At 51.0% G+C, this 143,782-nt stretch overlaps 1 long non-coding RNA gene across 1 annotated transcript; it reads left to right on the top strand.

Annotated features, from left to right (window-relative positions):
- The first annotated feature begins 29,340 nt into the window (after positions 1 to 29,340).
- Positions 29,341 to 63,216, top strand: LOC137210211 (uncharacterized). The gene is made up of 4 exons (XR_010936342.1): positions 29,341 to 29,411; positions 52,339 to 52,398; positions 61,302 to 61,434; positions 62,262 to 63,216. It is a non-coding gene; the product is annotated as an uncharacterized lncRNA (long non-coding RNA).
- Positions 63,217 to 143,782: the final 80,566 nt, after the last annotated feature.

Genomic DNA, 143,782 nt, shown 5'->3' with positions numbered 1-143,782 from the left:
GGATGCAGGGGACACCGGTTCGTGCCCCGGTCCGGGAAGATCCCACATGCCGCGGAGCGGCTGGGCCCGGGAGCCATGGCCGCTGAGTCTGCGCGTCTGGAGCCTGTGCTCCGCACAGGCTCGCATACCAAAAAAAAAAAAAAAAAAAGCTGGACCTTGATGGAAACAGAGCAGTGTCACCGCTGGGGCCTGAGTGGTGCCTGAGAAGGGCAGGGGCAAACGGGCAGGATCTATTCCAGGCTTTTCAGAAATGCCTGCGTTATGCCTCGTTCAGGATGTGAAGACACTGTCTGACCTTGGCGGTGTGGTGGGGCAGCCTCGCGTTCACGGTGGGCAGGCGTTTGCGAGTGCTGCGGTGACTGGGGATGTGGGGAGCCTTGTCCACTTCCTGCTCTAATCTCATCATTTCTTAGGTATTCCCTGGGCTCACATGGCAGATATGAGAGGAGGTGCCTTTTTCAGAAGCATCACTGGTGACCATTGGGTTAATCAATCTGTCCAGCATGGATAGACCTGTTAGGTGCACTATAAACCATCAGAGTCCAGGGTTTGAGTCCTGACTGCTGCTGAGGAGCTCAGAGAGAGTGGGCTCCTCCCTTAATCTTCCTGAGCCTCACTTTCCTCAACTGTGAAACAGGTGCTACAATACTGACCTCGTGGAACTGTTGCTTATTGAGAAACGTTGTTGCAAATGGCTGAAGGAGGCCACCCACGTGGTTGGGTTTGAGGATCCTGGGCAGATCTCCCCAACCCCCAACTCCCTGGGTAACTCTAACCACTGCCCTCCACCCAGCTGCCTGACCAGCCTACAGGTGCGGGGAGTCTGTCACTGAAGAATCATTCCTTTGTGCAAGGATTGCCCAATTCTGGCTCTGAGGCGGGAGATAGTTGGGCCCCAGGCTGAGCAGCTGAAGTCTGTCCCCTGTGGACAGATTCTCCAATATAAAGATAATGATAGGGGTAGAGAGGAGTCGAGTCCTGCCCAGATAAGAAATAAAGAGACCACATATTTCTCATTCTTGAGGTCAAGGAGAACTTCCCAACTACATAAGTGCAGAAAGGCTCCTTGGGGGCCAAAAAGGGAGGGGGTGCCACCCCATAATAGGTGGTGTCAACCTTCCCAAAGGCTTCTGCGCTGGAATCCATCTTGGCTAAGAGATGTGCGTGCACACAGGGGAGGACCCTGAGTTATACCAAACACGGACTCGGAGCCAGGCAAAACAAGATGATTGGCCAGAGGAAACCTGGAAGAAATGCCCCATATACGTGATTTAAACTACCACGACGGTGCGGCTCTCTCTCTGAGCCTGCCCACGTGTGCCTATTCACCTGTACTCTTTTTCCTCCTTACTTGCTTCACTACTTTCCGTCTCTTTGTTGAAATTCATTGCTACAAAGCAGGCAAGCCAGGGCCTTGTCTCTAGCCACTGGCCCTCGTGGTCTAGCGGTTAGCATTCAGTGTTCTCACTGCCGTGGCCTGGCTTCAACCTCTGGTTGGGGAACTGAGATCCTGCTTCGAGCCGCTGCCGGCCGAGACTGCCCGAGGCCAGCTCCACGTTTAGAAATCTCCATCAGCCTCATGCCCTCAGCTCGGATGACTTTGGTACCGGAAACAGTGCCCTTGAAGAACACACAGGCAGTGATGGGGGATGGGCCCATGACAAGCCCATGCTTTGTGCCTAATGGGGTCCTCGTTGAATGAGACCAGTTGGCCAGGCATTGCTCTAAGCACTTTATACATTTTACCTTATTTAACCCTTACACAGACTCCTACCTCCTCCTCCTTCTTCGTCATCAGAATTTGGGGCTCAGTGGTGAGAGGATGGATTAATTTGTTATTATTTTTTCCCCTGGGGCAATGTTTCTGGACAGCTTCAACTTCCCTCCAGGTAGGTGGCACCTACATTCCCAGTGCCTGCCAGAGCAGCGAGCTCACCCCGGGCTGGGGCTGGGAGGTCTTGGGCAGAGCAACCTGTGCACCCAGCTGGCCCCTGAGCCAGTCAGGGAGGTTGGGGGAGGGACTCTGGAACTCCTGCCCACCTGGCATTGATTCCATATTCTTTTCTTGATGGTGTCCTGGTTTTCCCCTGGGAGAATCAGCTGACCCCTATGGTAGGAACTCATGGCCCCTGACCTTGCCCAGATGCTCTCCTCTGTCCTGGAGGGCAAGGAGGGCAGGCAGGAGGGGGGGGGGGCAGCCCATTCCAACCAAGATCCCAACAACAGTAGGTGTTGGTTCTTCTTCTAGATCCAGGAGCCGCCTTACATTATCTTGAATCCAATTTTCATTCTCACATTATGCTGAATCCGGCAACAAGGCCAGGGCAAGCAAGAGCAGCTCATCCTTGGGTACCTGGCCCACCCGCGGGGCCGAGCAAATCCAGCCATTGGGCTTCAGGCTTGTCGAAAAGGGGAGAGAGGTCTGTGAAGGGAGCTCAGGCAACTTGCCTGGTGACGTGGAAAATAAGGTACCAACAGTCTCTCCTCCAGCCTACCTCTAGTCATGACCCAACAGCCCTCAGGACCTGGGCCAGGTGCCAGGATGTGCCAGTGACATAGGTGTGCCAGGGGACAGGTGTGATGCGGGTGATTCCCTCCTAGACCCCGACTCTAATGGCTGCTGAGCCCTTGTCTCGCTCGTTTGATCAACAGGGGACAGTGAGGGCCATGCCGGTGTCAGTGCATCATTGAAACAAGCAGCACGAGCTCGGGACAGTCTCAGCCCCGTCATAGTCTTTTTATCGTCACTTACAAGCTCAGTGGCTTTGGGCAAGTGACGTAACCCCTCCAAGCCTTATTCTCCTCACCTGGAAAGCGGAGCTGATGACGACGCTGTCTCCTCTCTTGGGCTGTGGTGAGGGTCAGGTGAGTGACCCCACAGAGAGCCCTCAGGACAGAGGTAAGCTGCTATTTATGTCAGTTGCCATAACAATGATGACGCTGGTGATGGCGATGCTGGATCCCATTCCCACGTCCCCTCTCTTGTCATTAGGTGTCGAATCCCCAAGGCTCTGTCATCAAGGAGGGGCTTCATTCCTTCTCACCGGCTTAGTTAATCCTAAAACCCACATCTTGGAGGAGGGACCAAGGTTTTATGGCTTCGTCTTGCTCAGCAAGGCAGCTTAGTACCGCTGGTAACTAAAATGTCCCTGTAGTCAGGCCGGCCGTGACCAGCATGAGGCTGTTGCCTTTTGCTTTCTGATGACAATAATTATGTCTCATAGTCAGGATGACATTTTTTTCCTCCTTTCTCACCTCCCAAAGAGAGATGACGGTCAATAGGATCTGTGCTGCTGGGTAAGACCTCAGCACCGGAGTAGGGATCGTGCTAGGGGAGTGTCTGGTCCCACCTGCTCACACGGAAGGGAATCCCACGTAGAAGGAGTAGCAGGAGAAGTCGCGGAAACTGAGGCCCAGAGAGGGAAGGCAACCAGCCCCAGGTCACACAGTGAGTTGGTGGTAAGACAGAGACCAGGGTTTGAATTCCTGACCTAGGGCTGAAGCCCTGTCTGTCTTAGTCACGTGGATCCCAGGGCCTGGGGCGGCTGGGCCCAGAATTCCAAGCCTGGCACAGATTGGGGAGGAGCAGGTCTGGGCAGGAGGTGTGGGCTTGGGTGGAGGGGGAAGGGGATGAAATTAAGCCCACAATCACGCTGGGCCCCTCGGGGTCTGGAGGGAACAGTGGCTGAGGGTCTCCCAGTCCTGACTGAGCCAGTGCACAGACCTGAACCTGATGGTAGGGCAGCCCGGGATGAAATCATCACAGGCTCTCAGTGAAACGAGAAAAATCAGGCCAATATGGACCATCAGTGTAAGGTTGCCAACTGTTAACAGCTCCCAGATGAGTGTCACCTGATCCCAGCTTGGGAAATGCCGCGTGAAGGCATTTAAAAGTCAGTGAGATCTAACAAGAAACTTTCATAGAGTTGGCTGGGCTTTCCTGTGAGTCTGAGTGCCGTTTTTGGAGATGCAAGGGCGTGTCTGTTCTATTCCTCTGACCTATGACGTAATAAGTCCCCGTCTCAGATGGAGTTTATATTCTGGTGGGGGGACACAGATAATGAACAAGCAATAGTTTTGAAGAGTGAGAAGTTCTGTGGGGAAATGGAATTGAGTGGGGAAATGGAATTGAGGAGGGTGGACAGCGTCAGCCGGGGCCCCAGCAGGAGACAGATGAAATGACAGTCAAATCAGGTATTTGAGGAGAGTTTTAAAAGGAGACTGTTTATGAAGGTGTGGGCAGGGAGTAAGGAAACCCCAGAAAAGGAGCTGAGTTACTGCCTCAGGCTTGACAGGGCGTGGGGAGGAGCAATTACCTGAACCCAGAGATGAAGAGAGCTGTGTGGAGGGTGTCTGGAATGGTCACCTGACTGGAGCTGAAACCCACAGTCTGGGGATGGAGCCAGCCCTGTGCTCTGCAGGGAGGGACCCCGGGGGGGATAATCAACCCGACCTTCCTCCCCTCCTTCCCATATCTCCTGCTGGGGCTCCCCATAACCAAACCTACCTGGAAGCCAGAGGGGTGCAGGGGCCCCCGGATGTGGATGATATGGTCAGCCATCTGGGAGCACGGAGCAAGGGGACGGGTGGAGCAAGGATCTGGAGGGGGACACTGGGGACCCCCAGGGCAGGGGAGGTGCCACTTTAGCACGGTGCTTGGGGAAGACATGACATTGGAGCTGAGTCCTGAGAACAAGAAGGATCAGGCCAGGAGGAGAGCCAGCAGAAGGAAGGGAGCTCCTGGTGGAGGGAACAGCAGAGGCAAACGAGTGGAGGCGGGCGGGGCCGGATCCCGTAGGCCAGGTGGTAGGGAGCTTGCATTTTATTTTAAGTTTAGTTGGAGGCAAGGGGTCAGTTTTTAGCAAAAAGTGACGTGATCCGACCCCTCTGAGGGGGGCATGGCTTGGAACCGGGAAGGGGTGGAGGCAGGGGGACCCTAGCAGATGGGAGGCCTGGACCAGGGCGGGAGATAAATGGAGAAGGCCAGAGGGGGACATATTTTGGAGGGAGAACCTCAGAACTGGCTGATGGGTCAGATGTGGGGGTAGAGGTCAGGCGCAAAGGAGTGTCTGGCCTCAGGCCTGGAGTCAGGGTCCACCCAGCCCTCTCCTGCCCTCAGCACCTGTGAGCTGGGGTGGGCCTCACGCTGGGATGGAGGAGAGGGCAGGGAACGTGAAGGAGGTGACCCCAACTCAGAGAAAGCACCTTCATGCACGTGTGCTTCCTGACCCCTCTCCCCAGGTAGGCGGAGGTTCCTCACAGCTCTGCAAATAGGATGGGTGTCAACTCTGGGCGTGTCCAACCCAGGCCAGGCAGGGACATTGTGGCCTGATGCAAGGGTGGGTGCCAGGCTAAGGTCTTCCTTCTGGGGAGACAGGGAGCCACGGTGGGTTTCCAGACAGTTTGCCACGCGGCGAGGAGTGTGGGTCGGAGCATGCAAGATGAGAAGCTGGGGGCACGGTGCAGGTGAGCAAGGACGGCAGCCTGAACCCGGCCAGGATAGACCCTGTAAGAGCATTAGAGGGACAACGGACTCAGTGTCCGTGTGGCTGCTGCTTCCTTTACAGAATTTTCCCCGTTCCAGGCTCACCTCATGGGGGACATGGAATCTTGGCCTGAGTCAAACTCATCCCTCACTGGGGCCAATTAATTCCAACTTGTCGTAAATTTTTAACGCTTTGCTAATCGATACGAGCTGGGCCGCCGGCCACTGCTGAGTCTCTAAGGGAAAGGTCCAGGAATGAGAGGCCGCCTGCCAGGTTCGTGTATTAATATGTTCCACGTGCCTCGCCTGTTGTTTTGAGTTAATCACCTGGTGCCTAAATGTATTATTGTAAATCTCAGGTGAGCCTCTTGTGATCCATTCATAATTAACACGACTAAGAAGCAGTGCTGTGGTTTGTGACAGAAGGAGGCGTCTCAGGGCTGCGGGAAGGAGGGACAGACATGGATGAGAGGAGGGGGCGCTGTACAGCCCCCAGAGGGAACCGCTGCTCCATTGCCCCACAGGGGGATCCTGGCAGCCTGGAAGGGGCTCAGAGTTCCCGGACTGCTACCTGCTGCCGGGGCCTGTGGCCTCAGGAAATGACAAACCTGGTGGGTAGGAGGTTTTCTAAAATGGGGCAATAATACCAACACCATGGGGTTGGTTTTCCCTCCCAGAATGTGAGACTTAGGACAGGGGCCAGGCTCGATGGATGTTGCTAGAAAGAAGGGACAAGTGAACAGAGAGGGTGGCAAGTCCTGAGGACTGAAGCCAGCCCCGCAGTGCACTCTGTGCCATCCAGGAGGCTGCAGAGGGTGCAGGGAGGGGGTGAGGGGCTGTCCGCAGAGCACGGGGCCTACCTGGGCTTTGATGCATGGGTAGGAGTTTCCTGGATAAACAAGGAGGAAGGGTGTTCCAGGGAGAGGGCGCAGCACGAGCAAAGGCCTGGGAGCGTCAACTGCATCTCACTGTCACCCGGCTACAAGCCGAGCATCCGTCACAGCGGAGCGAGGGCCAGGCCCTTGGGTGCCCAGGCTGAAATGTGGCCAGTTCCTGGGCACCCAGCTAGGAGGGTTGCTGGAAAAACTTAAATGTTTCTATACCTGTTCACAGGTTTTTAGAGCAATGGCCTGATGCTGGGCAAGTTACTTAACCTCCCTGTGCCTCGGTTTCCTCATCTGTGAAGTGGGGTGATGACAGCGCCCCTCCCGGGGCTGGGGGAGGAGGGAACCTGTGTAAAGCACTCCAAGCAGCGCCCGTCCCCACCCACCAAAGCAGGCGTGATGGGGGCCTTTGTGGGATTGCTGCTCATTACGTGCTCCATGCCTGGGGGTTTCCTCTAACCCTCAGAACCACCAGGCAGATGGGGAGGATAGGACCCTTGGTCCCCTTGAAGAAACTGAATCCCAAGGGGCTTGAAGAGATCACATGACTGAGCTGGTGAGCGCTGCCCCGTCCGCCTGACTTTGGAGCCCATCCGGGGTCCAGCACAGTGTCTGACCCAGGTGAGGGCTGCCCTGCCCCTCCCCCCCGCTGGTGAGACTCCACTGGCACCGGCCCCGGGTGAGCCCGACCCCGGGGTTCATGCAGAGACCCCCTAGATGCTAGCGGCGAACGGCCCCATCCGCGCACACGGCCCAGACCCGCTGGGGCTGCCCTCCCTCCTGCCTCGTCCCACCTCGGTCCCAAGCCTCTACACACAAAGTCCCCCCTCAGTCCCTTCCTGGGGAGACAGGGCCCTCGTCCCTCTGCTGGGCTCGCTGCAGCCCAGTCACCAGCCCTGCCTTGCACTGAGTGCGGGAATGGCACCCTGTGTTAAAATCCGTGTCTGGACGAGCCCCTGGCTGGAGGAATTAACTCGTGTACACACAGAAAATCTCCACAGACTTGTCTTCTAATATTTGTTCTGGAAACTGGAACACACAGATAAGGCAAGTGCCCGGCATTGGAACTGCAGAATCAATTTGCATCTCCATGCCACAAAGAGCCGCGTTTACACAGCACTGGGGGAGGAGGGGAAACCTACTCTCGGCCAGAGGAAGCGTCTGACTGCTCTTCCTCCAGGAGCAAAGGCTCACACGTGAGATCTCAGCACCTCAGCACTCAACAGCCCTAAAATCCTGGAGTCTTAGACCCCTCAATCTTAGAATCATCACTTAATAGACTCCTAAGACCATAAAATTTCAAGTCAGAATCACAAGATTTTAGGATTTAATCATCATCTTGGCCAGACCCTCAACCAGCTCCTGAGTCTCCTCCACGATGTTCCAATACGTGGCCTCCAGGCTTGATTGGCTCCAGGGCCACCTCTTCAGGGCATTCCTCCTTGACCCCTGATCATCCTGATGAGAAGACCTCTGAGCAGGACCTGAGTGAGAAAAGGAGCAAGACATTAAAAAGGGGGGTGGGGTGTCGTGTGTTTCTGTCTGGACCGAGGCAACAGCAAGTGCAAAGGTCCTGAGGTAGGAATGCACTCCGTGTGTTTGAAGAACAGGGAGACTTGACTTCTAAATGTGCAATGGGACAGGAAAGGCAGTGAGCCCAGAACCTGGAGGAGCCCGTGACTAGATTCCCTCCTCTGCCCTGGCCTCGCTTTGCACCCAGGGCAGGTCACTGCACCTCCGTGAAACTCCATGGATCCATTAGGACGGAGGAAACCACACCTCTGCTCACAGACCCAGTGGGTGGGGCCTGATGAAGCTTGGAGGTCCTTCCAAGAACAGGTGAGTGTGAAATGCCTCAGATCCCAGAAAAGGAAGGCAGGAAGAGGAGGAAATGATGGTCTTTCCCCAGCTGTACGGAGCGGCACAGCAGCCCAGATCAATATGCTGAGAAGGCACCCCATTTGGAAGTAAACACAGGCTACGTTTAAGGGTGCAGTGGGTGGTTCTGGAATATTTCAGCATTTCAACATTTCCTGAACACGCTTATGTAAAAGTAATTGCGATAGCTGTTCTCCTCATCTTTTAGATGTAAAACCAAAGAATTTAAAAATCCTCTGCATGTGGCTCAGGGAGGGGAAGGCAGAGTCCTGTCTGCTTGTGGACTCTGCCCTTTGTAGTGGCCATGGTGGGTGGTCGCAGTGGGGAGCCTGCTCTGCCCCAAACTGCCCTGTGAATTGGGTGTTACTTGTCCTGTCTGGACATATTTCCTCAGAGGTACAATGATGAGTTTGGACTCGGATGGCCTCTGTCTTAGTTGGGCTATCCACAAACAGTCCCTGAATAAGGTTTTGCATTGCTGGTGGTTTATTTGGGAGGTGACCTCAGCACACACAAGTGAGAGAGAAGAGAGAGAGGAAGGGAGAAAGGTCAGATAAAGGTGCACGGAGCATGGGTACTGCTGTGAGCAGTGGGGCCATGCTGCCAGGGACCCACAGGGGAACCACGTGGTACATGTCTCAACTGACTCCTGCCCCTTATTGGTTGAGGGTCACCTGTGTGAGTATGAAATCCCCCTCCCCTATAGTCGATCATACCCCTGGGCGGAGCAAGCTCCTGTGGGGCAGAGAAAGCCAGAACAGCGGAGGGAAGCTGGGAGAGTTCTCAGGAACTGTCCCCAGCAGCTACTGGTGAGCTCAGGTGTGCCCGAGGGGCTCTGGGATGGGGTCTCTGGAGGGCTGCTACATCTCCCAGTCCCCCCGCTGCTCTAATGTTCTGGGATCTGTGTCTCTTCCCAGGCAACTCAGTCCCAGCTTCCGCCCCAGAGCTGTCTAGATCCTCAAGGGCAAGGATTTGTATGTCTGTTTATCGCTGCATTTCCAGCGTCTGGAACAGAGCCTGTCAATACGCATTTTGTGGAATGAATTGGCTGCATGGAGAGCATCCTTTCTTGAGCACTCACTGTGTTCTGGGCCCTGAGCTAGGCCCTGGGGACACGGCGTTGAATCAGAGGCGGTCCCTGCCCTTAGGGGCTCGCTGTGCGGGAGGACAGATGCCTCGTAATCGTCATAATCATCACCGTTTCAACAGCAGTATCATCACCACCATCTACTGAGCCTCTGCCGTGCACACGGGCCTTCGCATTTGACACCTCATTTCATCCCCCAAAGGCCACGAGGTGTCCACATGGTCATGCCTGTTTCGCGGGCGAGAAACTCAAAGGTCAGAGAGGAGAGTGATTTGCCCAAGCTCGCACAGGTGGTGCAGAGCGGAGGTGGGATTTGAACCCAGGGCATTCTGCCCCAAGTACACCAAGCTCTGCTTCCCTCCGACAGCCGCTCAAACATGAAAGGTCACACAGATTAGGTGGGAGATGCCCTGGCGTGGGACTCATGAGGGCTGAGGTCAGCGGTGAGTCTATGCACTGAACCAGGGAGGGTGTGGGTAGCTGGAGAGCGAGGCACAGCCCCTTCTGGCACAGGCAGCGTCGAGGTTAGCGGGCACACAGATCAGAGTGCAGGGTGGTGAAGGGGAGAGGTGGGCAGTGCCGTATTAGGTCAGGGTCCCTGCAGGGGACAGAGGGCTCCCTACACCGGGCACTTCAGGAGACACTGCTGACAAGGGTGTGGGTGGAGTTAGAGAAGCCCGCTGGGAGGGGGCAGGGCCCAGGCTGACAGCAGCAGGAGTCCTCACCCTGCCTGAGCCTGAAGAAGGGGCAGTTAGGACCCAGCTAGAGAGCTGCGTAGGGGGAGGGGCGCCCCACAAGGGCTGTGGCCTTTGGGAGAGGGGTGATCCTCAGACACAGTAGTGAGGGAGACAGGGAGAGAAACACTGACTGCTTCTGCCTCTGATCTCCTGCTGCTTCTCCCCCCGCCGCCCCCCGCCCACCCCCCACCCCCCGCCCCACCGCCAAGCTCAACTGGAAGCCGGAGAGCCGGGGCCCTACTGGTGCCTCTGTGTGGTCAGTATCCAAGGCCATAGGCAGGATGGCGGTGGTGAGGGGACAGAGCCAGCTTGCTGGGTAGAGATGGCAGAGACACTGAGCAAAGGGCTTAGGCTCCTGGAGATGGGAGCTTTGAATGGTTGTCACAGTCAGGCCAAAATAGTCACTTAATCATTCAGAAATGTTTACTGACTTTGGGTCAGGCTCTGTGAGGGCCTGGGAGAGTCAGGGAGAGATAACAGCAGATGCTTGTTTTGTGCCTTCTAACCCTCCACAAGCACCCACTCCCTCCCTCCTCACAGGCCCTGACAGGTAGGTGTCAGCATCACCCCATCTGAAATACTAGGGAACAGAGATGCTAAATGATGAAAGGCATCTGCTCCACGTCAAACTGTAAGTGGTGATGCTGAGCTAGAACTGGAGCTGTCTGCCCTCAGTGCCCAGGCTCTGACCACCAGATTATACCACATCTCAGCGGAACAGGACACAGTCCCCATCCCGTGAGTCTCACGAGGAGAGACACCTAAACAAACCACAGCAACGCCTAGCACCGAGGACCATTCCTGAGGATGCCTGAGGCACTCACTCCACCTCGGCACAAGAGCGCAGGCTTCCTAGAGAGGGTGACATTTCAGCTGAGGCACTGAGGGAGGCAGAGGAATTCACCAGGCCATCAAGGCAGGTAGAGGAGAGGGCATTTCAGGCAGTGGGCACAGCATGAGCAAAGGCATGGAGGGAAGAAACAGTATCAGGTGTGCAGGAAACTGCAAGCAAGTTAGTGTTGCTAGGGCATAAAGTACAAAGCAGGAAGCAGGGGGACAGAAGCATTTCATAAGTAACCCATCTCAGCCTTGGTCTCTGAGATCCTCAAGGGCTCAGCCAGGGTCCATATTCCTCTCCTGCTTAAGCCCTGCACAGCCTCCTTGATGAAGAGTCCAAAGGCTTAGTATGGTTCACAAGATCCCTGGTTCTCAGGCTCTGCCGACTGCCACTTTGCCTTGGTTTCCCCAGCTTGGCAGATAGAGTAATTAATTGTGATAATACAAGGGTTCTGGGGTTTGCCAGACCTGGAGTGAACTCCTGGCTCAGCTTCTTAGCTTTGTGACATTGGACATGTCACCCAATCTCTCTGGGCCTCACTTTCCTATCTGTAAAATGGAAATAAAAGTACCCATGATGCAGGGTTGCTGTGAAGTTAAATGAGCTAATACGTGTAAAGCACTTAGCATAGCGCCAGGCACATAGCAGGTACTCCATACACAGTAGGCTTTATTATTTTTGTTATTTTAGTGATCATCTTCTAATCTTCTACCATGCATGTATTGAATTTTATAATTGTATTGTAACTGAAATTATATTGAATTATACTTGTGATAATATAATTGAGATTATACAGTTTTATGTTTTTTTTTCTATTCACTATTATATCGTTAAAAACTCCTCAAAAGCAACATGTTAATGACTGCATAATAGACCAACCTTCAGATGCATCAACCTTTATCAGCAGCCTTTAAGGCTGGATATTTAGAGGGTTGCAGTGTTTCATTCTTCTACATCATCGGGCTGTGATGAACCTCCTGGGGCGTTACCTTTGCCTGAATCTCTGATCACTACCTCAGGACAGATTCCTGAAAGTGGAATCACCACATATGTTTAAGCCTCATGGTCTTTATTACTTAATCACTTTCCTGAACGCTTGGCCTGACTGACAGTCCCCATAGCTGCTCTGCATGAGAATACCTGTCTCACCACACATTCAACAGCACTGAGTATTACTGGTGGCGGTGTTGTTTTACTGATTTGATTCGCCTCAATTTATACTTCATGTGTCATTTGCTCCCAGAGCCCTGGGCTATGGTTCTTGTTTTCCAGCAATTTGATAATCAGATCAAATTCTGGGGCTTCCAGGAAGCCTCTTGACAAGAATAAGAAGCAGCCTGGGGGTGCATTTCTGGGCAGGGAGTCAGAGGAACTGGCCCCACCCCACCTGCTGTGCTCATGGCGCGTCCCTTCTCCTCTGGGTCTCAGTTTACCGACCTGTTGCAATCACCTCCAGGCTGGTCTCCCTCCCTCCAGCCCATCCAGTGCCCAGAACAGGGCCTGATGCCCAGTGGGTGTTCAGTGACTATTTGCTGAAGCCTGAATAACCAAGTGCTCTTTAAAAGAAAGCTGGCCGTGTAATTCTCTTGCTGACATCTTTTGCTCAAACTCTCCATCCTTTATATTTATTGCTTTGTCTCTCTTCCCTGTGTTTCATGAAGGTATCAATACATTGTGTCAAGGTGCTTAAGGACAGGGACTCTGAAGCTAGACAGCCTGGATGTGAATCTTGCCTCTGGGGCTTAGTTGCTGTGTGAACTTGGGCATTTTACGTAACCTCTCTGTGTCTCAGTTTCTCACTCTGTAAAATTGGAATAATAGTGCCTGTTTCATAGGGCTATGCTGAGAAGTAAATAAGGGCATGTCTGTGTAGAGTATTCAGAACAGCTTAGGCACGTACACAGACCCTCTACGTTGTTCTTGGTATTATTATTATTACTCCAAAGTGGATTTGAGGTGTCACAAATCCACTTAGGCTTAAACTTAAGGCAGTTCTTCTCCTGAAGGTCCTCCTAGTTGCAGACTAACCTTCTTACCATTTCAAGTTCACAAGAGAGATATTCTCTATTGCCAGCAGTTTTAAAGCATTCCTGAAATTGGATCTCACGGGAAAATTTTGAGTCAGGAGAACCATCTGAACCCAGCAGTTCCTGTCTCAGGATGAGCCCCTGAGAGGCCCTGTCCTCCCTACCCCTCACCCCTGTGAGCCAGGCTGCAAGGTGGTGGGCATCCCCCTGCCCCCTGCCAGGCTGACGGATTCTCCCTTCATTTCATTGTCCTTGTAACAATTTCCTCAGTGCATCCCGAGGTGGTGTGCAGCTGGGCCACATTTGTTCCTTAATGGGCGCCCCAGACAAGGCTGGCCTTGGAGGACCTGGTACTCCATCATCCGCCTCCAAAGACTTGCTCTAAAAGGGACAGTCCCCATTGCCATGCCAACCTCAGAACGTGGGCATATTTTACATTTTACAGATGAGGTGGTATCAGCTGGAAAACTCGGAGGTTCCAGGCAACGCTAGAGCCAGGAGGGACCTAAACTGGGGACAAGCAAGTGGCAGCTCCTCTTTGAATCTTGGTCTCCTCATCTAAAATGGAACACTTCCTTCTGAGGCTGTAGTGAGGATGCCGGGAAATGGAGGACGTAGAGCTGGCACGGTGCCCGGCACACTATTATCAGCCTTGTCCTTGTCACAGCAGCAGCAGCAGGATCAGATGCCCCCGGGGCTGTTGGATTCCCCACCGTCCCTGTCCTCCGGAGTTTTCCCAGAGTTACCGCCCGTCCACACCCAGAACCAGAAGCATCATCAGGACCAGCATCAGAGAGAAAATGGATTTGACTGAAGTCCACGCCCCCCCGCCCTCTGCTGCATCTACCCTCCCTCCCCTCCCCCAGCTTCTTGCCTCTACCAGGGATTCCAGAATATGCTCCTGGGCTCTGACCACAGTCCAGTTACATTGTCCTGGTCCAGGGAGGCCCCATGTCTGGGATCAGAGGACAGGTGCGCAGGGACCCATTTGCCTGAAGATGGAGGCTCATGGGACAGGATGTCCTCCTCTTAGGGTCCCCGTCCGAGTCCTTGCGGGTTCACGAGGTGACACTGCTTCCGCTCGCTGGGCCTCCCCAGCAGGACTCAGCGTCAGGGTTTGCACGACTTCCCCGGCTCTGGACGCCCTGTGGTGGGTGATGATGTCCAGTTACAGACCAGGACACTGTCCCCAAAGGGGCACGGGAGACGCCAGCGGCCTCTCGTCAGGGTGTCAAATCCAAGCCCATCCCCACGGACCCCAGGGGACCCTCAACCTCCAAAAGAGTGGGGGGCCCTGCGGGGGATCTCAGGCTGCAGGGGAGGCTGGGAAAGAGGAGAAGGAGAAGGTCAGCGGGCGGAAGCACGGGGGCCTGAGGGGCACAGCCGGCTTGTGGGCGGGGCCAGCCTGGGGCCGCGAATTACTACAGCATTTTAGAGACTGGAAATGGGGTCACAGCATTCAGTCAGGTGAGCGTGGACCGGAAGGACCCAGCCTCACTGTGAAGCTGATGGGGCTGCCCAGCGCTGGGAGCCCGGGGCCTCCTTCTGCAGAGAAGCACCCCCAGCTCTCTCCACCGGGGGGTGGGGCTCTGCACCCCTGGCCCCTCTACCTGGGGTCTCCTCTCCTCTGTCTGCTCTGCAGCTCCCGGCACGAAGCACAGCCCTCAGCACAGCTGTAATTCATCACCTGTACACTTATCTGCTCCTGTGTTCCCCGTTAAATAGTGATCCTGAGGTGACAGGGCAGGGTTGGGGCTGCTTCGGTCATGGCTGTGTCCCAAGAGCAGGGAGGGCACACAGGGGGCCTTGGTGAATGAATGGGGGTAGGAATGACTTAATTCAACTTTAGGGGAGTGATGAAGGGGATGGGGCTTCTCAGGGCTTCCAAGTGCTTTTCTGGGTTAGGAAACCCTAGGGAGGAACATGCTAGGGGTGGGGGCAGACTGAGCTCTGAGGCCCCTGGTCCAGGTGGGCAGGAGGGAGGCTTCTCCCTCTACCTTGAGAATTTCTGGCCGTGGCCTCACACCTTGCCTTGCTCTGCCCCTCTGGGAAATGGGCAGACGCCCCTTCCGCTGGAGAGACAAAGCCCCCGTTTGTGGTGATGTGCCTGCCTCGCCGCCACTGCCCTTTCCCAGCCATTCCTACCTTTCCCGCCTTCATTTGCGGATTGCTAAGGAACCTGACGGATCCAGCTTGTCCTTAGGGAGGAAAAGGCCACAAAAGTGTGTGTGTGTGTGTGTATTCATTTCATAATTGGGAAAATGCAGGCCAGGCCTATAACAGGGCCACATGAGGAAAGCCAGTTTGGCACTTCTGCTGTGACATCCTCATCTTGGCACCCCCGTCCCCAGGCACTCCCTTCTTCTTCTCATCCATAACCATTCACTGAGCCCCTGCTGTAGACACCGGGCTGGGGCAGCTGGCGCCGGGCGGTGGAGGAGCCATCTGTGGCCAGGGACAGCGGTGATCCATCATGGCTTCTCGACGCCTGGCTTAGAGAGGAGTGGGCTGCAATGAGGAAGGAGGAGGGGACAAAAGAGGTCTCCAGATGTGGAGGTGGAAATGGAATCCATCACAGACCCTCCCACTGGGCTGCCTCAGGTGTGGGGTCACAGCCAATCCTATCTCCTCAACCTTCTCCTGTAATCGGCTCCAGAAACACTCACCTTGAGAATTCACCTGAGTGGGTGCAGTGTGACCCTGTGCAAGTTAGAATGTCCCGGGATAGGGTGGAGCTTTAAAACATCCAGATATTGAGGTGGGGCCCAGGCCTCAGTATTGCTGAAAAGCCCCAGGAGATTCTGTTGTGGAGTCAGGCTTGAGAACCAGGGAGTTGCACCAACCGCCTCACTGTACAGATGGAGAAACTGAGGCACCGACGCTGATAGCACTGCGGTGGGGTTGACCTCTAAGGCTCTTCCAGCTGACAGTCTGGGAGGGGCTGTGTGACATCTCAGTTAAGAGCTGGGGATCTGGAGTCCCACAGTCCTGGGCTCGAATCCCGAGTCTGCCTCTCACCAGCTGTGTGACTTTGGGTGAAGGCCTGTACCTCTCTGAGCCACTCCTGCATGGTATGAGGATGGTCCTAGGACCTGGTACACAGGCTGTGTGAGGACATGTTGGGTCAATGAGTCCTGAGTGCTCACCCAGAGCTGGGCACACAGTGGGGCCGGGACACTGCCAGCGACTGTCCCTGGGACTCTGGTCACATGACTCCGCTGTGCCGAGGTCCCATCCAGGGAGGCCTGCTCCGCCCCTTCCTGGACCACCCCGGCTCTCCCTGCCCCACCCTCCCACTCGCTGCTGTTCCCACTTTGTCTCCAGCCCTGGGGGCTGCGGTGGCTCCACCACCCCCTTCCTGCTCCCCCACCCCTCCCTTTTCTTCTCCCACTTAACAAATAGCTTCACTTAAAAAGCCATCTGGGAGGATGGATGGCGCAAAGGCACATTTTGTAGAATAAGTTTTCAGGGAGAAGAGCCAAGAAATTAAAGGCACAGCACTTCCGAGTCCAATCTGACTAGGCCGCATGCCTCTGACTGCTGGAGAATTGCGTTTCTGTATTATAATCCACCCCTCACCCCCAGGGCCCAGTGTTCTGGGCTCCGTCTTCACTTGTCTTTGAGACGTCCTGCTCCCAATGTCTCTGGCTGATTCCCTCCCTCAGGATGAACCCCCCTCTCTATCGCCAGGGAGGGGCTGCAGCTGGGGCTTCCCTAACCCGACTCCCCGCTCCTGTGTGACCGTCATCCCACCTCAGGCAGCTGCCCCCCTCCTTACAGGAGCCCCAGGTGAAGCTTATGTTCTTTTGTGGGGTCTCCCAGGGCAGATTTAGGAACGGCAGGAGAGATGTGTCCGTAGTTGGGATGGATAGGCAGCCCTGGGAAGGGGTAATGAGCTCCCCGTCACTGGAGGTGTGCACAGAGGAAGGGTGAGCACTCAGCAGAGAGGCCTCGCAGGAGGCAAACCAGCAGAGAGGCTGAGCTCATGCGCTTTGGAGGCCAAGAGATCTGGGCTGAGTCCAGACCCTGTTGATTACAAGGTGTCTGACCTTCAGCAATGACTTGCACTCACTAAACATCTGGAAAATCAGACAAAATAATAGTTCCCACTCCCTAGGGTTGTCATGGAGACAAAAGGACAGAATTTGTGCAAAGTACTGAGCCCAGTCCGTGGAACAATTTATACTTGTTAACTATTGGAGGTGATCATTCAGAAAGTATCCAGTGCCTTGAGCAAGCTAAGATTCAAATTGCTGTAGCTTTAAACGCCTAAGACTCTGAGATTCTGGTTAACTATCCCTATATTATAAGACTCCTTTAGATTTTAGGGCTTTAAGATATTATGATTTTGGGACTTGTGCTCATGCCCAAGATGGATAAACAGGGAACAAATTTGTCCTCCCACCTGAACAACCAAAAAAAGAAATGTATACGGAACACTGGTTTTTAAGACACTGGATGTCAGGCAATGAAGGATAGTGGTTCCTGAGAAGAAGGGAAACCAGTGAGGTGAGTCCTGTGATTGCCCCAACTCATTGCCTTAGGAGAGCTTTCAGTCAGTACAGGGAGGAGGAGCCCAGGTGGAGCCTGGCTGACTCTGAATTGAGGAGAGAGACAAAGTCAGGGGAGGCAAGGCAGCTGGAGTTGCACGAACAGAGTACCAGAGAGGAGAGAGCTGCACAAAGGGAGAGAACTCCAGGGCTGTGCAGAGGCTTGGCCTTGAGTATGTGATCAGAGCACGTGTGTGAGAGAAGTGCCAGGGAAAGAGCCATGCGAGAGTATTAGGGTGAACAGGACCAGGAATAACATTTGTGCCCACCAGCTAGACTGAAAAACCTCAGAATTCATGGAGCACTGGGTAGAATACTCCAAAGGGTCTTGCTTCAGTGGGAAGAATTAGTCCTAGACTAGAAGGCGCACTGGATCTGCCTAATACATATGTATTAGTTTCCTAGGGCTACCATAACAAATGACCACAAGCTAGGGGCCTTAAAACAACAGGAATTTATTCTCTTGAAGTTCAGGAGGATAGAAAGTTGAAATCAAAGTGTTGGCAGGGTTAGCTTCTTGTGGAGGCTGTGAGGGAGAACCCGGTCCATGTTGCTCTCCTAGCTTCTGATGGTTGCTGGCAACCCCTGGCATTCCTTGGTTTATAGATGCATTACTCCAATCTCTACCTCCATCTTCACAAGACATTCTTGTTTGTGTGTCTTCAGAGCCTTATAAGGACACCAGTCATAGGATTTAGGTCCCACTCTAATCCAGTATAGCCTCATCTTAACTAATTTTACCTGCAAACACTGTATTTTCAAATGAAGTCACATTCTGAGGTTTCAAATGGACATGAGTTTTTTTGGGGACACTATTCAACCCATTACAATAAGTTAAAAGCAAGATGCAGAAGGATCAAACTGTTTCCAAGTAATTTAGCTATGTCCCCAAACAAAGCTCTAGGATATTTATAGGAATACAAAAATACCCAATATGCACTGGGGAAAAGTCACAATGTCTGACACCCAAACAAAGATTATCAGGCATAAAATGAGGAAAGAAGGCACAACCCATAATGATGAAAATAATCAGTCAACTGAAACCAATCCAGAACTGACACAAATATTAGAAGTTGAAGACAAGGATGTTAAAATAATCATTAAACTGTATTCCAGATGTTTAGAAAGTAGAGACACAGAATGCATAATAAAAATTCCAAATTGAATTCTAGAGATGAAAACTATAATGTCTGAGATGTAAAATCCACTGGGTAAGATTAACAGCAGCCTAGACATTACAGAAGGAAAAAATGACTGATTATGAAGACATAGGAGTAGAAGCTATCCAAAATGAAATACACAGAGGAAAAAAAAATGGAAAAAGAATGAAGACTATTAATGATTTGGGGCAACTTCATGAAACCTAATGTACATACAACTGGAGTTCCCAAAGGAGGGGAAAGTGTACAAAAGTTTATTTGATGTATTAATAGCTAAATATTTTTCCACATTTGATGAAAACTACAATCCTACAGATCCAGGTGCAAGAAATATGAAGGACATTACATCAAGACACAGCAAAAACAGCCAGAGAATAAAGCTATAACACATAGAGGAATGCGGATTATGATAACAGCCAATTTCTTCTCATAAACTATGTAAATTTGAAGATAGGGGAGTGATGACATCTTCAATGTACTGAAAGAAAAATTGTTAACCTAGATTTCTTTACCCAGCAAAAATACCTTCCAAAAAAGTGAAGGCAAAATAAAGACTTTCAGACATACAAAAGCTGAAAGAAACAATCACATCACATAACAAAAATGATTTAAAAAAGAATAAAGAGCAAAAATGATAACTATATTGGTAAATATACATTCCTTATTGTTTAACTCTTTTAAAGAGACAATTGACTGTTAAATAATTATAACAATGTATTTATATTGTTCCAATGTGCATACATTTATAACATCTGTATAAGTAAAATATATGACAATTGTGTTAAGACTGAGAGGAGGGAAATGGATGTATACTATCGTAAAATTCTTATATGCAAAATGGTATAATTTTACTTGAAATCAGTCTGTTACATGTTAAAGCTATATCATATAGGCCATAAGGCAAGCAAAAAATAACAAAATGGAGGTTATAGAAAATAAGCCAAAAGAGGAGATAAAATGGAATAATAAAAAATATTGAAAGGAAGGCAGAAAAGAGAAAGAGGGAACAAAGAAAGATGGGACACATAGATAATGAATAAAAAACTGACAGACTTAAACATAACCATATCGATAATCACATTAAATATAAGTGGTCTGAACTCTACGAAAAAAAGGGGCAGAGATTGTCAAATTGTATTTTTTTTTAATTTCAAAAGAATTATATGCTGCCTACAAGGAAACGTACTTTAAATATAAATACATAAATAGGTTAAACAAAAAAAGAAGGAAAATATATCATGCAAACACTAATTAAAAGGGAACTGGAATAGTTATATTAATATTAGACAATGTAAATGTCCGAGCAAAGAAGGGCATTTCATAATGAAAAAGGGGTCAGTTCTTCCAAAGGACATAACAATCCCATATGTTTAAGCACCTAATAAAAAAGCGTAGAAATACATGAAGCAAAAACTGATAGAACTTTCAAGAGAAATAGACAAATCCACAACTACAGTCAGAGATTACAATACTCTCTTTCAATAATTAGTGGAACAAGTAGACCAATTGTCAATTAGGATATCTAAGATTTGAACAGCTCCATCAACCAACTTGACCTAAATGACAGTTATAAAACACTCCACCCAATAACAGCAGAATACATAGTCTTTTCAAGCGTATGTGGAACATTTATAAAGACAGAACATATTCTGGGCCATAAAACAGTAATAGAATTTTTGAATGCATTCAACGTCATACATGATACATACTCTGTCTATATTGGAATTTAATGAGAGAGGACACAAATCAATGACTTTAGCTTCTTTCACTGTAAAACCAGAGAAAGGAGAAAGTTTAAACCTAAAGCAAGAAAAAGAAAAGTAAAAATAAAATCAGGTTGGAAATCAGTAAAATAGAAAAGAGAGGGGTAGAAATTCAATAAAACCAGAAACTATTTTTTTTGGAAAAATATCAATAAAATTGATAAATATCTAGCCCAACCAATCAGGATAAAAAGAAAGATAAAACAAAATTACAGTATTGCAAATGAGAGAGGTGATATCACTACAGGTTTTACAAACATTAAAGTGATATGAAAGGAATATCATGAATAACTTTACGTTGATAAACTCAATACCTTAGATGAAATAGACAAATTACTTAAAAGACAGATATACCAAAATGGACTCAAGAAAAGATAGATAACCTTAATAGCCGTCTATCAATAAAAGAAACTGAATTTGTAGTTAAATATCTTCCAGAATTTCCAGGAAATCTCCAGGCCCAAATGCCTTTACTGGAGAATTCTACATAGCATTCAGGAATGAAATAATACCAATTACACAAATCTCTCAGAGAACAGAAGAAGAGGAAATACTTTCCAACTCATTCTATGAAGCCAGTGTTTTTCCGATGCCAAAACCAGACCAAGCCATTACAAGATAAAACGAAACCAAAAAACTACAGGTCACTATTCCTCATGAACACAGATGCAAAAATTCTGAACAAAATTTTAACAATCAAATTCAACAATATAAAAAAGGATAGTACATCATGACCAGCAGAGGTTTTTCCCAGGAATGCAAGGTTGCTCTAACAGTTGAAAATCAATGAATATAATTCACCATATTAATAAACCAAAAGGGAAAATTATATAATCAGAAAATTTTGATAAAATCGAACATTCATTTCTGATTAAAAGTTCTATCAAAGATGAAATATGGGCATGTTCTCATCCTAATAAAGAGCATCTATGAAAAAACTTACATCTAGCATGGGACTTAATGATAAAAAACAGAATCCTTTCCACTTAAGATCAGGGAAAAAACAAAGATGTCAGGTCGCACCACTTCTATTCAACATTATACTGGAGGTTCTAGCCAGTGCAATAAGACATGGAAAATTAATAAAAGGCTAGAGGGCATCCAGACTGGAAAAAAAGAAGTAAAACTCTCTTTATCCTCAGATGACATGATTAAGTAGAGAATCTGATAGAATCTACAAAATAAATAAATAAATAAAAGCTACTAAAATTCATGAGTTTGGCAAGGTTATAGGCTATGAGATCAATATACAAAAATCTGTATACTGGAAGTGGACAACTGGATAAAAAAATACCATTTACAATTGCACCAAAAATTAAAAATTATTTGAGATAAATCTGATAAAATATGTGCAAGTCTCATGCTCTGAAAACTACAAAATGTTGTTGAGAGAAATTAAAGAAGACCCAAATACTAAATGTGATCATGGGTTGGGAGACTCAATATTGTTAAGATGTCATTTCTCCCCAAATTGATCTATAGATTCAATGCATTCTCAACCAAAATACCAGGAGGATTTTTAATAGAAATGACAAATAGATTCTAAAACTCATGTGGAAATGTAAAAGATCTAGAATAGCAAACATGACTTAGAAAAAAAAAAAAGTTGGAGGGCTAACACTACCTAACTTCATTACTTATTATAAAGCTACAGCAATAGCAAAAACGTGATGTTGTCATCAAAGTATAATAGATACATAGATCAATGGGACGAAACAGGGATTCCAGAAATAGACCCACAATATATGGACAATTGTTTTTTGATAAAAGTTCAGAGGTAATTAATTAGAGAAAGGAAATTTTTCAACAAAGAGTGTTGGAACATTTGGATATGCATATGCAACAAGCAACAAAAACAAAGATTCCATCTATTCTTTTCCCCCTACGCAAAAATTAACTCAACATGGATTAGAGACCTAAATATAAAACTAAAACTATAAATCTAGAAGAAAACATGAGAAAAAAAACCCTTGTGGCCTTGGATCAGGTAAACGTTTCTTAGACATGACATGAAAAGCATAGGAAAAAAAATGGTATATTGGATTATGTCAAAATGACAACTTCTCTTCTTTGAACTACACTGTTAGGTAAATGAAAAAAATACGAGCCACAGACTGCAAGAAAATACTTGCAAAGCATATAAATTACAAAGGACTTTTACATATACTATTAAAAAAACTATCAAAACAGTAATAAGTAAATTAAATTAAATTAAAAAGCGGGCAAAAGATTTGAAGGGACATTTCACTAAATGAGACATATTGATGGCAAATAAGTACATGAAAGGATGTTCAATGTCATTAGCCATTAGGGAAATGTAAATTGAAACCACAGTGGGCTACCGTTACATACCCATTAGAATGGCCAAAATTAAAAGCACTGAATATACCAAGTGTTGAAGACGTGGAGCTACTAGAACTCTAATACAATGGGGTTAGGAATGTAAAATAACACAACTACTTTGGAAAAGTTTGGTGGTATATTAAAAAGTTAAACACACATGCATACCTACCTTTATGATCCATCCATCTCAGTAGCAGGTACTTATCCAAGAGAGAAGAAAGCATATCTCTACACTGCACACAGATAGTAATAACAATTTTATTTTAAATAACTCGAACATAGAGACACTCAAATATCCATCAACAGGTAGATGGATAAAAAAAATGTGGTCTGTCTATACAACAGAACACTGTTCAGCAATGAAAAGGAATGAACTATTGCATACAACAACATGGATGAATCTCAAATACCTATGCTGAGTGAAAAAAGCCAGACCAAAAAAGAGCACGTACTATGTAATTTCATTTGTATAAAACTCTAGAAAATAAAAGCTAATCTATCATCTATTTATCTATGTATCTATGTATCTATCTATCACAGAAAGCAGATGAGTGATTACCTGGGGACAGGGTGAGGCTGGGGGAGGGGAGGAAGTGGTACAAGGAAACTTTGGAGGTGATGGATATCACGTTGATTGCGGTGATAGTTTCAACGGTGCAGACGTGTCAACATTTATCAAATCGTACAGTTTAAATATGTGCAATTGATTGTATCAGTGATACCTCAGTATTAATAATATGATTTTGTGATTCTACTTGTCTAAAGCTTGTTAGTAATCTGAAGCTGCTCCAGAGAGTACGCTCTGAACCCCACTCTAGCCCCTCCCCCACACATCAGTGCTTGTCCTGGGCTGCTGCTGGGTTAGGAGCATTTGTTTCTGTCCCTCCCCTGTTCACATGTTCTTTCTTTACTCCCACCTGCCCTTGCTATTCCACTGGAGTCTTTTTCCTAAATCCAGCCCGATCTATTGTACCCTTCCCCCAGACATGCCAGACCCTCAGTGTTCCTGAATTGTGCCCTGCACTGGCCCCCTCATGCCTCCATACTGAACCCCATTTCTGCCTATTGAAATCCTACCACATGATTAAGGCCAAGGTCAAAGGCAGACCTTCCATGTAACTTCCTTCAATTTCCAAATGAAATGAATATTCCTCACCTCTGTTTCCAGTGCATTTTAAGTCTGTACTATAGCCACTATTACAGTCTGACTCATTATTGTTGGGGAGAAACTGCCCTTCGCTCCATGGTCCTTCTCAGCCCCCTCCATTCTCCCCAAGGAAGGAAGATATGCAGATCTGATTGGTCAGAGGCGGGACACTGATTGGGCCACGCTCACTAGTGGGCAGGGTCAGGGCATGGAAGGTGATGGTGCTGCACCAGCTCTCTCCTTTCACCTCTCGTCTCCGCCTGCCTGCAGCCAGGAGGAGTCAGCTCTGCAGACCCAGCCACGGTGAAGCCAGGGCAGGAGCAAGCATGAGGTCTCATGCAAGCCTCCCTTTGAACTCCGGGTTGGGTCTGGGGAAGAAAGCTGAGGGGCATCCCATGAAGTCTTAATTCCAGATACTAGATCAAAATATCCAACATCCTGGCTGCCACAGAAATATTTTTAAGAATGAGGAATGTCTTTTGTGGACAAACTTTCCTCCAGGCTGAAAATAGCCAGCTTCTCCACTCTCTACCCCCCACCCCTAGCCCTGGTGCTGGGCACCCAGAGAGCGGGTAGACAGTCTAGAGGATCATAAGGTACCTTTTTGCTTTTATTGTATTTTTTATTATGTGGTTTTGTGCGTGTGTGTGTGTGTGTGTGTGTGTGTGTGTGTGTGTGCGCGAGTTTGTGCTTTGAATCGGGCAATGCCACCAGGTGGTGGTTAGATGTTGTATCCATTTCACAGATGCAGAAACTGAGGCTCAAGGGAGGGGAGAGCTTTGTCCACATCTGCACAGTTAGGATGTGATGGTGGGACCTAGCCCAGATCTGTCTGACGCTGTTCTCCCTCTGCTGCCCTGCCCATGCTGTGCCAGCTTAGTCTGGGAGAGCAATTTGCCCTCTCTGAGCTCCCCAGGACAGATGGATTTGCTCAGGGAGAAGGCACATCCTTCGTGTCAAACACAGAGGGTCAGGTCAGCCATACATGTGACTTGCACTGGGAGCCTCCTTGGAGTGAGGCTGGACATCCAGGAGGCCCTTAGGACCTCAATACTCTTGGGTTGAACCCCAGGGGAGTCCAAATCTCTTTCACGATTTCCGTGGATCCCTAGTGGCTTTTGTAGCTGTAGGTCCAGCTTCCGCCTCTGCCCCACATTACATTGTGATGCCTCTTCTAGATGGCCCCAGACTGCTCCACGCAAAGGCTTCGGACCTTCCTGATGATGGGGTTGGGAGGAGGCAGTTAGGCACCCCACCACCACCACCGTGTCAATCAGGGTTAGCGGTAGCCCCAAATTGATCAGGCCACCCCCTTGCTTAAAACCCTTTAATATCACCTGAAGAAACTTGAATGAACTCAGTCCTGCTGGCCAAGGCCATGAGCCCCGCAGGGTCTGGCTCCTCTCCTCCCCTTTCGTCCCTCTGACACCCTCCTTCCCACCCCAGGGCCTTTGCACATGCTGTTCCCGCTCCATAGATCACTCTGCCCTCAACTCTTCAGGTAACCAGCAGGTCTCAACTTAAATATCAGCTCCTAAGACCCCCATCTGAGTTAGTCCCACTCATGATCCTCCCATGTTGCCTCCTGTACATGGCATGCTTGGCCCCATCCCGACACATTTGTCTGTATGACTGTTGCCATGTCCTTCAAGAGCTATGAGCCCCAGGAGGGTGGGTACTTTGTCTGACTTATTTATTTCTCCTCACTGTACCCAGCACGTGCCTGTCACAAGTAGGTGCTCAGCAAAGGACCTGAATGAATAAGTGGAACCATGAGAATGGAAAAGGAGTAAAAAATAAAAATGCCCTTGTTTCTTTAAATAGAGGAGAAATAAAGAAATTACTCAGAGTGTTGTCAATTATTTTTATTTGTTGGGGCGGATGGCTTCTATTTTATTTTTTATTAACTCCTGCTGAGTAATCAGGCTGGTAATCACAGTTCCGTCTCTGGTTTTTGCATCCCTGACCCTGGCCTCTGAGAAGAGGAACCATCTCATATTTAAGCAGTAGGAGAGCTGAAGTGCTCTCAGGGGAGCAGGCTCATGTTAGTGTGTAGGGTTTAATTACCCACACTGCTAATTAGATCAGAGAAGCCAACTGATCTCAGGGCAGAGCTGCTGTGGTCTCCCACTACAAGCAAGGAGGATGAGCCTTACCTGAAGCACTCTGCCTACCCTCATCTCCCCAGTCTCCGCTCCAAGACTTTCCCTGGAAAGCAGAACTGCGGCCGATACCTAGAGATAGAATCAGCCACCTGTGCCCCCAAGTCCTTCCCGAAGGAATTCAGAAGAGCCAGGGGCTTCCTGTATCTTCTCCTACATAGAAGGCAATATGGGGTAGCAGTACACGTTGGGGGGACAGTTGTGGCATCTCTAGATTGTCAGCCCCATCTGCTATCCTGGTGGGAACAAGATATGTCCCTAAGTAGAGAGGCAGAGTGGAATTGGCTCCCAGCCCAGTAGCCACCCTCTAGCAATGTCACCATGAAGCAAGGGTTCACTCACGGCCTTGGAGCAAGGGCTGCCACCAAGCAGAGCAGGCAGGGGGCTGGAAGGCCAAACCCTGAGAAGGAGACTCCTGAGTCCTGGTTTCCAAGCCCTCTTGGTGTCTTCTGAGACCTGGGGATCGGGATGCTGAGTGAGGGGCAGTGAAAGAACAGCTCGTGGATCTGCAGGGATGGAGACCAGGAGGGGCGGGTTCCTGCTTCTCTGCCTTCGCCTCCAGCCACTGGGCAGAGCTCGTGATCCTCTTCCTTCTCCACAGTTGTCATCATCAGCACTGTTGTCATTGCCATGACTGTCATCGTCACCATTGCAGTAGTTCATTTGATGTGTCAACTGGGCTGGGCCATGGTCCCCAGATATTTGATCAAGCGCTAGTCTAGAAGATTGTTGGTGAGATTTACAATTAAATCAGTAGACTCTGAGTAAAGAAGGTCAACCTTCATAACGTGATGGGTCTCATACAATCAGCTGGAGGCTTAAGAGAAAGAAGACTGACCTTCTCCAAAGAGGAAGGAATCCTGCCAGCAGAGGGGCCTTCAGATCTGAGCTATGACATCAGCTCTTCCCCGGGTCTCCAGTCTGCCAGCCTGCCCTGCAGATCATGGACTTGCCAGCCTCCACGACTCTGTGAGCTAAGCCCTTAAAATCTTTCTCTCTCTCTCTCTCTGTGCGCGCGCGCGCACACACACACACACACACACACACACACACACTATTGGTTCTGTTTCTCTGGGGAACCCTGACTTAACACAACCATCATCACCATCATTGTCACAGTTGCCCTCGTTGAGTCCTGTGTGCACCAGGCACTGTGTGAAGTGCTTCTGACAAGACCTCATGACCTGCCCTCCTCCAACACCCCCAAAGGCAGGTACTATTATTCTCCCTTTGCAGAGGAGGAAATGCAGTTCAGGGAGGTGAGATGGGGGACCCAGAGGTGGGCCCAGGCCCCCACGCTCCAGCACAGAGCTCTCTCCCCCAGGACCTCCCTCTGGGGGTGCACAGAGGTCGACCACCCAAGAGCCCCACCTCAGGAGGACTGTTGGGGACGGCGACTCAGAGGAGCTGGGACACATTCCTCGGCGGGGGGAGGGGTGCGGGAGGGTGAACAAGGCCCCGGGCCGGGCCCTGTGAACGCAGCTCAGAGTCTCTGCCTCTATTGGGGCCCAGCCTCTGGCTTCACCTCTGTTTCCTTCCCTGTAACTACCCACCCGGTCTGACCCCTGCTGAGGCTCCCACCCCAACCTTCCCCCGACCTCCACTCAGATATGCTCCTGCAGCCACCGTCAGGGCCTTCTCCTCTGTCACCCCAGGTGACACCCCCATCCCAGACCCGGGACTTCACCGGATAGCTCGCCAGAAGCCAAGCTCACCCCGCCCCCTCAGTGGGAGACTGGACGGCAGCCGTCTCCCCAGGCTCTCCCAGCCCAGCAAGTGTGGCCAGAGTGATGGGTGGGCCCCTTCTGACCCCATCAAGGGCGATGGCCCCATTAATAGAGATCCTTGTTTGAACACTCTCTTGCTTCTCCCGCTGAATGGCTTCTTCTACTTTAAGGAGATAGAAATGGACATGGATGAGACAGGGCGGAGGAAATCGATAAGAAATAAAAGTTAACATGGGAGCAAATGTGTTGTTTCAGTCACAGAAGGAATTGAGGAGGCGTCTGAGGACTGAGATGCGCCAGTGACACACCTAAGGGCCTGTGAGCCTGGGGGAGACTCAGCCTTGGGGGTGTGCTGGTCAGGGTGGGGATGAGTGTGAGTGTGGGTACGGGTGTGTGGGGGGGGTGGAAAGTGGGCTCAGGGGCTCTACCCACTGCCCACCAGGTCCAGGGTCTCCTCAGGAGCCCCTCACAAGCCGAGGCAGTGGTGGAAGGAACTGAATCAGAAGCCCATGTGTCCTCCAGCACCTGTCTCAATGTATTCATTCATCTGGTCAGTAGGCATTTATTGAACACCTGCTGTATGCCAGGTCAGCATAGCACAATGGTTAAGAGTGTGAGCTCTGGGATCTGACTGCCTGGGCTCACATCTCATCTCTGCCATTTGCACGCTGTGTGTCCCAGGGCAAGTGACTCAGCCTCTCTGTGCCTCAGTTTTCTCATTTGCCCCCCACAAAAAAGTGATGTTAATATTAGTACTTATCTTACAGGAATGTGATAAGAATTGAGGGAGATGATTCATGCAAACTGTTTAGATCCATGTCTGCACATGGTGAGCCCTTGATACATTTAGCAATTTTTCGTATTGTCACAGGCCCTGCACTGAACAAAGCAGCCTCAATCCCTCCTCTCTTGGAGCACACCTATGGGGTAGGGACCATGAACTTCATTTTAACAGATGAATAAATTGCATTTTGAGAAACTTGAAAAGGTTGGATAGGTCTTACTGTCTTACCCAAGGTCACAGCTAATCAGTGTCAGAGAAGGGATTTGAGTCCAAGTCTGTCTCTATCAGTTTTAACTGTGTTTAACTGTAAGTAACAGGGACTTTGTCTAACAGTGGCTTGAAAAAAACAGTGGCTTATTTTTCTCACCTGAAAAAGGGTCCAGATGTGGGTGACCACTGGCCCTGGTTCAGCTGTTCAACATGCCACACAGGACCCAGGTTCTTTCTGCTCTGCCATCTTTAGTATATGTGGCTTCTTGTCCTTCATTTGGTAGCCTCATGGTCATGAAATGACTGCTGTAGCTCCAGCCAGACATCATGTCTGGAAAGCAGGCAGGAGGAAGGTTTCAGGCAAAGAGCAAGAGAGTTGTATCAACTGAGACTGTCTCTTTTATTTAGAAAAAGAATTCTTTCCTAGAAGCCTCATCTAGGATTTGCTTCTATTTCATTGGGTGGAAGATAGCAACTCCTAGACCAATTATTGGCCAAGGAGATGAGATCACCATAGCTGGTTTAGGCCAATCAAAACCATTCCTCAGAGGTGAGCTGGGAACACCCTCTCTGGTTACAAGGGATCCCTGCCTCTGCTGTCCACAGCCTGAGCAGATGAGGGTATACTGGTGAGTGATGAATGGGGTCAGACATACAGTCTAACTGTGGGACACGCTGCCAGCCTGACATTCTTTACCCCTCAGTCAACGTGCAACGAAGCCCCGGACTGGGCCAGGCCTGAAGCCAGGGGCTGGGGCTGCAGAGTGATTTTGAGCTGTGCCTCTGCCCTCAGGTTGCTCCCAGTCGGATGGGGGAGGCAGATGGACAATTGGGTGGTTCCATTCTGGGTGGTCAGTTGCATGAGGACCAGCACGTGGGGCTGTGGGAGCTCAGGGCAGGCAGGGCAGGCCTCCCTTGAGAAGGGCCATCGCTGCAGAGACCTGGAGGCCCCGGGGGAGGTGATCAGTGAAGGGGGGCTCTCAGGGCAGAGGGACTGGCTTGTGCAAAGGCCCGGGAGAGAGTAGGGGAGAGACACAAGTTAGCAGGGTGGCAAGTGGGTCTGTGTGGCCGAGGCAGGTTGTGGCAGGTGACGAAGGATTGAGACGATGAAGGGGGCAGTGGGGGCTGGGTTCCAAGGGGCCTCAGGGGCTGCGAGAAGGGACTTGACCTTGACCCCAAGTGCAGTGGGAGCCCCGGGGGACAGGAAACCCTGGAAAGATTTGGTGGGATGTTCATTTTAGAAAGATCATGCGGCTGCTGTCTGGAGGGTGGGCTGGGGAGGGGGAGGACATGAAGTGAACAGATTAGTAGTGGTTTTGTGCTAATACTTCATTAATTAAGTGTCCTAAATACTTTGAAACCTGGGCATTTAATGTAGATTTACAGGGACAGTTTAGGTTTATACGACCAGTTATCATGCATTAAGTATAGAAAATGCCAGTTGGTTCTCGTAGAAAACGTTCTTGAAGCATAAAAAGAGACCTCTGTGAACTTGAATTTCCCTCGTGTGGAGGTTGAGCGCTGATGGGATTGTGGGGCTGTCACTCCTCATCTCAGGTCTCCTCTTGGTGACCGTGGTGTCGCTTGCCCCCCACCCGTGGTGGTTATTTAATCAGATGCAGACGGGCTCTAGGAGGTGCAGAGTTAGTGCTGAAGATGCCACGGTGGGCGGGTCCAGGGCAGCCGGAGAGCAGAGCGCGCGGGGCAGCAGGGGCGGTGGAAGTGCCCAGGACGGGAGTCTGGAGCCCTGGGTTCTGGTCTGAGGCTTGGCGCTACCTGGCCTGTGACCTTGGGGTGCTCACCCCACCTCTGTGCATTTTCAACTCCAGAGCTCAGAACGAGGAGGGGCACGGCTGGTGGTCTGGACTCCCTGCCGGCTCTGACATTTGCTGGATCTGGTCCCGAGTGAGCGTAGGGGTGACCGATTGGTTCCCATTGGCTGATGGACACTGTGGCCGTGACTTCCCGATACGTCGTCCTCTGTCACACACACAACCTGAAGTCCTGGGGACTCTGCTTTCATGATTCTGAAAGGGTCACAGCTCCTGGTGACCTCCAAGTGGGGTCAGGCCCAAGCTGCAGTGCAGTTTGGACGGAAGGGAAATGAGAGCTGCAAGACTCAGGCCTGCGCTGGAGGAGACCCTGGCCTGGGGGGACGCAAGATGCCAGCATCCAGGAGAGCTCTGAGCATGTCCAGAGCCACAGTGGATACTGGGAACTAGGGGGAGGAGTTCCTAGGGTTGTCTGTTCAAATCCCCCCACTGATTTCCAGTGGAGGCTCTGCACAAGGTCACACAGCCTCCTGATGACAGGTGGGAGAGCAGGAGCTGTCATCATCTGTCAGAGGAGTGACCCTCAGAACCGCTTGACGGTGTCGGTCTGGCTCATGCCAGTGTCTCCCTCTCCCAATCCTTGGCCTCCTGGCACCTCCACCCAGTTCCCAGGTGCTCCCTGTGGCTTCCTCCCATTGTACCTGATTTTGCCCAAGAGTCCTGGGAAAGGCTACTGCGGGACAGCCAGGTCTTGGAGTCCAAGAAGGAAGGCTCTTCCCAGGAATGCCACTTTGCCTGAATAGTTGGCAGGCCAGATGTGCCAGGGAATTGACAGCCCCTGGCAGCAGCTCTCAGTCAACGACTCTCCAGGGTTGGAGTATAAATGCCCCAGCTCCCTCACCCTTCAGGTGGGATAATCTTTAGGCTGGATTGGACCATCTGCCAGGGTCCCCTGGGGATTAACTCCAGGAACCCGCAGTGGCAGCTGGTTTAACCGTGCTCCCTTCTCTTCCTTGTCTCACTTCCTGGCACCTCTAGTAGAGCTGCCTCACCTCCTAAATAAATACTTGCCCTAGTATCCTCCTCTCAAGTTCTGCTTCTGGGGGAATCCAATCTAGGACAGTGAAAACCAGACAAGGAACACAAGCACGTGATGATAAACGCTACCAAAAATAAGGCAGGGCGAGGGTTCAGAGAGCCCTTGGAGGGAGGGCTGTATTTGAGACAGTGTTCAGGGCAGGCTCTCGGGGGATGCATATTTGAGTAGAGACCCGAATAAAGTGAGAAACTGAGACAGTGGAGATGCTGGGGCAGGGTGGGGGGCACTGCAGGCCGAAGGGAGAGCGAGGGGCAGGTGTGGTGTATTTGAGGAGGAGCAAAGAGCCCAGTGACCGGGGCAGGTGGGCAGGTGGGCAGGGGAGAAGGTGACAGGTGGGAGCATAGTACTGCAGGGCTTGTAGGTGGTGCCAGGGACCTGAGAGTCTAGTCCAGGCCTGTGGAATGTAAGGTACTCAGGGGCATCCTGTCCAGAGGGTGACCTGCATGGAGGAGAGTCCAATCCTTGCAGCTCTGTCTCTGTCTCTGCCCCCTTGGCTGCTGTCTCTGCTCAGGCATCCTCTGAGCCTTGGTTTCCTCTGCTGAAAATGGAGATAATGACACCCCCCGGCAGAGCTGCTGCGAGGGTGAGAGAAGGGTGCATCACAAAGCCCATAGGCACTGATTCCATAGGAATTGAGAGGCAATGGGTCAAAAGGGTCAAGTTCATCCATCAGGCGTGCATGGAAAGGTGATACCCACAGCCCCAGGAAATGTCATTTCCCACATATGTCACAGGAGCGAAGGACACGGGATAGGAGTCAGGTGGAAATGAGTGCAAATCCTACCTGCTCCTGGGACCACCCACTTAGCCCCCTGAGCCTCAGTTTCTCATCTGTAATATAGCATCATCATAGTTCCTCCTTGGAGGTATCACATGGAGGATTACATGATATCATGCACAAAAAGTAGGTATAGCTACTGCTTGACATTTACCGTGTGTAGCTCCCAGAGGGTGGGGCTAGGTCAGCTGTGTTCACTGATGCATTGTCCCTCCTAGAGCATTGCCTGGACAGATCACCATGCCTTGTGTTCTCAGCTGAGCCCGGGGCCCCCCTCGGGGCAAGGGCTGAGATGTGTCTGATATATCTGTACTTCCTCCAGTTTCCAATCCTGTTCTTTCTGTGATCTCCATCATCCCCCCAATCTCTAGATGTGGCCTGTGAACCACTGGAGATCATCACCCCCGGCCCTCTGTCTGCTCAGGCTGCTCCAAATTCTGGCCATTGGGAGGAGTTTCCTTCCTTGCAGTTTTTCAGGGATACTCCTGAGTGGGGCTGAAATGCTGCAGAAATCCACGTCCACAAATGTGCAGAGTATCAGGTGGAAGCATCTAGCAATCAGGACTTAGCGGCTCTCCGTCATTTGACTGGTCATCGGGAGCCTCACGTAGGGTCACTGGCGTGGGTGAAGGGAACGGGGGCAGTGAAGGAGCAGGTGCTGGGAGAGTATGAACTGCTTGCACAGGCAACCTACTTATGCTTTCAAGGTCTACTGGAGTATGAACTTGAACACACCATTTCTATTTGGTGACGACTTACTGTCATGCATGTCCAACTTTATGGCTCAGTGGATCAGATAACACCTGCCTCACCATGGGATTAAAATGTCTTATGGTCACCTGATGCTCTGTGTAGGATATTTTTGGAAGGATGCAAAGATCTACTCCAGTACCCTGGGGCTCTGGGCTGCTGGGACTTGCAGCAGGTTCCGTAGCTACTCCATCTGTCACAGGCAATTTGGGGAATCATCAGAGGTTTGATGGTGAGGCCTTAGCCACACAGCAGCCTAGACTTTCTGCAGAGTCTTTTTTGCCCTGGACCCTACTCAAAATCAGTAAAAATGTTTGGAGCAGCACACACTACAGGTGGGAGATGTTGCTTCCAAAGCCAGATAAGTCCACCAAGTGCTGTGTGTCTTCCTTGGTGGAAGGCAGTACAAGAAGCAAGTTGTCTGTCCCTATAGAGGCAACATCCAAACATGGCCCACAATATTGGACCTCAGAAACTTCACCTAGGTGTCAGACCCCTGAACTGAATGGTGTATACTCCCACCATCTGCCTCGCATATGTCTTATTAAAGCTTCTAGGGTGCTGTCCACTTCCTGCCCAGCAGGTCTGTTACACATAATGTCATCAGTCTGGTGAGTCAGCATGATATTTCATGAAATGCTGAGTCATTGAGTCCCTCTTGTCTAGATCAGTCCTAGCAGGAGAGTTGGTGCAGCCCTGAGGCAAGACAGGGTCTCCTGCTGTCCCTGCTGAACTAAAGCAAACTCCTTTTGGTAGTTGCCAGAACACTGGCTGTGGAGGGCACCAGGAGCTAGGGGATTTTCTCCTTCAGGAGCGATACCACATCTGGAATAGCAGATGCATTTGGAGTAAGTTTATAGCAGCTCATGGCCATTCTCCAAGATCTATCTGCCTTCTGCACAGGACACACAGGCAAGTCAAATGGAAAATGTAAAGGGTATGATAAGAGCCCCCACCTCAACATCTTTTAGGGTTACAGGGTCTCCAAACAAGGGGACATTACTTTCCTAAACGAGAGCAGCGTCTGCCATAAATAGCAAAGGAGGCTTGGGGAGACTTGGGGGTTCAGGGTTCTCAGTTTCATCTGAGTTTTCCTTACTGTTCTCAGGATCCCTCTCTTTTTCATTCAATGCCTTATTGATTTCACATATGGGATTTGCCAAGGCTATGAGTAAGTTCAACTTCTACTGTAATTCCACCATCCGCAGGACTGGATTGCAATGTGCTGTGGATTAAATTTGGGGCCTGATTTTCAGCTGTGTCTTGCCTGTGGTTACAAGAGATAAGACGTTTCTTTTGGGCCTTCCTAATCTCTGGTTCTCTGAGGATACTTTGATCTGAGAATTTAAAGTCCTGAGCTTGTCGTTTTCTTTCCCAAACAGTTAGGGTAGCCATCACACCCCATACTTCTTGTCATTGGCACCAACACTTATGGTCAAGTGCAGCGGCCACTTGGTCTGCTCAAGTCTTGCCTTCAGTTGACGTTGCATCTCAGGCAAACCCAAGGTTCATTTAGGAAAACAGAAGCTCCACTAGTAATTGCACAGAGGGGATGGCTCTTATGGGCACTGGTCGTGGAAGGGTTGACAGGGTGAAGGCACAAAAAGGGAAGAGAAGGGAACCCAGGGCTTAGGAAGTGGAGATCAGCTGCCGCCAGGGCTGGAGGAACCGTGGGAGAAGGACTGCCTCTGCTGGTGCCTCTGCTGGAGACGGGGCCACTGCAGCTGCTGCTGCTGACATGACAGAAGTAGAGATGAACAAGGTCTCTCACCACCAACCTCCCAGGCTTAGCACCTCTCATTGTCTGAAGCTCTCTGGGACCAGTGGTCCAGGGATACTGGGAAATGCCACTTGCAGGGGTCCAGCATCACACAGATGATGGTCACCAAGGGGAGAGCAGAGAGGTGACTGGACAAAGGACCAGCACAGTGGGTCAGGACTTGACTTTTGTGCCAAACAAATCCGTTCAGAATCAGCTCTGTTGCTTCATAGGTGTGTGATGCTGAGAGAGGCAGGTAATCTTTTGGAGACTCAGTTTCCCCATGAATAAAATGGGGATCATCACAATTGATGATTGGATTAAGTCAAGTATCAAAGTGACTATCGTAGTGCCTGGCACCCAATGTGCACTTCCTGGGCGGTTCTTTTTTTTCTTTTAATTAATTAATTTATTTTTGGCTGCATTGGGTCTTTGTTGCTGTGTGCAGGCTTTCTCTAGTTGCGGCGAGCAGGGGCTACTCTTCGTTGCGGTGTGCAGGCTTCTCGTTGCGGTGGCTTCTCTTGCTGCGGACCTCAGGCTCTAGGCGCACGGGCTTCAGTAGTTGTGGCATGTGGGCTCAGTAGTTTTGGTGCACGGGCTCAGTTGCTCTGTGGCATGTGGGATCTTCCTGGACCAGGGCTCGAACCCGAGTCCCCTACATTGGCAGGCGGATTCTTAACCACTGCGCCACCAGGGAAATCCCTCCTGGGTGGTTCTTACTTCACCCTTAACTCACTCTCTGACTTTGAATGAGTGTCTGGGTGTTTCAGAGCTGTGTTTTCTCATCTGTAAAATGAAGGGGTTTGGACTGAGCTTCAACTGTGATGTGCTGTGGAACATCCCTTAAATGAAACCGGCAGGTTGGGGCGGGAAGGGGGCGTTGGGGAGGCCCCAGTTGTGTCTAAGTGCTGTGAGCTGTGTGCCTTGCTGGAGAATGTGCTTGAACACCAGAGAGCTCACACTTCAGCTGCCTTAATGCTCCCCGTATCTCCCTGCTAACAGTGCCCCCGGCAACGCTGACCTGGTGTCTATTCTCTTTGATGCGCCTCCTCTCAGCACTGCTTAGTCATCAAGGAATTGCCAAGGGCAGCGAGCATGCTCTGTCAGAGGGGGAAAGGGAACTTCAGATCAAATTCATCATGAAGATTAGATCTGAAGCCTCAGGGCCTTCCAGGGGCCTGAGTGCCTGAGCTCTGAGAATTGTTCCGTTCTGCCTGGAATTATGAGTTTAAACCTTTTGGAACTCAGGTTTGCGGGGAGCTGGAGATGTGACAGAGGTGGGGTCCACGGGAAACACTAGCTTAGTGGTTAGCAGTGAAGGGCCTTTTGGGTTCCTGTTCTGCCACCTACTAGCCTACTAGGGTTACTTCGATCCTTTAAGACTGAGTTTCCTCCTTTGTAAAGCAGGATTAATACTGTCCACTGTAATTGACGCGTGCTGTTTTGTTACCTTGTTGTTCCCTCTCCTCTCTGTTTAGCCCCCATTCCTTTAGGAAACCAAGCCTCTTGCACTCCCCAGGCCATGAGATTCAGACAGGGTTACTAATCACAGCTCCCACCCCATCTCCTACACTTAGAGACGGCTAAAGGCCCAGCCAGACCAATTCTAGTATCTCGGCCTCTGGAAACAGTGACTGCTCTAAGGAATGGGCCTGTGACCCAAATCAGGCCAATCAGAATCCTTGCCAGGATTCGACATCTGGCTGCTGGGAGAGGCAAGCTCTTTCTTGTCTATGGAGTCCCAGATTGGGTGTTGCAAGCTTGGAGCTGCTGAGGGTTTCGACTCCTCCCTCCCCTTCCTTCCCCTCCCTGTGAAGAATTCTAGCAGTAAAGAGAAAGGAAGGTCCATTCCAACTCCCATCACAGACAGAGAGAAGCACAATAAAGACGTTAAGAAACAAGAGATCCAGTGCTTTTATTTGAGCTGCTGGATCCAGCCATGCCTGAGGCCGGTCTGTCTCTGCTCGTCCCAGTTCTGTGGGACACTGAACCCCCTCTTCAGTTTGAGCACTTTGGATTTTGTCTCTGACAAAATAGTCCTAAAAGACTTACTTATCTGGGCTGTTGCTAGGATTAAATGAGTGCTCTATAACACCAGCTTTTTTTTTTTTTTTTTTTTTTTTGCGTTACGCGGGCCTCTCACCGCTGTGGCCTCTCCCGCTGCGGAGCACAGGCTCCGGACACACAGGCCCAGCGGCCATGGCTCACGGGCCCAGCCGCTCCGTGGCATGTGGGATCTTCCCAGACCGGGGCACAAACCCGTGTCCCCTGCATCGGCAGGCGGACTCTCAACCACTGCACCACCAGGGAAGCCCAACACCAGCTTTTATAATTGCCCTCGTCACAGTCGTTCACATGTCTGTCTGGAGCGCGGGATTACAGCTGAGCAGAGCATGTGTCAGCCTGGCCTCCCCGGGGGCCCTGCTGCTCACATCATGCATCCTCATCAGAGCTGTCCCAGCAGCTCCATTCCAGGGTGCAGTGTCATGACCCTCCTCAGATCCTGGATGGCGCCCAGGCTGACGGCTGCAGTCAGGGCAGGAAGCAGCCGGCGTCTCTCAGCTCCTCCTCTTGCCTCAAGTGGAGGAGGCTCAGAAGGGCGAGTGACCATGGTCCTTCAGGACCAACTCACTTGTTCTACGGAAGGGGAAACTGAGGCCCAGAGAGGGCAAGGGCACAGTCATTAAGGTTCCTAGCTTTCTTGTGGTCTCTTCCCCTGGCCCAAGTCAGAATTTATCAATCTCTCCACTCATTCATTTGTCCCTCCCTCCCTCCCTCCCTCCCTCCCTCCCTCCCTTCCTTCTTTCCTTCCTTCCTTCCTGCCGTTATAAGCGAGCTTCTACTGAGGTGGTAAAGACAGAAAGGGGCCCGCATCCAGGGTCCCCAGGCTGGTCCTCTGAGCCCCACTGTCTTCTGTGTCTGTGAGGTCACATCTCCCTGTCTCATCTGGGCTGTGCTGGCAAAGGCAGGTTTATCTCCTCCCCTGACTGGGAGCTCATCATGGCCACACCCATGCCATCCATTTCTGTGACTCCAGGGCCCAGCACTGCTGTCAGTAAGCGATGGTGAATCGGGAACCCAAACAGGAACAGATTTTGGAGGGGGGTTGTGGAGTTTGGCATCAAGGGGCCTGAGCCTCAGTTCCCCCACCTGTCAGATGGAAACAATAACCCCACCCCCAGTAATCATGAAATGAAATGTCAGTTATAACCCACTGGGGCTCAGTGGGAGTCACTGCCTGTGTTGCCTTGGCATGTGTCTCCCTGATCCCAGGTGCCGGGGGGCAGGCCTGTCTCCCTCCCCTGGGGGGGAGCTTCTTGGGAGGGACAGGCTCTGCTGGGCCAAGCGCTGACTTCCATCCCAGGGCCTGGTGCACAGGAGGTGCTCAGGGAAGGTCTGATGAACAGAGGGGATGGGCGAGTGGACCAGTGAGTGTTTATCCAAGCCCACCTCCTCTGTGGCGCTGCCTGGGTGGGTCCCCGGCTCCAGGATGCCTCCTCAAACCATCCCTGTAACCACAGTGAGGGACTTGCTACTCTTCCCCCGACCCCGCCCCCGGCGCCCCATACCTGACTGGGACATCTTTACTTTTACTCATTCATTCGTCACAAAAATGTTTATTGTGGACCTACTATGTGCCAGGCTCTGTTCAAGGCACTGTTCACAAGTACCGAAGTGAACAGAAAAATGATCCAAACCCTGCCTCACCTCATGGCGCTTCCGGTCTAGAGGCTGACAAACGAAGGAAGAGACTGTCCCATGATGCCGGGGAGCGACGAATATGAAGGGGAAGGGGAGGATGTGGCAGGTCGGGGAGGAGCTGGAGAGTGAAGGGGACCCCGTCTTTGTCATCACCCTCCCACCATGACCCTCTGCTCCCTGCACAAGCTGTGTTGGGAGGCCCTGGTGGTGGGAAGCAGAGTCCCGAGGGAAGTGAAGGTGGGGCACTGGAGCTGGGGAGACAGCAGCAGTCCTGTTCCCGGAACCCGGGCAGGCAGGGCCAGGGTGCAAGGGTGAGGAAGACGTGTTGCAGGCGGGGCCCAGGCAGCGACCTGGCTGGCAGCCAGGTCAGCTGAGACTTTTTGGGGACACCTTTCTTAGGAACTAACCTGGTCCTTGCCCCTCCCCCTCAGGATCCATCCAGGGTGTCCACGGCCTGCAAAGAACCCGGAGGGCAGGGACTTGGAGACTGTAGGCATCGTTCTTTTTGTGTGTTCACTGCTCGTTCTGGTCCAGGCACTGGCAGGCAGCTTTGGAAGAGGCAGCCACGGTGTCCTGTCCTGGGTCCGAGGGATCCAGGAAGAAAGTGATGAGCAGGGGAAGGGCGAAAGGAGAGAAGGGCTGACTTGAGGGTGCATGGGGTCTCTCCCTGGCCCTGCCAGCAGGAAAAGACCCAGGTCCCAGTTCCCAGCAGATCCTGTCCTGCTGGCACCTCCGGGTCCCTCCCACCCCCAGTTCCAGCTATAGAACATGAGACATCAGGGGCCTGGGCTCAGTCTCCAGGGCCAGGGAGCAGCCTGCCGCCCAGGTCACAGCCCGTGAGCCCGATATTCTGCAGCAGGATAATTAGTTAATGAGTCACGTTGAGGGGCGTGCTGGCCCTGCCGCCCCACGAGGCCAGCTCACCCGGAAACACACACGCTCAGCGTGCACACAGGCCTGACCACTGACCCAGCTCACCCGGAAACACACACGCTCAGCGTGCACACAGGCCTGACCACTGACCCAGCTCACCTGGAAACACACACGCTCAGCGTGCACACAGGCCTGAGCACTGACCCAGCTCACCTGGAAACACACGCTCAGTGTTCAGTCAGGTCTGACCACTAACCCGGAGAACACACACAGTCAGCGTGTAGACAGGTCTGACCACTAACCCTGCTCACCTGGAGAACACACACGCTCAGTGTGCACACAGGCCTGACCACTAACCCGGAGAACACACAGGGTCAGCGTGCAGACAGGCCTGACCACTGACCCAGCTCACCTGGAGAACACACACGCTCAGTGTGCAGACAGGCCTGACCACTAACCCGGAGAACACACAGGGTCAGCGTGCACACAGGCCTGAGCACTAACCCTGCTCACCCGGAGAACACACACAGATTGTCCTAACATATTGTTGATGAGGGGAAAGGGGGAGTGACACAGAGAGAGAGAGAGCCATACAGAGAGAGAGAGAGATGAAGACAGAGAGAGACAGAGGCAGAGAGCGGGTATGCACAGACCTCCATAACAGGACATGGTGAACACTGAAATGAGCTGGGTTTTTTTTTTATGACACTAGAATGTCCAAGGGATTTTGGAAAAACACGATGTCTCAGATCCTTCCGCCCAGCAGAAACAGGAGGCACCTGTAGGTGTGGGGCTCGCAGAGCACAGGGGCTCCTGTGGGCCATGCAGGCAGGGGACCCTGAGGGGGCTGTTCTGCACAGACCGGTGACCAGGGCTGTCAGCCGTGTGAAGAGGCAGGAGTAGGCAGAGGATGGCTCTGCCCTTCCCTCGCACGTGAGGGGCTTTGGGATTGTCTTCCAAATATGAGGGGACAAATCCTGTTAGCTGGCCGGTGGGTGTGAGGCACCTCCCTGCTTTGTGGTGTGAGGGATGGGGGGGGTCTGAGGGTACCTTTCTGCTCATCCTCTGCCCTCAGGGAAAATCTCTGGGTCACCTGATACTCACCCCAACTCCTCCTTCCTGAGTCCATCCAGGAAATGCTTGTGCTGGCTCTAAGGTCCGAGCCCCGGAGGGGCTCAGGGAGCAGCTGGAGAAACACAAGCACAGAACTGCCTGACATGAGCCTCCGCAGCTTTTCCTGAGCACCTACGACGTGCAGGCCCTGGGCTGTACGCTTCCCATGATGGTCTCACCTGGTCATACCTCCACCAGGACGACTGCTGTTTCTCCATCCTGGCAGTGGGAAAACAGGGCTCAGGCGGACTGTGTCTGGTCCAAGGCCCCACAGCCAGGAAGGGGTTTCCTTCCTTATCTCGTGCTATGTAACAACCTCCCCTCCAAAAGGCATAGCTTAACAAACAACACCCCAAAAGGTGTCAAAGCTCGGTGGGGATGGCTTATCTTGTGCTCCCTGTTGTACTGGGGCCGTGGTTCACCTGGGACTACAGATCGTTTTCTAGTGGCTCACTCACGTGGCTGGAAAATCGGTGGCACTGTCAGTCAGCTGTGAGTTCGGGCTGCAGCCGGGGCCTCCGTCCTCTCCAGGTAGCCTTTCTCTGGGTGGCTCTGGATTCCTCAAACTGTGGAGGTGTGATCCATGATCGGGCAGCCCCAGAGAGCGAGGTGGAGGGTGTATCACCTTTACAATGCAGCCTTGGGAGTGACGTAGCGTCACTTCCGCAGAAGTCACCAGCCCGCCCAGATTCAAGGGGAGGGCACGGAGACCCCACTGCCCCATGGCAGGAGTGTCTCGTCACATTGCAAGCAGAGCCTGTGGATGGGAGTTATTTCAGGGCCATCTACCCTCAAGCCACAGAGGCCCTTGGTCTGTGCCTCACACAAGCCCAGCTCTTGCCTGCCTCAGGGCCTTTACACAGAAGGCTGTTTCCACGGCTAGTTACTTCTTTCCTTTCGATTTTAGTTTAAATGCCACCTCCTGACATCTCTCATCCTCCTACCTAAGTGGATTCCTTGGTGACACCCTCGTCACCCCCATTATTCATCCTCTCCTTCTTCCCTAGAAAACGTGGTGTGCAGTGAGCACGTAGCTTTGCCGAATAGAGAACATTTCCTAGCCTTCCCCATCTCACAGCTGGGTGGCTTGGGGGCGTCATGTGACTTTGCCTGGCACATGCGATGTGAGCACATGACGCATGCACTATGGGCTGCAGCGGTCCTCCAGGTGAGGGATGACGGAGGCGTGGGCCGCCTGTACCTAACGACGGCGGGGAGAAGCAGTCAGAGTCTGGATGGATTTTGGAGGTAGAGTTGGTCTGCTCTGCTAGAAGACTGGGTGTGGGGTGTCCCACATGGGGTGTGACAGAAGGAGGACAGAAAGTGACACCAAGGTTTTGGCCTGAGCAACTGAGATGGGGGGCGCGAACTGAGAGCAGACTTGGGGAGAAACGGTGTGGTTTCCTTCGGGCCATGCGGGCGCTGTGATGTCAGTCAGAGAGCCGAGAGTGGGCATGGGCAGGCCCTGGAGGAACGGAGGCGGGCTGGGCTGAAGTTACACACTTGTGAGCTGTCAGTGCAGAGACAGTATTTAAAACTGCAGGATGGATGAGACCACCACGGGCTCCAGAGTAGAGAGAGTGGATGAACGAAGACCAACCCTCAGCATTAGGAACGTGGAAGACCAGGGAGCACACGCCATTGGCTGACGCTCTCTTTGTGCCACCCCTGTCTTGCCAAGCCTAGCAAAGGACCAAGGTGACCATTCTCCTTTGCCATTCTGGTCCTGAGATGTGGAGGGGCTGGTTTGGTAATGACTGTGACACTGCCAACCTCAGCTGGCACCAGCATCATCCGTCCTTCCTCTGACCTTCCTGTAGTCTGTACCCACTACTCTAGTCCTCAAATGCTGTTTTAGACCACCACCCTCTTGAAACCCCCTGCCCAGCAATTGACCTGACTCCTTCCCCCTGCGGGAAAGTAGAGCCCTGAGACACGCACGCCTTCTCTCTCTCAGTGAGTGTTTCTATACATTCTCAGTCATTTCAGAAGCAGAACTGCTCCTCCCCTGCAGGAGGCCAATTCTTTCCCGCCCCCTGGATCCATCTCCTTCTGCCTCTGTGGGGGCCTGTCCACAGCAGCACCTCCCCTCTCTCTCCCATTGCCTCAGCTCGTCCAGCTCCGTCAGCCCAGGCTTCCCTGAATATCAGCTGCTCGACTCTCCCTACACATGATCCTGAAATAAATCCTTCGCTTCAAATCTCCCAGCCCCCCCCGAATCCATGTCCTCCTACCCATCCACACGCTGTTCCCTGGGAGTGTAGGGGGCAGTTATGCCTCGAGAGTCAGTGGGTAAACGCCCATCCCCCAGCAGGGTGGTGCTGAGGCGTCCTCCACGCGGTCCTCAGAGCGTCCCCAGCAGGACTGAGCCCCAGTGCCCACCGCTGTAACCCACTCATGAGCCCAGGCTTCACTGGCTCTCCTTCCTGCCCTGCTCAGTCTCTCCATGTCCTCACTCGTGCTCCCTGGGCTCAGCCCCCAGATGAACTACCGGCACCAGAGCCCTTGTCTCAGGGTCCGCTTTGGGGGCCCCACCCTAAGGCCCATGCCCGCCCCACCTGCCCCTGAGGCAGTTCCGGCTCCCTCCACCTGCTCCTGGTGTCTCTTCTTGCACTTCTTGAGGCAGACCCTCTGTCTCCTGTTCCAGACTGTGAGCCCCTCGAGGGTAAAGGCAAGCTCTTCATCACCCCTGTGTCCCCTTCACCTGGCACATTACCCAGCCCATCACCGGCCAAGAAGTGTTTGCTGAGTGAGGGAGTGAGAAAGTAAATGGGTTAATGATGACATGAATCTCCAGGGCACCTACGCTGGGTGACAGACCCTGTGAACTGAATTATCCCATCTGTGTGGCCCTCTGAACCCCTGCCTCCTCCTCTCCTATCTGGGGACCTACTCCTGACTCCCCTGCCAGGACCTGAGGCACCTCCCTCTGCCATCGATACCTGTTCTGCCCTCTATAACACCGTCGCAGTTGGCTCCCAGGACGCCTCCTGCCAGGAAAAGTCCCCAGACAGGGAAGTGGGTCTCTTGGTGGGAGATTCCAACTTCAGTTAAATAAAGGTTACAGGAGCCCAGGGAGATGCTATTATAGTGTGACATAATTCAGTGCCACCAGCCAGCAGATGTTGCTTTGGAGGGCTGGATTTGTCCAGATGGACTCCGGGGCTCGTGCAGAAGCACTCAGAATAACCACTTGTTGCTTCTGATGTGCGTGCTTCAGGAAATGATAATTTCTACAAGTCAACTTATTCAGCCCAAGTACCTGGAGCCGAGTTTCCAGCAGGAGGAGATAAAATCATTGCTGGGGAAGTGAAGCAGCTGCTCCCAAGCCAGAGGTCATGGAGACCATGTCCAGTTTTGAGACTCCTGAGAGAATGGGACACTCTGAACACATCCAGAATGTCTGGGGGAGTCGAAATCAGCTACCTGGTCCTGTGAAAGATTGCTGTACACATAAGAAAACTGAGGTGTGTAGAGGCAGAGGAGAGGCTGCCCAAGCGAGTGAGCACAGTGAGTGAGTGGCAGATCTTGGAATCTTATGTCTGAATCCAAACAGATCTGTCCCCAACCATCCCCAACTTCTCAGAAGAGCAGGCAGGTTGGGAATCATGCTGAAACTAAAAACAAACCAAAACCAAAAAAAAAAAAAAAAGACACACCAACCAACACCCTGGATGACTCACAGGTTGTACTGGTCTGGAAATTAGGGGCACTGGGGTCTGGTGTGGCTCTGCCCCTCATTTGCTGTGGACATTGGGCAAGTCTATTCCCTTCTCTGGGCTTCAGTTTCTTTATCTACAAAATGAAGTGGTTGATGATTCCTAAGGGGCATCTCAGGCCCCCAAAATCTATGGGCCTCAGTTCCCCCATTCAAGGGGGTAAAACGCTCCACTTCCTAGGATGCTGTGAGAATCACATGATGTCCAGAAGAAGCTCCTTGGAAGAACTGTGTGACGGTAACCTTAGGAACAGCGTTGTCATCACTCCCACGTCTGCAGCAAGGTGATGCTGAGGGCAGAGCTAGTTCCACATCTGAGCTGCTAGAAGGAGTGAAGGGGAAAACAATGTGTCGTCTCCCAGGAGGTAGTTCTCGAACTGGGCTGTAGATTCAGGGGGTCCCAGACCCCCTCCCTATAAGGTGGAACCTCAGATCTCAAGATGCCTGTCCAAAGGGGACTTGGCATGTGATGGGTTTGGGCACAAAGCTGGGAGAGGATGAGGAAAAGGAAAGGGAGACCCTATACACTGGTGGAAAAGGTGGGCTCTAGAATCTGAAAGACCTGAGGTCAATGGCTGGCTTATCAGGATTTGCAGGATTTTGGTCAAATCATTCAACAGTTCTACGGTTCTAACCCCAATTCTCACATCTGTTAAATGGAAATGAGAATTATCTTGAGGCTAAGGCTGGCAAGACACTTAGTATCACGTCCGGCCCAGGGTAGGTTCTCAATATACAGCTGCCAGCAGCAAAGCAGGACCAGTCCCTGCACATCTGCAGAGTGAGGTGGTCTTCAAGAGGGACTGCAGAGCCCACCCTGCTGACTGTGGAGGCAGGAGGACGAAGGGGCTTGTTCATGGAGAGCTGTGGAAGGGCTTGTCCAAGCCGACAAAGATCTGAAGGACAGATTCCCAGAGCACAGAGGTAACAGACGGCATCTGCCTACTTCTGGTAATGTTCCTGAGAGTAGGGATTATTTATATCTGTCTAAGAGCAATTATAGTAGTGGAGATTACAGACATGAGTTCGTTGACTAGTGGTGATTATAATAATCATTGTAACAGTAAGCTAAAGACAAAAGTTCATGTCAATACGTCAGTCGGGAAGAAATGCCAATGTCAACCATGATCAAATGACTGTCACATGTATAAACAATAGGCATGACGTTAGAGAGATGGGAGAGGGGATGATGGGGGACTGACCATGTGCAGACACCCTGGGTACTCCCTGGGGTCGGCATTGATATCAAATGAGGTGCAGCAGGTGAAACAACGTCCCCCAAATCCCACAGTGGTGAGTGCAGCCCAGACTCCAACCCAGATGTCTGAAGCCAAGGCTCTGACTACCCATCAGAGTTGGCCAGCGCCACATCTTCAGGCTGGAGCTTCCCAGGCCTCGCAGGCCCAGAAAGATTGGGGGACAGAGTAGCTGGGGACTGAGGGGTGAGGGGAGCTTCCCTGCAGTCCTGATGGGCTGGACAGGAATTATCAGCAGGGACCTTGTCTTCAAAGCCAGAAGGATGGATGCACTGAGCTGTGGGCTTTCCAGCTCCCTGGGTTTATGTAATCCTTGTAGGTTTTCCCCTCAGCACCCGCCAAGGCAGAGCCCCTCACACCCATCTGCCCAGGTAGATCTTCCTCAAGTAACTGAGGCCACAGGGCTGTGGGGAGACCTGGAATTCAGGATGCACACACTTATGAACTGGGAGAAAATGCCAGATGAATATTTGTCCTAGATTTTCCCTCCTGAGTTACTGAACTATGAGATGTAAGTTGTTTAGCTATGAGAGATATCACACAGGACAAGTTATTATGTACATATTCATTTAGGTACTCACATGCACAAGAAGGTAGACACACACGTACACACACACACACACACACACACAGGACAAAAGAACCCTAAGAAGGCCCTTCAGGGACATAAAAGTCCCAAACCCATGAAAAGTCTTTTTCCTGGCATCCTGAGTCCAACCCAGGAATAATCAGCCCCATCTTGGCCCCCCAGCTCCTTTTCCTCCCTGCAGCTGAGCTTGCCCTGTGGATTCTGTCTTCTGAGTGAAAGGTAAGTTTTCATTTCTCGTGGGTATATTCCTAGGAGCAGAATCTCTGAGTTGTACAGTAACTCTATGCTTAAGTTTTTGAGGAGCTGCCAAACTTTTTCCCAGGGGCTACACCATTTTATATTCCCGCCAACAGTATATGAGGGTTCCTATTCCTCCATATTCTCACCTACAATTGCTCTTGTCTACTTTTTTGCTTATAGCCATCCTAATGGCTAGATGGTATCTCACTGTGGTTTTGATATTCTTTTCTCTGATGACTAAGGATGTTAATCATCTTTTCATGACCTTATTGGTCATCTGTATATCTTCTTTGGAGAAATGTCTATTCAAATCTTTAGCCCATGTATAAATTGTTTGGCTTTTTCTTGTGATATTGTAAGACTTCTTTATATATTTTAGATATAAGTTGTTTATCAGATATATGATTTGCACAATGTTTTCCTGATTCTATAGTTTGTATTTTCACTTTCTTGATGAAGTCCTTTGAAGCACAAAAGTTTTTAATTTTGATGATGTCCAATTTATCTACTTTTTCTTTCACCACTATGCTTTTGGTGTCACATCTAAGAAACTATTGCCTAATTTAAGGTCATGATGATTTCTGCCTATATTTACTTCTAATTTTAGCCCTTACATTTAAACTTATCATCTATTTTGAGTTAATTTTTATATAGAGAGTGAGATAGGGGTCTAATTTCATTCTTTTGCATATGAATAGCCAATTATCTCAGCATCATTTGTTGAAAAGACTACTCTTTCCCCACTGAATTATCTTATCCTTTTTGAAAATCCAGTCACCATAAAGATAGTGCTGTATCTGGACTCTAAATTCTATTTAATTGATCTATATATTTTTCCTCATGCCAATACCACACTATTTTAATTACTGTAGCTTTGTAGTAAACTTTGAAATCAGGAAGTAAAAGCCCTCCAACTTTATTTGCTTTTTCAAGATTATTTTGGCCAGTCTGTATCCCTTGCATTTCCATATGAATTTTAGGATAAACTTGCTAAGTTCTGGAAAAAAAAAAAAAGACAGCTGAATTTTGGTAAGGATTGCATTGAATCTGTAGATCAATTTGGGGAGGATCTCTATCTTAGCAATATTTAGTCTTCCAGTCTACAAACTTTCCATTTACTTAGACTTTTCCATTTATTTAGATCTTTAATTTATTTCAACAATGTTTTGTAGGCTTCAGAGTGTTTTGCACTTATTTTGTTAAATTTATTCCGAAGTATTTTATTCTGTTTGATGCTATTGTTAATGGAATTATTTTCTTAATTTCATTTCAGATTGTTCATTGTTAGTGTGTAAAAATACACTTGATTTTTGTATATTCATCTTGTTTACTTCAACTTTGCTGAGCTTGTTCATTAAATTAATAGTTTTTTGTGTGTGTCTGTGTGGATTCCTTAGAATTTTCCATCTGTGATATCATGCCCTCTGCAATTAGTGTTAATTTTTCTTTTATTATTTAGATGCCTTTTATTTCTTTTCTTGCCTTATTGCCACGGCTAAGACCTCTAGTGCAATGTTGAATAGAAGTAGTGAGAGCTGATATCCTAGTCCTGCTCCTGATCTCAAGGAAAAGCTTTCAGTCTTTCACTGTTATGTCTAATGTTAGCTGTGGGGTTTTTGTAGATGAACTGTGAGTGAAGAAATTCTTTTTTTATTGTTGTTGTTGTTGAGTGTTTTTATCATAAGAAGATGTTGGATTTTACCAAATGCTTTTCATGCATCTATTGAGATGATTGTCCTTTATTATATTAATATGCTGTATCATGTTGATTTTCATATGTTAAACCAACTTTGCATTCTTGGGATAAGTCCCACTTGGTCATGGTGAATAATCTTATTTATATCCAGTTTGTTAGTGTTCTGCTGAGGATTTTTGCACCTATTTTCATAAAAGTTCTGTAGTTTTCCTTATGTATGATATCTCTGACTGGTTTTGGTATCAGGGTAATACTGTCCTCATAGAATGAATTGGGGAGAGTTCCCCCCTCTTCTATTTCATCAATACAATTTGCCCTAGTTGAATAAAAGATTGGAGGTTTACAACAACTGGGGCCTTGTCCTCACTTCTATCCTTTACTCTCTGAAGAATATTCATTCTTGCTTGGTTACCCAACACATAGCTGGGCACACAGGGCTAAACACCCCAGTCAGATCAAACTCCTACCTCTCCTGTCCCCACATTCCTCCATCCTCAAGTCCAGGAGTTATTTTTATGGCATATTTTTCCAGTAAACCTTCTTCTCTGTTCCCTCTGCCCCATCCTGCTCCCAGGCCCTACTCATGCCCCATCTGTATTATTGCAACAGCTTCCTCTCAAGCCTCTAGTTTTTCTCATTTCCAGTCCCTCTGCAGAGACAGTTTTTAAAGCCCCCGTGAGAGCAAATCACAGCTCTTCTCAGTCTTCTTCACTGATGTTCCATCTCCTGAAATGCAGGGATTCCAAAATGAGTCTACTGGGGCTCTCCTCTTATTGAGGGAGAGCTCCTGTGTCCTCAGGGTGTCTGGAAGCAGAGGCTGAAGCCACCAGCATACTTGTTCTTTGAACTCCTCAATTTAATATTTCAAATCTATGCATATTTCAAATCTATGCATATTTATTTACTTATTTTTAATTTTGGCTGTGTTGGGTCTTTGTTGCTGCGTGTGGGCTTTCTCTAGTTGCGTTGTGCGGGGGCTAATCTTCGTTGCGATGTGCGGGCTTGTCATTGCGGTGGCTTCTCTTGTTGCAGAGCACGGGCTATGGGCATGTGGGCTTCAGTAGTTATGGCTTGCAGGATCTAGAGCTCAGGCTCAGTAGTTGTGGTACGTGGGCTTCAGTAGTTGTGGTTCACAGGCTCTAGAGTGCAGACTCAGTACTTGTGGCTCATGGGCTTAGTTGCTCTGCGGCATGTGGGATCTTCCCGGGCCAGGGCTCGAACCCGTGTTCCCTGCATTGGCAGGTGGATTCTTAACCACTGCGTCACCAGGGAAGTCCCTCTATGCATATTTTATCCTTTATAATTTATCTGTAGTGCTTTAATATCAAATAATGGGCATTTCCCCTGGTCTTGGAATAAAAATGACACTCTGGGAAGATGCCTTGTGCCTACTCCATGGCTCACTGCTATGCATTCCCCAGTGAGACCAGGAGATAGACGATAGTATTGGGACATCTTCCTGTATGTCAGCTTTACTCCAAGGTCAGGAAAGGTCTTAGTTCATATTAAAGCAATCACGAAGAGATTGTGCTGACAATTCCCTAGGGTTGCACAAGCCCCAGGCTTTTCTGAGCAGGCCCCTAACTTCCCCATGTCACCATCCGCCACGTCACCTCATTCCTCTTAGCTTCACCCACAGATCTCAAACATGACATGTGTGTCCACAACATACACATTGCACACACACACCACGGTACACATAATACACACAAATGCACGTATACACATGCATCTGTGCACCCCACACCACTGTTCAAACAACCCTGCAGTAGTCACCATTTTTCACCATTTCCTGGACACAGCACAAAGACCCACGCAGTCCCCTTGCGTTGGGGGAAGAGAACTAACATTTACTGAGCACCTACCTTGTGCTACGCACCATACATGTGCTTCCCCCCTTAAGCTTTTCACCAACCCTTTGAAGTTCATTTTAAAGATAGTGAACCTGAGTCCCAGAGATATGACACCCATCACGCAGCGGGTGGGTTGCCAGCCTGGGATGGTGCCTCTACATTCTGTGGGTCTTCCCTCGCCCCATCCCCCCTTTTTTGCTGAAGAGAAATAATCAAAGTCGCAGAACCTTTCAACTATTATTTTAGACTAATAGAATGAGCGCCCTCTGTGGTAGTGTTTAATGATTATCTCACCACTGGAGGGGATCTAGGCCTCAGCTGGACAGGGAGGGGAGGCTCTGGTAGCTTCTAAGGCCTTTGGGGCCCAGGGGACACCTGCGCATCTCTTGTGAGTGTGTTGTTTGCACCCCAAGCTGTTTAGGTTTATTGGGGCCCAGCAGAATTTCTTATACGTCTCCCACCTCCCTCACTACCAGATGCTGCTGTGCTCACACTAACCTTAAAGAAAAGCTGCTTTTTCATGTAAAAATCTTCTCTTCTGGGCCATCAAGTCTTTTTTTTTTTTTTTAGATGTTGGGGGTAGGAGTTTATTAATTAATTAATTTATTTTTGCTGTGTTGGGTCTTCGTTTCTGTGCGAGGGCTTTCTCTAGTTGTGGCAAGCGGGGGCCACTCTTCATCGCGGTGTGCGGGCCTCTCACTATGGCGGCCTCTCTTGTTGCGGAGCACAGGCTCCAGACGCGCAGGCTCAGTAGTTGTGGCTCACGGGCCTAGTTGCGCCGCGGCATGTGGGATCTTCCCAAACCAGGGCGCAAACCCATGTCCCCTGCATTAGCAGGCAGATTCTCAACCACTGTGCCACCAGGGAAGCCCCATCAAGTCTTTTTGAAACTTAAATTCCCACTTGGGAATGGACCGAAGAGACAGGCAAAGGCTGTTTCCTGCGTTCAGCAGAGGCAGTTCTCTGGGTGGAAGCCCTCGCAGGAGCCACTGCCTGTACCCAGCCCCCCAGCCCAGACCCTCTGCAGAGAGGGAAGGAGGAAGGAAGCCTGGCCAGGCAGATCACACAGGCTTAGCGTGAGCCCCATCTCTCCCCTCACCAGCTGTATGACTCAAGCAGCTTTCTTCCCTCTCTGAGCCTCAGTCCCCTCATCTGTGAAATGGGATTTTTAAGAGTCCTGTCATTTATGGGTCACAATGAGGACTGGGAGATAAGGCACATGGAAGGACAGGCTGAGCTCCTGGCACGTTCAATATGTTGACATTATTGTTATTATTCTCTTTAGTGTCTGATACCCCAGACTTTCCAAGCTGGAGTTTAACCCTGGGCCCCAGATGACAGAGTCTGATGGCCACCTCAGAATCACCGCGAGGCTTTCTGAAATGCATAGCCCTGAATCCCATCCCAGGAGAAGCTGATTCCTTGCTCTGGGATGGGTCTGGGGAAGATTCTGAGACTCAGGGAAGGTTGGCCACCTTGACTGAGGCCCAGGGGTCTGTAATGGCTCACTCTCAGCATGTTTAGCTCTGAGACAGGCTGGGACCTGGGACCCTTTGCTGCAGTGCTTGCACCTGGACAAACATCTCCTCCATCAACAAAATGCAAAGAAGCTATAAGAGCCTAAAAATAACTGCATGCATGCGCAGTTGGGGCAAATTATGAACAAGTTACAAAAAGACCAAAAACCCACCCAGCACCACCAAGAGGGCGGGCAGAACATCTAAGCCACCCCTCCAGCCTGACCCCTGGACCCACCACTACCCTCACCCCGTACAGGAACTAGCTCGCCCCACCTCAGGGAGCGAGCAAGGGAAACTGTTACTTGTTCTGCCTCCCCACTGCTGCAGCAGGCGTCCCAATAGAGCCTTGTCTGAATTTCTTGTCTGGCCCCATCAATTCCTACTGACTAAGGAGACAAAGAACCTGGTCAGTAACAACTTGGTTCCTACCCTGGGGGTGCCAGCTCTGGGAAGGCCCTCCCCTTGGGGCCTCCCTGCCTCCAGCCTTCCTCTGAGGTCTGTGCTGAGTCTGTACAGGGTGCCGACCACAGCCCGACTGGCTCTGGCTGGTGCCTGGGCCTGGGCTTCTCTCCTCAGCCCCAGTCTTTGGTGGTGGAGAGAGCATGAGCTCTGGAGTTGGGCTGACCAGGTCTGGGTCCTGCTCCATCATCTACCAGCTTATAAGGCAGCTGCTGCCCTGGACTTACAGCATGGGCTCTGATGTCAGATGGCCTGGGGTTGGTTGATTGCTGGCTTTGCCATTGGAAAGCTCTGTGACCTTGGGCAAGTTGCTTAACCTTTCTGTGCTGGTGTTTGCGCATCTGTAAAATGGGGATCACAATGGCCCTTCTCTCATTAGGTGGTTGTGAGGACTGAGTTAACACATGCAAATCATACTTGGAAGAGAGCCGGACCTGAGGTAAGCACCTGTGAGGTTCAGAAGTGGTCATCAGCTGTGTATCCTCAGGTATGTCATCTAAGCATCATGAACCTCAGGTAAGTCCCCTAAGTGTCATGAGCCTCAGTCTCCTCACAGTGGAGACAACACTCCCCACCTTTGGAGACTGGCGTGAGGGTGGATGAGATGAGGTCTGAGAAGCACCTGAGCTCCTGGCCTCTGCCTGTTAGTCCACGTGGTGGGTCATGAGTTTCGTCTCCAACACCCCTTTCTGGCCAGAGGACTCCATGTCCACTGGTCACTCACCTCCAGCCTCAGACATCCAGTTGTCACCACCCTTCACCTGGTGATAATATTACTGTTTTCCTGGAGTTAGTAGAGGACCACATGAGTGACTGCTCACAAAATGTCTGGGGCAGAGCTGGCTGCCTAGGAAGTGCTCAGAAGATGGGACCTTACTATCATCAGCTGGGGCGTAGCCCCACTCTTAGGACGGTGCAGTAGACAGGAAGGACGGCCAGAGGCTGCTGCCACTCTGCCCCGATGGGAGGATGGCTGGCGTGGGTCCCTTCCCCCTACGGAGCCTCATTTTTCCCATCTTACAATAGAGTTTGAGCCAGGAAGGAAGGCCTGTCCAGCTCGGACTCTGAACACGGCATTCAACTAATCCCCCCATCTGTCCTTTCTTGACTTGTCTGTCCCCTCTGCCCCCATCCCTGCTTTAGCTCAAACTGAGGAGGTCACTTTTGTCCCCTGGGCCACACTGGGAGTGAGCCTCTCATGTCTCCAAGGGCATCCATGCAAGTTCCCAGGACAACCTGCTACGCGCTCATTGCCATGGAAACACTTACCACTCTCCAGTTAGTTTTAGTTCAGCCTGGATTCAGTTCATTGCTTTGACTAGCCATGGGTGGGGCTTTCTAGAGGGCCTCAGTGGAAGGGCAGAGATGGAAAAAAATCACTCTTCATAGGGTCTAGTTGAGAGTAAAGGGGGAAAGAAATCCACTATGCTACGCTCAATAGCATAGGCTCTGTATGTTGTTATGGGTAAGTCTAGTTCACATATGGGGAAAAATGCTCAGAAAGGTTGGGTCCTTTGCCTGAGATCACACAGCTAGTATGAGATAGAGGCAGGATACAAACTTGCCTGGTGGGAGTGATGCTGAACACTTGGCCTCTGTGCACCGGTGCTGAATTGAATCTCAGAGACAGAGTTTTGGGTGAAGTAGAAAAGAACAGCTTTATTGCTTTGCCAGGCAAAGGGAGCCACAGCAGGCGAATGCCCTCAAAACTGTGTCCCAACGTGGAGAGGGTAGTGAGGAGTTTTATAGTAATGGTTCAAAGAGGGCGTGATCAGCTCGTGGACATTCTTCTGATTGGTTGGTGGTGAGGTAAGTGGGAGTCAGCATCATCAACCTTTTGGTTCCAACAGATCTGGGGTCTACGTTGGGTGCTTGTGGGCAGCATACCGTTAACTTCTCCCACCAGGTGGGAGTTTCAGTTTCTGCAAAACAGCTCAAAAATATTTTTCTGTATACCCTTGAGGGGGAACCAGGACCCTGCCCCAAGGCTGCACTGTTGTTTCTTTTGACAGTTCCTCCCTTGTCTCCACATCCCTTCCCTTCCCTAGTTACATCCCTTCCCTAGTTACATCCCTTCCCTAGTTACATCTCTTCCCTAGTTACATCCCTTCCCTAGTTTGCAGCTGTTTGAAACCGCTCGTTGGAACTCAGGGAAGGTCATAGAGGCTGAATGAAGCCTATATCCTATAATCAAGAAATGGTGGGCACAGAAAGGCTTTTGTGCCCAGGAGCCCCACAGGGTCTGCTCAGTATCTACTCACAGAACTTGCCAGATCCTTGAAGGCTTGGACGTGGACAAGCCTTAATCTTTCTATTCCCAGCCTCTAGGGACTGCGTGGTTTAGAGCAGGAAGTCAAAAAGTATTTATTGAGTTAATGAAAATAAGCCTGTGTTGAATACTTCTGTGAAGTTGTTTGCATTTTGACAAAAGGCAAAGCCTAAAGCCATATGAATAAGGCTCCAGTGGTTGAATTTCAGGCACCAGTAAACTCAGGACAGAAGCTTCCTCCATTGTTTAGTGCCTGGAGGAGGAAGCGGCTGTCTCAGCAGGTGGAATTTTCCATTCATGGCTTTCCAGTGCAAAAACAGTCACATGGTCTCCTGAAAACACGTGTGTAGTGGAAACAAATGTGTTTCCCCTTTGACCTTCTGGTGGGAGGAGACTTCTCTCCAGTCCTGTCAGGTTTCCTTGAGCTGGTTCTGGTTGACCGAACATTCCTTCCTCACATCCTTTCCTCCCTGCCTCATGGTAATGCCCTGCTGACCTTTCCTTTATTCCAGCTTTTCAAGCCCAAACATCAGTGCTGCTCTGCCTGCTGGGGAGATCCCAAAGTTGGTTGGGAGTTGGAAGAAGCCTGTTCTGTCGCTTAGACATTTCCACATCAATCTCTCTGGCCTGGCTGCTGCTTCTGAGCTGACCTGGGGCCTGTCCTGATCCCCAGGCCCCTCCCTGGTGATACCGAGTAGGGCCCTGTGGAGCTCCAGGGCACAAAAGCCTTTCTGTGTCCCCCATTTTCTTCGATTACAGGAAATAGGCTTCATTCAGCCTCCATGACCTTCCCTGAGTTCCAACGGGCAGATTCAAGGGGTTGTTAATCAGGGAAGGGAAGGGATGTGGAGACAAGGGAGAAACAAACAGTCAAGAGAAACAATAGTCAGCCTTGGGGCAGGGTCCTGGTTCCCCACCAAGGGATACACACAACAGTATCTTTGAGCTGTTTTTCAGATACTGAAACCCCCACTAGGTGGAAGAAATAAATGGTTAACGATGGTATGCTGCCCACGAGCACGTAGACCTCAGACCAGCTGGAACCAAAAGGTTGATGATGCTGACTTCCAATTGCCTCACCACCAACCAATCAGAAGAATGTCCACGAGCTGATCACGCCCTCTTTGAACCATTACTATAAAACTTCTCACTACCCTCTCCACGTTGGGACACACAGTTTTGAGGGCATTAGCCTGCTGTGGCCCCCTTTGCCTGGCAAAGCAATAAAGCTATTCTTTTCTACTTCACCCAAAACTCTGTCTCCTAGATTTCATTCGTTGTCGGGGTGCAGAGGCCGCATTCGGCTTCACTGGTCCTCTGGCCAAGCCCCCCTCATGCCACACTTCCACACACTGACAGCCTCTTGGACCTCAAACTCATCCAACCCTCCACTCTGCCCCAGCGTGATCCTCAGCTGCACGAAACCAACTGGGTCCCTCCTGCTGGAAACCCTTCCCAGGCTCCACAGTGTCCCCGGGTCCCCTTGGCTCTGCGCCAGCCACACAGAGGCACGGACGTCAGCCATGTACACACCAGGCAGGGACCTGCCCCTGCTTTTGCACCTGCCTTTTCCTCTGCCTGCATGATTTTTCCTCCCTGATGGCCTGGCAGGCTCTTACTCACTCCTCAAGACCCAGCCCGAGCTGGCACTGATCCACCGTCGTGTCACACACCCTTCTGGGTTTGGCATGATTATTAGGTCTCCTGTTTTACACAGGAGATACGTTTGGGCTCAGAGATATCAAAGATTCTTTTCAAGGTCACAGCAGGAGGGAGTGAAGGGGCTTGAACTCAGGGATCTCGGCCCCAGCCTCTTCATTTACTGAGGATTTACTATGCACCAGGCACTGTCCTGTGGCCTGGGGACAGGGCTGGGACCAGAACAGGCCAAGTCTCTGCCTCATGGAGCTTCTGCTGTATGGGATGGGGAGGGGACAAACACTAAACAAAGGCATATCTAAATAATGTCAGGGCGGATAAGTGCTTTACAGAAAAATAAAGCAGGATCGGGGCAGGCAGTGATAGGCTGGGCTGGGTGGTACTTTTGGGGACATCTGAGCATAGACCTGAATGAAGTGAAGGGACAAGCCCTGGTTACAGCAGAGGGAAGCATGTTCCTGGCAGAGGGAACAGCAAGTGCTTCTTCCCAGTCCTGGGCTCACACATGGGGTGGCTTTGGTCACTCCGAGCCTCTGACAGGCTGGGAAAGTCCCAGATTCCAGCACCACAGTTACCATTTACCGAGCATGAAATGAAGGTGCAAGGAAGGTCCCCTTACCCACACCATTTCCTACAGTTCTCACAACAGCCCCATACATGTGGTCATATGAGAACAACCCTATTGTACAGATGAGAAGACTGAGGCCCAGAGAGCCTTGGCTGCCTGACCCAAGCCCTGTAAACTAGGGAGTCTCCCTGAGGTGGGAGCTGAGGCTCAGGAAAGGTCAGGAGGTCACCCAAGGCCACACAGCATTTTTTTATTGCCAGGCCCTACTCTCACCTCTTCAGTGGGGGCCGAGCCTCTCCCACCCTGATCCCCAGGTCAGGGCTCAGTGTAGGGCAAGGGGAGGCTGAGTTTACGGGGGGCGGGGTCTTTAAAAATGATAAATCAGATCATTTCACCCCCTGACTGTGGCTGGTGCCGGGACTCTGGCCTTCAAAGCTGAGTCAGTCTCACGACCTCATGGCCAACCACGTGCCCGCACCAGGGCAGCTGCTGCCACAGTGTAACCCCCAGGCCCGGGAAGACGCTGATTCACATGTGGTGCTTGACTTCTCAGCATCTCCAGTCCTCACGACAACCCCTGCGGGGTACATGGTGGTACCCCACTTTACACAGAAGCAAGTCGAGCTCCCAGGGGTGAAGAGACGTCCCCAGGCTCACACAGCCTGGAGGTAGAGGGTCCACCCGCAGGGCCGCTGGCCCCAAGCCCCCAGTCAGCACCTCTGGGGTCTCATGTTGGGACAGCAGCAAGACTGATGCGTGTGTCTGCAGCCGGCCCCGCTCTTCCCAGCTCTCCCACCCGAATGGCTGGGCCAGCGAGTGTTTTAGTACTTAAATCAAATCCAATAAGTATTACCCCTTTGGAAGTCCACTGACAGTTCAGGCTCCTGTGAACCAGTCAGGAGGTGGTGGAGGAAAGAGGGCTGCAGAGCAGCGGAGGAGAGGGGTGGACTCCGAGTGTCTGATACTCTGGGTGCTACTGGCTCCCACCTCCCTCCAGCTCCTTCCTCTCCAGCTTCTCTCACGGCCTCTCCCCATCACTCTCTCTCTCTCTCTCTGTGCATATTAATCTCTCCCTATCTTTTTTCTGTCTTGCTATCTGTGCCCTTTTTTTTCTCTGCCTCCACACTCCATTTGTTCTACCTGTCTGTCTGAATTGTATCTCTCTCTACCTCTGTCTGGATGTGTGCGCTAGGGCAGAGGTGGGGGGCTGTGAATATATTTTATCATTCTCTTTATGCCTCTGTTACACTCTTATTTTTATACCTGTTCCCAAAGGCTCTCTTTCTTCCTCTCTGTGTGCGTTTGCATGTATGTGTTTCTGTATCTTTCTCTTTTTATGTATTTTTCTGCCTTTACCTCCCTCTAGGTGTCTATTTTTCTTTCTTTCTTTCTTCCTTCCTTCCTTTCCTTCCTTCCTTTCTTTCCTTCCTTCCTTCCTTCTTTTTCTTTCTTTCTTTCTTTCTTTCTTTCTTTCTTTCTTTCTTTCTTTCTTTCTTTCTTTTTCTTTCCTCCTTCCTTCCTTCCTTCCTTCCTTCCTTCCTTCCTCCCTCCCTCCCTCCCTCCCTCTCTCTCTCCTTCCTTCCTTCCTTCTTTCTTTCTTTCTTTCTTTTTCTTTTTCTTTCTTTCTTTCTTTCTTTCTTTCTTTCTTTCTTTCTTTCTTTTTCTTTTTCTTTCTTTCTTTTTTTGTTTTCCCCTCTCTGTGTGAATCTCTTTTGTTTTTCTCTCCCCACAGCTTGTGACCCTCTCTTTCTCCCTCATCTCTCCTTGTACTTGCTTCCTCTTTCCATTGGTCTCTGTCTCTGTCTCCCTCTGTCTCTCTATCTCTGCCCTGTCATGGAGGAGCACAGGGGATGATGAGCACACAGAGCCTGATGGGTGGGAAGGAGCTGACCTGCCAGAAGTGTGGACGAGAGCCTCCAAGCTGGGGGAACAGCCTGTGTGAAAACTGATTGTGTGGATTCACTCTGATTGGAGATGCAAAGAGAAGAAAGTCCCGGACTGCTATGGAAGTGGGGGCAGAGGGAGGCCTAACCCAGCCAGCATGGGGCAGGGCCAAGAGGACTTTGAGGAATCAGGGCCAACTTCTTGGAGGAGGAGGCACTCAAGCTGGGTCCTGACGTTTGGTGGAATGTGGAGATAAGCACAAGGGCTCGCTTAGCCCAGGGAAGAGTCTGAGCAAAGGGCTGGCAGTGGGGCACCTTGATCAGGGATCCTGAGGACGAGCTTTGTTGGCCTGGTGCACTGGTCACTGGAAGGGAAGTGGTGGGAGCCGAGGCTGCAATGCAGGTGGTGGCCGATGGGGTCAAGAGGCAGAGCCTCGAGTGCCAGGTTATGACCCTGCCGTGGGGGCCCCTGAAGGTCTTGAAGGAGAGGAAGGTCAGCAGCAGTGAGCAAGATGGACGAGGAGAGGCGGGGTGGGAGGGGACGCCTCAGGCAGGGGACCTGGGGAGGAGGCCATCGCATTAGGCAAGGACAGAGGAGAGATGGAGCCCGAACCAGGGTGAATGGGTGAACGTGGAGGAGGGGCAGAGAATACCACCACTACTATTACTACTACTGCTAATATCAGACACTGTATACTAAGCACTTACTACTGAGTGCCAGGCACTTATGCTAGTTTCCTATTTAATTCTTGCGACTACCCAGTGGAGTTGGTACAAATGTTCATCCCATTTCACAGACGTGTAACTGAGGCTCGAAGATGCTAAGGAAAGTGATGAACCTGGTGATGCACCCCCAAACGCCCCTCCAGGAATGAGCGCTGCCCCTCCCACACCCGCCCCACACCCGCTGCTGGCAGGGCTATGGAAGGGCCCTGTGTTGGGACCCCCGCAGGGGGTTGCCAGGCTGGCCTGAGGTCCTATCCGCTCGCTGAGGTAGCATGTGCCCAGTGGTGACCACCTCTTAGCTGGCCTGCAGCTCCCTAGGCCACCTGCCTGAGCTGGTGTTTGGGATGACATTGCTTGGCCGGGAAATTGGGACCAACTTGGCGGGGCAGAGCCGGGGCTCTCATGGAGGATCAGACAAAGAAGCACTGCTTCCTGGCCCCTGGGGCCCCTGGAGCACAGCCCAGGGAGGAGAGGCTCGGACCAGCACCTCATTCTTCAGAGGAGGGAACAGGGCCTGGGGATGCAGTCCTCCGGCCACAGCTGGTCAGAGCCGGGGAGGAGAGGAAACACATCTGTAAAGTGGAGACATCAGAGTCCAGGACTGTTCATTAGATTTCCGGGCTGAAGTCCCTGGTTTCTGCCCCTGGTGCTGGCGGATGACACCCAGACACTCCTCCTTCCCCCTGTCAACTACAGATTGGCACTTGTCACCTACTCTACAGGATTAAATCAGGTGCCACCGAGGCCGCTGACCTTCAACACCCCCCGAAAGGAGTTCAGGCTGGAGATCAGGAATGAGGCGCTCTGTGCTCTGAGAAAAACTGGCAGAACGGGTCTTCAGATAGATATTTTCAGGAGCTGACTTTATGAGCCCAATTCTTGCATCTTCTCATATCTAGAAAAGCACTAAATTCCTTCACGGTGACATCTGTTCCTCGTGACTAGCAGTGACCCTCATGAGACCTTCTGCAAAAATACGTGCTTGACTGCATGTATTCCCCCTTCAGCAAAATCACACATATATTGAACTGCCCCCTCTACCTCTTTGGAGCAGTTTCTCAGAGCTATCTGAAGTGCTCTCTTCCGGGCTGCAGTCCTCACTTTGCCCCCAATAAAGCTTAACTTGCAACTCTCATGCTGTGCATTTTTTTAAGTTGACACCCCTTAGCCTAATTCTCCTGAGTGTCTAATAGCAGGTCAATCAGGCTCACCCCCTGTCCCTGGCACATTCCCCCCCCCCACCTCTAGGCAGTGTGTTCTGTGCCTCATCCCTGGGGATTTGCACTGCACCAGAGGGTACATGAAACTACAGAAGAAGCAGCTGCACTTTTTTTTTTGTTTCAGGTGACAAGGAATGTAAAATATATTTTTGAATTAGAATAAAGATAGAAATATCACGGAGTAGATTGCAAGTCACATGAATTTTAAAGGTAAACACAAGACTTCAAGAGTTTTTTCCTAGGAAAAGTTAAGAAGCATGGGTGGAGAAAAGATCTTTGGAAGCACAGGGCTATGCGCTCATCCCCATCATTACAGGTTAGCAGTCGTACAAACTTGGGTAACTTGTGTTGCCTCCCTGGGCCTCAGTTTCTTCATCTGTTAAATGGGCAGAGGTGCTTTGGATGAATAGGAACTGGGGCCCAAGTTCTCCTGGCAGGTAGAACTCAAATACATTGGATTAAAGGAAAAGAGAAGAATTTATTTCTGAAGGTGGGTGCCTGGGGATAAAGAGGGAAGTAATGATGTGGGGTGGGAGGTGCTGCCTGCGTCGTGTTCTTTCCCTTCCCAGCCTCCGGGACAGGTTTCCAGTTCCATGGGGAGACAGGCGAAGGCCGGAGCTTGGCTATATTCATGACACGCTGTGTGAGCCTCAGCTTCTGAGCAGTGCAGCTCAGGGGCCAGGTAGCATCCAGAGAGAAGAGATGGGGCATTCTCCCCAGAGCAGGCCACCCGCCCAGCACCTCCTGGGCCTTCTGGGGTCACTGCTTGTTGGAGCAGGGAGAGACCTCAGCCCTCAGCAGAGGCGCAGGCTCCCGGAGACAGCACTGGTGGCAGAAGTCGGGAAGCCCACCAAGGGCCTGCAGGGGTCAGCGGTCCAGGAGGAGGCCAGGTGGACGCTGAGGATGGATGGAGCCTTGAGCCTGCCCACTGTGGATGCTCAGAGCCAATAGGGGAGACCCAAGCAGGAAGTGAGGTTCTGCGGTTGTTGGTTAACGGGCCCCCTTTATTTCTTGCAGGTGGGGGAGGCTGAGGCATCCTGGTTGCCAGGAGGATAAACTTCCAGGAGAATAACCTTCTGAGGGATGCGATGTGCTGAGAGATGCTAGCAGGTGCTTCTAGGAAAAGGGCTCCATTGTGAAATCTGCGAGGGTAACTGCATTAGTGTTTTGTTTTTGCCTTTGTTTCTTTTCTGTAACAACCTCAAAACCTCAGGAGCTGATGGCTGCAAACATTTATCTTTCTTGCTTGTGAGTCAGTGGGCTGCCTGGGGTGGGGTTTGCTTCAGGCTTTGGGTGAGCTCCAGGGCTGTTCCTCGGCCTCTCTTGGACCCAGGGGTTCCCCGTCCTCTTGGGGCCCATGGCCAACATGTGAGGAGGGTGAGCGCATGAGCGAACCGTGTCTCTTAAGGCTGAGACGCGGAACTGGCAAGTGTCACATTCCATTGGCCACCGTGATTTCCATGGCCACACGGAACATCAAAGGAACAGGAAATGTGCTTTGCCCACTCCAGGGTCATGTGGCTGAGGGAGGGAGGGGGGAACTGGGAACGAATCCCATCTGCCACCTTAACACTGCAGACTTAGGCCCCTCGTGCAGAGTCAGGGAGCCCCCTAGGCCTCATGGGTCTCTATGGGGTTCCCAAGTCCTCCTGACTCCTTACCCTTCCTATGAGGTGAGCTGGCTTGAGCTGTTTCTCGGGCACTGCGGGATGGCCAGTCTCCCAGGGCTTAGGGTCCTGTGACCCTGCTCCCTCTGTTTCCTCGATTCTGCTCAATGTTACCCCTCTCCTCCCTCTGCAGGTCTCTCTCCATCCTGCCCTACACTGAGCTTGGGGCCCAAGCTGGAATTCTCCAAACCCTCTCTCCTGCCTGGCAAAACAAAGGGCCACCTATTTTGAGTTTCTATTTTCAGTATCACAAAACATGATTGAAGATTTATTATTGTTATTCTTATTGTTGTTGTTTTGCCTCAAACAGGATGCACTGCTTTCCCCCACCTGCCTGGGTGAGGCAGAGAGAGCTCCACAGAGATCTACCTCCTCCTGCCCTGCTGGAGCGGCCCCCAGGCAGTGTGCAGTGTTTTCTCCCACCCCGTGAAGGTGTATTTGGCCCAGGAAACGATCTTTCCTGGAACATCTATTACCTATCCTCTGACAGTGGCTGGGGTGGGAAGAGCCCTATAGGCTCTAGGATGCTTGTGAGGATTAAACGAAGGAAATTGTGTCAGGGCCCCTGGGCACTGATGGGAGCCCAGCTGGTGTTTGTTCTCCTTTTCTTTAGAGAATACCCCACCTTAGGTGACCCTTTAATGACTGTCCAAGCCAGGACATTTGAGAGAGCAAGGGGATACCGTTATGAATCACACCCAGACAACAGGCATAAACTGGGACTGTCCCAGGCCAAGTGGGATTTGTGGCTGCCCTACCCTTATCACAGACTCTGATGCCTCTGCTCCCTCCCTCTCATCTCCGTGGGGAAGGGCAGGGTGGGGATGTGGATAGGAAGGCCCCATGCCCATCCGCAGAGCACAAGCTGCGTCCTGGCCCTGGTGGGTGAGTCCCTGTGAAACGGGAGGGAAGGGGGCAGGGCACAACCTCTAAAAGAATGACATAGCCCGAGGACATGACATAAACTGATTAGAACCAAATGGGTCCAAGATGGCGGACAAGTCAACTTCCACTCACTGTGACACATCAGGAGGCTAAATGACACACCCACAGGCACCATGACAGTTCCAAGGCCGACCACAGGATCAAAAAGTGGGCGGTGGCCCAATTCCTGGAAATCCCCGCCCCTTTCTGAAATAGCTGGAATACTCCTCCCACTCATTAGCCTATGAAATCACCCACCCCTATAAAAACTGACAACCCCATACCCTGGTGCCTTTCTGGCCTTCTGAGATGGCCCACACTCTGTCTGTGTTTCTCTCTAAATAAATCCACTTTAAAAAATTATTTATTTATTTATTTATTTATTTATTTATTTTGTGGCCGCATTGGGTCTTCGTTGCCGCACACAGGCTTTCTCCAGTTGCAGTGAGCAGGTGCTACTCTTTGTTGCGGTGCACAGGCTTCTCATTGTGGTGGCTTCTCTCATTGTGGAGCACAGGTTCTAGGCACTCAGGCTTCAGTAGTTGTGGTATGTGGGCTCAGTAGTTGTGGCTTGTGGGCTCTAGAGCGCAGGCTCAGTAGTTGTGGTGCACGGGCCTGGTTGCTCCACGGCTCGTGGGATCTTCCCGGACTAGGGCTCAAACCCGTGTCCATTGGCAGACTCTTAACCACTGTGCCACCAGGGAAGTCCCAATAAATCCACTTCTTACCTATTGCTTTGCCTCTCACTGAATTCTTTCTGCGATGAGACATCAAGAACCTGAGCTTCACTAAGTCCTGAAACCAGGTGTGTGATCTCAGTTGGAAGACTCAGGGTTTTGGTGGGTTTGAGTCCCGGCCACGTGGGTTCAAGTCCCAATCTGAGGTGGACGGTTTCACGTGGGGTGGGCAGGGGCTGTGGAAACCAGCCAGGACTCAGATTCTGACAGACCATGCAACCTTGCCTTCTGCCTCTCCAGGTAAGTGTGCACTCAGGGACGGAACATGGGCATACACCTGCTGGACCCCAGCCTTCCACCCCTCCACCATGAGCTGATCCTGAAAGCTGCTGTTCTTGGCCCTTTGCAACAGAAGTAAAAATGCCCTTGGGAGAGGTCTGTGCCCCCCAGGGCTCCACCTGCAGACCCTCCTGCCCCCTCATGGTGCACAGCAGCTGACTACTCCAGGCCTCTGCAGAGAAGGGACCCGACTTCCCTGGATGAGCTGGGCTGACTGTGGGCAGCCCTTGGTCAGACCTGGCTCAGATCATGGCTCTGCCACTGTGTGACTTAGAGCAGGTCACCCCACCTCCCTGAGCCTCTGTTCCCTCATCTGCAGAGTGAGTATAATTGCACCTTTCTCCCAGGACCGTTAGGAAAACCTAGTGGGTCCCTTGAAATCAGAATCTCATTTCTGCCCCCACAAGGTCAATCCCACCAGCCTCTGAGCAAACACATATGCACGCACATGTGCACACACACCAGGCATGTATGTATGCAGCCACAGAATGCATCTAGAATGCATTCCCCCCTTTGGTTCCCCAATCCTCCCCATCCTCCAGGAGCCCAGCTCAGATCCTCCTTCTTCAGGGTGTCTCAAGACTAGCTAGAGCACTGGCTTTTCTGGAGGATCCTACTCACAGCCCACCCTCTCCCCATTCTGCACTCTCAAACCTTGAATGGGCCTCCACGATCCATGTGTCACCTTATCCCTTCATTAGTTATACTTATATACATAATTTATCCAGTCATACAAGAAACATGTAATAAGACCCTACAGTGTGCCAGCACTGTACTAAGTCATGGGGATCCAACACGAATGAGATTTGATTCCTGCCCTTAGGAGCTCTTGGTGTAGAAGGAGAGACATCTGTTTCACCTTGACCTCTAACCCTCAACCGCTGAGCAAAGATCAATCTAGAAGGGCCTTTTGGTGGTGGATTCTGGGCTGTCACAGGAAGATGATCCCACAGCACCTGGGGGCCTCCCCTCCTTTGCACTGGTTCCAGCAACTTCCAGGCTGGTGTCTTAGGGAACTGGCGGAGGCACGGCCACCTCTCTCTCTCCCTGGGAGCGCTAATCACAACTCATCTGCTGCTCTGGGGCATGATTACCTGTCAAGGTTCATTTGAGTCTGTGGTCTCCCAGAGACTCTCCCATCCCCCACCAGGCGGTCCTGATGGCAGCCGAGGAGCTGCTCCGGATGTTAAGGGAGTGAAATTACTTCTCTCCCACCTCCTTGTTTGATGTAGCAGGGGGGCACTGGGACACCTCAGTCCTGTCAGATCTGACAGTGGAACTGCCACGGTCAGACCAGCCGTGGGAGGTGAACAGTGAGGAGTCCAGGAAATCGTGGAGATTGTCTGCCACGCAGCCCTTCTCAAATCAGACTGGCTCAGTGAGTGATTTCAGACTCTGCAAATTGCATCTTGAGCTCTTCTTGCCCTGACTCGCAGCAGGCCTGTCACTGTGCTTCTCTCAGACTTCAGCTCCTACAGCTCTCTCCAAGACCATCACCACTAGAGACTGGTCTGGGCTTGAATATCCAGGTGGTAACTGGTGTGCCACTGCCAGCAGGTTAATGGTGGTGCAGGAAAATGGGAATAATAATTGTTTTAATTGGGTCCATTCCATTTCTGTTACAAGAAACACACATCCAAACTGGCTTAAACTTAAAGCTCAAAAAAAAAAAAAAAAAAAGGAATTTATAAGCTCATGCAACTGAGCAGTTTAAGGGAATTCAGGTATAGCTGGATCAAGGTGCTCAGCTAAGGTTGTCAGGCATCCATTACATCCAATCTTTTGGCTCTGCTTTCCTCTGAGTAGGCTTCATTCCCAGATAGCCCCTCTCCTCCTGGAGGTTCCCAGCAGCTTCAGGAGAAAAGAGCACTCTGCTTACTCAGTATTCCCACAGAGTCCCCGGATGGAGTCTCATTAGTCAAGGCTGAGTCATGTGTCTACCCTTGAACCAATTACTGTGGCCTGGTTCCCATGTTGACCATGACTCTGCACTCTGCACATTTGCACGTGCTGTTGCTGTCACCTGGAGTGCCCTTCTCCTTCATCTTCCCATCTGCATCTCCTAATCACCAAAACCAAGGTCAGCCCCCCTCCTCATGGATGCTTGCCCCACCCCATCCCCCAATCTGCTTCGGGCTCCCCTGCTCTGAGTCCCTGTTGCGTTCTCTCTTGGCATGTATCATGTGATCATTATGGATTTATGTGCTGATTCTCATTTCACTGTAAATGTGATGAAATTGAAGGTAGGAGCTCAGTGTTGCCCACCACTGGCCCTCAGCACAGGCTCAGGTACACAGTAGTGCTCAATAAATGTTTGCTGAAGGAGGAAATGGTTAGTGGGGTGTGCAGAGGTTCTGGCACATGTTCAGAAGGCAGAGGATTAGGGCTTGAACTGGTTAGTGGCTGGGGGGAGGGAGACTGAAACAAGACACATCCAGCGAGAAAGGTGAGGTCATCCCAGCCACTCCCTCCCTCTGCGAGCTCAGGCTCTGCTCCAGGAATCTGAGGACTGACTGACCGGTGAGGTGGCCCCACCTTGCTCAGCCTTGAACTCTCAGTCACCCACCTGCTATCCACACTTGAGTAGTCCATGAGATGTCAGCCTCAAAACTGGGTTACAATTCTCTTTTGCATCTGGAAGGGGAAAACAGAGCCACTCCTCACAGTGAAGAGAACTCTGGCAAGGACAAAATCTCTCCTGGGCACTTGGAGGAGGCCATGGTTTTGCTGAGCAGCCCTGGAGGGAGGGCGGCCAGAGCCCGGCTTCCTCAGCCTGCTCTTCCGCTTACGGCCGTGTGATCTTAGGCGAGGCATTGCCCTGTCTGTGGCTCAGTTTTCCCTTCTGACAAGTGGGGGTGACAACCTGCTGTATTAGTTTCCTAGGGTTGCTGTAACAAAGTGCCACAAACTGGGTGACTAAAAGCAACAGAAACTTATTGTCTCACAGTTCTGGAGGCTAGAGGTCCAAAATCAAGGTTTCAGCAAAGCCATGCTCCCCCGAAGCCTCTGGGGAGCAGCCATCCTTGCCTCTTCCAGCTTCTGTAGCCTGGGCGTTCCTCAGCTTGTAGATGCTTCACTCCAGTCTATGCCTCCCTCCAGTCTATGCCTCCATCTTTACACGGCATTCACCCTGGGCATCTCTGTGTACAAATTTCCCTCTTCTTACAAGGACATCAGTCCTGTTGGATTAAGCCTACCCTAATGACCTCATCTTAATCTGATTATGTCTGTAAAGACCCTATTTCCAAATAAGTCTCATTCATAGGTACTGGGCTTAGGGCTTCCCTCTACCTTTTTGAGGGACACAAACCCATAATACCACTTATCTGGATTTTTGAGATAATTAGGAAATGAATGTGAGAGCATAGCACAATCGTGGGCCACTGATAAGATGAGGAGCCTGGACTGGCGACTGTTCTGGGGTCCCTGCCGGGCCCATGACTCTGTGCCCTTTGATTTCCTGCTTCCTGCAGCCTCCTGAGAAGGGGGCCCTGGTCACTCAGAAACGTTAGCACTGCTCAGGTGAGGAGATGCGATACATTGGCCGTGTCTCCTGATTCTCCTGCTGTCACGCTTAATGCATGCTCCAAGCCTGGCCACTCAGTCACTGTCATGGAACATTCCAGAGCTAGCACCTGGGTCCTTCCCGCTAATGAGGCTCTTCTCGGAGACTCAGTCCTCACCCCAATCTTGTTTCTCTTTGCCCTTTCTGTCACATCCAGGAAAAAGGTGGTGTTCGTCTGTCAGCCAGAGGAAAACTGGTGCCTTGCTGAGGTGACATTCTCTAGGGGCTGTCTTTCTGGTGTGGCTCTTTCTGAGGGAATCATAACCGTGGTCATCGTGTGGTGCCTTCCCCATCCATGTGGCTGTGTGTGGCATGAGCTGCAGCAGCTTCTTGATTCATAGATTTAGGAAATGCATTGAATTCCTTGAGAAAGATGAAGTCAAGTCAGCCTCTGAGATGAAAACTATAGGTGATTGATCATATGGGTAATTCAGTGTAATAAGCTTTGAAAAATAATGGAGCTTGTGCTCAAGATAGGAGACTCTAAGTATTCCTGTATTTCCCAGGATCCTCTGCAGTTAGGTTGTCACCATGTGACAAGTTCTGGCCAATGGACTGAGAGCAGAAGTAATATACTTGTTCCCGGATTGAGGTAGTTAAGAGTGGGTGTGATGCCTACATTCCTCTCTTCCTTTGCAGTGGTGACCACAGGGTCCCAGATGGGAGAGACAGACCTTGTCTACATTGTCCATTTCTGGTCCCAGTACATAGAAAAGTAGGAGGTACATAGAAGGTATTCAATAAATCCAGGATGCATGAGCAGATGAAGGAATGCATGAAATACTGAAGTTTCTACATAAATTTCCAATTTCTCTTCATTAAGCAATTGAAAGAAAAACCTTCATCCAGGTGCGGCTTGAAAACATCTTCTGCCTTTCTCTGTCTTGCCTGGTCCAAGTTCCATGGACACTTTCCTGGAGAGTCCTGCTCCCCTGCTCCCACTCTTATGTCTCCTGAGTTTGTTTCCTTGAATCCTCCTCACGTGGGCTTTCACAAAAGCAAAGTTTTTAAATTCCAGTGAGGTTCAACTTAATCAATGTTTTCTTTTGATGGTTCACACTTTTGGTGTCAAGTCTAAGAATTCTTTGCCTAGCCTTAGATCATGAAGACTTTCTCCTAAAAGTTCTTCTAAAAGTTTTATGTCTTACTTTTATGTATATGATCCATTTTGAGTTCTGTATGAAATGTATCAAGGTTAATTTTGTTGTTTATAGATGTGCAATTGCTGCAGGTCTGCTTGTTGAGTGGGCTATCCTTCCTCCATGGAATTGCTTTTGTACTTTTGTCAAAAATCAATTGAGCACATTTGGGTGGGTCTATTTCTGGGTTCTCTTTTCTGTTCCATTGATCTATGTGTCTATCCCTCTACCACAACCTAAGTGCCTTGATTAATGTAGCTGTGTAGTACACCTTAATGTTACGTAGAGTGATTCCTCCCATTTTCTTCCTTGTCAAGATTGTTTTAGCTGTTCTAGGGTCTGTGTTTTTCTATATAAATTTTAGAATAAGCTTTCTATGTTTACAAAAAGCCTTGCTAGGATTTTGATAACAACTGTGGTAAACCTGTGTATCAGTTTGGTGAGAACTGATATCTTTACTATGTTGAGTATTCAAATCCATGAGCACAGTCCGTTTCTCCATTTATGTATTTAGGTCTTCTAAAATTTCTTTTATCAGTAATTTATAATTTTCAGGATACAGATTCAGGACACGTTTTGTTAAGTGCATAGCTAGATGTTTCACTTTCTTTGATACAACGGTAAATAGTATTGTATTTTTAATTTTTGTGTCTGCGTGTTTTGTTAGCTCATAGAACTATAATTGCTTTTTGTGCATTGATTTTGCATCCCAAGACCTTGCTGAACACACTTAGTTCTGGGAGGTATTTTGCAGATTCCTTCGAATTTTCTACACAGGAAACTTGTCATATGCAAATAGAGATAGTTTTATTTCTTCTTCTCCAAACTGTATGTCTTTTATTTCTTTTTCTTACCTTATTGCAGTGGATATAAATTTCAGTACTTTGTTAAATAGGAGAGAGAAGAGCAGACATCCTTGCCTTGTTCCTAATCTTGGTCAGAAAGCATTCAGTGTTTCACCATTAAGTAAGTTAGATGTAGGTGTTGCACAGATATTCTTTATTTTCTTAAAGAGACTGAATATCCCTGACGTGGTGGTAAAATTAACTCAGCATTATTTACTGAACACCTCCTATGTGCTGGGCACTGTGCTGGGGCTGGACTTAGTGATAAAGACATGTGTCATGGTTCCTGCCTTTGGGGAGTGGAAGTTCTAGAAACAGAGTTCTCAGCTGCTTTGTCAGTGGCGTCTTAAGCTCTCAGCCCTTCTGATAATAATGCTGGGGCTTTAGGGGGCCTCATAGAGGCATCTGCTGCCCTGATTCTAAAGCCACCAGAGGATCCAGGGCATGGTGGTCGGAGAAGTGGTCTCCCCTTTATCACTGATAAAGCTGCTGCTGGAGGATGGGGCTCATACCTGCGAGCCTGTGGACCCCTACTGCAAGCTCCAGGATTACACGGTGTTCACCCCACCATCAGAGGCACCACTGGACCCCCAAAGGCTTCCTCAAGGTCCAGGTTTTGGGGCCCATTGCTATAAAACCTCCGGCAGTGGGAAAGCAGGGCAGATGGCAAACTCCCCGAAGACAGCCAGGCTCCCAAAGAGACAGCAAGAAGGGTTGGGCCCTGTGAATTGGTCCTGCTCCTCCTCAGACTCCCCAGCTCTGTGGGAAGGGGAGGCCAGAGCGTCTGTGGGACACCCCTCCCGGAGGACACTAGGAGTGGGAGGAAGCCTCCTCCCAGCTCTAAATAATGAAATAATAGGAGGACCACTCATGGAACATCGCTCTGTGCTAAGCAGGGTGGTCATCATCTTACAGAGGAAGAAATAGGAGAACAGAGGTTTAGAAAAATCAACTCACTTCCCAGGGGTTTGGAGGTGAGAATTGGAAAGTGGACCCAGGTATGACCCTCAGTCCTCGATCTTCACTGCCCCCCACAGTGACCACACCAGGTTCCGGACCCTGCTGGCCTCTCTCCCAGCCTCCTGGGGCTCATTTGATGCTGACCAGCTCTGAGAGCAGAAAGTGCTTCTTCCTTTTGAATTCCTACCTGACTCCTGGAAGATTCTGTCAGTTGGTCCTTGTTTTGCCTTCCAGAGCCTCACAGTGAGTTTAATCTCAGTAACTGCAGAATACATTTAATAAACTCCATTAAAGTGTGTAATCTCATAGACAGGATGCAGAATTTCTGTGCTTCAGACTTTTTTTTTTCATAATTACTAGCACCATGTAAATTGCGGGGATTACAGACTCCACTGGAGACAGAGATGAACTGTGTCACCAAGAAAGTACAAATGAACTGTAACTCCCGCACAATAAGGTGGGCTTCGATTTGCATTGAATTAGGAGGCAGGTTCGTGCCCATTAACTCATGGGGACCAACAGTGACCTTTGAGGGTTTGTTTAGGAAATGGGGAAGGTGGGGAGGTGGAGGGGGTGGGGTGGTGATTTGGTGGCAGCTCATTCAAAAAAATGATCTGTTAAATCTGAAAGGAACAATGGAGAGCTAGGCTAATCCCATTTTCCAGGTGGAACAACATTCCTCTACCACAGTCACCCTTCCCCCCACCTCCCACCCCCAGGGAGGAGGGGACCTGCCCTACAACCGTAGCTGGTCCACGGGAGACCTAGGACTAGGACACGGGCCTCCAGTACGCCGCCCAGTGGCCCCAACACACCAAGGAATCCTGGTTCCCCTCAACTTTGGTGATAAAAATGGCCACCAGATGGTCATCAGGTGATCAAGAAACACCCATGTTGGCCAAAGAAGAGCCTGTCTTCAGTTTGGATCCTATCATTAAACATCTGCCCTGTGCTATGTGCTGGGTCAGGGGTTTTCTCATGTGATCCCCTCAACAGCCCTATGTGATACTGATCTCCATTTTACAGATGGGAAAACTGAGGCTCAGAGTGATAAAGATGCTTGTCCAAGGCCACCCTGTTAGTCATTCATAAGACTGGAATTCAAACTCAGGACTCTCTGACTCCACTACCAACATTTTATGTAGCTGGAGTTTCTCGTGCTGGTCAGGCAAACAGGTTCATCTCACAAAACAATGCCAGTTGGTTGGTTGTATCTGCTTGATATGTTGCCTTGGAAAGGAGTTTGGGGCTGAATTCAAGGTCAGAAAGAAAGAGTGCTGGGATGGATGCCACGGCAGTACAGAGGTAGGACATGAGTGCCTGCATTTGCCATTCATGCTGAAACCTCACACATGCCAAAACCTACTGGGTCACATGTCAGGTGGGACAGGGTACCTGTGAGTGCTGCCTGCTCTTGCCTGTGATGGCCGTGCAGTCTTCTTCTACTCTCAGGCTCTGGGTCCCCCAGTTCTCTGCTCCATGGGGACACCGCCTTGCCATGTCCCTGGGTTAGCACTGGGACTGAAAGAGATCAGGGGTGAGAAAGCACTTCACATCTAGATGAAAATGATGGAGGAGTGTCACAACTCCCCTCTCTCTAAACAGATGGAAGACAGCACGTAAAGAAACACAGGGAGGGGAGGGTTTGTTTTCATTATTGTTTCCACCAGTCATCAGCCACAACTCCATCCATAAACTGAAGCATTTCTGCCAGGTACTGTGAAATCTAGACCCGAGCAAATGAGGAAACTGAGAACCCACATAAACTTCCTCAAACCAGTTTCCTTAACGTTCAATATCCCAGACGTGAATGGCTTATCCCAAAACCCTTTGCTTGAAGTTCTGACACCCAGAAAGACCCCCCCAGCGAAGCGGCGAGCACCTCCAAGGGGAGTCATCCCACCTTGGGGGGCAAGTAAGCTGGGTATGTATCCTCCAACCCGTCGTGGCTGAAGGCTGCTCCCAGCTCATGAATGCCCTGGCACTCCCAGCCGGCCCTCGTGTGGAGGCTACCACCCATGCTCACAGCCACGCCCACCAGCATGCTCTGCAGTGTGAGAGCCAAGGGGATGTGGGCGAGGCACCAACCACATCTGCACAAAGTGGGATGATGGAGGGGGAGGGGGCCTCTCTCTCCTTCCCAGTCCAGACTCATCTCTCTCACCCCCTTCCTAGCCATCCACGCCCCACAGTAGAGGACACATTGCTAATCGGGTTCATTGTCAGCTCTGAGTGGGCATGGGCGCTGGCGTCAGGGTCACACATCCCCTCCCTCACAGCCTTCTCTTCCACTTCCTGTCCCTGCCTGTGATGCATCATGAGCAGAGCAGGGCCACCGTCCGGGCAGGAGGGGGTCCCTCAAGTCAAGACACAGAGCAACCCAGACACAGAGATAACAAGGCTGTGTGACAACAGAGGCACAGATTGGAGTGATGCAGCGACAGCCAAGAAATGCCGAGGATCAACAGACACCACCAGAAGTCAGCAGGACTCAAGGATCAACAGACACCACCAGAAGTCAGCAAGAGTCAAGGACCAAGGATCAACAGACACCACCAGAAGTCAGCAGGAGTCGAGGATCAACAGACACCACCAGAAGTCAGCAGGAGTCAAGGATCAACAGACACCACCAGAAGTCAGCAAGAGTCAAGGACCAAGGATCAACAGACACCACCAGAAGTCAGCAGGAGTCAAGGATCAACAGACACCACCAGAAGTCAGCAAGAGCCAAGGAAGGGTTCTTCCTGAAATCTCAGAGGGAGCGTGGTCCTGCTAACACCTTGATCTTGGACTTCCGGGCTCCAGAACTGTGAGACAATAAATTTCTATTGTTTTAAGTTAAAAAAAAAGAAAAAGAAAAAACACAGAGCAGAGGGTAACACGCTTACAAGAGACTGGTCTCTTTGGTGGACGTGGCAAAACACGGTGGCACTGTCAACGATGTCACCAGCATAGCCCTGGCGTGGGGAAGACTTGGTGGCCTTTGAGGCTCTGGATACTTTCAAGTGGACTCTTGTAAATTCCACAGTGACGCAAGCCCCAGCGCATGAAGAAGCAGCGCTCGGAGCCCATGACCTTGGCAGGTGGGCAGCCGCCCCTTCACTGCGGAGCTCATGGCTGCACGGCCGTCCCACCCAGCTGGAGGGCCTGGGGGTCCTCAGGGCGAGGTGACCCTGCGCGTGCCCCTCCCTACACTGGGCGCCCCCCAACACCACCCCCTCGTTTCCTCTCCACCCGCAGGTCAGGTCGGGGCTCTGGGCCCGCGGCCGTCAGCGCAAACCTGGAGGAGCCTCGGGGAGGGAACTGCGGCCGCGCCTTTCTTCCTCTTCCTTCTGCCGCCTCAGCCACCTTGTCCCCGGCCACACATCAGGCCAGCGCTCCGGGCTCATAATTTCAAAGGCCTTTTACCTTTTCTAGGTCAGGATTTTCTTGCTTTTGGCCAAAGGCCACTGCAGAATTTACAGAACGAGGAGCCAGCGCAACACGGTCTTCGGAGGACGGAGCTCGCGGGGCTGACGGGCGGCTTCCCCCGCCCCGGTCTCTGCCCGCTCCTCCCGCAGCGGCGGCGGACACAGCCGCATCGGGCGGGGCTGTGATTCCTCTCTCCCGCGCGGGCTGAGCCCGGGGCACCGTCACCGCGCAGGGGCTGCTGGGGGCCGCGGGCGGAGCCGGAGGTGCTGGACGGAGGGCAGCGCCGCGGGCGGGGGCTCGGGGTCCACCGCCTGCTCTGTCCCCTGAGTGGCCGCGTGCCTTGTGGCCGGGAGGCACACCGCTCCGGGCCTCACGTCCCAGCCAGGACAGGGGGCAGAAGCACACCCCGTGCGGCTGTGGCCAGGGTTCAGTGAGGCGATGCAGATGAGGTCCGTGTGCCTGGCTTCCAGAACTTTCCATGAGACCCCAATCGCCTGGTGACGGAAAGTTAGGAAGCCGATAGTAATTTTGTCTCTCTCTCACTGAACCGCGAACCTGGACCCTGAGGTGAGGTCCGGGAACTGTACCGGGAGAAAGGAGAGCCGCGGCTCCGCCCTGACTGACCGGGGCTCCCGCGGGTCGGCGGGGCTCCCGAGGCCCGGCCTGGCCAGCGGGGGCTGCGGCCGCCGCAGTGGAGCACTGCTGGGTCGGCTGAGTCACAAACGCCCGAGCGCTTCCCGATTTCTTCCTGGGGCCGCAGGACTCTGAAGCTGAGGCCGGGGCCCCTCAGTCCTCCTGGGGGGACGGTGTGAGCGAGTCAGCAGGGCCCTCCCCACCCAGGAAGCTGCCCCTATCAGGGTCCTCGGCCCAGGGATGGGGTCCAGGGGGAGGAGCGGGGCGGGGGTGGAGCCGAGGGCAGAGACTGGACGAGTCATTCCTCCCTGAGCCTCGCCTGACACCCCGGAGAAGGGCGGTGGTGGTTTGGGCCGCAGGGCTGCTGGGGGGCGGCCTGGGTCACGTGCGCAGAGGTCAGCGGGGGGCTGGCACCACCGGGAGAGCCTGGGGTGGTGGGAAAGGGGTGCGCTAACTGGGACAGCCGTTCCCAGAGGTGGGAGCGCGCAGACTCACCCCCGGGTGTGGTTAAATACAGACTCCCAGACCCCACCCCATCCCAGAGGTCCTGGTGCCTGGGTCTGGGGAGGGTCCGGGGAATCTGCATGTTCACAAGCCCCTCCTCCATTCGGGAGGCTACCGAACACACTTTGGGGACCCTGAGGTGTCTTCTCGGGGCTTGGGCAGGAACTGGAGGACACTGAGTGGGCCAGGCGTCCGGCAGGTGACGGATGAAGGTGGCAGGGGGCAGGGGTGACCCAGGGCAAATCACTGCCCCTCTGAATCTCGGTTTCCTGATTTAAGAAATCAGAGGGGGGCTTCCCTGGTGGCGCAGTGGTTGAGAGTCCGCCTGCCGATGCAGGGGACACGGGTTTGTGCCCCGGTCCGGGAGGATCCCACATGCTGCAGAGCGGCTGGGCCCGTGAGCCATGGCCGCTGAGCCTGCGCATCCGGAGCCTGTGCTCCACAACGGGAGAGGCCACAACAGTGAAAGGCCCGCGTACAGCAAAAAAAAAAAAAAAAACCTCCCTCAGGGGATGGCGTGAGGATTGCACTTAGACCCACCCCTGAGTCTGTGCTCAGTAAACGTCTCTGTCGCCGCTCTCTGTAAATGCCCTCCCTGTCAGCTGGGCACAGGCCGCCTGCCCAGAGGTCAGCCCCAGGGACACCATGGCCATTGCCTAGGTCTGGCACCCTCTGAGACCCCCAGGATGGGAATAAGTAGGCCCAAGTGCCAGCCAACCCTCCTGGAAAATAAACCCCATTTCCTGGTGACCCAGATGAAAAACATATTGCTTGGAAAGTGCTGTTCAAACAGAATCACCCAAACCATTCATCATCAGAGCCGGCATCTCACGGCGGACATCTGGCGAAGGTGTCAATTGTCATAATTAGTTAGACCTTCCCCAGATTCCTGGCACTGCAGTCTGTCAGCAGGAGCCACCTGCCTTGTCTGCAAGGATGGGGGATGGGAAGGATAGACCCCGTACCTGGGTGCATCCCCTACCCATGGGTGCTCAGGGTGCTCTGTGGCTCCCGGCAGCACCTGTGTGTGTGTGGGGGGGGCAGCTTCATCCAGGGGAAGCAGTGTTCACCCCACACCCCTCGTTGGTGGCTTCTGAGACCTCAGAACAGGCCGTGTCTTCAAACAATAATAACCAAAGTATAACAGTAACAGTGATCACGATCTCATGGCTCTTGTGTGCTGAGCGCCTACTGTATGCCAGGCCCAGGAGATTGTTTAACCCTATTGACCAAGACTACCGCATGATTTATTATCCCAATGGGACACTTCCCAGGGTGAAAGGGTGCCTGGACAGGGAGGCTCCTCCACTTCAGGTCTCAGCTGGGATGTTGCCTCCCCTGACCCCCTCCTGATCACTGTCTGAAGTCCAGGCCCCACCTTCAATCCCACACCCCTGCGCCTCCACGCTGTTCTGGGTCCCCGTCCTGTCCACCGGTCTCCTTTCCTGTCATGACCACCCACCCGTCATGAAGTGGGTCAGTCGGTATGTCTGTCACCTCTCCCCATGACCATGTGGGCCTGTGAGGGAGGGACTGGGTGTCTTTTGCCCACTGCTGCACCCCAGTGCCAAGCCCATAGTAGCTGCTCATTAAATGCCAGTGGGATGGGAGGACAGGTGGATGGGTGAGTGAGTCAATTAATGAAAAATTGTGACATAAAAGGATTGGACTGTGAGTTCACGTGTCTTCTTTGAGGGCTTTGCCAGGCTCTCCTGGGGGAATTTTCTGCAGTCTCGCAGGCCTCCGGGAGAGGGTGCAGCTGGAGCCTGGGGAGTCAGAGGAGTCCCCTGATGTGACAAAGTCTGCAGAGAATGCGATTGTCTTCGCAGAATGACACCCTGGCCCCTGCGTTGAAGGCATCGTGCCCACTGGCTCTGAGGAGCTGGGAGTAACAAGTGCTTTAGATGCCCTAGTGACACGTGCCAGACAAACTAGATTCGGGGGCCCACCACCTCAGTGTCTGCCAGTTTGGAGCGGAAACCAGAGCACGAGAAGGTTCTGCAGCACGTCCAGCCTGCAGTGCAGGCTGCTCTGCTGTGAGGGGCTGTGACCCAGCAGATCTAATGGCATTTGAAGTGTCTGTGGCCAAGAGGGGGCAGTACAGAGCCTCTGGGGGTATGGGCAGGGAAATCACCACACAGATTTTTGTTGGATTTTGGAGCTGGTCTCTGCCTTCTGCTACAGATGACTGCACTCCTTTTGAAAAATGGCTCCTGGCTTGCTACAGTGCCTTGGTAGAAACTAAACATTTAACCAGGGGACATCAGATGACTGTATAGCCTGAGCTTTCCATCACGACCTTGGTATTTTCTAGCCCTAAGGTTGGGAGTATGTAATCTATCAAATGGAAGAGCCATGGAAGATGAGCTCAGGCAGGTCTGGAAGGCGCCAGCAAGTCGTGTGGGCAGGCAGCTCGGACTCCTTCAAAACCAGCTGCTGCCACATCACGTCCTCCCCTCGGTCCCTACGTATGGCCTCCTGGGGCTTCACTATGACCAGCCGACTGAAGAAGAGAGGACTTGAGCCTGGTTTACAGATGTGTCTGCACAGTAGGCTGGTATCTCCTGAAAGTAGACAGCTGCTCCACAACGGCATCCATGCAGGGGTGACCCTGAAGGACAGTGGTGGACAGAAATCCTCCTAGGGGGCAGAATTTCGAGTGGCACGTTTAGAAGTCCACCATGTCTAGAGTAAGAGAAAGCGGTAGGTTCACATGCATGGCCAGTGGTTTGGCAGATGATCAGGGAGGTGGAAGGAACAGGACTGAAGGCCAGTGATGAGAAGGTCTGGGGAAGAGGTTTGTGGCTGGATCTCTCACATGGCTACACAAAGGGAATCCACTGTGGATGAGACCCCAAATAATCAGGTGGAGAAAATGACACTTTCCACACAGCCTCTTTTCCCATGGCCCCCCAGTGCTTGTTCCATGGGCATGTGAACAAAGTAGCCATTGTGACAGAGTGGAGGCTATGCATGGGCTCATCAGCCGGGGCTGTCCCTCATCAAGGCAGACCTGGCTAAGGCTACTGATAAGAACCTGATCTACCAACAGCAGAGACCAACGCCGAGGCGCCGACATGGTACCCCTTCCCAGCGGGAGCTGCCAGCCACCTGGTGGAAGTTGATTACATCGGACCTCTTCATCAGGAAGGGGGCAGAGATTCACCGTCATTGGGATAGACACATGTTCTGGATCTGGGTTTGCCTTTCCTGCCCGTATTCCTCTTCCAGCGTCATCACCCGTGAACTCCAGAATGCCTTATCTGCCATCACGGCATTCCTCACAGCACGGCTTCTGATCAGGGAACTCATGTCACAGCAAGGGAAGCAGAGCCATCGGCTCGTGTCCGTGGAATTAACTGGTCTTACCACACACCCGGGAGTGGCTGGTCTAATTGAAAGGTGGAATGGCTACAGAAGGCTCAGTTGTGGAGCCAATCAGGAGACAATGCCCTGAAAAGATGGGGTTTTCTCTCATAGGATGCAGAGTATGTTTTGAATCTAAGACCATTATCGGGTGCTGGCTCCCCTGCAGCCAGGACACCTGGGTTCAGGAGACCAGGGGTGGAGGTGGGAGTGGCTCCCATCACTATTACGCCTAATGACTCAGAGTTTGGTCCCATCCTGGCAACTTCGTATGCTGCTGCTTTGGAGGGCTTCTTTCCTAAGGGAATAAGGCTTCCACCGGGGGACGCAGCAACGGTTCCACTGAATTGGAAGATAAGACTGCCACCTGGCCATTTTGGACTTGAACCAGCAGTCAAGAAAGAGGCTACTCGATTATCTGGAATGATTGATCTCAATTGCCAAAGGAAACTGGAGTGCTGCTACATGTGAGGGGAGAGGGAAGGAGAATCTGGGTCAGGAGATTCTGCAAGGCGCCTCTTAGTGCCTTCATGTTCCATAGTGAAGGTTAAAGGGAAAGTACAGACTACCCCACACCCCCAGGTAAAGGCAAGATGACTGAGGACTCAAGACTCTTTAGCAATGAAGGTTTGGTCACTCCATCAGGTAAAGAGCCCTGATCATCTGAGCATTTGGCTGAGGAAAGGGGTGAGTAGGGAGCCATGGAGTGAGCCCTGGAAGAAGGAAGCCATAGCTGCCAATTATGGCCTCGTGATCAGCTGGGAAAATCACTATGGTAAGTAGCTTTGCATATTTTCAGTTTGCTTACTACATGTCTGTGGTTACCTACGGATGCTAGCCACTTTCTTCCCTCTCTTTTTTCTCATTTTTATTTTATATACAAGGGGTTGCAAGTTAATTTAGAAATTTAGTCTTCGGTGACAGAACAGTCAGCGAAGCGTGTCTTAAACAAAGGAGTAAGTTATAGCTACCAATGGACACAGTGCGTCTGGGGACTGTGGGTCTCCTTGTTTTAGAGAAAAAGCTCGTTCACTTATAAGATACATCGCTGCCTCTTGTTGGGTGGGGATATAGAGAGTTCTTTTGCTGTTGAATGGAAATTAAAAGATGTGTACACGTGTGCTTATGGAAGATGAGTAGCTGAGGCACCATGCGGGTTTCAGAGTTACTGCATCTCAGCTCCAATTCACTCTTTTTTTTTTTTTAAATCTTTGTTGGAGTATAATTGCTTTACAGTGTTGTGTTAGTTTCTGTTGTACAACAAAGGGAATCAGCTATAAGTATACATATGTCCCCATCTCCCCTCCCATACTCCCTATCCCACCCCTCTAGGTCGTTTGCTGCTTGATTTGTGGGAATGGAAATGGGCATCACTCTGAAGATTTTCCCTTTTCCAGTTGGCGTGGTGTTAAACTTTGTCAGTAGGGGGCAGTGGAGACACATCCATTCCAGTTCTGGCGCACACCCTGGCTCAGCAGCCTATTTCAGGGCAGTGGCCTGCCCAGCACCCAGGTCCTACAGGGCACATGGGTGTTTTAGCAGCAAGCAGCCCCGGGGCACACGTGGCTTCCCCAGCGCTCACTCGCTGCAGCACAAGCGTCCCCAGCACCCTGCTCCTGCAGTGCAGGCGGCTTCCCCGGGGCCTGACCCTGTAGTGGACGGTGGTCGGCAGCACCCAGTGGCCGGAGGTTTCTCCCAGCAACCTCTGAAGGTGATTTCATAGCAGGTGCGCCCAGCGAGTCACCTCCCTAGAAACAGCTTTTCTTGGCATCCTAAAGAGTGGATTTCTGGCAAGCTCTGGAGGGCAAATTCCAGCATGTTCCACCTATGTGGCATCATCACAGGGACTTCCCTGCCACTTCCCGACAACTGTGCCCTCTCCAACAGGGTCTGGGCTCTTCCTTGGGTGCCCTCTCTCAGTCCTTGAGGTAGTAGCTGTCCTTATACTTGCATTTCTGGATTCCATAGACTGATAGCATTCTCTTCACTTCTTACTAGCTAAGCCCTTGTTACTCTGATCCACTGTTGCAATTAAAATTCTTTGTGTTAAACTTTCCCTGTTCACATTCCTGTGTGGTGTCTGTCTCCTGGAGGGTCCCTCACTGATGTCCCCAGGCTGGGGGGCAGGCAGAGTGTCCTGTCGGGTGGCCAGAGGGCAGGACATGCTCAGGGACTTTGAAAGCCAGAGCCTGGTATTCAACCACCCACAGAGCTGGGAAGGAGGAGGAAAGATGCCAGTGAATCAGAGGAGGGGCCGTTGGCCCCAGGTCCACCACCAATAGCTGTGTGACCCTTGGCCTTTCACCTCCCGACAGGGCCTCTTTTTCAGGAGTAAACCGTGTGCTCCAGCTCCAGGGCTGCTTTGAAGATGAAGGGAGGAGAGGGGAGGGATGTGGGGCTGCTTTGAACCGGTGCTCAGGGCTTCGGGAGGGGAAGGGGCTGGCTTTGACTCTCCCCAGAGTGCACGGCCACGCCTCCATCAGCAGCCCGCTCTCCCCGGTGCGGGGCTTAATCACGGGGCTCAGCCAACCAGGCAGGCCAGGAATCCCACCCCGAGACTCGGGCTGTTAACTCCTTCTGAGTCAGCCTGTCTCAGCAGCGCTAGGCGTGGGTACATGGGGCATGGCAGGCGGTGCCAACAGGAGCCAGGAGTCGGGGTCTGCCCGCTGCTGGGGGTCAGGGTGGGGGCACAATTCCTCTGGGAGACTTGGTTTTCCTAGGTTCTCACTTTACCGTTCTCTCACACCTCTCTGTTGAGCCCCTCTTACATGCTGGGCACCTGCTGGGGTATTGTGGGGAGTGAAACAGACACGGAAGGCCCTGGACATCCTGGAGGTCAGAGGTGAGCAGGGAGGGCAGACGTGGATAAATAACCACCCACAGCATAGAAAACCCACTGGGGACCGAGCAGGGGTGGTGAGAGGGGCCGCCATGGGAGTGAAACCTCAGTTTCCTTGTCTGTAAAATGGGGCCAGCCATGCATCCACCCCAAGGGGAGGGTGTGAGGGTGAAATGCAGTCTCACCTGTAAAGCGCTCAGCACTGTTTATTATTATGGTTGTTATTGTATTTTAAGTTTCCTCATCAGAAGCACACACATCGGTGGGGACTAATCATCACTAATTTGCTGTGTGACCTGGGAAAGCTGCTTTCTTCTCTGTCCTCGGTTTTCCCATCTGAGCACAGAGGGATATGGGAGCTCCCTGCTCAGACATGGGGTCAGGCTCCAAGTCCATGTCAGGTCCCAGAGCTCCTTCCCAGCCCAGGGCTCCCAGAGGAGGGTGAGGTCACAGCAGCCACTGACCAGAGGTCACTGGGCTGAGCAGGAGGGGTGGGGTAGGAAGCATGTCTCGTCTTTTCTGGAAACTCTCATTGTCCTAGGGGTGAAACAGGCTCAGGAGCCATGTCCCCCCTCCTTGTCCCTCTGGACACTTTGCAGTCTGCAGCCTCTTCTCAACCCTCTGCCCAGGCTCTGGCTCTGCCAGCTGCACCCTCAGCCTGGCCTCAGGGACTAATTCTAGTTGAAAGGCTCGGGGCTGGCTGGAGACGCCCTTGGACCATCCAGGTGAGGCCCCATTTCACAGAGGAGGAAACTGAGGACCCGGGTCTGGCTCTGCTCACCATGGTGTCCTAACCTCCTCCACAAAGCATGGCACACAGTAGGTGCCTAATAAAAATCTGTAGGGTATACTGGTGAATTAATGAATGACTGAAGGGGGACCTGTCTGCAGCTGAGAGACAGAGGAGAGACAGAGCCAGGCCTGGGACTGGGACTCTCCCCTCCCACCCCTCAGGTATCACCAGTACTCTGACATGGGCAGGGCATTGCACTCGATTGTTTGCAAATCCTTTGGGGTCATCTTGTGGTTTTTAGTCTTCATTTTATCTCAACTCTCAGAACAAGCATCACCGAGCCCATCTTACAGATGAGGAAAGGGAAGCTCTGAGAGGGGAAGGGACTGACCCACTCATGGGGCGGTGGGCTGGGAAGGAGCCTCTGAGAGGGACACCCTCAAGCCTGGGAGGGACATCTGGGCCAGTTGCTTGCCCAGCCCTCACCCACCAGGTAGGGAGGGGGAGGGGGAAATTCCTGCAGGAGCCCCTGCAGCTTTCCTGGCTGCTGCACAGACGCTGACTCTGAAGCCTGCAGGAGGCCTCCATTAATTCCCAGCTCTAGCTTTTCCTCCTGCTGCCTGCCGGGCCTGCCCTGGGCGTGTGTGTGTGTGTGTGTGTGTGTGTGTGTGTGTGTGTGTGTGTGTGTGTGTGTGTGTGTGTGTGTGTGTGCATATGTATCTAGAGAGATGCAGCAGCAGGCATCTGGCCTCATGAGCTGCCAACTAGAGGGAAGCAATTCTGGGAGGTGTGTGTGGGTGCATTTAGTGGGGGTCCCAAGGGTCTGCTTACAGGGACTGAGACATATTCCTTGGAACAGGGTTGAGTCCCTCAAGCCTCCTGTCAGGGCAGAGAGAGAGTGAGGGGAGGCAATGGGAAGAGCGAGAACTTGGAGGGAGGGAGAACAAGATGATGAGGACACACACACACACATGCAGTCACAGGAGTAAGCTGCAGGGAGCTCTGACTGGCTGCCTCGTCCAGGAAGCCTCCCCTGACCTTGCCTTGGCCTGGGATCCTGGAGCCTTCACTCCACCTCCCTTCTGACACTGCCTGGACTTCCGGAGCTCCCATCCAGTTGACTGGCTGTGCCTGGACTTGCCCCCAACCTGGATGGGAGGCACCGTGGCATGTCCACCTCCCTCATGGTGGATGGGACTTTGAACACCAGTGAAGGGGTTGTCTGTTCACAGAGTGGATGGTGGAGGCTCAGAGAGTCTGAGTGACCTGCCCAAGGTCACACAGGGCCAAGAGCAGAATCAGGATTCAACCCAGGTTAGGCTGACCCTGAGGTATGGGCTCTGACCTACTCATAGTAACACTCCCTGAACTGAACCACTAAATTAATCACGTGCAAAAGGGAAAGGGCTTCCTCTCAGGGTGGCTGGGAAGGGTCCATCCAGAAACAGGTGGGCTTCTTAGAACCCCAGCAAATCAACCCTGTCTTCAATGCCAGCAAACTCCTATTCATCCCTCAGAGTCCGGCTAGCATGTCTACTTCATCACTCTAGTTCCAGGGCCCAGCCTCAGCCTGGCACACAGTGGGCACATGAAGAGTTTGTTATTCCTTCACTCATTCACTCACTCATTCATTCATTCCAAAGTCTACACTGAGCACCCACTACCTTTGGGCCATGTTCTAAGGGCTGCAGCATCAAGCCAGTCAGATAATGTTCCTCCCCGGATAATTCTATTAAACAAACCCACAAATTAGTGTGTAATTATAACTTGTGTTAAGTGCTCTAAATGAGAGAAAATAGATTTGAGAGAGAATCTTAGGAGGAAGAAACTAATTTAGAATGGGGGATGGTAATCAGAGAAAGTTCCCTGAGGAGGGAGGTTTAGACAAAAAAACTTGTCGCAGGAGGAGTCAACCCAGCCAGGAAGGGGGTCAGAGGGCCTTTAGAAGCTGTGTCCCCCTAGTCCTCACAGCTGTGAAGGGCGGGGACCTGATCTGAGATCAGAGGGAAGCACTGAAGTGTTTCCAGCCAGGAAACGATGGGGCAGTATTTTGAGCCGATACCTCTGCAGATGGATGGGAGTGGAAGTGGGGAGACCAGTGGGACATGGGGAGGCCCTGGGGGTCACCCGGGAGGGAGGACCGGGTTGAGGCTGGGGGCGGTGGATGGAGAAGAGGGGAGACACGTCAAATGCAACTGTTGGTTGGATTGACAGGAGTCACCCACCCTCATCCCTCATGCCCGCAGGAGCCCAGGCTTGCAAAATGCCAAACCTCGGGATACTCCCCACATCTCTTCCTCTCTTGGCCATGGAACGCCTCCCTGCCTGAGTCCTCGAGGGGCTGGAGGCGGGTCAGGAAGGAGCTAGGTGGGGGGATGAGTGACTGGTGTCCCTGACTCTGCCCTGATGTGGAGGGTGACTTTGGGCAAGACTCTCCTCCCAGACACGCCCCCTCCACAGGAGAACGGATGCAAGAGGACAAAGGGGACTGGGTCAGGTGACCCCAGCGAGGCCCCCCAGAGACCCCGCCCTCCCAGTAAGGCCTCAACTGGGACAAAGGGGTAATGCCTGAGATGCTCTGACAGTGCTGCTGGGGCCTGTCTGCCCCTTCTCTCCTGTGATTAATTCGGTTTGGTAAGGCGGTATTTATGCTGGAAATTTAATCGTCATTTCTGATGGTAAAGGAATTGAAAAATAAATTGAAAGTGTCAGAAGATGCATTAGGGTGGGTGATGGAGTGAAGCGGGGGCTGCCCACCTGCCTTCCCCACTGGGCGATTTACGGGCTCAAGAAATTAGCTGAGTTTCTGTTTCCATAATTGCAGGATCAGGAACCAGGGGTGATGGGGGGAGAGGGTTGGGGGCAAGGGCACGGGGAGGCGAGAGAGGGGAGAGTCCAGCCTGGAGGCGGATGCACTATTAGTGTCACCCGGCCCGGCCCAGAGAGGGGCAGGGGCACGTCCGTGATGACGCAGGCTGCTGGGGGCACAGTGAGGCTGGGGTCCAGGCTCCCTCCTTGCACCACCAGACCAGAGGAGGATAATGATGGGGTCTGGCCTCTCAGGAGAGGGATGCCCTTGGCAGCTCTGACCCAGGGTCCACTTATCTGGGGAGGCTAGCCTCCACCTCCCCCCAGCTGCCCCTCTGCCTCAGGGAGGGGGGAACCCACCTATGAGAGGGGCCACCTCACCAATGGTCTCTGTCGGGACAGTGTGAGCTCATGTCTCAGTGAGTTTGCAGGGACCAGGTGTCCTCAGCAGTTCCCGGTTTCTCCCAGAGGGCTCCTGACCAGGGAGGATAGGTTCCCCCAGCTGCCGGCGGGCTTCTAAAGGCAGGGCTATCTCCTCCAGAGAGCTAACGTCTCCTTAGAACAAGCCCAGATGCCTCCACGAAAACTGGGGACTCCTTGGGGCAGCTTGTGGACAAGCCTCCCCCCTTGGACATTGCTCTCCAGCCCTCCCACCAGGTTGGTTGGGACCCAGGGTGGGCAGAGTCTGTGGAGGTCCCAGTGGTCAGGACAGCTGTGTCCAGGCTTGGGAGACCTCCAGGCCAGGTAAGAATGATGCGTGGGAAGTCCATGCCAGGAGGACCAGGACCCAAGGGGTTCCAGGAAGACAGGCCCCACAGTGTCCTCCCGCTTGGGAGGGACAAGGTAGGCACAGGACAAGCCCCTGACCCTGAGCCCCCTCCTTCTGCAACAACCTGGAACAGGGAGAGCACAGTGCTGGAGGCAGGAGCTCTGGGCTCGGGTCCAGCTCATTCATTCATTCCGCAAGTGTCTCCTGAACACCTACTATGTGCCTGGCACTATGCGGAGCACTGGGGATGCAGCAGGGCGCAAAACAGACAAGGGCCCTGCCCCATGGAGCTTGCATACCTGTGGGGAAGACTGTTAATAAACATACCAATAAACAAATAAGCAAGAACGTTTCCTAAAGTATTAAATGCCATGATGGATGATGTGGTGCAGAATGCCTGGGGTAGGGTTCTTTCTCCAGGGCTTCTAGGAAGATTTGTTTTTTTTTTTTTTTACGGTACGCGGGCCTCTCACTGCTGTGGCCTCTCCTGTTGCGGAGCACAGGCTCCAGACGCGCCGGCTCAGCGGCCATGGCTCACGGGCCCAGCTGCTCCACGGCATGTGGGATCCTCCCGGACCGGGGCACGAACCCGTGTCCCCTGCATCGGCAGGCGGACTCTCAACCCCTGCGCCACCAGGGAAGCCCATTCTAGGAAGATTTTTAAGACCTTAGGCTGGGATCTGTGGATGAGAAGGGCGTCCCAGGCATCATGAGGGTGAATACAATGACCTTGGCACCATCCAGGAGTCATCCGAAGGCCAGCGTGGCTGTGCCATGGTACATGAGAGGGTGTGGGGCAGGATGAGGCTATGGGAGTGGCTGGAGACAGCTGTCATTTCACACACAACCTCCGAAGCTTATTCCAGGAGCAGCAGAAGCCCCTGGAGGGTTTCAAGCAGGAAAGTGACACAGCCGTGTGTGCTTTTATAAGGCTGCACTTGCTGCAGTGGAGTGGAGTAGTGGAGTGTGGGTAGTGGGTAGTGGAGTGTGGGGGGGCACGAAGGAGCAGGTGACCTGGCAGGAGCCACTGCAGGTGTCCAGGGGGTGCTGGGGGCCTGGACCAGGCGGACAGAAGCCCATGGAACTCAGACACATCCACAGCTCCCAGCCACCTTCACAGTACAGTCCAAACTCCTCATTCTCACATTTAGGACCTACAAGATAGAGTTACCACTTCCCTTCCCCATCCTCTCTTGAATAGCAGGAAACATCAGCTTGTCCTCCCTTAAACAGACCTTTCCATCTCCCCACTCAGGCGGTCTAAAGAGCCCAGCTCTGCCACTGATTTGCAGTGTGAGGTGAGGGAGGCCCTTGCCCTCCTCAGGCCTCAGTTTTTGCAATGAATGAGATGGGGTGTGGGCTTGGCCATCTGAACGCTTCCTTCTGATGAAAACCCCCTGCATTCTGGGAGCTGGGCTGCTGCCCCACTTCCAGCCCGGCCTCGCTGGCTGCCTGTCTGCCTCCTCCCCACCCTCTCCTGCGACCTCTGCCCTGAGGAGGAGCAGCCAGCCCAGGTGGGGAAGAAGCTGCCTTGCAGCTGCTGGACTGGTGGACGGACGCAGGGTGGCTGCAGGGGCAGGTGAGAGCTAATGAGCGCTGGGGCTGGAAACGAGCTCAAAGTTGCCCCTTGTTTTGAGAATTTAGGGTGTGGGGCTAAGGAGGGGAGGGCAGGGCTCTGAACCCTGGGCGGAGGGATGTAGGGTCAGTGGGCAGCACCCAGGCCTGGGGAGAGCTGGCATGGGGTGGGCAGGGAGTAACCAGCACAGCAGCCCTCCCTGAGCTTGTCTCAAATAAGCGCACACACGCTACACCTCGTGTCCAGTAACATGTAAGTGCAAGTGTCCTTATCAGGTTTACTTTCCATCAGAACCCCATCATCGTAATAAACCAGGACCATTCATTCTTGACCAGGCCCTAGTCCGTGTCTGCTAACAATGACCTTCATCACACCTCAGCATTGAGAGAGCTTCATCGCAATCCTCCTGTTGGAGAGATGAGGACATGGGGAAGGGAAGCAACCGGCTCCAGGTCATGCAGGGGTTGCTGAGGGCAGAATCTGAACCCAGTGCCCTGTGTGTAGCCACTGAGCTGCACTGTCTCCTTGTGGATGCCCCTGCCTCCTAGAGTGGGGGGTCCTTGTCCTTGTTTGACAGGTGAGGAGACGGAGGCTAAGAGGAGGGGAGGGACCCCTCCAAGGTCACACTGGAAAGTCCTGCGGTGGAATCTGCACCCTGATGGGGAGGGGTGCCTGCCCTCCTCGTGTTCTCTCCACCACCCTGACATTTAGAGAGAGGGGGGCTCACGGGCTCACCCCAGGACCCCCCAAGTGAGTGGTCAGTGGAGGGACTGTGGGAGAGAAGTGGGCCCTGTTCCCCGACAGACCCAGGCTCATGCCACTCGGGCTTATGGCCCTGGGCCAGTCACTCAGCTGCTGGGAGCCTCAGTTTCCTCCTCTGTAAAATGGGGCAGCGGCAGTTTGTTGGGAGGCTGGGAACTGAGGCAGGCACAGGTGTTTAGCACACAGTAGGTGCTCAGGAATGGCTGTGTCTTCCCATCCCCCTTGGGGCTGAGGCTCCTGCAGGCTGGGCTCTAGCACTGGGGCCTGATGGTCCCCTCTGTGGGGTCCTAAGCTCCCTCTGGGGGGCGCTGGGCGCGGGAGAAGAGGCTGGATTGAGTCTCCCTGCAGCCTCGGGGAAGCGCCACCACGGCCCACCCATCACACAAGAGGGAGGCCCCAAGGCCTGCTTAGGACTATTCAGGTGCCTGGGGTCCAAGCAGCCTTGCGAACCCTCCACAGTGAATTCTCACCCCACAGGGTCCCAAGATGGTACCACTGGGGCAGCCTGGTGCCACCCCTGGAGGATGGGCGGGTCTCTGTGGAGGGCCTAGTACCAGAGGCCCAACAGTGGGGCCTGCTGCCTGGAGCTCAGGACCTGAGTCCTCATCCCCCACGGTCCTGCCTTGTCACCCATGTGGTCACCATACGGTCCGCCATCCTGCCGCCCTGGGGTGGACGGATACTAACTAACCCTCCCTGAGCACTCACCCTGCGCTGCCCTAAGTACGCAGCCCATCACTCAATTCTCACAGCTAACCATCTTATGCCGGAGAAATAGTCACTGTGTGTAATTTGCTAGTGAAAAAAAAAGGCTCCCAGAAGGGAAATAAACAACCAGGAAGCAGGGACTTGCTGGGCCTCCAGGGCCCCTGCCATTATTCTCAGGGGCAGATCTGTACCTGTAGCCCATCACTCACTCCCCAGCACCCTCACTCCACCATCTGTCACCCCTCCCCACCTCCTGTGCCCTGCCCCTGATGCGGTCCTGCCTGCCTCCTGTCCCCTCTCTCCAACCGCTGCACATGCACACACGCCATTGTGCACACACAAACTCATGCAGCCTCATGTGCACACATGCACGCACGTGTGCCCCTCACCCCCAGGCATGTGTCTGCAGCCACATTTGCCCCACAGCCTCCTTTCTGTAAGAACGTCCCTGTTAGTAACTCTTGTTTCCAGGCGTGCTGTGAAATTCACCATCAGTTTTTTTGTGTGTGTGTGGTACACGGGCCTCTCACTGTCGTGGCCTCTCCTGTCGCGGGGCACAGGCTCCGGACGCACAGGCTCAGCGGCCATAGCTCACAGGCCCAGCCGCTCCGCGGTATGTGGGATCTTCCTGGACCAGGGCACGAATCCTTGTCCCCTGCATCGGCAGGCGGACTCTCAACCACTGTGCCACCAGGGAAGCCCTCACCATCAGTTTTAAAGCTGAGAGAAGACATGGGCAAGCAGAAGGCAAATCTCATTTTAATTATCTGTGGCGGGTCCCAATTCTTCAGGTGATAATTATAATAATTAAAAATTCTGTTATCAGCTCTGGTGGGGGAAGTCACTGCCCGTGCAGCCGGCTTCGGGGCCATGAGAAGGCAGAGTGTTCTGATAACGAGACTCAGCTCCCAACCTCCCTGCTTCAACTCTGTTCCAAGGTGATTCTGCTGGATAAAGATTCTGGATCTGGAGGGGGATGACAGTGACCTCAGAAAGAGGAAGCCAAGGGCTACTCATCCGGGGGGATGCACATGACCCGCTGGCCTTCAGCTGTATAGCCTGTGAGCCCTTGGGTGGGCCTGAGGAGACAAGGGGACCCAGGAGGGCTCAGCCTCCCCCATGAGCTGAGGCTTGCCCTGGGAACTAACATCCTTGCACTAGGGGGTAACTTCACATGTGGGTCTGGAAATCCACGTGGTGGGTCCCCTTACAGGGGTGTGTCACGTGCCTGCTCTGCGGCCAGCCTGGCCTGGGCTCTGCTGATGACCCAGCCGTGACTTTGGGTGTGTCGCCCACGCACTCTGATTGCCGCGGCTCTTGGCCACCTGCAAACACCTTCCCCGCCAGCTCCTTGCTGCAGCCACCCAGCAGCCCACCACGATGGAAGCACCGAGAGAGCGGAGGCCTCTCCACTGTCCATCTCCGTGTCCTCAGTGTCCAGACCAGGGCCTGGCACACAGGAAGCTCCCAAGAAATGTTTGTCTAAGGACGACGAGAGCGTGTAAATAATCAGGACACAACCATGAGGTAGGCATTCTCATCCGCATTTACCAGGGGAGGCGCCTGAGGCTCAGAGAGGTGAAGTGCTTGCCCCAAATCACACGGCTGGGGGAGGGGGCAGGGATTAGGAAGGGGAGGGTCAGTGGTAGGGCTGGGAGAGCAGCATGGATCTTGGGGAGAGGCGGCCAGAGAGGTCCTGCATTTAGACAGCAAATCACATGTTTTACAAGGCTCCAGACATTCCTGGGGAAACTCAAGCCAGCATGTGTGAGGCCCAGTGATGGTGACCTTGGGGGAGAACGGGAAGGAGGGAGGGAGGGAGCAGACTCATTGCAGAAAGGCCCCACCTCCTCCAATCAGCTGAGCCCTCAGGGGCGGGGACACCAGGGCCAGTCCAATCAGCAGGAGGCTGGGAGCAAAGGCAGGTGGAGCAGAGCCAGGCCCTGCGCTGGGCGGTCAGGTTGGACCTTCCTGACTGGCTTTTCCCTCCTTGACCTCCTTGAGTTCTCCCAACAGCCCAGCATCCAGGGCAGGAGCAATCACCTTCATTTTGCAAATGAGGCAACTGAGGCCCAGAGAGGTCAAGAGACTTGCCCAAGGTCACACAGCCAGTCAGCAGCAGCAGAACTGACCCAGGTCCTGACTCCCCAGCCCAGGGTGCTGAGTCCTGCCCCTCTGGGTCCTCCTGGCTGCCCTGGCCGAGGCCCGGCTGGGCACCCCAACCCTGGGCCTGTTCTCTGTGACCATCAGAGCCTTCTTCCCCACCAAACACACCCACCCAGAGCTCAGCTCAGAGCTGCTGCCCACTCCCAACCCTGCTCTCCATTCTCCATCCCTGAGCCCCAGACTCTTTGCTGCAGCTGCCCTCAGATACCCAGACACGAGGGTCAAGTACTCACAGAATGTTTGGCTGGCAGGGGCCCCAGGGAGGGTCTGAACCAGCCCTGGGGGCTCAGGTGGGAGCCGTGGTCCCTCAACACCATGCTGTGCCCATCCCCTCCATGAAGCTCCCCAGGGCCTGAATTGGGGCACTGCTCTTCTCCCATCATCCCTCCCCCTGCTTCCTGACTCAATTACCCCCAGCAGATTCTGCAAATCCAGGTCGAAGGTTTGATTTACAAACTTCCTGTGGAAGGAGGGCAGCGTCTGCACCTGCCTGGTGATTTATTCTGCTGGGAAATGCTTGCTTCTCCAGAGGGATCCTCTCTGCCCCTCCTGGTTGAAGACTGAGATTTACTGAAGCTTCCTTTTCTCAGGGAGACTCCTGGTGGCTTTGGGAGGACAACAGAGGTGAAGGAGCCACCAGGACCCCCATGCGGTGAAGAGCAAATCTAGAAGGTGTGTTTGGGAGGAAGAAGATGGACTTAGGGGTCACCAGGGGCCTGGGTTTGAATCCCTGCCCCACCACGGCCAAGCTGTGTGACCTTTAGTTGGTCTCAATTTCCTCATCTGCAAAAGGAATGGGGTTGGTGACAACATCTGCCTCCAAAGATGATGAGGCTTAGGTGAGGGGTTGTGTATAAATGCCTCGCACATAATAGGTGCTCAGGAAAGTTGAATTCTCCCCTGCAGCCCATCTGAGGTCTCCCTTTCCCTGCCAGATCACCTCCTCCAGGCCTCCCCCCTAGCTTTCCTCTAAGTGCCTTCCTGCACCCGTCTCTGTCCTCGGGGAGAGCAGACCCTGTCAGTCTCTCAGGTTCCAGGTCCCTGTGGCTCAGGAAAGAGAAGGACGAGGTCCCACTGGCAGGGCAGGCCCAGCTGTGTGCCAGGACGCCGGGCACAGATGGTTCACACGCCCAGGGATTGTTAGCAGTGCAGCTGCTTCCCTGCTGATGAGTTAACACATCTTGTCTATAAATGGCCCTTGGAAGAGTAAGGGGCCTCTGGTGTCCAAAGTTGTGCTGTGATCCAAGGGGTCAGCAGAACTCTTTAATCTGTTTGATTTCTAATAAAGCGAGGAGGGACTGGTGACGGCACTGGCCTAGTTAGCTCAGGTGACCCTGGTCTGACTGGTCTGGGGCCTGACCACCAGGGGGAGTGAGTGGGAGGTATTATGTCTTGGCCCAGGGACTCCGGCCAGCTCCAGTCTCTTCTGAAGGCATCTTCAGAATCCCCAAATCTGGTCAGAAACCAAGGAAAAAAATAACAAAAAACCTATTCCATTCTCAAAGTATAATTCAGGGAGGAAGGGGCTCTGTAGCGACACCTGTCAGCCCCCAGAGGACCACTGAGGCCTGTGGCTGGCCCTTGAGAAGTCCTGGCAACCCCTCTGTTTCCTGAGCCTCAGTCTTCTCACTTGTGAAGTGGGAGTGGCTCCAGGAGCGGTAGAGTTGGGTCAGGTGTGGACTGGGGAGCCTGACTACTGAATTCATTACCCACCTGGCCAGTACCAGGATTGAGGAAGTGACCTAATCATTCCATGCCTCAGTTTTCTCATCTGTGAAATGGGGTAATAATAGTAGGGGGATAGTAGGGAAGCCTCATAGGGTCATTGTGAGGATTAAATGAGATAATCCAGGTAAATCACTAAACTCAGTGCCCAGCACACAGTAGGTGCTCAAGAGATGGTGGCTGCTGTTATTATATCACTGCCCCTACTTCTACAATTAGATCCCAAAGACAGAGGACATGCACCATGGACCAAGGCTATCAGGAACGTAGAAATGCTTCTCAATAACTTTCCCTGTCACTATAATCACAGTAGCACACGTATAATACAATGGAGCTGTGTTCTATGCCAGGCTGATTATTCCTTCTACAGACAGTGCTTGCTACCCAGGTAAGTTCAGGGGCCTCTTGTGATAAGCATCCCCAGGAGTTCTGGAGGCCCAGGGTAGGAACATTGGCCATGGCTCTAGCCAAAGCCAATGGCGATTCCTGCCTTTCACAGTTATGGTGGAAGCACAGCAACAGCCCAGCCTTGCCTCTGCCCTCCTGTCCCAGCCAGAGCCAGAGCCGGAGCCAGGGCAGCCTGGGACCTTCCCCAAATGGGGTCCTCCCCCCATCCCCAACCCCAGGCACTCAGATTTGCAGTTTTCTTTCTTCCCAATGAAAACAGAATCGCCTCCCAGGATGGGCCGAAATGACTGTTGTAATAAAAGCGGTTCATTACATCCCTCTGCAAGGAGCTGTTTAATGAGCATGCGCTGGTGCTCTGTGGCCCTTTTGAACCAAATGCAAATGAAACACATTCCACGGTAGCATTTAATTAGTTTAGAAGTGTACAGAGAGCTGGAAAGAGGGGTGACATGGGATAGAGGCAGAGAAAGAGGAAAGGATGAGGGAGATGGTTTAGCAGCGGAGCAGAGAGGTTGCAGGAGGGGAGGGAAGGAAGGGAGAGGGGGAGGGAAGGACAGTGGGAGTGAACAAGGAGGGAAGGAAGAGGAGAGATGGGGCCATTTTTTTTTTGTATCTGACTCTCCCAAACCCCCTTGAAGGGAGGGAAGGATTGGGCAGCCTTATTCTTTTCATTGAAAAAGTGAGGACACCCAATCCCGCTCTGTGTATTGTGATGGATGCTGGGGATACCACAATGGAGGAGGCATCCTGCCTGTGTGGGTTTGCAGTAGGAGTGCAGTAGGCAGGCCTTGAGCAATGATTCAACTCAAATGTGCGCATGTGAGTGTTTCTGTGTTTGCACGTGTGACTTTGCATATGTATAAGTGTGTGTGTGTGCCTGAGTGTGTGTGGATTGAGATGTGAGACTATTTACAGGAGTGCATGTATGTGCAGGTATGTGAATGTGTATTATGAGCATATCTGTTTGTGTAGGAGCATGTATGTGTGTACACACGTGTGCATTTGCTATGTGTGAGCACATGTGCATGTGTGTATCAGCACATGAAAATATTTATGGGAGGGCATGCATATGCAGCTATATGTGTGTGAATGCATGGATGAGTGTTTGTGAACGAGTATATGAGAATTTTTATTTGAGCACCTGTGTGTGCAGGTGTGTGAGTGAATATGTGTATGGTCGTGTGTGTTTCTGTGAGTGCATACAAATGTGTATTTGAGTTTGTGTGTGAGTGCCTGTGTACATGCAACACTGTGCAACTGTGTGAATGTGCAAGTGAAGGCATGTACAAGTGTGTGTATGTGAGTGTTTATGTGAATGTGTGAGTGCATTTACAAGCATGTGTTTGTGTGTGTGTTTATATAAGTGTACACAGGCATGTGTGTATAAAGTCATGATGACCCATGCGACTATGTCTTAAAAAAGGGTAGGATAGTGGTTTAGAGAAAAGCGCGGGTTGAAATGTGACTACTGGACTGGAAAACCTGCTCTGTTACATCCTGGCTGTGTGCCCTTGGGCAAGTTACTTAACCTCTCTGGACCTCAATTTCCTCATCTATAAAATTGAGCTGAAAAAATACCCACCTTCTAGGGATATTAGAAGGATTACATTCATTAACATATCTAAAGCACTTAGTATATATTTAGACTTAGTACATGTTTAGTTCTGCATTTTAGCTGTGAGACTAATAAGGGCCAAAAAGCAAAGGAAAAGGATTGATGGGTCCTGACGTATCAGGGGTCAAGGGAGTCTTCTCTGAAGAAGTGCCACTTGTACTGAGACCAAGAAAGAGTCAAGAGGAATGGGTAGCGGGCTTCTACCCACTCTCCACCCTGCCTGCATCCCTCTCCTTCTGGTAAGACCACCCCAGTTTCCCTTTGAAAACAACTCCCTGACCACTCCCAGCCCATTCAGGTGGGCTGACCCATCCTGGCTCCTGCCACCCAGGCCTGGCCACTCAGTGCACTTTACCCCCTGATTACAGTGATTGTTTCAGGAGTGGGCAGGTGACTAAATGCAGGCCAATGGGAATCATAGCAGAGACTGTGCTAAACTATCGGGAATGTGGAGTGTGATGCCAGTGTGACAGGAGCCTGACGCTACCAGCATTTCTTCCCCGCCTAGAGGGAAGAGAGTGACTGTGAATGATGCCGATACAGAGGAGATGAGAAGACTGTGTTCCAAAATGATAACATTTGAATTCCTGGATCCAGCTGTACCTGAAGCTATTGACTCCTGGATTTTTCAGGTGAACGAACCGACTAATCCCCCTTTTAATTTCTTTTATTTAAACGGGTTTCAGTTGTTTTTGTCACTCCATTTGGAAGACTCTGAATGATATTGCACACTCCTGGAGAAGGGCACAGAATGTGGGAAGGCTCTGAGGAGGGAAAGTCAAGAAGTTCCAACAATGCCAGAGCAGCTGAAGCAACGGGAAAGTGTGGTGAGTTCCTGTGTGTCAGAGATCAGAGGGACCAAAAGCCTCAGCATACTGGGAAAGTGGGGGGTGCCTAGTGTAAGAGCTGGAAGGCTTGACATGCTTTAGAGTGGGGTCCTCTCCCAGCCTGCCCCCAATGTCATCCTCACTTATTTAACCCTCATGCCTGACTCACTCCATCTGAAGTCCTGAATCCAAGACCCAGAAAAGATAGGGTTTATAGGGACCATAAATGCCACCTAGTCCAATATCTTTTTTATTTTATTATTTTATTTTATTTTTTAGTTTATTTTATCAAATGATATATGAATATATTCTTTTGGTAAAAAGATACGATCCAGTAATGTGGGAAAAGCAAATAGCTTCATTTTACAGAATAGGAACAGTGGCCAGGTAGGTTATATAGCTCACCTAAAGTCATATAACAAGTTTGTCAGACATCTGGGGTCATGGAAACCTTCGGAATCCTTTCCATCTTATGTAAGAAAAAGATAACTTCTTAGCATTTACCATGTCCAGCCACTATGTTAAGCTCCTTACTTGCCTTGTTTTGATTCGGTCTTTACCACAACACTGTGAGGCAGCTACCATTATTTTCCTCATTTGATAGACAAGGCAGCTATGGCACAGAGGTTAAGTAAGTTGTTGACTTCCCCAGGGTCACTCTGCTGTGTCGTGCAGCCAAGACTTGAATTCAGGCAGTCTGGTTCCAGCGCCCATGCCCTCACTTCTGGCAATAATGTATAGTTCGCAAGAGTAAATTTCCTTTAATAACCAGATCATTCTACCGAGAAGACAGAGGGAGCTGAGTGGTCCCAGGACTCTGAAGAGGAAGGACCTCTAGCTGTATCAGAACTCTCCAGCGTGCTGAAAAGCAATCATTTGCTTCACTAGCTGACACAGGATGTTACTATTCTCCAGTCCATTTCTCAGCCTGAGTTCCGAGCCCAGCTCACAACTTAGTCCATCGATAATCTCACCTCCATCCGACCTGAGCAAAACCTGACTGAGGCTGCAAGTTGTGAAACTACTACAACTCCCCATCCATACATGCACGCACACACACACACACACACACACACACACATATCTTGTAACAACCTCTGTCTTTATAGAATCTTGGTTCTCTTTAGGAAAGGATTAATTAGAATAGAATACAAGGAAGCCTTACTTAGGCCAAGAGTACCTTTTGTAATCATCAGACCTAATCCTTGTATCTTTGTTTATCATATCGATATAACTTGCATATGACAAAATATACAAATCTTAAGTGTATATTTGGTGGATTGTAAAAATCACCACAAATTCTTTCCCTTTCTATATCTACACTCATGATGTGGCATTTCAGATTCTCCCATCAAGAATGAACGTCTGTTTCTTCATCTCTTCAATCTTCATTGTCCAATAGACCTGCTTTGACCAATGAAAACACTAGCAAGAAGTAAGCAAATAGATGCTTCAAAGTGCTTGGTGATATGGGCTTTCCTTCTCTTGCTGCACTTGGAGACATGGGAATGAACCTGAGCTAACGTGCTGGAGGGTGAGAGCCCAGATGGAGGAGAATGGAGGTGCCTCAGCTAATAGCTTGCCACCTACCAGATGTGTGAGTGAAGCCACCCTAGATCATTCGGCTGCAATCTGCAGTTCTAGCCAACCACAGACCCATGAGAATCAGCATCAGAGAGACGCTGAGCTAGCCTCGACCTGATCAATTGCACAGACAGCCAATAGAATTGTGAGACACTGAGCTAGCCTCGACCTGATCAATTGCACAGACAGCCAATAGAATTGTGAGACACTGAGCTAGCCTCGACCTGATCAATTGCACAGACAGCCAATAGAATTGTGAGCTAAATAACTATTATTTACCACCAAATCTGAAGTTTGCTACATAGCAAAAGCTGATGCAATATCTCTGTGAATTTCTACAAATGTGCACACCTATGAAACCACCACCCAGATCAAGATGTTGCACACTTCTAGTACCCCAGAAAGTTTCTTTGTTCCCCTCTCTGGTTAATGTCCCAGCCCTGAAAGATAACTCTTATTCTAACTTCTATGCTACAGGTTAGTCCCTATTAATAGAATCATAAAGCATTTTTTTGGTCTGATTTGTTTGTTTGTTTGTTTTTTGCTGACCATGTCTGTGATATTTATACATGTTTTGTGCATATTAATACTTCGTTCATGTTTTAAAAGTGTTGTGTAGTTCCACTTTTTTAATCTACCACAATTTATCATTCTCTCATAGATGAACATTTGGGTTGTTTTCTTTTATGACTACTAAAAGTAAAAATTTTATGAACACTTACAGGTACGTGATTTGTGGATACATGCACTAAATTCTCTCGGATACATACACTAAATTCTCTCGGATACATACTGCTATGGGCTGAATTGTGTCCCCACCATCTCCAAATTTATATGTGGACCCCCCTAACCCACAGTACCTCAGAATGTGATTGTATTGAAGGTAGAATCTTTAAAGAGATGATTAAGTTAAAAAGAGGTCACATGGGTGGGCCCTAATCCAATATGACTTGTGTCTTTATATGAAGAGGCGATTAGGACAGACACGCACGCAGAGGGAAGACCATGTGAAGACAGCAGGAGAAGATGGCCACTTACAAGCCAAGGAGAGAGGCCTCAGAAGAAATCAACTCTGTTGAATCTTGACCTCCGACTTCTAGCCTCCAGAACTGTGAGAAAATACATGTCTGTTGTTTAAGCCACCCAGTCTGATATGTTGTTCCGGCAGCCCTAGCAAAAGAATATGGCCCATAATGTATGCTACAACCAACCAAGTGCTAGGTGCTAGGCTAAGAGCTTTACACATTTCACTGGATTTTCACAAAACCCTGGGAGAAAGATGCCATTAGGATCTCCATTGACAGATGACAAAACCGAGGCTCCAAGAGGTTGAACAAGTGGCCGGGGTTGTATAGTTAGTATTATTAGACTTCTTCATGATTAACTTATTACAACTCAACACTAACTACATGATCCCTTGCGTGATTATTTGTTCAAAGTTGGTTTCTCTAGTAGATGGTGAGTCCCGTGAGGGTGGGGAGGGCATCCATCTCGTTCACTGTTGTACCCCGGTGCCCACCACAGCACATACCACGACAGCAGACTTGAACTCTTGGGATCTCAACTCCTCCTACCACCTCCTGTGATTCCAGGGCTCTGTGATGGAAGAAGGGGAGGGGGGCTGCCAGGCAGGTCGCTTGCCTCTCTGCAGACAATTTAGGGAAGATGGTTTCCAGAAAGAGCAGCTGTGATTAACTCAAATGAACTGTAAAATTGTTTTTGGTTTAAAGGCTTTGCTTACTGAGGTGTCCAGTGGTGGGAGGGGAGTGCACAAGAGGGAGGGGCCCAGCGGCCTGGAGGGGCTGCCACTGCCCATTCTTTGGGCGTCAGTCTCTGGCCAAGTGTCCACCTAGTCCTACCCTAGGCTCTGGGCATTAGAAACAGCTCAGACCCAAGGTGGCCATGGGGAGCTCACAGCCCAGACCTGATGAGGGGATGGGGAAACTGACAATTTCAGAACAATCAGACAAATGCTTGTGTAGGGGGAGCACAAGAGTACAGAGGAGTGGACCCTAGTCTGGGAGACGATGGGTGGGATGGGGAGAGTTGACATCATGCAAATGACCTGGGTTCAAATCCCAGCTCCACCACTTCCCAGCCTAGTGACCTTGGCCAGGTGCTTCGTGTCTCTGAACTTCAGTTTCCTCTTCTGTAAAATGGGAATAATAATGATCCCCACAGAGGAGTTAAATTAAATGAGATAATTATGCCCATAGCCCGGAGCATACACACCAGTTCAACACACCCGCTGTTAGCGTTGCCCACTGAGCGAAGCTGTAAGAAAGCTGGTGTCGGGCAGGGCCTGGGAAAGGGTGTTCTGGGAAGATGTACCAGCATGTACCAAGGCCTGCACACAGCCGGGTGTGTGGGGTCAGAGTGGGAGGCGGGGGTGGTGAGAGATGGGGCTGAGGAGGTCTGCATGCAATCCGTGTGAATGCCTGGGATTTTAGTCCTCAGAGCAGCGGGAGCCATGGAAGGTCTTTGAGAGGGGGCATGGCACGTTCATTTAAGCTGTAGACTGTGCACTGGAGTTGGAGAAGGGGGCCGGGCCCAGGACAGTGGGGCAGCTGTACAGCATCTGGGGAGAGAAGATGGTGCCCTGGACTAGGTCGGGACAGTGCGGACAGGGGACAGAGGAGGGGAGAGACAGCAAGGTGGGCAGGGCAGGGCGTCCCCCTGGATGGGGCTCCAGGGAGGCAGCAGCCCAGGACGGCCCAGCTTTATGACTCTGCAAACAGATGGGGAGGCGGGTGCTCGGGCCAGGACCCGGGGATGGAGCAGTGTCTGGGGCCAGGGGCTCTCTGCCTCAGGCCCCTGTAGGTGGCAGTGCCCGGCCTGGGCCGTGGGGGGACAGGAATGACCAGACCCTTCAGCCACCCTCTGCCCAGCATGGCCGGTCCTGCCACCCTCAGAACCGCCCAGACCCCGTTCTTCCAGCCGGGAGCTCCTGAGCCCCGCAGCTGGCGTGGTCCAGCCTGGCCCTGCAGGCCGCCCTCTGCGGCGCTCAGCTGCTGCGGAAGGTGACCTTGGGCCAGTCCTGCTGTGCTTCTGTCCTCCTCGCCACACCTCTTGGTAATGCAGGGAAAGCCCTGGGTCATCTCCTGGCAGAGAGAAAGGGTGCAGGAGGGTGAACCCCAGCATGGTCAGAACAGACCCGGGACCGCTGAAGCCCAGACCAGGAGACAGCTGGGAGCAGGGGCAGCCAGAGGCACAGAGGGACTCAGTGACAGAGCAAGTGACAAGGAGAGAGAAGCAGAGAGAGGGGCGCCCAGGAAGAGGCCTTGGACCCAGCCCCACGCACGGCCCCTCCTCACCAGGCCAGACTTGTCGGGGGGCAGGGAGTCACCGGCCTCCAATGGCCCCCCTTCTCTGTAGTTCATATTCTCAGAGAAGAGAAATCAGTTTCCGTCCAATTAATCTAATTAGACGCAATCAAGTTGTGGAGATCTGTGCAGCAGGGCGAGCGATTAGGAAAAATTACCTCCCCACAGAGAGTTTAGACCTAATTTTTGTTTCATAATCTAAAGACCAAATAGAAACAACTGAGTTCCTCGCTGCCCCTGGCCAAGAACTGGAAATTCTCTGGAGGGGGAAGGGCATCAGCCCAGAGACAGCGTCCAGCTTCAACCAGGATAAGCTCAGGGGACCTGCTGAGACAGGCACCCACACAGGGGACAGCCACTGTCCACCTCAGGTTCTTGTCACACATCAGGTCACACTCATACATGCCCACACCCTGGGACAAATGTGACTTTCACATGTGCACGCTGAGACTGTTAAACACACAACTTAAGACCATCATATACACTCAGAGGCAGATGTGCACGTGCATGCGTGCACACACACAGGCACACACACACACACGCACACACCATTTCACACAGGCGCACTGACAGTCAGGAACCCTGGCTAGTCCGGGTTAGTCCCAGCTCCGCTGCTAACTGGCTCTGTGAACACTGGGCTCAGTTTCCCACGTGTAACAAGTGACTTAGACTTCATTTCTTAAGCCTCTTGCAATTGGGACAGCTTGGGATTTGACATCCTCTCTCTCAGCCTCTCCCTCCTTCTTTCAAATCCAGGCTGGCTGAGAACATAAAGTCGGGGAGGGGGCACCCAGGGGAGTTTATAAGGTGACGCTCCTCAGCAGGAAGTCCTCCATCAGCAAAGCAGGGACTCACCGCAGCCTCCCCACGTGGCCCCAGAGCTGAGTCCAGTGCTGGGAGGGCACTAGGGCTTCACTGTCCCCGTGAGCAGACACGTCTGTGATGCACAGAGGCCGCCCCCCTCTCACGCTGGGCCGCGTCATTAGCAGCTCCAAGGGTGGGAGTTCCCAGCCAGCGCCAGTCCCGGGCCAGGCCTCACCCTCGAGGCCCAGCACCGCGGCACCACCTGCTCCTTGAATATTTCTCTGAGAATGGAGCTGGAGAGGGACCAGCACCAGGGAGGCAAGGGGAAAGAGCATCTGGAGGCCGAAGGCTGAAGATGGATTAATTTATGCCCTGAGGCTTCTCAGCTGGAGTGACGCCCTGGGGACATTTGGGGGAAGGGGGTGGACAGAGTCCCCAGGTGCAGGCACAGCCTGGAGTCAACAGAGGTGGGGAGCACATCACTGAGGGTGACAGGGCCCTGGGTGTCCCTGAGGGGTGACATAAGAGTCCTGCCTTGCTGCCCCTGTCCCTCCCCCTCTCTGTACAGCTATGGCCGCCTGAGTCCCACTTGTGAGATGAGAAGGCTCCAGGCTCCAGGACCAATCCTGCTCCAGCTGAGGGGGTTTAAGGAGTTCCGGGGGCAGGTAAAGGGGCGGGGTTGGATCTGGAGTCTGGCCTGGTTTTGAGTCCCAGCCACGGACTCACCACCGGACCTGAGCAGCACCTCCCACCCACCCCCGTTCTCTGGGCATTGGGTTCCTCATCCTCCAACAGAGTGAGGGGCTTGCAGGGACCCCTCACAAGCTCCCAGTGTCGGGGGGATCTGCAGGAGCTCAGTGGACGTTTGTTCCCGTCCCCTCTGTGACCCCGCAGTGCCAGACTCCAAGTCAGCGCACAGTGAATATCAATTAACCTGGTGAGATGATGAAATGGGCTAATGTTTGTGTCTGGGCCTCACGGCACCAAAATCTAAAATGATGCTGGGAAACTGAACAACCAGGGAGCCAGCTGGGGGGAAGCATCGGGGGTTTGGCTGTCAGTCTTCAAGGAGAACTTCCTGGAAGAGGCAGGCCTTGGGCTGGGTAGGACTTGGATAGAGGAGGGAAGGCGTGCTAGGAGGGGGGACTGCACGTGCAGAAGCAGGGAGGTGGGAAGGGGAGGGTCAGGGTGAGCCCTCTCTCTCCTGTGTGCTCCTGCCAGTGGTGTGATGGGTAAGAGTTTGGGTTTTGGAATCAGACAGACCTGGATACAACTCGCTTTTGGGGTGACCTTGGACAAGGTCCCTTTACCACTCGGGGCCTCAGCGCTGTCAGCTGTGAAGTGGGGGTAATGACACCCTGTCCTCACAGGGTTGCTGTGAGTCTGGTGCCGTGTATTGTGTGTGTGTGTGTGTGTGTGTGTGTGTGTGTGTGTGTGTGTGTGTGTAGGGCTGGGTGTGGTCCTGGCACAGTGCTGGGCTCCTGAGTGATTCTGGGTAACAGGGGCTCTCTCCTCTCTGTTAGCTCATCCAGGCCACCTGCTGTCCCCAGGGGTGGCCTCCCCACCTGGTCACATGTGACATGTGGTCCCAGCAGGGAGCAGGGACCTGGGTGGGGGCGTGCACATGTCACCCTTCTTAGGGAACCAGGCTCTACTTGCCATGAAACAGACCCTAGAACCTCAGAGCTGGCAGGCCCCTCCAGCCCCTCTGCCCTGTAGGAGCCTGACACAGAGAGGTTAAGGGAGTGGCCCAAAGTCACCCAGCTCCCAGTGAGGGCCTTCCAGTGCTCTGCTCTGTAACTGGCCCGGGGGAGGGTCCTCTGTCTACAAACCCCTGAACTGAGTCACTCAGGGGCCAAGGCTTCCTTTTCTCCCTTCGTCCTCCCTCTGCCCTCTCATCCACCTGCTCCCTGGGCTGAGAAGAGCTGGAAATGGAACCCAAGGGTTCCCTGGGAGTCAAGGCCAGTGATCTGTAGACCCAAGTGGCCAAGGCCTGGGTCTGTGCTGGGAAGGGGAGGGTTAAGCTTTGAGCAGCCCTTCTTGGTTGGTGCTTAAGTTGCAATTTCTAAAGACCATCAGGAGCCCCACAGAGCAAATATTTTATCTCTTAATGATATTGTAGACGATTAAAGAAGGGCCCATCTCCCAGACAGCATTAAAGAGAGGCCATCCATTACCCAGCATGGTCTGGCCTGGCAGCTGGAATAACTTTCCCAAAGACATGCCCGGGTGAGGGAGGGATTCTTTCAGCTCTGTTATCAGCAAACTTGGCCAGGGCTCTCGGGGGAGAGGGTGGATACTCGGATACCAGGCTGAGAGGACATTGACACAGGCTGGGGTTTAGTCAACATGAGAAAGATCTCCCAGTCCCAGTGTACCACAAGCTGACAGCCATTCACTTCTATAGGTTATATTATTCTTAAAATTAGTTCAGTCAGGACCAGTGTCTCCTTTGGATTCACAGCAAGGCAGTCTTCTGGAGACTCAGCAACAACAACCCCACATGGAGACTAATCAAAATCTTCCCTTGTCAGTTTGGGCATGTGGTTCAAAGGCAGGTGGTATCCGGAACGAGCACTCGACTTGTGGTTAGAAGATGTGGGTTCAATTTTGCCTCTGTGACCTTGACAAGTGACTTTGCTAACAGTGACCACAAATATCATTGCTTGAGCATTTATTGCCCAGCTTGTACCAGACACTTTCCATCTGCCCTTTCATTTCATCCTCTCTTGTAAGGCAGGTATTTCTACCCTCATTTTATGTACAAAAGGACTGAGGCTCAAGAGACAGGTCAAGCTCACCCAGCAGCAGAGCTGGGATTCAAACCCACGTGTGTCTGCTCGTGTTCCTTTCACTGCATGTACACATGCCCTCTGAGCCTCTTGTCTTCATCTGTAAAATGGGAGCGACAGTACACACCCTGTATAGCTCACAAGGTAGTTGGTTAGTACCAGTGACGTGGAGGATGGGAAATGTGCCATGCACACAAGGAAGGTGCTGGACACATATGTGTACACACGTGCTCACACACACACAACTGTCCACCAGGGGACACCAGTCAGTTACTATCCGGGGATGAGAAGTTACAGAAGCTTTTCTGTAATGAGCTTATTTTGTTGTCCACTGAGCTGTGATTAATTTAGCATCTAAAAGGCCCTATACCCATCTTCTGAATGGATAAATTTCACAGTATGTATAAAAAAAATCCAAAACGCCCATATCTTTGAGGCAGCAATTCTACCATCAGGAAACATAATCAGGGCTGAGCACTCAGGCTTACATATAATGATGCTCACTATAGAGTTACTGATAGCAGCCAATGTCTGGAAACAGACCGTCCAATAGAGGAACAGTTACATGATATAGTGTGTGTCCATGTGATGGAATATTATGCAGCCAACAAAAGTCATGGTGTGGAGCACAGTGCATGATCTGGGAATGAGAGAGCAGAGCCAACCACTGCATGGGCCATGTGACCCCCAAGGAGGCATGTCTCTTAGTAAGATGATGGGTGATTTCTATTTCTGCTGCTTACTTTTCTGCATGGAATCAATCTATTTTTAAAATAGTTGAATAAAATGTACTGCACATCTCCCTAGCTCTAGAATGGGGACTGTGGAGGATAATTTCAGCTTTGCTGTGTACCCTGAGTCATCACCACCTCCCCTACATGTCCTAACCCTAGGGTGTCCCCCAAGACCCCTCACCCTACACTCAGGGCCCAGCCTGCTCTCATCTGAAGTTCTGTCATCGACTTTCCAGTGTTTTCCAGTCTCCTGGGTGCCCCATGTTTCTTCTTGCTGGTGTCAGTGTTTCTGACCCTCTAATGCCCCCAAAGTCCTATGTCTAACCTGTCATGGGTGGGGAACAAGATCACCAGGCATGTTAGAACCATGTCTGCATTAGTCCCTGGTCTCTAAGTGAGGACATGAAGGGGGCATCTCTGTTTAAAAGTACAAAAAACTTGTGCTTTCAGACATGGCTCGTGTAACCTGCATTTTGGCAATTCTAGGGCTTTCTGAGTTTTCCTGCTGCATTCCAGATAGCTGAAGCTTGCCAGATGCTTGATTCCTGGGTAAGTGAGGGGTGGCTGAGTATGAATATACAGCTGTAGTTCATTCTTATATATTTGCTCATTCAATCAGCTAATATTTATTTGGAGCCCTACTCTGTGCCAGGAACAATTCTAGATCCTGGAGATATAACAGTGGAAAAGATAGACCTTGGGGGAAGACCAAAAAATAAGTAACTAGATGAAATTATGTGTTTCAGATAGTGATGATAACTATAAAGGAGCTAAGGCAGAGTCGTGCAGCAGAGAAGGGCCAGTGTGAGTTGGGGGCAGTCAGGCTCCAGAAAGGCAGTCTATTATGGCACGGGTATTATTATTCCGCTCTGTGACAGGCTCCCTGTCGGGCAGGCAGCTGGGTGAGGTTGCACTGACACAGGCTCTGGGCACAGACACAGCTGGGTCTACTCCCTATCTGTGCAGCCACCCCAGTGGACAGAAAGCCTCTCCTTCCCTGGTGTCCGGCAAAACTCCCAGAGCTGACGCTCGTTCACTCTGATTGGCCCATTGTAGGTCACATGACCCCTTCTAAACTAATCACTGGCCCGTGGCTGCAGCCCTGCTATTGGCGAGGCTTGGTCAGGTTGCCCATGCTGGTAGCCAGGCAATGAGGCAGCCTCATTCGGGCCATTTTGACCGATGGTAGGGGACGGTGGCTCCCAATAGAAAACTGGTGCCACATCTTCTTTATCTGTTCCTCTGTTGATTGACGTTTAGGTTGTTTCCATGTCGTGGTTATTGTAAATAGTGCTGCAATGAACTTTGGGGTGCATGTGTCTGTTTGAATTATGGTTTTCTCTGGGTATATGCCCAGTAGTGGCTTTGCTGGGTCACATGGTAGTTCTATTTTTAGTTTTTTAAGGAACCTCTATTGGAATTGACATATGTACACTATTGATACTACGTATAAAATAGATAACTAATGAGAACCTACTGTATAGCACAGGGAACTCTACTCAATGCTTTGTGGTGACCTAAATGGGAAGGAAATCCACAAAAGAGGGGGTATATGTATACGTATAGCTGATTCACTTTGCTGTACAGTAGAAACTAACACAACATTGTAAAGCAACTATACTCCAATAAAAATTAAAAAAAAAAAGAAAAAGAAAATAGGTGCCTGTGACAGAATAGGGCAGAAGACCTCCTCGGGAACACAGCTGCACCGTTTCTCTCTTTCTTCCTCATCATCAAATGCTCCCTTCTTCATCCAATCATTCCCATTAGCATACAGAGTGCAAACATTTCTCCCACTTAAAAGAGAAATAAACTTCCCCTTGACCCTTTGCTCTCCTCCTCTCTCGAACCTGACTGAGTTGTGTCCATACCCATTCACTTAAGCAGCTCTTGTCATGGCTCCAAGTGACCTCCTTGTTGGATCCAGTGGACAAGTCTCAGTCCTCATCTTGAGCATATAATTGTAATAGGGAAGAACAAATCTGACCCCATACTGGATCTGTTTCTTTTACTTTAACCTTTGTATTCTGTTGCTTTTGCTCCAAGAATGTTGCCTATAGCCTGACATATACAGGACAGCCCGTTCTCAAGGCTCTGACCTTTTCCATTCATACAGAGATAAAAAGTGGCAGAACATGTAAGTATAGCTGAATCACTTTGCTGTACACCTGAGACTAACACAGCATTGTAAATTAACTAGACTTCAATTAAAAAATGGTAAAAAAAGAAAAGAAAAAGTTGCAGAACAGAGAATAACATTCGTCTTGTTGGAGGTTTATAGGAACATTGTGACTGGACCTACGTGGACAGCTGAAGGAACAAAGGATTCCAGCACCAAGAAGTTTGCAACAACCAACCACACCCCCTTCCCTTTTAGTATAAAAGAAGCCTGAATTCTAACTTGGGTAAGATGGTTCCTTGGAACACTAGTCCACTCTCTTCTCGATCTGCTGGCTTTCCAAGTCAAGTTGCTCTTCGTTGCCCCAACACCTCGTCTCTTGATTTGTTGTCCTTTCGTGTGGTGAGCAGTATGACCTCGGACTCGGTGACATAATCACTCCTGCCTCCTTTCCTTCCAGGACACCACTCCCTTTCAGTTTTCCTCCCGCCTTGCTGGCCTCAACGTCTGTCTCTTCTGCTGATTTCTCCTCTTCCTCCACTCCCTAAATGTTGGGAGACGGGGTGAGGGTGGGTTTTTAAATGATCTGCGAAGTTCTAAGCAGTCTGAATGCTCATAACCCTTTTCTCCTGCTCTCAGCTTAATGCCTCCGCTCTGGCCACACTGTGCTCTCACTGCTCCTCCAACAGCCAGAAACGCTCTCACCTCAGGGCCTTTGCGCGTGCTGTTCCCTCGTCCCCAAATATCTGTGCGGTTCGCTCTTTTCAGCATTTGTTCACAATGTCACCTTTCCTGACCTTACTATTTAAAAAGTGCAGACTCCTCCTTACACAAAATATTTTTAAGGTTTTCTTCAGGTCCTCCTGAGCTTTCCAGCTGACAGCATGGACTGCTATAGTCAGCAACATGATGACTGGCAATCTTTTCTCTCATGGCAACTTTATCCTATTGTTACATATTTTATTAAACATTTTGTCAGGAAGTCCATTTCTATACTCTTTTTGTACTATATTTAATGGTTTTTAAAGATAATATATTTATAGAAATAAAATAAAGATAAAAAGAGACATCCTTAAGAAAACCCTGCAGTATCCTCATTCCTGTATTCCATTTACACCATTGTACATACTATGTATTTGACCTACTGGTCTAGTGCCTGCCCCCTCCACTGAATATAATAAGAGAAGAGATATTCTCTTTTTGCTCACTGCTGACTCCCCAGCACATAGGACAGAGTTCAGAACATAGTAGGTACTCCATAGTATTGGTTCAGAGAATGTATGAATGCCCCAAATATATATCTTCCTTTATAAAGAGCTAGACATATACAGCTAAGGAGGTTGCAGACCTACAAGCAGGCTTTATTCCTAAAGAGGTTACCTGGGGATAGGATAGGCTGGGTGTAAAGACCAGAAGCCAGTAAAAGCCAGACATTGCAGGCAGAGGCTGGCAGGAGAAAGGTGGGAGCAGCATTGCATTCCTGGTTCAGGGGTTGGTCTGTGGGCAGTAGCGCATGGGTATCTCTACTGAGGGAGAAGAGAAGGGACTCCCATTTGGTGAGCACCTATCGTGTCGCGCATTCCTTAGCCTTCACCACAACTCTAGAAGGTGGGAATTATTAGCCCTTCTACAGCTGAGTAAAGAAAGGCTCAGAGAGACAAAGCAAGAAGATGGTCAGACAACCTCTTGGTTATACAATCACACTGATTTGCTTTTATGTTGTCTTGATTCAGGTGGGTTTAAGGTGGCTGTCAAAGTTATATATTAAGCTTATGAATGTTGACCCTGGAAGAGTAGCTTGTATTGGGCCAATGATAAACTCTAGATAAAATGTTTATAAAAATGAAAGGACTACTATTTGAAGGGAATAAAGAGCAACCAAAATTTGGCAGAGACTGGAGAGGCTATGATCCTTACTAGCAGTGAAGCGTGCTGGGTGAGATCCATGGTTAGATTTTTTTCCCCCCGAGGGTACTCCACTGTCCATGAAAGAAAGCTGAGTGGGAGAAGATATTTGCAAATAATATGTCTGACAAAGGGTTATTATCCAAAATATATAAAGAATTCATACAATGCAAAAACAAACAAACAACCTGATTAAAAAAAAAGAGGGAGGGGATATATGTATACATATAGCTGACTTACGTCATTGTACATCAGAAACTAATGCAACATTTTAAAGCAATTATACTCCAATTAAAAAAAAATAGAAACTTCAAAAAAAAAGTGGGAAGAGGATCTGAATAGACATTTTTCCAAAGAAAATAGACAGATGGCCAATAGGTACACGAAGAGCTGTTCAAAGTCAGGCAAATGCAAATCAAAACCACAATGAGATACCACTACACACCTGCTAGAATGGCCATCATCAAAAAGATAAGAAATACCAAAGGTTAGAGAGGATGTGGAGAAAAGGCAACCCTCATTCACTGTTGGTGGCACTGTAAACTGGTGCAGCCACTATGGAATTTTTTGAGATTCCTCAAAAAATTAATAATAAAACTACCATATGACCCAGAAATTCCCCTTTGGGGTATTTATCTGAAGAATATGAAAACACTAATTCAAAATGATATATGCACCCATATGTTCATTGCAGTATTATTTACAATAGCCAAAATATGGAAACAACCCAAGTGTCCATTAATGGATGAATGTATAAAAATGATGTGGTATATACACAATGGAGTACTACTCAGCAATACAAAAGAATGAAATCCTGCCATCTGTGAAAACACGGATGGACCTTGAAGGTGTTATGCTAAGTGAAATAAGTCAGATGGAGAAAAACAAATACCATATGATTTCACTCATATGTGGAGTCTAAAAGACAAAACAAATGCACAAACAAAATAAAATAAAAGCAAACTCAGAGATCAGATTAGTGGTTATCAGAGGGAAAGGGGGTTGGGGGTGGGCAAAATGAGTGAAGGGGGTCAACTGTATGGTGACGGATGATAACTAGACTTGTGGTGGAGATCACTTTGTAGTGTATACAGATGTCAAATTACAATGCTGTGCACTTGAAACTTATATAATAAAAAGGATTGAATTAATTAATAAATTGTGGAAAAGATGCAAATCTCTTGGACAGAAGAATTCCCATACTTTATGTAGATCTCTTCGACCTCAAGAAGTGGAGCATAACTCCCCACTCAAGTGTGGGCTGCACACAGTGACTTCCTTCCAAAGAGTATAGTGTGGAAAGGGTGGGGGGAATAACTTTATAGTAGAGAAACCTGACAAACACTACATCAGCCAGGAGATAATGGCTAACTTCAACAGTCATAAATCACGTTGATACTTGTACCCTTGATATGATATGAGTGGCCCCTTACCCCTGTGCTCTTTCTCCTGCAAATCCATTACCCCCACCCCACCCTGGCTAACCGTTAGAAAAACATCAGACAAATTCTAATAGAAGGCCATCCAACAATATACTTGATCAGTACTCCTCAAAATTCAAGGTCATCAAAAACAAGGAAAGTCTGAGAAACTGTCACAGCCAAGAGGAGTCTAAGGAGACATGACAGATAAATGTAGTGTGGCATCCTGGATGGGATCATGAAACAGAAAAGAACATTAGGTAAAAACTAATAAAATCTGAATAAACTATGGACTTCAGTTAATAATTATGCATCAATATTAGTCCATTAGTTAAAACAAGTTTACAAGACTAATGTAAGATGTTAACAGGGAAAGCTGTGTATGTGTAAAAAATATTGAAAATAAACAGACCCTCAGCAAACTGTGAGATGAATGAAAGAATGGAAGAAAAAAGCAAACACTTGAGAAAATATTAGAAAAATAATTTCAAAAGTTGATAAAAGTAACTCTTGAGATTGGGAATCTCCATAAATCCCAAGCAGGGTAATTATAAAGAAAGTCATAGCTAGACCCATCACAGCCAAACTGCTGCTATCCCCAGATTAAAAAAAGATTGTAAGGATAGTTAAGGGCAGGAAACATATTAATACCGGGGAACAAGAATAATAACAAAAGCTGATTTTATTTCAGATAAATGGAGGCCTCAAGACAACGTAACATTTTTAAAGTTCTGGAAGGAAAAAAACCCAAAAAACTTTTAACCTAGGATTTTTTTTTTATCCAGCAAAAATTCAAAAAACAGAAGGTGAATTCAAAACATTTTCAGATAAATGAAAGATGATAATATTTATTGTTAGCAGACCCACACTACAAAATATCCTAAATGAAGTTCTTCAGTCTAAAGGGAAATAATATCAGATGAAATTTCAGATCTACCCCAAATAGGGAAAAGCACTGGAAATGGTAAATATAAATACGTTTTTCTCTTCAATTCTTTCAGTTAGTAAATGGTCTAGAGAATCAATAATAACAATGTATTGTGGAGTTTATAACGCAGGGAGAAATAAAATATATGACAATAATAGCTAGTGAATGAGAGTGAGTATAAATGGAATTGCATTGTTATAAGGTTCTTATATAAACAAAGTAGTATAGTGTTAAGTTAGACTGAGAGAAGTTAAGGATGCATACCGATCAGTGAACTGACATGCGCAAGAGAGCCCAAGGGGAAAACAATATATTGTAATCATTAAAGCAAATACTAAGAATTACATGAAGAAGCATAATTAAAACACCATTAAAGGAAATAGATTAGAATTCTAAAACATACTCAGTTAACTCAAAAGGAGGCAGGAAAGGAGAAACAGAGAATCCAAGAACAAATAAGTCCAATAGAAAACAAACAAACAAAAACAGGTGATACAGCCAGCATAGACACAATACTTAAGATAAACGTCAGAGATTCTCAGATTACTTAAAAAAGCAAGACCCAACTTTATGATGAATACAAAACATACACGTTAAATATAAAGGCACAGACAGGCTGATAGCAAAGAAGATGGAAAAGGATATGCTAAGCATGAGAAAGCGTATATGAATAAATAATAACGTCAGAGAAAGTAGACTTCAAGACAAAGAGCATGTAAGAGACAAAGAGGATCATATCCAAAGATTTCAATTTATCAGGAAGAAATGTGCTGTGGACTGAACTGTGTTCTCCCCCAAATATAAGCCCTGTTGAATCCCTAACCCCCAATGTGACTGCATTGGAGATAGGGCCTATAGGGAGGTAATTAGGGTTAAATGAGGTCAAAAGGGTGGGGCCTTGATTCAATAAGATTAGTGTCTTATGAGAAGAGGTACCAGAGAGCTCATTCTCTCTCTCCACCATGGGAGGACACAGTAAGAAGGTAGCCATCTGCAAGCAATGAAGAGAGCCCTCACCAGGAAGTGAATTGGCTGGCACCGTGATCTAGGACTCCCCAACCTCTGTTGTCTAAGTCACCCACGCTATATTTTGTTATAGCAACCTGAACTAAGACAATATGAGAAAAATGAAGGGAAATATAAATTACTAGTATCAGGAATGGTAGAGGAGAGATCACTACAGATTATATGAACATTAAAATGGTAATAGGGAATAGTATGAACAGCTTTATGCCAACAAATTCAAGAACTTAGACAAACTCAAAAAATTTCTTGAGATGTAAAACTTACCAAAACTAACAGAAGAAGAAATAGAAGCTCTGAATAGCCCTATATCTAATATTTAAATTGAATTCATAATTTAAAGTCTTTTCCACAAAAACTTCTGGCCCAACTGTCAATTCTATCCAACTTTTAAGACATGAATAATATTAATTTTCCACCAATTCTTTCAGATAATAGACGAGGAGGGGACATTTCACAATTCATTTTGAGGCCAGTGTAACCCCATCATCAAACTCCAATGAGGGCATTAAAAGAAAGAAAATTAACTAAAGCACATGAATGCAAAATGACTAAAAATATCAACACATAAAATCTAGAAGTACATAAAAAGGATAGTACATTATGGCCAAGTAGAATTTATTACAAGAATGTAAGACTGGTTCAACATCAGAAGATTAGAGTAATTCACCACATTAGTATGACAAAGGAGAAAAGCATATGATCATCTCAGTAAATGCCAAGAAACTATCTGAAAAAATCAACTCTCATTCATAACAAAAACTGTCAGCAAACTAGAAATAGCAGGAAATTTCCAGTCTTACAAAGGGCCTCTATATAAGATCTACAGCTGACATATAGTGAGGGATAGTGGTGAAAGGCTGAACACATTCCCCCATCAGGAACAAGTCATGATGTATATTATCATCACTTCTATGCAACATTGTATTGGAGGTTCTAGTTAGTTCAATAAGGCAAGAAAAAGAAATAAAAGGCTTGAAGTTTGGAAAGGATAAGTTAAAACTCTTATTACTTATAGGTGACCCACATGTTTTATAGAAAATCCTAAGGATCTACAAAAACTGCTAGTGATTTTAACAAATAACAGGATGCAACTATAAGGAAAACCATAGAACTATAAGTGAATTTAACAAGCTGCAGGTATGAAAGTATCAGACTCAATTGTTTTCTCCATGTCAGAGGTTGGCAAACTATGGCCTGTGAGCCAAATCTGGCCTGCCACCTGTTTTTTGTGTTTTTAATTCTTGAGCCTGTGAGCCAAGAATGCTTTAAAGTTTTTTAAATAGTTGAAAACCATCCAAAACAATAAAAATATTTGTGACATGTAAAATTATACAAAAATAAAATTTCAGTGTCTATAAGTAAAATTTTGTTTGGAACACAGCCAAAGCTCATTTGCTTATGTATTGTCTACGGCTACTAACATGCTACAATGGCAGAGTTAAGTAGCTGTGACAGAAAGTGTATGATCTGCAAAGCCTAAAATACTTACGCTCTGGCCTTTTACAGAAAGAGTTTGCTGAATCCTGCTCCTTACTAAAACCAAACAATTGTTTAAAAAGTTAAGGGGCTTCCCTGGTGGCGCAGTAGTTGAGCGTCTGTCTGTCGATGCAGGGGACATGGGTTCGTGCCCCGGTCCGGGAGGATCCCACATGCCGCAGAGCGGCTGGGCCCGTGAGCCATGGCCGCTGAGTCTGTGCGTCCGGAGCCTGTGCTCCGCAATGGGAGAGGCCACAGCAGTGAGAGGCCCGCGTACCGCAAAAAAAAAAAAAAAAAAAAAGTTAAAATACAGTACTGTTTGATTCAATAGCATCAAACACACAATATTTAAGGATTTTTTAATGTGCAAGACCTTTATACTGAAGTCTATAAATTATTTCACAAGAAAATTAAAGACAAATAAACAGAAAGACATATACTGTTAATGAATTAGAAAATAATACTGTTAAGATGTTAATTACCCTCAAATTGAAACTTTGATTTAACACACACACACACACACACACACACACACACACACGCAAATTTGTTTGTTGTGGTTTTTTTTTTTGGTAGAAATCAACAAGATGTTTCTAAAATCATGCACAGGTGCAATAAAACTAGACTAGCCAAAATAACCTTTAAAAAGAATTTGACGGACATATAATATCTGATTTAAAAACCATGAAGTTAATAAATCAAGAAAAAGCAAGAATAGAAACGGATCAATGAAGTAGAATAGAAAGACCCAAAGTAAACCCACACACATATATGTTGTCTAAGACTGAGAGATATTTCAGTAGGAGAAGGACCAACTTTTCAACAAATGGTGCTGTAATAACTGTTTCTATACATAAAAAACGATTAACCTAGACCCTTAACTTACACCTTATATAGAAATGAATTTGAGATGAAATATAGATGTAAACTTAGAGTAAAAAAAAAACAAGATAAGAGAAAATCGTAGGCAAATATCTTTGTGATCTTGGGTGTAGACCAAGATTTCTTAAGACACAGACAAAAAAGCATTATCCATAATAGCCATAAAAATGGTAAATTGTAGTTCATCAGCATAAGAACCTCTGGCCTTCAAAATATATCATTAAGAATAAAATAAAAAAGCAAGTCACAGATTGGGAAAAATAATCACAATACCTATATCTGACAAAGGACTTCTACCCAGAATATGTAAAGAAGTTTCACAAATCAATCATGAAAAGAAAAACTCCATAAAAATCGTCAAAAACTTAAACACACACTTCACATTAGAAGAGAAACCAATGGCCAAAACACACAAGGAAAATGCTTGAAATTACTAGTTATCAGGGTTCTGCATTATGGGTAAAATTAAAAAGACTGACAATATCAAGTGTGGGTGAGGAATATGGAGTAAATGGAAATGGTACACATTTCTGGAGGGAATGCAAAATAATACTGTCACTAGAATGAAAACAGCTTGTCAGTTTGTTATAATGTAAAATATACACCCGCTCTATGTCCTAGAAATTCCACTTTTAAGGACCCTTTTAAGTAATGAAAACTTTGGTCTATAAATAGACTATATAAGTATTTGAACAGCAACTTTATTCACAATAGCCCCAGACTGGAGTGAACTCAGTCGTTCATCAACAGGTTAATGGATAAACAAATTGTGGTATATCCACATAATGGACTAACAATGAGCAATAATCAAGAATAACCTGTTGGTCAACACAAACGTAGATTAATCTCAAAAACATTACGTTGAGCAAAAGACCCTAGATACCTTCCATGGGATTCCATTCATATGAAATTGTAGAGCATGCAAAATTAATCTCCTTGGCAGAAAGGGGCTGGGGTAGAGATTGACTGTAATTGAGCACAAGCGATATTATTGAGGTAGTGGAAATGAGATATCTTCATAGGATGTTGGTTAGATGGATGTATACAAAATTTCTGTACACATACAAATTAGGGAAAGGGGCACCATTTACTTGCTGACCTATCCGTCCTCCTTTGCTCATCACAGCCCTGCTCTCCCCGAATCTCTCTCAAATCTTCCACTCTATCCATCCCACTGCTGCTGCTCTTGAGTAATCAGTGCTGAGTTTGGGTTCCTCCAAAACAGCAGCTGGTTTATGTGGGAGGTGATCCCAGGAGGCACAGTGAGGAGGGGACAGGGGAGGGAGGGAGGAAAGCCCTAAAGGCTGAATCAGAGAGCAGGTCATACTGTGGGCTCAGCCCTGCTGGGCACCCTCTGAGGAAGTAAGTGCCTCAGACTTGTCCCTCAGAGGGAAGCTGGGTATTTGCCTACTCACTTCCATCTCTCCCTGGTTGATAGTTTCCCCTGGGGTATTAATCCTCTGGCACTTCCAGGCTGCCCTTGCCATGGTTGGTCAAACCCCCAGAACACTGGAGAACCCCCAGGTGGAGAAGTAGAGGGAAGCAGGGCCTGACGGGGGAGCGGTCATTGCACTGGAAACCGCCCACTACAGGTGCAGGTGAGCCCAGAGCTGGCCCAGGGGACACGGGGCAGGATATCCAGACCTTCTGCCACAGCCATCATCCCTCACCTGGGGGACTACCTTAGCCTCCCCCCATTTCTCGGCTATCAGTCGTGTCCCTCCCATCCATCCCCTAAGGCAGTTGGAGGGCCTCCCAACAGGCAACTCCTGCCTAAATCCCTTCAACTGCTCCTCTTGGCTTTTGGGAAAAGAACCCAAATCCTTACTCCTGCTTCAGGGATTGGATCTGGTGTGACTCATGTCCCAAGCGCACCTGCAAAGCAGCCAACAGGGAGACTTTTAACTCCACAGACACCCCAGGAATTGAATCCTGGTGTATCCAGTAAGCCAGACAGCCACTGTCCTCCTCCCTCTCTCCCTCCCTCCCTCCCTCCCTCCCTCCCTCTCCTAGTCCCCTGGGACTCCTGGCTGGAGCATCGGTGCAATTTCAGAGCTCCAGGGCACTGAGGCTCCCACCTGGGAATAACACCATCCTAAGGACAGACCTGTTGCTGCTCACCCAGCTGCGCTGTTATCACTGGCTCCTCTCGGTTAACTGTTAACCGCCAAACTCTATCTCAGCTCCAACCAGCAAAGCAACCCCAACTTCATGCTGAATGCATAATTTGCTGCAAATTAAACTTAATGGGACTAGAATAATTATGTTGACTTTTTAAAGTACTTAAAGATAAACAAACACATCATTAGATATTTTTGAATATAAACTTTTCCCGTTATTTTCCGAGGGAGACAGAGAGAGGAAGCTGAGGCAGGAGAATCAGAGACACAATGTTGAAGAAGGGGGGCAGGAGTCTTCAGAAACCCATCTGAGGATATGTTAGACCCCTTGTAGGGAGTGGAATCCAGGCCAGCTTTCCATGAAGGCAACTTCATAATATGTGTCCAAAGCCTTAAAAGAATCCATACCCTCTGACCTGGTGAGACCGTAAATCTGTCGTAACGAAATAATCAGAGATGGAGACAAAGATCTATCCGCAGGACTAGTCATCCCAGCATCATTTATAACAGCCAAATTTAGCTGGAAACCATCTAACTGCCTCCCAATGGGGAATTAACTACGTCAGTTACAGAATAGCCCATGTACTGGACTGGACTGGACTGGCCGTTAAAAATGAGACCTTCAAAAAATAGCTCATGCTGGGAAAATGCTTATAAAAATAAATGCAGGAAATAAAAGCTGCATATAAAACTGGACATAACGTAAATTTCTAATTTTGCTAATATAAGCAAAGGAAAAATAATACCCAGAAGGACGTATGCAAAAATACCAACAGATGTTATCTCTGCACGGGGGATTATAAAAGATTTTGATTTTCTTAATTTTTATATGTTTGAAGAATTTCGGCCATGAGCCTCTATTGCTAAAATATAACTTTTAATTTGTTTTAGAATGGAGGTAGTCATACAAGGATCTTTACAGCTCCCTTTCCCACAAGGAGACTTCCTGGATTCAGCTCTGGGGCTAGGGTTCTAATCTCTGCATCTCTAGGTCCTTATTTAAATCTTCTAGCTGCGGGGCGGGACCCAGGTTTTTAGGTTGTCACTCAGAATCCTGTTTCCTCTTCTTTAGTAACAGAATACCAGTGCTGCTGGGAATGGATAGGTCTCCTGCTTAAAAGCTGTATTTACTAGGTCCCACCCCTCCCCTTTCATTGGGGTGGCCAGTGGAATATGAATAGAAGTGTTAAGTGTGATTTCTAGAAAAGCTGTTTGATGGGAGCTTAGCAGTTGGAGAAACACTTTTGGCTCCTTTGTCCTCTCCCTTCCTTTGTCTTCCTATCTGGAATGCTGCAATAATTTCTGGAGCTTCAGCAGCCATCATATAGCCAATAGGCAATATTTAGATATGAGGTCATGCACTGGTAAAGGAAAGACAAAGAAGACAATGAAGGAGACAGGGACACTGACAAATTATGCGGAGCTAACAAAGCATACTGGGAGTTCCTATGCCCCAAACTCTCTTAAACAAGAGCAAAGTAATAATTTTCAATTTGTTTAAGCAACTGTTGTTCAGATCCTCGTTACTGGTAGCTGAATTCCCAAAAAATACACTGGGGACAGTCAAGGATGGCAGAGATATGGCAAAACTCTAGCTAATCCATAGAGATCTCAATGAAATTGTTAAGGAAACAGCAGCTTCTCTTGGAACAAGGCACAATAAGCCTGGGCTAAGATGAACTGAGCAGTGAAATCTGTAAATAGAAATAATACTTATGAAATAATACTTAGTGGGATCAAGCTGGTCTTGGTTACTGGACTATGTACCTGCAAATGGTCATCAGCCTCACGTAGCAAGAAGGGGTTTTGTTGTTAGGACAATGGGGCCAGGAGGGTTGGCGTTGATTACTTATGAGAACATTGGGCAAATAGATAAATTATGGTGAAGTTGAGAGTGAAACTGGAAGTCAGGAGACCTGGACTTTTCCTGGAACCTTAAGAAAGTCATCCTCCCTTTCTGGGCTGTTTCTCATCTGTTAATGGGAAAGCGTGGTCAGACCAGAGCATCTAAGGTTTTTCATGACTCCAAAGATCTCTGACCATAACCTGGGCTGGATGATTATAATGTGGATGAGTAGGAAATGTCAGCAGAGGAGAGAGTCTTTGCCCCTCCCCATATACACCCCACCCCCACTTACCTTCAGCCTCGTCTCTGGTTCCCAGAGCTGCCCAGAATGTGGGGGGCACAAGGTCAAGCACAGATTGGGTCAGGGCTTCCTGGCTCAGAATCTGAGCCTGTTGCTCTTTCTACTGCTCCTTCTGGGCTAATAAATTCCCGGGAAGGAAGTCAGTAGAGAGTGTGATGATGTCAACAGACAGACGTTGCCCTGCCTGACAGTCATAGCCACCTTATAGGGCTTTTTCTCATCACATTTTAGAATTGGAAGATACCTTAGTGGTCTCTAGTCCATACCCTTCCTTGATGCTTAAATTCCTTTTGCAACAACCATCACCAACTTGCACAATATTACCATCGTCATTGATAACATCTTCATCATCTTTATCACCAAAACAATAGGCATCACCAGACCCATCATCACTGTCACCATCATTACCACTATCTCATCATCGCTATCTCATCATCATCACTATCGTCGTCATCATCACCATCATCATTATCACTGACATTTATTGAGTACCTTTTTTGTGCCAGGCAAGATACTGGGTGCTTTATGTACTTGATTGCACCAAATTTTCATGATAATCCAATTAGGTAGGAATTTAGAGATGAAGAAATCAAGCTCAGAAAGGTGAAGTGCCCAAGACAACGCAGATAATAAGCAGAGGAGAGAGGATTTGGATCCAGGTCTATCTGATCACAAAGGCTAATCTCTGTCCCCTGTACCTTGCAGCCCTGAGAGCTGGCCTCTGCTATGTACCTCCAGTGGTAAAGAGATCACTGTCCCCACCAGGAAGGATGCTCCATCTTGAGTCAGCATCCCTTATCAGAGGGAAATCGGCTTTCCCGTGACCTTACCCATTAGTCCTGGTTCTGCCCTTCTGAGCTATGCAGAAAGGGGCTGACCTCTGATTCATGTGATAGCCCTTCCGATGTTTGAGGACAGCTTTCGTCTTTACTTTCACCTCTTCTTTTTAAGAATAAGCACCTGATTCCTTCAATAGCTCCTCAGTAAGGGCACCCTTTACACACTTCTCTGGCTCCCTGGTCCACCTGAGCTTGTACAAGCCCCTCCTCCGTGGTCTTCCTGCTTCCACTCTTACTCCCTATTCCTCTTCTCCACCCAGAAGCCAAGTGATCTTTTAGGATAATCAGATCATGTCACTTTCATATTTAAAACTCTGCAATTAATTCCCTCTACATTAAAAATAAAATCCAAAGTCTCCTGTGGTCTATAGACCCTAAATGATCTTCCTCCTGCTGACTCCTCACACCTCATCTCCTACCCACTGCTGCTCTGTTCCAGCCACACTGGCCTCTCTACTCTTCCTTGAGCACATAATGCTCATTCCTGCTTCAGGAGAGCATTCTTTTGACCGTTACCAGCAAGCTTCACTCTTTCAATTTATTCAAGTCTTTGCTCAACTGCCACCTCCTCCAAGAAGACTTCCCTGATCACCCTCTCTAATACAGCCTTCTCATCCCTAGTCCCTTTTCATTCACTATTTTTCTTCATACAATGTATCACTGCTTGATACATACTTATTTAATATCTGTCTTCCCTACTGGAATACAAATTCCATGAAAGCAAGGATATTGTCAATTTTCTTCACCCCTCTATCTCCAGGGTCTAGAAGAGGGCCCAGAACATAATAGGATCCTTATTAAACTATTAAATGAATGAATGAATCCATGTGATCTGGTTCCCCTGCCTTTTTCAGACCGGAGGCCCTTCTTTTAGACAAAGTTCAGCTTATCCATGACCTTCTACATTTGTTCCTCAGAATGGCAGAAGAGTCTGAGCCTCCCAGCTGAACAGGACTCTCACCCCCCTTTGCTAGACTCCATACCTCTATTAACATGGTCTAAAAGACAGAAGATGTGCACAGAAGAGTGTTTGCTTTGGAATCAGAAAGATTGAAGTTCCAATCTCAGCTCTGCCATTTAGTTCTGTATTATTTAGCTTTTCTAAGCTTCAATTTCTTCTTGTGTAAAATGGCACCAATCATACCAACCCTGCAAGCTTCTTGTGAAGATACAGATTATGTGAGTACACAGTGCAGAGTAAGCATTCAGTAAATGTTCAGAAGCAAAGATCATTTTATCTCTTGATAAAGTTATTTTCATTGTTACCAATATTATTATTGTTGCTCTTATTAAGCTAGCCAAGTTTGGGGACCCTCCATCTCATCAGAAGAGCCTTGGTTGGGACCAGACTGGACTGGGGGTGGGGGAGGAGTGAAGGGACCGCTGACATAAGAGACACATCATCTCGTGGGTTCACACTGAGCTCCCTGTCAGCTCCCATCAAAGCCTGTCTCTTTCTTCTGTACCTGAACCATTGATTTGTTTTTCTCATCTCAGCTCAGAGCTTCGCACTGCATGCTAAACTCACATTTACATATGGAATCCCTCCCTGAGTCTCCCTCAGTGGCTCTAGCCTGTGGGGATTTTCTTCCTTCCCTGGTTCTGCCATCCAAAGTGCTTTCTCTTCCTCCAAGACCCTGTCATCTGAAATCTGAAGCAAAGCTCACACTTATCATGCAGAGGTTCCCCCCCTGCCCTGCACCCGCCTCGACTACAGTTTCCCCTAGTGGCAGGAGCTGTAGCTGACATTCAGTAGACCCTCTCCCAGGGCTGAAGAAAGCCCAACACAGAGGACTCACCAGGGTCGTGGGCTGGTGGGAAGTGGTGGTGTCAACAGGAGGACCTGGGGGGTTGACAGAGCAGGGAGTGGCCGGGCTGGCTGAGGATGAACCCCCATCATCCCAGCCTACGTAACCCGGACCTGGGTCAAATCCCAGCTCTGCTGTTTGCAGCCAGCTGATGACTTAGGGGGAGTCTCCTCTCCTCTCTGAGACTCTATGAGATGATAGCTCCCACCCCAGATGATGCTGCGGGCAATACAGGAGACCGTGCCTGTGGATGTGCTGTGGAGGGGCTGGCACACTCACCATCTGCAAGGCAGGTGATGTCACAGGTGATATCACAGGTGAGGTCCGGGTGGCCTTGAGGTCACGCTGCTATGTGGAGCAGTGGGTAAGAGTAGACTTGGGTTTGAATCCTGGCTCTGCTACCTCCAGCTCTGTGACAGAGGCAAACTTCTCACCCTCTCTGAGCCTCTGTTTCCTCCTCTGTGTCAGCATCTCCCTGCCAGAGGGTGGTTGGGAGGAAGCATCACTTTGTGACTTCAGCTTGCCAGCCCTGCTGGAGGCTCCATCACTGTCAGCTGCCCCCTCCCGCCCTCCTCCCAGTGAGGGTCCCACCTGAGGGCACGTCCCTGATGGGGCAGCCTGGGCGAGGAGGCCAGAGAGCAGAGGAGGCAGCAGGGACATGCCCAGGTGCACACGTGTGCACAGAGCCCCAGGGGTGTCCACCTTCCTAACCGAGAGGTGGTGGCTCTGGGGCCCGGCCGGTGCTGACTAGCAGACAGGCACCCCCAGGCCTGGTCCCAGACATTGAACTCTGTGGAGCAGGGACAGGCACTTGCTTCCTGAGCAGGAAGGGCACCTTGACTCAGGGGAACAAGTTCTGGGCAGCCCTCCCCCTCTTTCCAGTTTCCGGCAGCTTCTCTGCAGAGGTCATGGCTCCTATCACCCTGCCCAACCCACCCAGGACATGGGCCCAGGACTCACTCAGCACTGCCAGGATGACCTGCACACTCCGTGGTTTCCTATATGGGGACAGATCTGACCAGACCCTCTGCACTCTTGCCTGGCCCATGTCTGTGATGCGTGCATGAGCCTTAGAGGTCAGCTAGATGGGGGAGGAGTAGCCTGTGGCCTGGCCTGTGGGTTCAGACAGTTGAATAAATTCTTAATTCAGGTTAAGTGATGTAGGCTCATGAGGTACTTTAGAACTTGTCGTAACCTCTGGCCAAAGGAAACACGAGGCAGGGAGTCAGCCAGTGTGAATAGAATCAGAACATCACAGAACCGGAAGAGCCTCACCAAACTAATTTCAGATGTGGAAACTGACTCTCAGAAGCAGGAAATGTCTTACCCAGGGCCACACAGCAAGTCTGTGACAGAGCCAGGAGTCCCTGCCAGCCAACCACTCCGCCTCTGGCTCCACCCCCTGAGGAAGACTGTGTCGAGAAGGGAGGTGAGGCCTTTCTGCCTTGTGTTTGTAAACAGAGCTCTTTCAGCACACCTGGCACCACACAGGCACTTAATCACCACCTCATGTGATCCTAACATAATCGTCCCCATTTTACAGATGGCAAATGAGAGGGCAGCTGACTTGCCCAGGGTCTCTCAGCTGGTGGGGACCTGTCTGTCTGACACCAAAGCCTGAACCTCCCATGCTGCCCCCCAAAGAGCTCAACCGAGATCCAGGTCCCCAGGGGCTGAAGGTCTCAGGATAAAGCCCCCTGCCAGAGTATGTGCATCTGGGAAGGCCTGGGGACTCTGCTGGTTGTCCTCCCTGGCTTGAGCTGTGGGCTGATCTGTCCCCCAGTATCATCAGAGCAGTGCTCCATCTTAGGTATTACCCTTGGCTGGAGCTGGGGTCTGGGTGGTGGAGTTCAGGCAGGGCTGTCTCCAGGATCAGGCCCAGTAGAGTCTGGGATAGGATGAGTGATTCAGGATTTTGCCTGGTGAGGCCAGAATGAAGAGAGGGCCCTGGGACTTGAGACCTGATGCCTGGAGCCAGAGGAGCTTGTCTTGGGGTGAATGAACTTGAGCTTGCCCAGGACCTGGCCCCAACCTGACCATGGTCTGAGGGCTGAGAGGTCATTCATAAGCTCCTCCCCCTGCCCCCAGCCCAGGAGGCCCTACCTCCTTTACTCTGTTGCAAGCAGAGCGGGGGTTGGCCTGGCTCTTTGGAGGTGCAGGTGGAGGAACAAAGTGGTCCCTCAAAGATGAAGAACTCCAACTGCTGTATGCCAGGGGGTTCCTGACACGAGCTGGAGGTGGGGGGAGGGAGGAGCATTGCCAGGCGCCAAAGAGAAAGGAGCGGAGGCACTGCAGAGATGAAAGGGGCCCGAAATTCAGCCAGGTGGCGGGGGCTGTGTGTGTGTGAGAGAGAGAGGAGAGAGAGAGATGAGAGAGGGAGGGAGAGAGACAGGGAGGATGTATGAGTGTGTGGGAGTGGGCTTGGGGGTGCATTCTCACCTGGGGGCATCTGGGTCTGCTGAGGGAGTCGGGGGCCCTGGAGGGGTGGCATGGGGTGCTGGGAAAACCACTGGACTGCAACTTAGGAGATGTGTGACCTCCCTCCCAGCCTACCTGCAGCCTCAGTGTGCCCATCTGCAGACTGGGCTGCCGAAGAAGAGTCTCTCTGAGGGTCCTTTGAGTCTCTAAGCTGGGGAGAGTCATGTTGGGGATCCCTAACCCTCAGTGGGAATGGGCCAGCAGATGGAGAAGCCTCTGGGGCAGCCCTGTCCCTTCTTGGGGTCCTTGATACCTGATGCCAGCCATGTGGGTCCTGTTGGTACAGCAGCCAGGAGGCCCTGATTCTCAGACTGCACTGAACTCCTCAGCAAGGGGCCAGCTGGGGGCCATTCTGAGTGATCAAGCCTGCAGGGAGCCGGTTGATTGCCTGGGAGGGGGAGCAGGTTCAGCGCCCCTCATTTGTCATAAAGCATGGTGTGGGGTCTCAGACATACCTGTCCTGGAGTTGGAAGGGCTGGAAAGATTCCTTCACTTACTCAAAAATATCGATTGGGTTGTTTCTAGGATTTTGTAATTACAAACGCAGCTGCCGTGAGCTCTCTTGTTCAAGTCCCCAGCGCACATGTACAGGAGATTCTCTGGGGCATGTTCTCTGGGTAGAACTGCTGAATTAGAAGGTCCGTGCATGTTCCACTTTACAAGACGGCGCCAAATTGATTTTCAGAGAGCCTGTATTGTTTCTGCTCCCAGCAGCGGTCTGGAGAGTTCCCATTACTCTCTATCTAGACAGCAACTTCAGTTCTGCCCGACTAGCAGGTGTGAGATGGGAATCCTCAATGTTCTACAATTGGCATTTCTCCGATTGCTAATGCGATGGCACATGTTTTCAAATGATTATTAGCTCTTCAGGTTGCTTCTTGAAATGCCTATTTATATTTTTTACCTAATTTTCTATTGGATTTTTAAAATTGCTTTCTTAGTCTTTTTAGGAAGTCTTTATATATTTAGGCTAGAATCATGGACTGCTTATGTGTTATAATGTCTGGTCCTGTGCTGTGGCTTATTTTTCCAGTTTATTGATAGTGACATTGGATGAACAGAAACTATTTAAATTGAATCAAATGTATCTTTCGTTTCCTTTATGCTTGGCACATTTCGTATTTTGGTAAATATCTCCTTTCCTACCCCAAGTCATAAAAATCATCTGTATTTTCTTCCAAAAGCATAGAAATGAAAAACAAAAATGCAGGACGGTGGTGACCTCTTACGGGGTGTGGGAGACGCAGAGTTGAGGGGATATGGGAACGGCCAAGCTCTCGGTAACGTTTTAAATCTCGAACTGTGGTTCGCTGGAGTTTACCATGCACTGATGGCTCATAACGTACATACATAGATGGACAGGTAGATAGAAAGATGTGTAATACAGATTCTGTTGTACGTATAGAAAATGACATCATAAAAAACCAAGATTTAATGAAGTAATATATGAAAAGCTCCTGACACAGGGCCCAATACATACAAACGATGCCAACTAGGCTTGCCCACACTCTTCCTGGGGTCAGGCTTGGCAGCAAGGGGTTTACATGCACAGTCTTATTGAGTTTTCACAGCAGCCCTATGATTTCTACCCCATTTTACAGATGAGAAAGCAGACACCCAGAGAGAGTAAGTGACTTGCCCCAGGTCACACAGCTAAGGGAATCTGAGAGGCAAGCCCAGGTTCGTGTGACTCCAGATCGGTCCCTCTCAGCCCCTGATCCCTTCCCTCCCTGTCACACAGCAGGCGGCTGCTCTGATGTCCTCTGTTCCTACAGCAGTACTCCCAGCCCACCCTCAGCCTCTGGGCATCACCCTCACTGTGGTCAGGGCAGAGCCAAAAACCCCTCTGGGTGCAGGTGAGAAGCCTTCCTGGATGTGACCTTGACCATCAACATAAGAGAGAAGGTGGAGGAGGAAGGGAGGTGAGGAGGGAGAAGGGGCAAGAGGACTGACAGAGGAGGAGGAGAGTAAAGGGACAATGACAAGGGGAGAGAGAGAGGGAAGGAGACAGAGGGAGGGAGGGACAGGTCAGACACCAGCAACCACAGGGAAGACAGAGGACAGCCCGTCAAGCTGGCTGAACAATGGTGCCCAAGGAGGGCCTGTCACCATGGATACCAGCCTAGAAGGTCTGCAGGGGTGTACCCCAGGGCTCTGGTCCCACCCAGGCCTCCTGGTCCACTTGGAAGAAGAACCTGAAACACCAACCAACCAGCTCCACAGACACAGCCAGGAGGGACACCTCGCACTGAGGCCTCCAGCCCTTCTCAGGGTGAGATCAAGCAGATGCCACGTAACATGGACACTTGGAAAAGTTCTGCATTTAGGTTCAAAATTAGCTGCAAAGTAGAGAGCGAGGGCGAGCTGCCTTGTCAGCAGCTCCTGGAAAAGCCGAGCTGGAGTCTCCACGTGAGTTGATGGGGGTGTGGTTGCTGGAAAAGCCAGTGTGACGGTGGGTGACTTCGATGCAAGAAGAGGGTCCAGGGAGGAGGTGAGAGATCACTGTCCTCTGGGCTGGCCCAGGGCCACCTGAGCCTGCTGTGCAAGGCAGGGACAAGCACAGGTAAGGGGAATGTTCTGGAAGGCTTGCAGGGTCAGCGATCACAGAGGCAGGAAACAGAGCAGCATGGACAGACCGTGGAGTCTGACGGAGCCTGGGTTGTAACCCCAGCTCTGCCTGTCCTGTGGCCTCTGAGGAGTCCCTTAACCTCCCTGAGCCTCAGTTTCCTCATCAGTAAAATGGGGTGATCACAGTGCCTCTTCTCAGGGTTGTTGTGTGAATTCTGTGTAAAGAACTGAGCCCAGGGGAGGTGCCCAGGAAACGGTGGGTCTGAGGAGCTGGGGTCATCAGCTGGAGAAGGGCTGGTGGCACCCTGGGAGCGGCGTGCACCGTGTGGAGAGCTGCCATCTGTCTGTCCCACACACACGCACACAGAGCTGTGGAACCAGAGCGGGACCCGGGTGAGGACCTTCCTGGACGCGGACTGCGGTCTGACGTCAGGAGGTCCTACCCAGCAGGAGTGGCTCAAGACACAAGGGGCTGCCTCGGGGGCGAGGGGACACAGAGGCTCAGGGAGGTCGAGTGACTTGCCTGGGGTGGCTCAGCAGAGCCAGGTCTGAACCTGATACCCTGACCACAAAGTCAGCTCTCCTGACCTCCACGCAGGAGGACGACATCGTCCACATGGGCAGAGCAGGTGGGCCACCTGAATGGCCTCCACGCTGGCCCCTGGTCATTTCCAACAATCCCCCTTGGGTATCTTCCTTCCTTCAACACGGGGATACTTCCCTCTCATGGTAACTTCATCTGTCAGTTACATTCAAATGCTATGAGGAGAATGTATCTTGATCTGGGTAATCTGCACTCTCACAGCCACCCTGTGAGGTAAGCAGGATGATCCCATTCTGCAGATAAGGAAACTGAGGCTCAGAGAGGTGGAGGGAAAGGTGTGAGGGAGTCAGGGACTGTCGAGGATACCAGGGCAACATGTTTCCTTCCTGGGGGGTCACCTGGGCTCCCTCCCCCTGCCTATACACAGGGCTGTCACCCCTGACCTGTGCATGCACCAGGGGGCCCCGTGGACGATCTCAGCCCCTGCCGGTACTAGCTACGTGCTGGGAACAAGTCACCTCTCCAGGTCCCAGTTTCCTGAGGTGGAAGATAATTGCGGCCCCTCCAGAAGGCTCCAAGAGGGTCAAACGACTTGACGCTTGTGGAGTCCAGGCGTGATGCCGGGCCACAGAGGCCCTCAACAAATGGCCTTTGCCGTGCCCCAGAGGGGTGATAAGACCCTTTAATGTCCCCTGGGATCACGGTGTGGGCGTGCCCAGGCTGGCACATACATGCTCACACATCTTACCCTCCCCTTCCCCGCACACACACAACTATCCTGAGCGAGCTGCCTGTTGGGCTCCTGGGGCTCCTCCCACTTGAGGAAGATCACGTCCTCCAGCAAAATGAAGGTCAGGGACTGGGCCTCAATCCCGCCAGGCACTGCAAGGGAAAGGCGACCCAGGGCAAGGAAACCGGCCTTTGGAGACAGATGCTTGGGTTCAAATTCCAGCCTTGCTATTTCCTAGCTGGGATGCTTGCACCACTCAGCCTCTCTGAACCTCAGCATCCTCATCTGTGAAATGGGGATGATATTAAGCCCTCCCTCACCAGGGGGTGGGAGCATCAAATGAGGGTGAGGTGTCCTCAGTGCCCAGCGTATAGCAGGTGCTGTGAGTTCCCAATTCAATTCCTCTCCAGCTAGAATGAGGCTGGAGAAGGGCTTTGGAGATGGGAGGAAGGATCGTGCATGAAGGTGTGTCCAGCCAGGGACAGGAGAGGAGGAGAGGCTGGCCCCTGCTCCTCCCCCACCATGAGCACAGTCAGAGCCATGGCAGAAAGGCGGACTCAGAGGGCATCTGCGCAGTCCCCCAAATTCTAGAAACCTTTAAAATGAGGACCCAGAGAGGGGAAGTGGTTTTCCCAGGTCACCCAGCAAACAGGTGGCAGATCCAAGGCTAGAAGTCAGACTGAGCTGGGCCTTCATCTCACTGGCCTGCTCCTCGTGGCCAAACCTGTCTCCACCGCACCATCAACCCTGCCCTCAGCCTCACACTGACCCCACAGCTCTTGGGGTGAGGGGAGGGGGAGGTCAGCTTCTGCGGGACCATGGATACACTCCTGTAAGGCTCGGACTTTTGCCTAGAGGTTCCGAAGTCCATCTCAGTGTGGAAGGATTGGGGTCTGAGGGTAAGAAAGATGGAGCTGTGTGACTTTGGGCAAGTACTTTGACCTCTCTGTGCCTCAGTTTCTTTGTCTGTAAAATGGGATAATAATGCTGCCTCCCTGGTAGGGTTGTAAGCATCTCGCCTGTACTGCAGGTAACAGCCTGGCACACAGGAGGAGCTCCATCCATGTGGGCTGCTGGTATTGGGGCCAGGTTTGCCACCTGCAGCTGTCTGACCTTGAGGAAGTCATTTCCCCTCCCAGTGTCTCCAGCCCAGCCTGAAATGGGGCCCATTGTAATAACAGCACAGAGACACAGGTGGTGAAGATCAAATGGGATTGTCAGTGATTTAAAAAAAGCCCAGGATGTCTGTGTACCGATCGGAATACACGGAACTCAGCAGAAGGTGCAGTGCAGATGGTTATTACTGCCCGGGCTCTGCTGCTTCCCCTCCCCACCCCGTCGGGTCTCTCCTCGGTGGTCTCCCAGCCCCTCCAGCTGCCTGCTAATGAGCCAGAGGCTTCAGTAATGAGGCTGCTTCACCATTTAATGCGTTGGAACAGCCTTGGAGGGAGAGGGGATGGAGTGGGGGGAGGAGGGAGGCAGACTAGCTCGCCCACAGAATCCCCTCCAGTCCGCAGTGCTCAATAAGAGGAGGAGATGGGTCCCTGCTGCTCGTCCTGCAGGAGCCCCCAGCAGAAAGGTGGCCATGGAAGCGGGAATCCCCTTCTGAGTGTGGAACAACGCACCTGCGGAATCAGCTAGCCTTGAAAAGTGGAGTCTGATTCCTGAACTGACCGTGTGCCAGGCTTTTCCTGACAAGTGCAGCGGGCCTGTGCCTGGGACAAGGAATGCCAAGCCCTGGGCTCCTAGCAGTGTCTCTCTTCCCCCACCCTCTTCCCCCACTCTCTTCAAGCAGGCTCAGGGATTGGTAGAGATCCTGGGCATGGGGCAACATCCAGCTTCCAGCGGGTCTAGGCCAGTCCTGAGGGCAGAAGGATAAGATGGGACCCTACAGAAGGGGCTGGTCGGGGGCCAGGCAGGCACTGAGGCCTGGGATCAGGGGAGGGCGAGGAGGGCGTGGTGGAGGCAAGAGGGAGAGGAAGGAGGAACTGATCAGAGCCCAGTGTCAGGGAGAAGCCCTTGGGCCAAAGGCTGGGGGAGGCCTTCAGAAGCTAGAACTGATATTGTGTCCCCAGACTGGCCTGAGCTGTGCAGGGTTGAGGGTCTAGGGGTCCAAGCCTCAGGATCTTCCATGAAAGCAACGAACACGGGGGTGGGGGGTTGCATATGCCTGGGACTCAGCCATTTGAGGGTGTGGAGGGGAAGGAGGGGGATGTCCTGCCCCAGGAATCCTATGACACCGAGGAGAGTGTAAGATGCAGCTGGCATGAGAAATGGCACAGGAGATTGGACCGCAGGCACCGTGGGTCAGAACCAGGTGAGTGAGGGGTCTTGGTTGCTAGTGACAGAAACCCCACACAAACCAGCTTCAGCTCAAGAAGGGAGCTGATGGGATCTGGTAACTGCAGGTGCTGGTGGAGGGGGCTGGGCTCAGCGATATTGTCAGGCCTCCGTCTCTCTCCACTCTTGATTCTGGTCTCCAGCACGACGGCCTCAGTCCCAGGCAGGTCCTCTCCTCCAGACGGCCCTACAACGCCACGCTGACACCCTGCCAACTCCAAACGTGTGGACATTCCCGTAATTCGGTCCCCTTGGCTCTGATTGGGTCTTCCATGAGTCCCTCACTGTGTGAGGAGCATTTGAGATTCTGATTGGCCAGCCCTGTGACTCAGCCCACCCCTCTGTCTGGGAGTGGAGTGACTTCTGCAGGACCCCAGGACTGGCAAGGCCGATCAGCGCTTCCCCAAGGAAAATAAAGACGGCTGTTACCAAGGCCGGGTCCAGATGCTGGGCGAGCAGAGCCATCAGCTGTCTACCATGGGTGGAGCCAGAGATGGGAGTGGTGGGATTTTGGCCCTGCCCAAATGCCCTTTGCCAGGTCAACACACCTGTCCCCCAGCTGCTATGGTGTTGTCGCTAACAGCTCACAGCAGGACTCTCTTCAGGGAATTGCCCTCTGCTGAAGGGAGCTGACCGCTGTCTAGCTGGAAATGCTTAGAATGTTACCCTCCCACTGGGGGCAACCTGCAGCTAATGACCACCTGACACAGGTACAAAAGGCCCAGCTCATTGCTGGAGGGGCACCACGCTCCAGGGCTCCCTGTGGGCTCAGGCTGGGGCCAGACCCGAGCTGAGCCCTCAGCCTTGCCTGGCTCCTCTCCTTCCTCCCCTGTTTCCCTCGCCCCCCTCCTGAGAGCCCCCTCCACAAGCCACTTGCCCACAGGTCCCCATCCTACTCTGCTTCTAGGAACCCAGCCTACACTGGATCCCTGACTGGCACAGCCTCACCTACACGGCCACCCTCCTGAGGAACACATTCTTCCCTGAGAGGGGATGAGTGTAAAAGCACCATCTTGTCAGACTCGGAGAAAGAGAGGGGCTGGCATCTTGAGGTCTTTTTAACCCAAACTCCTGCTGCGAACGCATCCCAATTCTCCCCACGTCTGCTCCAGGGCCTCATTCCATCCACCCTCTCCGTGTAATTCCCACGTTCTCTCCGATCCAGGTTTGATCAACAGAACGTTATAAACAAGTCCCAGAAAAAAGGAAAATCGGCATCTCCTCAGGGCAGCCACTATCTGTTGGCAGATGGCAAACTGCTCTGCATCCAATATTTTTTGTTTTTATTTATGTATAGATAAACAGGACTAAATTAATTAAAATTTTTTCTTTCCATCCTCAGGTCTTGGATGAGTGAGAGTTTCTTGGTCCCACAGTGAATTGGTTACCAGGTTTCAATGAGGGATTTGTCTTTGCCATTACAGTTCATTACGGATTTACAAGGGAAGGAAGATGGGGAGGTCTATAGAGTCCCAGTAAGAAGATTGTTTAGCCTTTCTCCTCTTTAATTACATGATGCTCTGTGAAAAATGGGGAAAAAGAGACCCAGTTGCCCCATCTGTTCCAGATATGAATACAGTTAATACGGGAGGAGGCGGGAGTTGCTCAAGGGCCTCCCACCGGCTGACATGCTTCACCCCCTCTTGAGAGCTGCCTCGTGGCCGGAAGGCTCGGCCGCAGGAGCCTGACTGGCATCAGGCATGTTGGCCTGGGGAGGGGCCGCTCTGTTCACGGGGATGCAGTCTCTGGGGGTTTGGGTCTGGGCAGCCACGGTCCTCTACTGAGCTACCGTTTCTTGGGCACCATGTGCTGGGGGCTTTACGTGTATTTTCTAACTTCACAGGTATTGTTTTACACACCCATTATATAGATAGAGGAACTAAGGCAGGCAGATGTGTGCAGGGACTGATGAGGTGCAGAGAGGGTGGGTGATGGACTTTTTATAAGTATTAAAGAAGATTCAGACTCAGGTAGGATTTGCCCAGAGTGCTCGAGTTGGAGCTGGAATTGGAAGCTAGGCCTGTTGGCTCTAAGTTTCTGCCATTTCTACTCCGTCTTTGCTGCCATCTAGTGAACTTGACTCAGTTTCCCCATCTGTGAAATGGGCTCTGGAGACTGGGTGAGATGAATTTGAAGGCTGTCTTGGACTGTTGTGTGCTGTGTTCTGAAGAAGGAAGGGGAGCCTGGAATGGCAGGCGTGGGGAGGGGCTCCAAGGACCAGGAAGGAGAGGCCTCCAGTTCCTGGCACTGGGAGGAGGGTGCAGGCCTGATCAGAGAGGGCTGTTTCCTGGGCAGACAGATCTTCAAATGAGTGGGGGCCCTGGAACCTGCATATCAAGGAGACCCTGCCTCTGCCCAGGCCTGGGTGGGAGACCTGCTGTAGCCCCCGGCACAGGGGATGCAGGGCGAGTCCCTCCCCTTCTCTGAGGCTCCCCATCCTCTGAGGGGGATTAGCACTTCCTGCTTCTGTGGCTGCTTCTACCAAAGGCTCGGTGAGATGCTGCCATGGAACGTGCTGTGACCTGTGCTCAGCACACGGTAGGTACTTTGTCAGTGTGACCGTCCCCGAAACTCCAGCATCAGCACGTACCAAGAAACACAGCAGGACCTAGAGTCTGTCATACAGAGTGAAGTAAGTCAGAAAGAGAAAAACAAATACCGTATGCTAACACATATATATGGAATCTAAGAAAAAAAAAATGTTCGTGAAGAACCTAGGGGTAAGACAGGAATAAAGACACAGACCTACCAGAGCGTGGACTTGAGGATATGGGGAGGGGGAAGGGTAAGCTGTGACAAAGTGAGAGAGTGGCATGGACATATATACACTACCAAACGTAAAATAGATAGCTAGTGGGAAGCAGGCACATAGCACAGGGAGATCAGCTCAGTGGTTTGTGACCACCTAGAGGGGTGGGATAGGGAGGGTGGGAGGGAGGGAGACGCAAGAGGGAGGAGATATGGGAACATATGTATATGTATAACTGATTCACTTTGTTATAAAGCAGAAACTAACACACCATTGTAAAGCAATTATACTCCAATAAAGATGTTAAAAAAAAGAAAAAAAAATGAAACACAACAATCGTGGTAGCTGACACACCAAGTGCTACCCATGCTAAGTGTTGCGTTCCTCACAACTTCGGGACACGGGCACCATTTTGGTCCATTTGACAGAATAGACCAGTGAGGATCAGAGAGCAGGAGGGACTTGCCGTGGAAGTGGAAGGGCTGGGCCACAAACACAGGCCTGTTTGTCCAGCACGGCCCACATGCCTTTTCCCTGTTAGGTGAAAACACGGTGTCCGCAGAGCTGCCTGTCTGTGTGGTTACTATGGCAGCCACCTTGGCCTTGGGAGGGGAAGTGGAAAATAGGCCAGAGCAGTAATGAGGCTGCACAGTTCTGATCTGTCCCCTGGTGGGATCTGACTTCACAAGGCTTCTTCTCACATCAGAGGCAGCCCAGTGTCTGGGCCCTGGATCAAAGGCCAGCTGTCTCTGAGCCCGGACATTGGGCCTGGCTCAGGCCTCAGGAGGTCCCCCCCTTGATCCTCCCACAGTGAGTCATGCTGTTGCTGGCATCAGCCCCCGCCTGTTTCCTGAGGGTGTCACTTGCTGCCTGGACCCGCGGTGAGCAGAGGTCCCAAGAAGGGCTCGTGCCTCAGCTTCCCGGGGGCTGAGACCCCCTCCCCCCCTTGGAGCCTGTGTGGCTTCCTTTCAAGTGGCAGCTCATGGACGACAAGAGGCTTTTCATTTGGCAAACCCGGGTTTGGCTCTGTGGGTCCACGTGGGGCTCTGGTCTCCTGGCTCCTTTCCTTTGATGGCCAAGTGGGGATGAAAATATCCTTGTCTCAGTGTTGGTGCAAAGACCTGCGAGGTGATACCTGTGAGGGCTCAGAGCAGACACAAATCCTGCCTCCCTCTCAGGCTGTATGACCTCAGGCACATGTTCACCCTCTCTGAGCCTCCATTTCCTCACGAATGAAGAAACAAGAGGACAAGTCTTTGCTCAAACCTCGTCTTCTCAGGAGGTTTCTCCGGCCACTGAGCCCTGCCCCCTCTCCCACCCCCAACAATCCATATAGTTTCTTTATGCATTATGTTTACTGCTTATTGTCTGCATCACTGGAATGTCAGCCCCTCTAGCATGAGAGCAGGGATCTCTGTTTTGTTTCCGATGTACCCCAAGTACTAGAACAGTGCCCTGCATGCAGTGGACAAATGCTTGTTGAGAGAACACACATGGTCCCTGGACAGGGCGGCTCCATCAGTGGCCACCACTGTTCTCTTTCTGGCTCTCTCTCCCTACTCTGTGCACACCTGGGCACACCTTCCCACCCAGCCGCAGATTTGGGGGAAGGAGGGCCTGTCTCAGCCACACCTCCTGCCCGCCCGGTACAGGGCACAGACCAGGCACAGCTGCCCGTTTCCCACACAGGAACACATATGTTTACGTATCCATGATTACTGGTGTCCTTCCCTCCCTCTGCCCAACTGCTGCACCTTTATTTATTCAGCCAGCACTTTCGGAGTAGCTGCCACATATATCACATGACCCCACTCATGGTATCATGGTACCATCCCCCCTCAATGGTACCACTGAGGCAGGGGGGTTGATGAAATTCCACTGGAACTAATGAGCTGTTGTTACTCACTGATACTGGGGGTACAGGACCCCGGAAGGCTCATGCCTCAGAGGAGCTCACAGTCTAAGTGGGGTGATTGAGGGGAGATGTTGATGGGCAGGTGAGATGGGAGAGAGCAGCCTGGGGGAGAGACATTGATGGGCCACAGAGTGTGGGTGGGGAGGGGAGGGCTTCCTGGAGGAGGAGACACCTGCACTGAGTGCGAGGCTGGTGGAGGAGGAGGGGGAGGGGGAGGTGGGATGGGTGTGCTGGTCCTGGAGGGCCTGGATAAACAGAATCCCCTCCCTCCGCCCCACATCAACACCCTGTTAGGCCCCTATGGTGGGAACTCAGCAGTGAACAAGGCAGCCAAGGTCCCACAAGTGAGACTAGCATCTAACAAGTGGCGGGGGTGGGGGGAGCAGCGGCCCTCTAGTCCTGGAGATGGAGCCCCTGAGCCGCAGCCTGGGAAAGGCTGAGATGCCTGAGCCGAAAGCCTGGGTCTGCGGCCATGGCAGCCTCTGCCCGCCTCCCCCTGGTGAGGTCAGGCCTCCTCTGCCAGCTCCTGGGGGCCTCAGGCCAGGCCAACTCTGGGGAAATTTCCAGAAAGGCTCCTGACATGCAGGGAGGGGATTGGCTTGTCCCAATCCCCAGGGCTAAGACTGCGGGCTCTGGGCTCTCTGTTCCCTCTCTGCCACAGGTGCCCAGGACACCCACCTGCCCACTGAGGTCGGGGTGGGTGGGAGGGGGCCACCCTGGGATATCCTGGAGGACCGACTGTGGACCCAGCCTCCAGAATTCCGGCTCCTCCCTACCTGTCTCCCATGTCTCCCTCCCTGGGATCCAGTTCCTTCCAGAGAAGCCAGAGTGAACCCGACAGGACAGCCGGTGCTCAGAGCCCACTGAGAGCTCCCAGGTTAAACAGTGAACATAGGAGAAGAGCTCCGTGGAACAGGCCGAGAGGACCAGGAAACACAAACAGAACAGAAATGAAAGTGGGCTCCTGGCTTCCTTTCCCCAGCTGCTTATACAGAGGAAGATACACCAGAAAATTCCACTCAGCAAAGGCTGTTCCTCAGAATTAACGCAACAGGAAAACAAGGACAGAACAGCAAAGGGCTCATCTGGGGCACATCCATCAATGTTTGGTCACATGGGCTCTGCCCCTGGGGCTTCAGGACCCGTGTCACCCCCTCAGCATGGGGGGACCTGGGGGGGAGAGCCAGGTGAGGAGGGGGAGTGTGGAGATGAGGGCTCCCGGGGACCCCGCATGTTACTGCTGAGAGGAGCTCCCAGTGTCCTCGCCCTGCAGACGCTGAAACCGGGGAGGGGAGGGTCCGGGAACCTTCCTTCTCTCCCAGCCCAGGATTTTCAGATCTGTCAGCCCCTTTCATGGCATCTGCAATGCATGGGATCTTGGAATTAGAGCATCTCTCACAGACTCACAGATGCTTTCACACAGTCTTTGAATCACAGAACCTGAGCATCTGGTCCCTTTCACAGAATCCTAGAATTCTAGAATCACAGGAGTGTTCGAGGACTCACGGGCCCGAGAGCTGCAGAATTAAGGAATCTCTGGAGAAGACCTGGAACCTCACCTACGGATTATTGGACCCTTGGAATCACAGAATCAATTGTGATAAGCTTGGCATTGAAATACACACCCTGCAGTCAGAATCGTAGCACAAGAAGGGACCTTAGTCCAGCTCCCCCTGGTAAAGGAGGAAGACCTCTCTTCACTGTCCTGTAATAACTTGAACTCTTGCAGGGATGGGGAGCTCATCACCTGACAGGGGAACCTGTTCCAAGATTAGGCACATCAGGCTGCTGCTGTTGAGCCTAGATCTGCTCCCCCTTCACCCACGCACCCCTCTGTCCACACTTTGTGCCTCCCACCCACTCCGCCCCACCATCCTGCCCCCATGAGGAGCTAAGTGTGAACATCTGTGGACCAGAAACCATTGAAGAAGCTCTTTTTCCTGGAAAACCACATGGTCCAGCTTGCCCCTCAGGCTAGAGAGGTCTCTCTTTCTCCAGGGCAGAGCCTGGCACCAGGACTTGGGGACATTCAACCCACATTCATTCACCAAGCCAGACAGCAAGGTGAAGAGAACAACTGAGAAAAAAGGGGGAGTGGGGAGGCTCACAGGCCCTGTGAGCGTGTGGAAGAAGGGGTGATGCCCCTTCCTGGGGTCGGGAGGATGCCCAGAGCCAGGGGTTGTGGGTAAGGCTGGTCTGTGGGTCGGCCCACACGGTCAGAGTTATCCCAACCCTGCCACTGACCACTGGGTGACTTTGAAGAGGTTACTCAGTGTCTCAGAGCCTCAGTTTCTCCATCTGTAAAATGGGCTAATGAAGCCCACCCTGTGATCAGTGCCTGGGTAGTAGTGGACTCGCTGAGGCCCAGGGCAGGAGGGTAAATTTGTTAGCTCCTCCCCACCCTCCATTCGTGCCTGGGTCTTGGGGGATGAGCAGGATTTCTGCACATGAAGAAGATGTGGAATGGCATTCCTGGGAGAGGGAACAGCCTATGCAAGGGTCTGGGAGCCACTGGCCTGTCAGGAGTACTTGGGGAGCAGCACGTGTTCTTGGAGAGTCGGGGTTTGGGGAGGGGAAGCTGCAGGCACGGTCTGGGGGCATGGGGGCCGTGGATGCCCCTGTCCCGGAGGGTGGAGTGAGGGCGCTGGGAGCCGTGGCAGGGGGAGGTGCCAGCCTGCAAAGATGCCCCACCTTCCTTTCGTCCTCTGCCTGGGGACAGAGTGCAGCTGCCTGGCCTCCTGGGACCCCAATGCACGGCAGGGACAGGAAAGCTGAACAAACTAAAACATGTCAGAAACAATCATCAGAAGAGACAAGAGCTCCCAGCCAACACCCAGCCCTAAGCACATGGAACGATTTGATGGTGAACCCAATGCCGGAACGTTGGAGCAATTTAGAAGAATCTGGCAAGGTTTTATTCTGATATAAAGAGCTGGATTTTATTAAGTTTATAAAGGAGGCCAAGCCTCCAGGCGAGCCTGGCGGCCCACGGCAGATTTGGGGAAGCTGCCTGAGGAGTGTCTGGGATTCATTTCTGGCCCCATGAACTGTGTGATATGGGGCAAGTTACCTAACCTCTCTGTGCTTTGTGTCCTACCCTCATGAGGTCAGGTTGAGGTTGTGATCATGATGGAGCTCCTCCATAGCGCGCCAGCCAGACTGAAGGAGACAGTGCGAGGAAGACCTCTGCTTCCCCCGCCCTAGGCTTCCCTCTGTCTGCTCTCGGGGCTCCATCCAATCTTGCTCCCTCCTCCCTCCACTGTCTGCACAGGATCCATGCACCTAAGCAGTGAGGCATGGATTTACTCTTCCATCTGGTCATGTGCCCCTCTTCAGAGCATTTATTCATTGGTCCCTCCAGGCTGGTCCCTCCAACCCATCTGGAGGGGTGCCTGCTGTCCCTCTGGGTTTCTGGGTGACCTGGGCCAGACCACCTGCCCTCGCTCTGCCCCAGGAAGTCCTTTCACCTCTGAGGAGGGTGTGCGAGCACCCACGTGCTCTGGGCCGGGAGAAGGCTCTGCCTCTAGGGCATTTGCAGTGAACAGAGGCTGCCGTCATCCTGTTACTCACGTCCTATGGAAAGGCACAGACACCCCAAGGATAAAGATAGACCTGGCTTCCCGTCCCCTTCATTCCTCCTCTGACCCGGAGAGAGATAGCTGGGGAGGGAGGTGGGGAGGGGGTCATGGGACTGGTCTCAGATGAGGTGGGCTCTGCTGCCCCTGGAGGTGAAGAGGGGGATCACTTCAGAATCCATTCTGTGACTGCGCTCTGCGCACATCCTGCAGCCAAACACACAGTTGGCTGCACTAATTAATCAATGGTGTTTTGTTTCTGTGTTTTTTTGGCCTGTACTTAAGGTTTCTGGTACCAAGATGGAACCCAAAGCCTGATGGGCGTCCGCCTAGACAGGGCTGACTTCTCTGCTCACCTTACCCATCGCGATCCTCCCGCGTTCCCAGGGAGCAGAGAATCTGGAGAGGAGCAGGGACCCGAGAGCCAGCAGACCTGGGTTACAATCCCAGCCCCACTCTTAGTGCCCTGCGCCATCCTGGGCGAGTCTCTTCCTCTCAGTGTCGCGTGGCCCCCACCGTGCAGGGGGGATAACACTCCGGGCTGTGCGGGGCTCGGGGCCCAAGGAAGCAGGCGCTCAACACCCAGAGCTCGCGGTATTGCGGTAGCAGCCGCCCAGCTCGGAGCTCCCACATCGCGCATTTCTGAGGCTTCGGGAGAAAAGTGCCTTCTCTCTGGGTTTGCAGCCCTGGAAGAGCGCGTGCTCCTTGGAAGGAGAGCTGCGATTTCCCTAACGAATGCCACCTGCTCCCTGATCGAGTCCTGACCTCCTCTTCCTGTCCTGTATCCTGTGCTTTATGAGTGACCTTTGCCAAACACAGCCATTCCTCTTTGGGTGTGGGAAGAATTTTTTTTAAAAGATTGGCATTTAAACATTCTGAAAGATTTATTCTCTGTAATGGATGGAACAAATACCACACAAATTATGTTCAGAGCAGCAGGGCTGAGGTGGGCTGGAAGCTGGGCTGGGGTCTGGGAGGGAGGGGCGTGGCTGGGGGTGTTCGGAGGCTGCTGGATAAAGGATTCATTCGGAAGCTCTGAACTGGATGCAACTTACAGTTTGCTGCCTTTGCAGGGGACGGGGGTGGGGCCTACTGTGTGCGGGGCGGGGCACATGCTGAACCCCATTAGCCCTCACACTGTCCACCGGGGGTACTGCTGCTCCCACTTTTCTGCAGGGGAGTCTGGGCTCTGAGGGGTGAGCTGACTGGTCCCAGGTTACTCAGCTCACCAGTGGCAGGAGGGGATGTGAGCCCAGGCCTGGATGACCCTGGGTTCCCAGCTCTTTCCCTGGCCCCGTGGAGGAGGGACACGTGTACTTGTGCATCAGGAGTGTTGGGACCCAGAATGTTAGTGGTGGGACTGGCCATTGACCCAAATGGGGCCAAGTAAGGAGGATCAAATTTTAAGTTGGCTGAGCATTTTCTTGCGAAGCACAGGGCCAGACACTTTGGGAAGAGGCCAAGGGAGGCCATCTGGGGATGCACATCTCATGTATATATGAAGGGCAGTGCAGAGGGACTCCACGGAGGCCAGCGGTAAGCAGAGGCACACACATGCTTAGGAAGAGTTCCAGGAAGAGGCAGGCGGTGGATGCGAAGATACTCAGCAGAGGAGTGGGAAAGGCACACCTGGCAAGGGAACCAGCATGAACAAAGTCACAAACGTGGGACTCGACTGGCACGTTCCTTTAATGCCACATGTTTATTCATATTTCCAGACACTGTTTTAGGTCTTCACAGTACAGATGACTCAGAAATGACTCCTGCCCTGAGTACCTAGAGGCCTAGCTGGTGAGCCAGACTAGAAAGCAGATTGTATTCATTACTTCTTGCATTGCAATGTGTTACCCCAAACTTAATACTTAAAGCGACCCATTGATGATCTCACAGTCTCTGTGGGTCAGGAATCCAGTCCTGGCTTAACTGGGTCCTCAGGCCCACGGTCTCATGCAGGCTGCAATCAAAGTGTCATTCACGTGATGATCATTTTATAATATGTGGAAATATCAAATCACTATGTTGTGCCCCAGGAACTAACAGTGTTGTAGGTCAATTATACTTCAAAAAAAAGTATCATCCAGGACTGTGGTCTCATCTGGAGGCCTGACTGGGGAGGGATCTGGCTCTAAGCTCATGTGATTGTTGGCAGGATTCGATTTCTTTTGGGCTGTGTGATTGAGGGCCTCAGGGCCTCATTTCCTTGCTGTCTGTTGGCCAGAGGCTGCCTTCTGTTTCTGCCATGTGGGCCTCTCCAATGTGACAGTCAGCCTCATCAAAGCCTGAGAGTCAAGAAGACAATATAGAGAGAATCCCAGCCAGACGGAAGTTAGAGTCCATTGTAACCTAATTTCAGAAGTGACGCCTCATTGCTCTTGCCACATCCTATTCATTAGAAGCAAGTCACTAGGTTCTGCTTAACTCCCGGGAGAGGATTACACAGTGTGTGAATATAGGAGGCAAGGGTCGTTGGTGGCCATGTCACAAGCTGCCAACAAAACACGAAGAGGTGGGGGCACCACTGCTTCTTGGCTGTGTGGCCTCAGGCAAGTTGCACAGTTCTCTGGACCTCAGTTTCCTCATCCGCACAGCAGAGACAATAATGATCCTGCCTCACAGTATGAGGTGAGGATTAAGTGGGATGACACAGGTGACGGGTGAGGACAGAGCCTGGCACATGTTACAGGCTCAGGACGTTCTCCACCAGCTGCTCTGGGGTTGAGTTGAAGGGGCAATTAGTTCTGCCTGGAAAAGGCTTCACCAAAGAGATGCATTCTGGGCTTTGAAGGATGCATAGGAGTGCCTCAGAGGGAGGAGAGGAAGAGGGGAATACGTCAGGAACCCTGGCAGGGTGAGGGTGGAATTAGGGTGTTTGGCATACAAAACTCCACTTTTCCTGGAGTTTCCTGGGAGGGAGGGATGGGAGAGGTGGTGGGTGGTAAAACTGCTGAGTAGGGAGGCATGATGGCCTGAGGCAGCCAATAGCGGGAGCCACAACAGGTCCTGGAGCAGTGATGCAGGTGATGTGGAGGACGGCTGTTCTGCCTGGTGACCCCCATGTCAGGCAGGGGGAGGGGAGGAGTGGGGGTGGAGTCTGTGTTTCAGGGCTCCTGACAGTGCATCATTCATCCTGGTGCCCAGGGCTCTGGAGAGGGCAGGAGGCCAGGGCCCAGCACACACGAAGTCTCATCGAGGTGAATTCCCCTCCCTTGTCCAAACCCCTCACTTCACTGATGGGGAAACTGAGGCTTAGAGAGGGCAAGTGACTCCCCCAGGGACACACAGCAGGTCTTGTACTGAGACCCCAGGGCCTGCCTTTGCCTTGGGAAAGGGGGAAAGAGGGAGGAGAAGGAGGGGCAGCCCAGGGAAGGGGGCATGGGTCTGGGTGCTTTTGGGGCATCTGTGTGAGAACAGGACAGTGAATTTAAGATGCTTCCTCCCCAGGGAAGGAATGAAAGAGGCTCAGCAAAGGAAGCCTGTGAACTAATTGTCCCCTCTTCCTCCTCCTGGCAGGATTAACCCCTGCTCACCCTCAGGCCCCAGAGCAGACAGCCCCTCCTTGGGGAGCCCCCTGACATCCCAGGCTGGTTGGGGTTTCCCTCTGGTTTCACACTGCCTGTGCTTCCCCCTGAGATCCCACTGCGTCCTCAATGTCTGTCTCCCATGGGACTGGGGGCCTGGAGGGCAGTGATTGTCTCCATCCCCGTGGATGGCACAGGGCCAGCCTCCCTCAGCACTCATGGAGAGATGGCTCTGCCCCTCAGTAGCTGTGAGACCTTGGGTAAGTCTCCTGCCTTCTCAGAGCCTCAGCGTCCTCATCTGTGAAGGGGGATGAAGTCACATGTCCCACGATCGCTGTGATATGGAAGCGACCCTGGTTCCGGACATGCTGCGTGATCTGCAGAGCCCAGCACAAAATGAAACTGGGGCCCCTTGTTCAAAAACCTTTGTGAATTTCAGGACAGTGACTGCAAGGCATTAAACTCCAAGTCAGACGTCCTGAGGACAGGCCCTTGTGTGACTACACGGGTCAAAGTTCCGGGAAGCAGCCCACCTGGGGCCTCCTGGACCTATTGGGGGCCTGTCCCTTTGAGACCTCCCTGGAGGCCTGCCCACCCTCTGTCCACACAGAACTCCCCTCCACGTCACCTCCTCCTGACCTTCCGACTGATGTTCACAGGAAGCTTCCCGCAGGCAGCACTGACATTTGCGGAAGCTCTGTGGTTGGTAAGCACATGCCGCGTCGTGGCTGGGACACCGTCTCCCTGCTCTGGAGAAGAGTGAACACTGAGGCAGCTGACTTCACGCCCACAGTCCGTCTTCCTAGTTCCGCCTCCAGGTGTTCTGGGTCCCTGCATCCGGTGCTGTGTTACTGTGATGTTTACTTGGAACCCAGGGGGCAAATGACTCTCCACCATACAGACGCCAAGACAGGGAACTGAGGGCCCAGAGGGGAGGTCCCAGCTGGAGGGCACACAGCTGATCAGTGTCAGAGCCAGAATTCAAATCTATGAACTAATCGGTCCGTTCATGGGGCGAACATAAATGTGGTCCTACTCCGCCAAATCCTGGAAGTCATCAGATGTGGTAAAACTCCACGTCACCTCATGGGGTAAAACTCCCACTATGTGGTCCTAGAAGGGACCAGACACACAGGAGGACACAGATGCTGGTCCCTGTCACCTCAGTGCTGGGCCGTCCCCGGTTTCCCATCCTGGCATGATTTCACTGCAGCCCCAACAGGGTGGGAGGAGGGGGCATTAACCCACTTGACAGAGGAAGAAACTGAGGCCCAGAGAAAAGGCCACCAGCTAGGGAGGGGCTGATAGGCTGGGCCTTGGACTGCAGGTCAGCCCTTAGGAGACAGGGTGAACCATGAGTGGGAGATGGGGAAGACGACCCGGCCTGGAACATGCAGGCGTCTCTGCCCTCAGCTCCCACCCCCTCCACCTCTGTCATCTCCGCCTTTGAAACGTCCCTTGACCTATTCTAGGTTTGGACATGGCACTGCCTCACAGTATCTGGTGACCTTGAACATATCTGGTGTGCATCTGAGAATCGTTGATGCCCAGACTGACCGTAGAGGGCGCTGGGGAGTTCGGCTAAGGAGGGGGTGTGCGTGCACTCTACCTGCTGCCCCGTTATGGCATCTGTCTCCTTCTCTGCAGCCCTGGGTGCCGGTTGGGTCCAGGTCACTGCCACCTCCCACAGGACCACTGCAACATCCTTGTACCTGGTCCCCCTGCCTCAGGCTCCCCTCCCATCCATCCCTACTGAGCAGCTTCCCTATAGCACGTAACCACCTTGTCCTCCACTGCAACACACACACACACACACACACACACACACACACACACACACACAAGACCCCCAGCCCTCCATGGCTCCTCTAGCCTTGGGTCAAAACCTGAGCTCCTCTACTTGGTATTTGATCTCCCTCTGAGCTACCCTCAACTTCTCCTCCATCCACAAGGACATGTGCCCCCAAAGTGCCCCCCTACTCCAGCCACTAGGATCCGCTCATCACCTCCGGGATGGAAGAGATATTTAATCAAAGGAGAATTGGTTAAGGAATGTGGGCAGGACAGGAGGACAGGAGAGCTGCACAACCAGGAAGGGCCCTCCCAACCTCCAGGCATCCTGGTAGTGGGGGCCAAGCTGACTCCTGCCCTTGGCTTGGGGCCTCCCTAACCCTGCCTCAAGGCTCACCCTCTCTCTTGTCTCTCAG

The sequence above is a fragment of the Pseudorca crassidens genome, chromosome 2 (genome assembly GCF_039906515.1).
Source record: "Pseudorca crassidens isolate mPseCra1 chromosome 2, mPseCra1.hap1, whole genome shotgun sequence".
Classification (NCBI taxonomy): Eukaryota; Metazoa; Chordata; class Mammalia; order Artiodactyla; family Delphinidae; genus Pseudorca; species Pseudorca crassidens.
Note: the sequence above shows the minus strand (reverse complement) of the source record. Positions and strands in the feature narration are given on the sequence as shown.